Here is a 139,276-nt window from a genome sequence, read left to right on the forward strand (position 1 = left end):
TAACAAAAACAAAGAACTGAACAACAATAAGCCGGTTTCGTATAATACGCTTGAAGAAAAGCTTAATTAACAGCGCTGGGCAGGCTTTTTCAACGGGTAGGATGTTGGAACACCTGACGACTGTAGATGAGTCAGGGCCGTAACTGTCACTCACCTTCATTTCGCGTTTTATCAAAAAGTAAAAGGGGTAGATCCGTCTCCCGTCGACATTATCGACGAAACACTAGGAACAGTAACTTTTAACTCCGTTCCTGTCGCAAAATAAATTAACTTAGACGGAATACATGGAGCGGCGCGCGCGCCCCTAACGGCGTTAGTCGGCCGAGGGCGCGCGCTGCGGGCTGCTCGAGCGCCGAAGTCGGCACGGGACGCTCCCGCGCGTTTTGCCCCGCTTCCTCTTCCGCAAATGAACTCCCGCCAGTCTCCTGCGACAGTGTTTCGGTGGCAAAAGGATGGCTTTCTTCCATTCCTGCAGTCACACAGGATTCCAGACCCGATTCCCACCTCTTACCTTCTGCCGTTTCTCTCGGAAAGAGGCGGAGCCCAGAGAAATAAGGAACAAGTAAATTCCATGCAACAAGTTTATTCCATGCTTTAAAGAGAAGAAAAGAAACGCAACGTTTCAGCTGTGGAGCCTTCTTTGGGTGTCCAGAAGAAGGCTCCACAGCCGAAATGTGTTTCTTCACACCTCTCCCCACTTCACACCACCGGAGTGGCCTCTCTGCCTCTCCCCTGCTCCTGCCTCCTCCCCTCTCCCAGCTTTCGTTCTCCTGTGCTTTGCTGTCTGCCCTGTCTTTCTCACACCCGAAGAAGGCAGCTGAAACGTTGCGTTTCTTCTCTTTTCAGCACGGAATAAACCTATGACTTGTTCCTGTGGAATAAACCTTTACTTGTTCCTTTGAAGCCTACGCATGCCGACGCAGATACCTACTCGAACTAGTCCGGACAAATATACTTGTTCGATTCACGACCCTTGTGTAGCTAATGAACTGTTGATGGGCTTCGGTTTAGGTGTCTTCGGTAGGGTAAAAAAAAGGAAGAAAAACTACATTCTGTGCCACAGTTCTCTCTGCTGACTAACCATATGAAACATTGTTAAATGTCCCGTTTGTAAATACATCCGGTACAAGTCCGTCTTGTTTACTGAAGGTCCAGCACACTTCCTCTGGCTTCAGATTCTGCTGACTCTCAGAGCTCGCAAACACATAATAAGAAAATTATATTGTCTAACGGTGTGATTCTTGTATTGGCCCTGCACCAAAACGCTGGCTCTCAGAGCTGCCCTCATTCAGGTTTCGCTGCAGGGAACTTCACCCCCCTGGACCTCTGGAGAAGGGGGGGGGGGTGGGGGCTTGTTTTGGAGCGTCTGACCCAGGGTCGTCTCCCCCATCTCAGTCCATCAGACACCCTTTCGGGGACGATCAGTCAGAAGTCACCAGGTAACTCTTAATAAGCCGTGGAGAGGCGGATTCAAGTCCTCTGTGCTGACTTGGATGGACACAGCTCTGGAACTTAAGAGCATGAAACATTTCTAATTGTCACCGCTGTATATATATTCGGTACAAGTCCGTCTTGTTTATTACAGGTTCAGCGAACTTCCTTATTACTTCGGTACCGCTGATATTTCAGAGCTCATGTACTCCAGGACCGCGCTCACCTGAACTGGAGATCACAACAAACACTACCTACTGCACGTGCACGTGCACCTTGAACAGAAAATAATAATGAAACCTTTTCGCTTCCCCTGGGAAACTTAAAATTCACTTCTAAATGTCACGGTGGACAGGATCTCCGCGAACGGCTCACTGGACAAAGCCTGTGCTGTGAAGCACGTCACGTCCAGATGGGACTTCAAGCAGGTGTCTTCAGCGAGACGGTAAGGGCCGTACGAAAACCAGTGTAGGCAAATCGCCAAGCTGGCGCGGTTTATTTCATAAGGCACCATCCCGACACACAGAGGCCACAAGAGAAGCACAGAACAGCGCACCAAGCACGTTTCTAACACAGGAAGCACATTTAGCAATCTATCATTTTAAGCTTAGTCCACATGCAAAAAAAAAATTTAAACACGTAAAAAGTTCAGAGGTTTACACAAGTTGACGTATAGGACATCAGCAGTGATTTCTACTCTAGGAAGTGCGTCCATGATGGGACACAGAAAACACGTCTAAGCGGAAGACCTCAAACATGTACACATGACACACAAAATCCCAGAGCAGGCGACCGCGGTCGGCGTCTTTGGTCCACCCCAGGGGGAAAGGGGGTGCTGCAAAACAGCGACGTGTCAGACACAAGCCCGATAGAATCAGTCGCCCCCAGCGGAAGGGACACCTGTCCTCTCTTCTGTTACGGTGCCCAGAATAACGACAGCGTCCAGCCGCACAAGTCCTGCAGGAGAAGAGACCCATCGGGGACAAGGACAGGAGAGAAAAAGTGCAGTGGTGTGCACAGAATGATGACTTCCGGAGGCTCACTAAACACTGACAAAACACAAGTCACGCAACCCTGGGTGAAGTTAAACATGCCCACGGGTTTCCTCCAGGTCCAGGGAGTGGCACAGAGCAGACTGAGCGCAGGGGCCAAGTCCAGTTCATCCGTGTTTCCTGCCCAGTGTGTTTCCTGCAAATTGGCACTGGAACAGCTGACCATGACCCTAACCCATGACTCCAACCCACGAACACACAACTGTCCATGGACAGATGACTGTTATCTTGGACACTCCTGCAGCACGGGGGACAGGGAGGCCCACAGCCCAGCTAGTGAAAGAGAGAGAGTGCGTCTCTAGACTCTTGGCCAACAAAATCTCTGATTTTAAAGAACTTGCCTCTCTCTCTCTCGCTCTCTCCATCCCTGCTTCCATCTCTTCACCTGATCTTTCCTTCCCTCCCCTCTCCCTCTCCCTCCTCCTCCGCCCCACCCCTCTCAGTCGAGCTCGATGGAGGTGCAGCGGCACTCCCTGACCACCGTGAGGCGCTGCAGCCGGGTCGGGGGACGCAGTGTGGGGCAGGTCAGCGTGACCGCGAGGGTGCCCAGCTGGCGGGGCTGGCAGTACGAACAGGAGCGGAAGGCGCCGCCCCCGTCGCCCCCCACGCCGGGGATGTAGAAGGAGTTGCACTGGCCGTAGCAGAACCGCACGATGACCGCGCGGCTCAGGCAGCCCTGCACGCGCACCGTGTGCACCAGGGGCCGGCTCTCGCACCAGTCCCGGCGCACGAACCGCCGCTCCGTGACGAAGAGGGCGACCACCTTATCTGCGTCCAGAATCTCATCTTTGTCCCGGCCTTCCAGCACGAGCCCAGCGGGCGAGGCTGTCGGAATCTGCTGTTGCTGCTGTTGCATTTTGAGCAATCGCAGTGCCTTTGCATCCAAAAAATCATCTGTGTCTCCGCCTCCTACACTCTGTTCAGCCAATGACGTTCTCCCACGGTGCTGCGGTTGTCTGTTCTGCAATTTAATTGGCTGTGCGTCATCTTTGTCCCCACCTCCCGGACCAAGCTCGGCCAATGATGTTGCCACAATCTGCTTCTGCTGCTGCAGTTGGGGGAGCTGCTCCTTGTTCTGCGACCTCATTGGCTGCTGGGTTTTCTTCAGTGATAGGCTGGATCCTCCCCCCGAGACCCTGCCTGGACCAATCATTTCAGTCCTTGCCTCTGACTGGTGGGTGCAAAGGAATATGGTGCTCAGTATCAGCAGCAAAGGAGTCCGGAGGGCCATTCCTAGGGAGAGAGAGAGAGGTTAGAGGTAAACTAGCAAACTAGCACACACAAACACACACAAAGACACACTCAGACACTTAAATTCAACTCTCCTGTCTCCTCAGCTTTCCCCACTAATCAGACAAGATCTTAAGATAAGATAAGATCACTTTATTGGCCATATACACTTCTTGTATTAGGAAAAGATAGCTATTTGTCTTTTTGCATACCCCAGCTTGCTCTCCATGAGACACACGAGAAGCTTGGGGTCAGAGCACAGAGTCAGGAATTTATATGGTGCCCCTGGAGCAGTTAGGGTTAAGGGCCTTGCTCAGGGGCCCAACAGAGTAGCATTCCTCTGGCGGCCACAGGGTACGAACCGGCAACCTTCCAGCCACAGACGCAGATCCTGAGCCACAGAGCCACCGCTCCGCCCTAATCATGGGTGTGTGGTCTCCAGGTGGTAATCTAGGAAGCCTAACTGTCCCGCCAACCCCTGGCTGTAAACAGGCCCGCAGTGCAGCACAGTGGAGCACAAAGCATAGCGGTAGCATGCAGTACAGAACAGGGCACAGCTGTAGAGCACAGTGTACAGCTACAGAGCACAGCTGCAGTTTACAGTGTACAGCTACAGAGCACAGCTGCAGTTTACAGTGTACAGCTACAGAGCACAGTGTACAAATACAGAACACAGCACAGCTGCATTGTAGTGGCACATATGACATAGCACAGTATAAAGCATAAATCTCAGAGCCTGAAATGCACAGGGCAGAGTATATGACACAAAGAGCATTAATATATGACATTATAGATTAAAAACAGGAACATCAAGTTTAATTTTCACGGCAGTGTGGGAGCAGATAGACAAACTTCCTCATACAGTGAGTTATCAGAATTCAGGATTCCTTAAAGATGCAAACCTGCCTGGAAACAACACAGGCGTGTAAAGGAGAGATGAACTCGGTCCCGTCTCTCTGCCTCAGCCCAGTGTGGAAATTAATTCAGACACACTGAACCTATTGTGCATTTTTCACTCTCCCTGTTCCTCCTTTCCCTTCTTCTTCAATCCCTATTTCACCTCCATCTCTCACTATTGTTCAGCCTTTCTCTCCCTTTTGTCTCCTTGTCCATCTCTCCTTTCTTTCCCACACTCTGTCTCTCTACCTCCCTCTTATTTACTTCCGTCTGGCCGGAAGGTTTTCCAGAGAAAGTGTCTCTCCCTGTCATTAAGGAATGCCACAGCATTCGGCTGGCATCCTGCTTTTCACACCCATTGGAGCATCAAAACAACAGGAGCCAGTGGAAAAATCACCTTCAGTCTTAAACACAGAGCCCTCGTCCTACACTAGGGAACTTAGCGCAGTGTTAAACACAGAGCCCTCGTCCTTTCCTAGGGAACTTAGCACAGTGTTAAACACAGAGCCCTCGTCCTTTCCTAGAGAACTGAGTGCAGTGTTAAACACAGAGCCCTCCTCCTTCACTAGGGAACTGAACGCAGTGTTAAACACAGAGCCCTCGTCCTTTCCTAGGGAACTGAGCGCAGTGTTAAACACAGAGCCCTCGTCCTACACTAGGGAACTGAGCGCAGTGTTAAACAGAGCCCTCGTCCTTTCCTAGAGAACTGAGCGCAGTGTTAAACACAGAGCCCTCGTCCTACACTAGGGAACTGAGCGCAGTGTTAAACAGAGCCCTCGTCCTTTCCTAGAGAACTGAGCGCAGTGTTAAACACAGAGCCCTTGTCCTTTCCTAGGGAACCGAGCGGAGTGTTAAACACAGAGCCCTCGTCCTTCACTAGGGAACTGAGCGCATAGTTAAACACAGAGCCCTCATCCTTCACTAGGGAACTGAACGCAGTGTTAAACACAGAGCCCTCATCCTTCACTAGGGAACTTAGCGAGTGTTAAACACAGAGCCCTCGTCCTTTCCTAGGGAACTGAGCACAGTGTTAAACACAGAGCCCTCGTCCTTCATTAGGGAACTGTGCGCAGTGTTAAACACAGAGCCCTTGTCCTTCCCTACGGAACTGAACACAGTGTTAGACACAGAGCCCTTGTCCTTCACTAGGGAACTGAGCGCAGTGTTGAACACAGAGCCCTCGTCCTTCACTAGGGAACTGAGTGCATAAGATAGTGTTAAACTTAGAGCCCTCCTCCATCTTTGTCCAAATCTGTTCCCAGTTAAAACACAACCTCTGCTGCTGAACAAACAGGCCAGAGCTCCTGAACAAACAGGCCAGAGCTGCTTCTCACTGAACATCTCAGCCACAGGGTCTGTTGTCACATCACTCTCTCAATCACACTTCACAGGTGGAGCTGATCCAGGAGACTGACATGATATGTCTACATAGACGTATCCACAATATTCTTTTTTAACATGACATGGATGTACAATATCACAGCTACAATATTTAAAACAATTCTAGTTCACAAAGGATTACAAAAACATCTTTAACCCAGAGTAGCAGGATTAGTTTTTCTTAAGTGGATTTAATAACGGCTAGTGCACAATACTATAATTTAAATGTCAATATAAATAATTTAAAAAACTGCCATGAAACACACATTGAAAATTCTACACATTTATACACATGCACAACTGTAGGTTCTGCTGATAATCTCACCCATGGTGTGTGCTCTCCAGACAGGCTCTGAACCCCCCCTTTGCTCCAAACTGGGGTCCCCCTCTCTGGACAGCTGGCCCAAATATCTGTCTCTTCCAGAGCAGACAGAGCATCCACAGAGACCAAGACAACTCACTCACACTGTCCTTTCCTCCTCTACCCCTTCTCTCCCGCGATTCAGCAGTGACTCCGTCTACAAACAAAGAGCACAGATTAACACTCCCTCCCTCTCTATCCAGCCCTCTTCCTAAATTCCTCACTCTCCTTCTCTGTCCAGTCCTCTCTTCCTAAATCCCTCTCTCCCTCTGTGTCCAGCCCTCTTCCTAAATCACTCGCTCTCCCTGTCCAGCTCTCTCTTCCTAAATCCCTCACTCCGTGTCCAGCCCTCTTCCTAAATCACTCACTCCGTGTCCAGCCCTCTTCCTAAATCCCTCTCTCCGTGTCCAGCCCTCTTCCTAAATCCCTCACTCCGTGTCCAGCCCTCTTCCTAAATCACTCACTCTCCCTCTGTCCAGCTCTCTCTTCCTAAATCCCTCTCCCTGTCCAGCCCTCTTCCTAAATCACTCTCTCCCTCTGTCCAGCTCTCTCATCCTAAATCCCTCTCTCCCTCTGTGTCCAGTCCTCTTCCTAAATCCCTCACTCCGTGTCCAGTCCTCTTCCTAAATCCCTCACTCCGTGTCCAGTCCTCTTCCTAAATCCCTCACTCCGTGTCCAGTCCTCTTCCTAAATCCCTCACTCTCTCTCCGTCCAGATCTCTTTTCCTAAACCCTCACTTCCCCTCTGTCCAGTCCTCTCTTCCTGAATCCCTCACTCTCCCTCCATCCAGTCCTCTTCCTAAATCCGTGTCCAGTCCTCTCTTCTTAAATCCCTCACTCCCTGTGTCCAGTCCTCTCTTCTTAAATCCCTCACTCCCTCTGTGTCCAGTCCTCTCTTCTTAAATCCCTCACTCCCTCTGTGTCCAGTCCTCTCTTCTTAAATCCCTCACTCCCTCTCCTCTCCAAGTCATTCAAGTTAAAATAGATGTAACTCTCTTTCACTCCAGAAGAGGGAGACAAACACTCATTTTAGCCTTGCTATAGTAAAGACTGCTTGGGCCTCAGCAGCAGCTCCTGGACCATTAACAGCATGTGTGTGACACAGGCAGACCATCAGTGCCAGGCCCTCCCCCAAGGTCCCACAAACGCTGCTATGGTCCGGCCTGGCCCACCTGGGAGCCCCTCTGCAGGATCTGACCAAGATCCACAACCCCAGACTTCAGATTGGTGCCGACGCTGGGAAACCTACAGAATCTGAGTTCTGGATACCCCAAAGCTGAACAGGTCAGGACCTTCCAAAGCCATATTTATCCCAGACATAAGCCCTGCACTGATCGCAGCTCGCAATCCAACGAGACGAGAAAGAATCAAGAACATGAAAGCTGCAACAGGGTGCTTCCTTAATCAGCTCTGTTAAGAGGATCACACCCCTGATGCAGCACAGGCGAGGTGGAGACGACGCACACTTACCATTAACTGAAACAGACTGAACTTTAGGTATACACTATGACAGATGGGACCAGTGATCTCTGGACTGTAGGGTTACAATATGACACAGACTGGACCAGTGATCTCTGGACTGTAGGGTTACAATAGGACACAGACTGGACCAGTGATCTCTGGACTGTAGGGTTACAATATGACACAGACTGGACCAGTGATCTCTGGAGGGTAGGGTTACAATATGACACAGACTGGACCAGTGATCTCTGGACTGTAGGGTTACAATATGACACAGACTGGACCAGTGATCTCTGGACTGTAGGGTTACAATATGACACAGACTGGACCAGTGATCTCTGGACTGTAGGGTTACAATATGACAGACTGGACCAGTGATCTCTGGACTGTAGGGTTACAATAGGACACAGACTGGACCAGTGATCTCCGGACTGTAGGGTTACAATATGACACAGACTGGACCAGTGATCTCTGGACTGTAGGGTTACAATATGACACAGACTGGACCAGTGATCTCTGGACTGTAGGGTTACAACAGGACACAGACTGGACCAGTCATCTCTCGACTGTAGGGTTACAATAGGACACAGACTGGACCAGTGATCTCTGGACTGTAGGGTTACAATATGACACAGACTGGACCAGTGATCTCTGGACTGTAGGGTTACAATAGGACACAGACTGGACCAGTGATCTCTGGAGTGTAGGTCTACAATATGACACAGACTGGACCAGTGATCTCTGGATTGGAGAGTAAAGCATTGCCTTTTTGTCAATCTACACCAAAAACATTAAAATATATTTAAAATAATACCTTTTATTCTGAATAAAGACATATTTAAAATAAATCTTACAAACATAACACTTAACACAGAAATGAATAAACACTGACAAAGTATTTACAGCAGCCAAGGGCAAGTCCAGTGTTCATAGCGTTACTCAAGCCGTGGCTGAAAAGGACTCTGCAGTGCCTCCTGTTATCTGACACAAGTCACAACTTCCCTGCGGCACCTGTAGGAACCGGGGCATCGCCATGGAAAAACGCTGCCCGGGTGAGGGATAAAGGGGCTCTTTTCATGTGGTTGCAGCAGAGGGTTTAGAAGAATTTGAGGTTCATTCTGCCAGGCTGTCCCAAGGGTCCTGCTGACAGTGGCTGTCACTGGACTTTTGTAGTTCGGACCGAGCCCCTGTCGCAGGGCCCGCAGGGGTCGCAGGTCGCGCTGTGGCCAAGCGTCTCTTTGAGATGCTGCTGCTGTAGAGGTGATGTCACTTCCTCTTGCAGGCTAGCGGCTAGTAGGCAGGCTCCTGGCAGTGCTGCTGGACAGGTCCTGGCTGTGGGCTGCAGTGCTGCTGCGTGTGCGGATATAGGGATCGGGCTGCTGGCTGTGCTTGAGCGGTTTACTGGGGCTCTGGGCCCTCGTGTCCCTCCAGCAGCCCCAGCGAGCTCTCGTGACTCAGAGATCGCCCGAACCTCCTCGCACCCTGCCTGCGCAGGCGCCCCAGTGGCCCCGTGGCCCAGCCGCCTCCTCCTCCTCCTCCTCCTCCGGCACCCCCAAACCTCTGGGCGACACGCAGGACGGAGTTCCTCTGGAAGAACAGGGGGGAGGTGGAGAGCGGGGAGGGGCGGTGCACGGCGAGGAGGGGAGCCCACAGCCGGCTGGAGAGGGAGTTGAAGCTGCGCACGCGGTCCGCCACTGACACCTGCGGACTCCTGCCTTTAGAGACTGACCCTCTCTGCCCTTCGCGGGCCCCATCTTTCCCACCCTCTCCTCTCGGTTTCTCCTCTTTCTGCCTCGGTCGCAGCGCTCTGTAGCTCCAGCTTTCTCCCTCTCCGAGCTCCTGATCTTCCTCTGGCTCGGGATCACCCTGGAGAGCTGTGCTCCTCGACTCTTCTGACCTCTCCTCCTCCCCCTCACTCTCATCCATCTCTATGGAGATGCCTTCGGGCAGGCTGTAGGATCGCCTGGGGGGTCTGAGCTCCCGGCTGTCACTCCGGAAAACATCAAAAAATGGCCACTCCTCTGCCTGTGCTGTTTCGTCTTCTTTTCTCCCTTTTCCTTCCTGCAGCCACGCCCCTTGCTCAAACCCTGCCTCTGCATCCCCCCATCGTCCTTGTTCAAACCTCACCTCTGCATCCCCCCATCGTCCTTGCTCAAACCCCGCCTCTGCATCCTCCCATCGTCCTTGCTCAAACCTCACCTCTACATCCCCCCATTGTCCTTGTTCCAGCCCTGCCCCTTGCTCTAGCTCCGCCTCTGCTTCCTTACCTCTTCCTTGCTCCAATACCGCCACTTTCTCCAGCCCCGCCTCTCCCTCCAGCTCCTCCTCCCCATTCCTCCCTTGTGTTCCACCCCCTTCCTCTTTCTCACACAGAACCTCTCCCTGCACCTCCTCCTCACTTTCAGCCTCAGTCCCTCTCTCCTGTCCCTCCTCTCCTCTCTCCCCCTCTCTGTCTGGCTCAGGCCCTGTCCTACTCTCCCACTCCTCCTCTCCACTCTCTGTCTCCAGATCCTCTTCAGCTCCCTCCTCTTCCAGGGCCTCTGCCTCCGTCTCCTTTTCGCATGGCCAGATCTGAGGGCTGCCCATCTCGGCCTGCGCTGTGAGCGTTGGGGTGTCAGGGAAGACATGGATAAAGGTTTCGGGGTACAGGCTGTCCCCAGGGCTGTCGACGAAACTGCAGGTCAGGAGGTCAGGGTCATCATCCACCTCGCACACCACCACTACTGCAGAAGACAGAGAGGGACAAGTCAAATGGGAGTTTTGGTGTCGGAGAGTGCACAGCTTGTAGGAATTACAAAAATAAAACAGACTCCGCCCACCTCTCTCTGGTCCACCAACGGGAGTGACAGGAGCTTCAGAGAGCCCACCCCCTTTGGAGCAGCTATGGCCATCCTGGCTGTCAGTCACCTTCTTCCTGCCTAACTCGGAGCCCTGCAGATCCAGTAACGAGAAACTGATTTCAACAAAGTCTACAGAGAGATAAGCCATTACTCAGCCAACGATATTGCATTCTGTGCAGAGATCTGTGAAACACAAAGGTAGTAAAAGATGGCATTATGGAGAGCAGTACAGGCACAGGGTACAGGTGCAGTAGGGGTGTACACACTGGAGACTCAGGTGTAGAGAAAGGGGTACAGGTGCAGTAGGGGTGTACACACTGGAGACTCAGGTGTAGAGAAAGGGGTACAGGTGCAGTGGGGGTGTACAGACTGGAGAGACAGGTGCAATTTGTAAAGGAATGACGCACAATGCTGACTGAGTCTCGCCCTCCCCAGCCACTTAGAGAGAAGAGTCGCAGCGACCTCCTGAACCGATCCCCCCTCTCCTCTCTCATTGCACACTGGGCAGCCGGGGGCCTAGGGCAAATACACAGCACATACACTGTCACACTGGGGCAAACACAGCCAGCGGGTTAAATACAGTCACCCCACAACAGTGTGACAACCCGTCACACTGGGGCATAATACACAGTGGGGTTAATAAGCACTGGGGAAAACTGTTGCACTGTCACACTGCAGCTCAGACAATGGAGCAAACATAACACTTAGGGAGGGTTTAACAACCATGAATAATAAGGATTAGGAGAGCTGCCCTTGTTCCTACAAGAACTGTTAATCCTGCAGACGTGACTGACCTCTGTGCTCGCTTGTCAGCTGTTCTCTTGCCCCTCTTGCTCCTGACGGAGCGGTTAGGGGTGCTGCCCTCCCCGCGCTGCCTCCCCCTCAGCTGGGGCAGGACAGAGGCAGGGGTGCGACAGGGTTGAGAGCTCGAGCTCTGGGAGCACACAGGGTCTGAGACCGAGGGAGAGGAAGAGCAAACCACCAAATGAAAAAATATATATAACTCAAGCCGCACACGCAGTGTGTGAAATGCTGCAGCAAAGCAGTTACAAAAATCAGCGATAATGTGCCATCGGAATGAAATTGGGGACTGCTGAAGCGGACACTCACCACTGGGGGGCGACAGTGAGACAGCTGGGCTCTCTTCCCTTAGGTCCTGTATTGATCTCCTGCACACAAGGCAACGAAAAAGACACTGCAAAGACAGTTACACCAAGCGTGGGCCAAGCCTCCCAGCCGAGGTGACTGCAAGGACACTTAATCGGGAGGCAGAGAGAGACAAACGCAGCCAGACCCCGCAAAGAGACAGAGAGAGGCAGGCACCCGAGAGAAACCGAGACCACCACAGCAGGACAGCGAGTGACACACCAAGAGTGACAGCCAGACAAAGTGCGAAACGGAGAGCGAGTCCGCAAAACTCTGGGACTGAAGCAGTGAGACAGGGAAAGTGAGGCAGTGTGGCAGAGACACTAAGTAGTACCTCTTCCTGGCAGAACCTTCTGGTTCTGGCACGGTGTCCTCAAACGCTTTCCGTTTAGTGACAAGGAGAGACTGAAGCATGGGACTGGCCTCCCCCTGCTGGCCTGAAAGGGAACAGCATGGTCGCACACCACTTCTTACATACCAGATGACATATTGTCAGACTCTTTGCCCATACAGCCTACTAATGAATGCAACAATTTTAGAAAAATAAAGAGACAGAGAACAGGTATAGTTTCCTGAGCCAGATGGTTGGTGGGAACAGTAACTCAACCAGTTAATGCACAGCTTGAGGCATACAGTCCAGAGATCACTAGTCCAGTCTGTGTCATATTGTAGCCCTACAGTCCAGAGAACACTGGTCCAGTCTGTGTCCTATTGTAACCCTACAGTCCAGAGATCACTGGTCCAGTCTGTGTCCTATTGTAACCCTACAGTCCAGAGATCACTGGTCCAGTCTGTGTCATATTGTAACCCTACAGTCCAGAGATCACTGGTCCAGTCTGTGTCATATTGTAACCCTACAGTCCAGAGATCACTGGTCCAGTATTAACAATCTGTAAAACAGCCTTGCAGCAGACACTGGCAATGGCACAGACAACTTTCTTCGATTACTTTTGCAGAAAATGACCTAAAAAGTTAAGATATTTAAAAGCACAAATTCACAAACTATTAAACTATTAGTTTATAACATTATTAACTATTTAACTATTATAACTACTATTACTAAACCATCATATTATACACCACTCCACACAGCTGCTGGTTCAGTTACTGTGAGGGTATGACTAAGGGCTCCTCAAGCAGCGACAATGAACACTTACAGACACTACGATGAAAACTGCAACCATACCTGGGGTCCCCTCTGCTGCCCTCCCGTCTAAAGGTACAGGGGTGCCAGTTGGAGTGCGAGACGTCATCAGCTTGTTGAATGCCCCCACAAACCGTTCTGAAGGAGGGAGACAAGAAATGACTGATGCATGATGGACTGCTGAAAGGTGATGGAATTGTTTCTCCTAATAAAGCAACTTTAAATTTCAATCTGAGAGGAGTGAGAAAAAGAGAAGATGGTAAGAGTTGGAGAGGCAGAAAGAATACAAAAGGTATAGAGCTAGAGAATCCTGCCCTACTGCTAAGCCAAACTACACCATCTTCCCTTTCACAGTGCCCCCTTGGCTACGTTCCTATTCTCTAATGCATTCATGTCCACCCGCATCTCATCTACCAGAAAATACCTACAGATTCCCCATATCTTTCTTTCCATCTGCCACAGTTCTCTCCCTGGAGGTGGGCCCTAACCACCTCCACCCCCTGTGACAACCCCCCCCCACCACCTCACCGCCCACACTGCGTCTGTGGTGCTTCACCGAGCCGGGCACTCTCGGCCCCGCCCCCGTCTCCAGGGCGTCGCCAGGGGGTGTAACACAGCCAGGCCCCGCCCCCAGCAACAAGCTCTGCTTCTTCTCCAGCATGAATGTGGGGATGACACCTGAAGACGGACCAATCAAAATGGTCAGTCACCCCCTCACTCTCCCGAGACACCTCTCCTTCCCGCATTTAAAGAGCTGTTTTCCGAAACTGTGGCTTCCTTTGGGAAGGGACCCAGTCGTGGTCCTGGAAGCCCCACTTACCTGTGGACGCTCTCAGTTACACGGTGTAATGCTTCATTGACTTAACAATAAATATGGACTGTTTAACCATTATCATCTCTTAAACATACTGATGATATGTCCAAACTTTGCCTCCTGGAATCGGTACTGGAGGCATGAACACATCTACACCCTGTGCTCACGAGGGGGAGAATTACAAACAGCCCCTCTGAGCCGCCCGCATCAAGAAACGCTCTCATGACGGACTGACTAACCACAGGACAACCAGTGCAATCTCTCTCTCCTCCTCCCTCACACCCCCTCCTTCCCTATCTCACTCACCGATGTGCTCGGCGTGTGTGATAAGTGCCCGCACCACCGCAGCCTGGCGCTCCAGCACGGCCTCGGTGCCCACGGCCAGCCTGGACCCCGATATCGGGCACTGCATCAGGTTGGGGCTGATCACCAGGGCCAGGGAGCCCAGATCCATCCGGCTCTCACTGCTCCTGGATGGACAGAGCAGGAAGAGGTTCCTAAACTTCCTGAATTGGCCCACAGGCCAGACACACGCTCGTCAGACTGCCCCCCCCACAGGCCAGACACACGCCCGTCAGACTGCCCCCCACAGGCCAGACACACGCCCGTCAGACTGCCCCCCCCACAGGCCAGACACACGCCCGTCAGACTGCCCCCCCCACAGGCCAGACACACGCCCGTCAGACTGCCCCCCCCACAGGCCAGACACACGCCCGTCAGACTGCCCCCCACAGGCCAGACACACGCCCGTCAGACTGCCCCCCACAGGCCAGACACACGCCCGTCAGACTGCCCCCCACAGGCCAGACACACGCCCGTCAGACTGCCCCCCACAGGCCAGACACACGCCCGTCAGACTGCCCCCAACAGGCCAGACACACGCCCGTCAGACTGCCCCCCACAGAGACACACGCCCGTCAGACTGCCCCCCACAGGCCAGACACATTAGAAATTCTTCATTAGGGCTGAAAATACCAGCCAGCTACAAAGAGACACAGAGAAAGAATGACAGAAGGAGAGAGAAATATTAGACAATCACAGCAGGTAAGCACCCTGCTCAACGCAGACTTCTGGACTAAAGACTGGGGTGCCTCTTCACACAATCCTGCCGATATGGGAATCCTGCTGAAGCCTGAGGATACAAGCGAGGGGAGCTTCCTCTCTGACCTCATACAGTCTCCCTCTGGCTGCAGCACCTGATTCTCACCTCTGGGCGGCGCTTCTCAGGAAGCTGCAGAGGTACCGCAGCACCCGCGCGTGTGCAGGGGGCAGCAGGGCGGTCAGCAGCAGCGTGGCTCCCTCCCTCCGGTCCTCACCGCCCAGTCCCTGAGCCCGGCACAGCGCCCCCTGCAGGGCGGGAGGGATGAGGGGGGAGGGAAGCTCACGCAGGAACTGCTTCAGGAGGGTGGCCACGTCACAGGGCTGCAGGGCCGCCGAGAGAGGCGGGAGGAACAGGGGCTCCCCCTGCTCCAGGCGGGCCTGAAAAACAGGGGGAGAGGGAGACGAGCTGAGTGTCTTTACAGCATCTACCAGCTGATGGAGCGTTACTGTGAAGATACAGATAATCAGACTGAGTGTCCTTACAGCATCTACAGGTCTCACGATGGGAGTGTTAGTGTGAAGCTACAGGTGATCAGACTGAGTGTCGTCAGAGTATCTGCAGGCCCGATGACCCAGGCATTGCATCAGCTGACCTTTATCACAGAGGAACAGAGCTTCCCTAACAACCAAACAGGAAGTGGAAGAACGAGCGAGGGAGCGGGCAAGTGAAGCAACAGGGCGCACAGGAAGAGCGAGGCTCACACACACAGGAGGAAATACTGACCACCTCTGCCCCTCACTCCACCCTCTCACTCTCAGTCAGTTACCCTGAGGACACGAATGCGGGTCAGGGAGCCGGTCTTTCTGAAGAGTCCCTCCGTGCCCAGATGGAGGGAGAGGAACTGGCAGACATCAACCAGGAACCTTCCGAGGGAGGGAGAGAAGGATTTGGAAGAGGAAAAGCGAGGTTGGAGGGAGAGAAAGGAAAAGAGATACTTCAAACAATGAAATTGCCAGAGTCCGGGCCTGCCGGACACGCGGAGCCAGACCGGCCAGAGTCCGGGCCTGCCGGACACGCGGAGCCAGACCGGCCAGAGTCCGGGCCTGCCGGACACGCGGAGCCAGACCGGCCAGAGTCCGGGCCTGCTGGACACGCGGAGCCAGACCGGCCAGAGTCCGGGCACCCCAGACTGGCCGGAGTCAAGCAGGTCAGGGACCGGGCAGCCGGACACACGGAGCCAGACTGTGCCAGATTACCTACAGATACGCAGAAGGCGAGTGAAACCACTGCTATCATCAACCTTACGACATCCCATGCGGCTCAGCTGGAAACTGACGCTTTCAGTAAGGGGAAGACAAACAACAGGTACTCACTGCGGCACGGTGCCCCCCACATCCAGCACCTCGCACTGCGGCAGGGAGAGGAGGTCTCGGCCGAAAGCGAAGACACGGTTTCCGCCCGTCTCCTGAGAGAGACAGCAGAGGTGAGAGACACGAGGCACCTGCTCAGCGCTGCTGGTAAACCGTCAGGTTACAGAGCCTGTTCTGGAAATCTTGGCAGACCAACAGAGTCGTTAGGGCCTGGAGCGCTTCAGAAGGAACGATGCCAACAGAGAAACTCCGTCGGCTTCACTTCAACAGAGCACACTCAACACAGGTACACTGGCAGACCCGCAGGGACAGACACCCAGAGAGAGGCCGCCTGACCTGCAGGGAGAGACCCAGTCAGAGACAGATCGTCTGACCCGCTGTACGTTATCATAACCTAAAGGTCAAAGGTTGTTCGACCTCAGAACAGGATCTGTTGGTTGTCCACATTTTCTTGTTAGAGAAGTGAGTGCAAGCCAGTAGACTGCACTGCCATTTGAGTTTGAGTCCTAACTGCTTTTTGAATTACAGTCAAGAGTGTTGAAGTTCATCAAAGCCTGGTTACTGAAAGTTACCACGAGGACCCAGTCAGAGAGGGGCTGTCTGACCAGCGGAGAGAAACACAGACTCAGCCAGAGCCACAGGGACAGAAACACAGGGACCTAAAATTAATTAGCCACCGCAATAAAGCTCTTTGAATTCAGTCAGACGGGCAGAGGGGACAGATATAAATACGGATGAAGAGGTACTAAAGAGGCTTGTTTACCGGAGTCGGGCAGCCCGTTGCCTCAGCGTCTCCGTTGACGAAGTTCCTCCAGTTTTTGACTCGGACCCCTGCCGCCTTCAAGGCGCTGACCACGGCAGCCGCCTGGACTCGGTCCAGGGCCCGGTTCATCGCCCGAGTCTTCGGATTACTGAGCCCAGTCAATCGCTAAGACTTCCGGCACGCGCTCCCGCGGGGACGTAAGTTCCGGGAGAGAAGCGACTGCCGCCTGATGGGGGGGGGGGGCGTCGAGAAAAATCAGATCGTTTCACTGAACAGGCCCGCAACGGAACACGGAGAACGACACCCGAATAACGACAAAAAAAAAATGCCACTCACACAAACCACACTGGTTTACATCCTCACCGAAAACATCACCGGACAACGAGTGTTTTTAAAATTTCCGGTATGACGCCCCCGACTCCGCTCCGCTCCGCTCCGGGCTGGCTCAACTTCCGGTGCCGGTGCCGGTGGGCGCCCCCTCTCGCACCTGTAGCGGCGCGCCAGTGACGTCAGCAGCCGCGGGAGGGAGATCCCCGGCCTGCTCATTGAGCCTCCTCATAGGTTCGGTTAAATGAGGCGGCTGAAGGGGCACGGCTCAGGGGCGTGAAGAAAGCCCGCAAAGCATCGCTTTTATGGCGGGTCTCGGGCAGCACAGTGCTCGCCTTGGAAGGCACGAAGAACATCGGGGTTAGACGATGTTTGGGCCACCGAGTGGTTCCGAGAGCACCGAGCGCTGGTTCGGGAGAAGGCGATCGGTACCGTACCTGCTGCCGCCTGCGCGTCCCGTCGCAGGACAGACTGGCGATTTTATCGTCGGATTAGTTCTGTCGCCGGTGACAGACAGACTGTGCCTCGCGGGACGGCTGAACCCACGGGGTTCGCTAGGAAAGCGCGAGCCCCCTCCACCAGCCCGGGGGTCATTAACGCGTGTCAAAGCTGCAGCCCAGTACAGCACAACCAGTTTAAAAAACACACTGGGAAAACGCCCCCCCTGTGTACTTCACACAGTCCAGAGGCTCGTTCTGCTCCCTGGGTGAGAGAGCGGCTCCCAGGAGTCGGTGTATACTGGTGGTACTGAGGTCCAGTCAGAAGTTCCTGTTCTCTTGGAATTCTGACTATCTGGACGTGGCACCTGCAGCAAAGTAGCACGATCGAGTTTGAATTTGTCTTTACTACTTGCTTAACTTACACCCTCGTCAAAGACATTCGGGGATTCGATTGTGGCTAGTGGCTGCGCGATTTGTGTTTTTAAATCACCTGGAGCGGACACCTCCGTCCCTGCCGTGTCTATCTTTCCGGGTTTGCTTGTCTGTCGGTTTCGTCACCGTGTGAGGTCAGCCCGTACACCCTCGCAGAGATCGACAGTCGACGTGTCCTGCGCGGCTTGCTTAAGTCGCTGTGTTGCGTTTCAAACCCCCTGACGACTCTGCGGGACGGTTCCAGTGTTCACGCGCAAAAAGCTGACTTCGTAAACGAGTGAATGTGCGTGTTTCAGACACTGGGGGCCGGAGCCTCGCGTTTGACAATGCTTATGTTGACCTTCGCTTTCGGCCCAGTCTCACCTGCGCCCGCACTCTTGTTGCTGTGTTTGTGGGGTCTTAACAGTTTCAGTCTCTTCTAATTTACTGAAAACACACACACACACTCATAACAATAATGCACACCTGTCTGCTCGAAGACGCCAACACAAATCCCTCACACTTGGACACACGCACACCCATAAAAATACTACACACTCTTCTGCTCACAGTCACTCACAAGCACACCTGAACACACACACGCATAAATATTATACACACTCCTCAGCACACACGAGCACACCTGTCCACACACTGAACACACCCATAAAAATAATACACACTCGTTTGCTCATAGTCACTCACAAGCACAACTGCACACACACTGAACACACCTCCAGTACCTGTTTACTCACAAACACAGGCAGTTCCAGATGGGGGTGATTAGGAATTCTGCGTCTTGGCTGTCTGAGTCCACATGGAATGGAAGAGGCTTTATTTTGACAAAAGCACAGAACAGCCTCTCTGTCGCCTCTTCCTCCAGCCTCTTCCCCTGTCTCCCCCCTTTCTCCCTTCCTCTGTCCTCCCTCTGTTTCAACAAGGGGCTCTTTCACTCGGGGAGCTCAGCTGCTCACTTTGGGCACAGACCCCACAAACACTGCTTCACTGTGTGAGGAGGGGGAGGCTGTGTGGTCACTGTGACACAGGAGGGATTAGGACAGAGAGATGCACTCTCTCTCGGATGGGAATGAATACACCCGTGAACTGAACAACTTTCTTCACTTCTTTGCTCATTCTCCCACACATGGTCCACCCTTCAAAACTCAGTTTTCCTGGGAGATGGACACTGTCTCACTGACTGCCCAGTACACTGCAGCTTGTCACAGCTGTGTATGCAGGTACCCCTGGGGTACACCCTGTCACAGTCTGAGGGCTTCATAGTGAGGCACTGGTCGCAGGTACCCCTGGGGTACACCCTGTCACAGTCTGAGGGCTTCACAGTGAGGCACTGCTCACAGGTACCCTTGGGGTTCACTCTGTCACAGCCTGAAGCCCTCACAATGAGGGCTTTACACACAGGTACCCCTGGGGTTCACTCTGTCACAGCCTGAAGGCCACACAGTGAAGCTCTGCACACAGGTACCCCTGGGGTTCACTGTCACAGCCTGAGGGCTTCACAGTGAGGCACTGCACACAGGTACCCCTAGGGTTCACTTTATCACAGCCTGAGGACTTCACAGTGAGGCTCTGCACACAGGTACCCCTGGGGTTCACTCTGTCAAAGCCTGAGGGCTTCACAGTGAGGCACTGCAGACAGGTACCCCTGGGGTTCACTCTGTCACAGCCTGAAGGCCACACAGTGAAGCACTGTACACAGGTACCCCTGGGGTTCACTCTGTACTGGCCTGAGGGCTTCACAGTGAGTGCTCTGCAGGTTCCCTATCTCTCTATACAGATCGCACTCTCCTCTCTCTCTCTCTGTCACCCTCTGTCCCTCTCTCTCTCCCTCTCTCTCTCTCTCTGAGTGTGCAGTACAGCCGGTCCCTGTCTCTGTCAGAGACAGTTCCTCTATTTCAGAGAACAGGCTTTCTGAACTGGAACGGCTGGCTGGCTGGGGATTTTGTGCCTGGTTGCTGCCGTGTTGTGGGTTGCTCCAGGTTTTGTTTACGGGCGATCCCGGTCGCTCCGGTCCCTGTCCTTCTGGATCTGTGTTTATTTGGCGTTTGGCTCCGGCCCCGTCTGGAGCACGGCGGGGAGTAACGGTTGCTGCCCTGGAGCCACCAGGCTGCGGAACTCGAACGCCCTGCAGTCTCACGCCTGTGAGCGCTGCGCCCCAGCCAGGACGCCGTTCGCCCGCCGCGAAGCGAGCGCAGGAGGGCGCCGGCATGGAGCCCTAGGGTGCCCACGCACCCCCGATGTCCACAGGAGCCACGCGCAGAGGAGGAGGGCAGAGTGGAGAGCCGCACCATGAATCGCAAAGACAGTAAGAGGTACGAACTGCGCGTGCAGCCCGTCAGCGCGTGTGTGTGTGTGTGTGTGGCAGTGTATCAGTGTATGTCAATGTACCAGAGTGTGTGTCAGTGTATCAGAAAGTGTGTGTCAGTGTATCACTGTGTGTCAGTGTATCAGAAAGTCATGGTCAGTGTATTAGAAAGTCAGTATCGGTGTGTGTCAGTGTACTAGAAAGTGTGTGTGTATCAGAGAGTGAGCATGTGACAGTGTGTGTTAATTTATCAGAAAGTCTGTGTGTGTGATAGTGTGCGTGGCAGTGTATCAGAAAGCCAGTATCAGTATTGTTGTGTCCATGTATCAGAAAGTAACAGTGTGTGTCTCAATGTATCAGAAAGTCAGTTATCAGTGTGTGTCAACATATCAGAAACTCATTATCAATGTGTGTGTGTGTCTTTCAATCTATCAGAAAGTGTGTCTTAGTTTCATCATGTCAGTATATGTTAGTCTCAAATTGTCAGCAAGTGTTTCATTGTACTGTATCATTTAGCCTGCACAGTGTGTCCCAGTGAGACTGTACTGTGTCCCAGTGAGGCTGTACAATGTCAGTGAGAATGTGTGTCAGCTTGTTTCAGTTACGAGTATCTCCTCAGTCCAGTGCAGAAGAGAGCAGTGCTCTGTCTGTGTGGTTTTGTATGTCGCAAACTGTGGTTTGTAAAAAGTTTCAAGCTTAGAAAATGCAACCTTTTTTTTTCTTGGTTTTGCTTTCCGTTGTTGAGAGGGCCGAGGGGAGGAAGGGGGGAATTCAGAGCTGTTTGCCGTTGCGCACAATCATCCCCATTTACATAACAGTTTGCACTTGCGTTACACATACAGTACAAAAACTGGTCTTATACGTGCATACCCTTTTCTTCTGTAGCAAAACCTTCTGGACACAGTGCTAGCACGTCTGAGGCAGAACCTGCACGACAGCTTGCTCTCTGTTGTGCACAAGTGGGGGCGGGTGCCACTGAGGTGGTCTGAACACAGCAGCAGGTGGAAGTCTGAGTCAGGGCGCCGTTGAGGGTCTGCAGAATTACATGCGCTCAGTTTCTGACAGGAGCGCCCCTCCTGCCTCCAGGAGAGTTGCTGTCGGACTTAACGGGCATGTCGGAGGCTGTCGTAAGAACGCAAGAAAGGTTATAACCGAGAGCCCCCAGCCTGTTTGGTAGTTGGTATCTTATTGACCCCTGGATCTCATCCAGCTCATCATCTATTACTTGAAGAAGCCAGGGTATCGGATTCGACACTGGCTGTGTCAGTGTGCTGGACTCTACAGGGACTGTAAGAGTCTAGAGCCCTGTGACTGGGCTGTGTCAGTGTACTTGTCTCTACATGGACACTGAGAGTCTAGAGCCCTGTGACTGGGCTGTGTCAGTGTACTTGTCTCTACATGGACACTGAGAGTCTAGAGCCCTGTGACTGGGCTGTGTCAGTGTACTGGACTCTACATGGACACTGAGAGTCTAGAGGCCTGTGACTGGGCTGTGTCAGTGTACTGGACTCTACATGGACACTGAGAGTCTAGAGGCCTGTGACTGGGCTGTGTCAGTGTACTGGACTCCACAGGGACTGTAAGAGTCTAGAGCCCTGTGACTGGGCTTTGTCAGTGTGCTGGACTCCACAGGGACTGTAAGAGTCTAGAGCCCTGTGACTGGGCTGTGTCAGTGTACTTGTCTCTACATGGACACTGAGAGTCTAGAGCCCTGTGACTGGGCTGTGTCAGTGTACTTGTCTCTACATGGACACTGAGAGTCTAGAGCCCTGTGACTGGGCTGTGTCAGTGTACTGGACTCTACAGGGACTGTACGATTCTAGACCCTGTGACTGGGCTGTGTCAGTGTGCTGGACTCCACAGGGACTGTAAGAGTCTAGAGCCCTGTGACTGGGCTTTGTCAGTGTGCTGGACTCTACATGGACTGTAAGAGTCTAGAGCCTGTGACTGGGCTGTGTCAGTGTACTGGACTCCACAGGGACTGTAAGAGTCTAGAGCCTGTGACTGGGCTGTGTCAGTGTCCTGGACTCCACAGGGACTGTAAGAGTCTAGAGCCCTGTGACTGGGCTGTGTCAGTGTGCTGGACTCCACAGGGACTGTAAGAGTCTAGAGCCCTGTGACTGGGCTGTGTCAGTGTGCTGGACTCCACAGGGACTGTAAGAGTCTAGAGCCTGTGACTGGGCTGTGTCAGTGTACTGGACTCCACAGGGACTGTAAGAGTCTAGAGCCCTGTGACTGGGCTGTGTCAGTGTGCTGGACTCCACAGGGACTGTAAGAGTCTAGAGCCCTGTGACTGGGCTGTGTCAGTGTACTTGTCTCTACATGGACTGTAAGAGTCTAGAGCCCTGTGGCTGGGCTGTGTCAGTGTACTGGACTCTACAGGGACTGTAAGAGTCTAGAGCCCTGTGACTGGGCTGTGTCAGTGTGCTGGACTCCACAGGGACTGTAAGAGTCTAGAGCCCTGTGACTGGGCTGTGTCAGTGTACTGGACTCTACATGGACACTGAGAGTCTAGAGCCCTGTGACTGGGCTGTGTCAGTGTACTGGACTCTACAGGGACTGTACGATTCTAGAGCCTGTGACTGGGCTGTGTCAGTGTACTGGACTCTACAGGGACTGTAAGAGTCTAGAGCCCTGTGACTGGGCTGTGTCAGTGTACTGGACTCCACAGGGACTGTAAGAGTCTAGAGCCTGTGACTGGGCTGTGTCAGTGTACTGGACTCCACAGGGACTGTAAGAGTCTAGAGCCTGTGACTGGGCTGTGTCAGTGTGCTGGACTCCACAGGGACTGTAAGAGTCTAGAGCCCTGTGACTGGGCTGTGTCAGTGTGCTGGACTCCACAGGGACTGTAAGAGTCTAGAGCCCTGTGACTGGGCTGTGTCAGTGTACTTGTCTCTACGTGGTCACTGAGAGTCTAGAGGCCTGTGACTGGGCTGTGTCAGTGTACTGGACTCTACAGGGACTGTAAGAGTCTAGAGCCCTGTGACTGGGCTGTGTCAGTGTACTGGACTCTACAGGGACTGTAAGAGTCTAGAGCCTGTGACTGGGCTGTGTCAGTGAATTGGACTCCTCAGGTACTTCAGGAATCTAGAGCCCTGTGACAGGGCTGTGTCAGTGTACCATACCTCATACCTCACTTAGACTGTAAGAAACTAAACTGCACAATGTTAGTGTACTCCACAGGCTTGTCTGTTTCACTGTAATTGTAAGAGGACATAGTCACTATTAAAGGCTAGGCCTATCCATCTGCTGTGATAGCAGGGCCTGTCTGTCTTTAGATCTATAGTATTTCTGCTGTCTGCCTGTTGCTTGAGTCGCAGGTCTGCCCCGTCTGCTGTGGAGAAACAGATTATTGTGTACATTTCCTTCTCTTTTTCTCTTGTTCTATGTAACCTTCTGGTCTTTCTGTCTTCCTCTATCTCTTTCTTTATAATTTCCTTGAAGTGGTAATGACAGCAGTGTGACGTTATCTGATGAAAGAAATCTGCCCTGGGTCAGGGAGACTCAGCTTGTTCAGCATCCTGTGCTGTTCTGCACCACGCACTTGCACAGGAGCACAATGACAGGGTGACTGTATGTACAGTTAGGGCATTGGTGTAATGTGATTTTAATACTAATAAAATTAAAATAACATTATATAAGGTACTATGAGAGAAGATCAGTCCTTTTACAAAAAAGGGCTACAGTCCCAGTACAGTAGAACAGTCCTGTTACAGTAGGAGCTACAGTCCCAGTATAGTAGAACAGTCCTGTTACAGTAGGAGCTACAGTCCCAGTACAGTAGAACAGTCCTGTTACAATAGGAGCTACAGTCCCAGTACAGTAGAACAGTCCTGTTACAATAGGAGCTACAGTCCCAGTACAGTAGAACAGTCTAAACTTCCATTTAACTGTATGTCTGGGTCAACTCCTAGTCATCTCCATAGGGCTCTTAATAACTCAGGATAGTTATAACCATTAATACCTCTGCATCCATTAACTAACTACCGAGAGGGGGGGGCAGAACAGGCAGGTGTGTGTCTGGGCCCAGCTAAGGGTGGGCTGTCTTCAGCCACAGTGAGAGAAAGGCATTAAGACCGTCAAGTAGAGAAGGTGGGGGGTGGGCGGGAAGATTTCCACTGTGAAAATCAGAAAGGAGAAGTTCTTTTCTGAATGAAATTCAAAAGAAAACAAGAAGGAAGAGTGGGGGCAGGGGAGGGGGGCAGGCGGGCGGGCACAGGCCCACCTCCCCAGTCCAACATGGCGGCCGAGCCTGAACCTGCTGCTACACTTCACCAGACTGTGATCAACACCCTGCCCAGCCCCGCAGGTGCTTTCCGCAGGGGAAAGGACAGAACTAATTTGGACAGACTGGTGGACACAGCGCTAGGCACACAGAGGAGCAGGCACAAACACAGCAGCACTGTGCTTCGTATAGTACTGCGCATCCTACAGGGCCTGGCTCAGATACTACCACAGTAATACAGTGGGGCACAGGAACATTGTGGGGAAAAACTGGGATATAGGGTGAAGAGGTTTGTTTTAAATCCTGTGTTCTGTACTACTATTACCACTGCTGCTAGTGTTAGTACTACTATTACCACTGCTGCTAGTGTTACAAATACTACTATTACCACTGCTGCTAGTGTTAGTACTACTATTACCACTGCTGCTAGTGCTGCTACTACTGTTACCATTGCTGCAAATATTACTACTATTAGTATTACTACTGTTGTTACTACTTTAGTTTCACAGCTACACCCAACTAAGACAGCAATGAGAAGGAAGGGCGAGTACGAGATCAGCAGAAGACAGGATTTTCGAAGCAGTCTGTTTCTCATGTCGTGAGCTCTGTGGCGGGGGGTGCTGGCACTGAGCGGCGTGTGGCCAGGGGTTGCAAAGCTTGCTGCAAGGCACTCTCCACAATGGGCACACACACACAGATACACAGATACACAGACACACACACACACACACGAGCAGCGCAGGGGCCTGCAGGGACTATCTGTCGGCAGCATGTTATCACACGGAGAGGAGAGCCACAGATAACATCTCTGGTGCAGCGCAGGAGACAGCAGTTTCAGTCACACAGGCCTCACGAAGTCGGAGGCGAGGTGAGGGAAATTCAAAAAGCTGCCGAGCCAAGCAGAGCAGCGCAACAGCTAGACAGCACCGCCGCTGTGTGCCTGTTTTATCTCACAGTGTTTCTCTACAAACCCTGGGTGTCGCGTGGCTCCTTATTTAGGCTTTGTATTTTTATTGAAACCTGGCAAATATGCTAGAAGCGTCTGCAGTCTGTTTATAGCTGACTGTGGTCTGTCCTCTCCCAAATCTGAGTGCTGTCAGGACTGCCATGGTTTTGTTTGTTGGTGGAAAGGGGTAAGGATGGCGCTGTAGCGACCACAGCCAGCTCCGCGCACACCCGCACAGCACTCGCTGGCCTCGGCAGTTTCAGCTCGTGCTGCACGGGTGACATCACAGCGCAGCGACAGAAAGGGCAGGAAACAGAGCGACACCGCTGCCGATCATTCCCACGAGCCCCGGGGCGGCAGTGTGAGGTCTGTCCGTTCCGGCCGCAGCGCCGGTGCGTTTCAGGCAGCGGGGGTCCGGGGGGTCCGGAGGGGCTTGGTCTCGGTTCAGGTCGAGGCCTGTGGCCCGGGAGTCGCTGGCCCGAACTCCAGGCGCATCACTGTCCTTCTCCGACAGGGATCCCTGGTACGGCCACACTGCAGCTCCGCGCAGTCCTCAGATAGGTCCGCCGCCGGAAGCGAGCGGGCAGGGAGACAGCGGGTTCTCTCAGAGACCGGAGGCAGTTCTACTTTGACATACAGGCCACAGGCACTGTCAGAGGACACACCTGTCCCGAATGCATATCCTTCTCCATTACAACTGCAGAAGTTCAGCTGAGGTACAGATACTTGCATCAGATCCCCTTGTAGCTTTCTGTGTTCAGGACTAAAGCGATTCAGTTCTTTTGCGGTCCTGGAGTGGGAAACTCCTCTGAGTCTTTCTTTGATGCCTCCTAGACAATGAAAGGGAAATGGCTGGTGTACTCCAGGAGCATTTCATCCACGTTCCAGACAGCGCTGTGCATTTAATAGTGTCAGTGTAGAAGAGGCAGATCCCAGGGGCACTCAGGGTGATACATCCCCAGGACTCTGACTTGTTTTACTCATTGTACACAAGGAAACTGGCTGTTATTCCTCCAGCAGTCACTACAGACAGGGGTTGTTCCCAGGGTCTGGAGTACAGGATCCAGTGCCCATCCATGAGAAGGGTTACACAGCTGACCCAAGCAATTACAGACCAATAAGTGCAAGACGTTTATGGAAACAACAATTAGAACTACAGCTGAGGATCACCTGTATGGAAGAGGGTCTCAGAGGACAGTCAGTGTGGACTCAGAAAAGGTTGTGTTAAACTTGCTGGAGAGCTCAGACCAAACAACGTCAGTGAAGGATACACAGACCAGATGATATATAGATATATTTAGAAGGCTTTTCAGAAGATTCCTCATGAAGGATTCTCCCATTACAGGCTGCAGGCATTGAGGAAAATGTCTGTTCTCGGATTGAGACTTGGCTAATAAATAGAAATGCGAGGGTACAGTTAAGTAGTGAACCCTCAGGTGGAGGTGATGTAATTACTGGAGAACCTCGTGGATCTGAACTAAGGCCAGTGATGCTTTAATGTTATATTAATTATCTAGATCCCAGTATAGTGTTAGACTAGTCACATTTGCAGATGATAAGAAAATTAGGGGGTTTAGGAAAACTCTAAAGAAGCAGAACATGAAATTGAAGTAGGTTTAGAAAACAATTCAAGACTGGGCCAACAGCAGGTAGATGGCAGTTAAAATGGACAGGTGCAGAGTGTTACATGCAGGTAGCACAGGCACAGACTACAGGTAGAAAATGGAAAACACTGAGATAGAAGGGGCCACGTATGAAAAAGACTTCGTGTTTCTGTTGGCACTTGATATACATCTTTTCGAGTCCCTGGACAAACAACATAAAGGGCAAACAGGCTGTCCAGACACATAAACGAAGCAGAGTTTAAATGAAGGGATATTATGTTACAGCTGTAAAAGTCATGTTTCTATAACATGGTGACTAAAACTGCCCAGTATTCTCAATGAGGTCTTCTCAGTGCACTGTACGACTTTAACAACATCCCCTGATTTCTATTCTGTGCCTTGAGCTACAGATCCTAACCTTCTGTTTGCCCTTTGTCTGGAGGCTGGGAATCGAGCGTCAACAGAAACACAGGGCTTCCTGCACTGGGGCTCATGGTTTCCCCTTTGGTGTTCATGGTTTATGTTTGTGCTGCCTGCATGTGACGCTGCACCTGCCTCTTCTGCTTCACCTGCCCGCACAGAGTGTCGCCTGCCAGCAGCACCTAGCTCGGCTCTTGAACGCCGTCGTTCTGAATCTTCCAGAAAAATCCACATGCACACAGTCTCGGGACAGTCGCCCCCCCCCCCCCAGCCTGGCATTTGAACATTTTGCTGGGGGGGAGAAGAGGGGTCGACACTGTGGTGTCTTTTTCCTTTCAGTCAGCACTTTGGGCTTAAAGCTGAAACTTGAAATTTCTCCTGTTCCTCCTTGCAAGTCAAAAAGTTGCAGTGAATCACAGGAATACTGCGATGTGGCGGTGATGTGGGTCATCACTTGTCTGGAGGTCACAGGGAGAGAGTCGGGGGTCCTGCAGGGTGAGAGGTCACAGGCAGAGAGTGAGGGGTCCTGCAGGGTGAGAGGTCACAGGGAGAGAGCGAGGGGTCCTGCAGGGTGAGAGGTCAGGGAGAGAGCGAGGGGTCCTGCAGGGTGAGAGGTCACAGGGAGAGAGTCGGGGGTCCTGCAGGGTGAGAGGTCAAAGGGAGAGAGTCAGGGGTCCTGCAGGGTGAGAGGTCACAGGGAGAGAGTCAGGGGTCCTGCAGGGTGAGAGGTCACAGGGAGAGAGCGAGGGGTCCTGCAGGGTGAGAGGTCACAGGCAGAGAGCGAGGGGTCCTGCAGGGTGAGAGGTCACAGGGAGAGAGTCAGGGGTCCTGCAGGGTGAGAGGTCACAGGGAGAGAGTCAGGGGTCCTGCAGGGTGAGAGGTCACAGGGAGAGAGTCAGGGGTCCTGCAGGGTGAGAGGTCACAGGGAGAGAGTCAGGGGTCCTGCAGGGTGAGAGGTCACAGGGAGAGAGTCAGGGGTCCTGCAGGGTGAGAGGTCACAGGGAGAGAGCGAGGGGTCCTGCAGGGTGAGAGGTCACAGGCAGAGAGCGAGGGGTCCTGCAGGGTGAGAGGTCACAGGGAGAGAGTCAGGGGTCCTGCAGGGTGAGAGGTCACAGGGAGAGAGTCAGGGGTCCTGCAGGGTGAGAGGTCACAGGGAGAGAGTCAGGGGTCCTGCAGGGTGAGAGGTCACAGGGAGAGAGTCAGGGGTCCTGCAGGGTGAGAGGTCACAGGGAGAGAGTCAGGGGTCCTGCAGGGTGAGAGGTCACAGGGAGAGAGTCAGGGGTCCTGCAGGGTGAGAGGTCACAGGGAGAGAGTCAGGGGTCCTGCAGGGTGAGAGGTCACAGGCAGAGAGCGAGGGGTCCTGCAGGGTGAGAGGTCAGGGAGAGAGCGAGGGGTCCTGCAGGGTGAGAGGTCACAGGGAGAAAGTCAGGGGTCCTGCAGGTTGAGAGGTCACAGGGAGAGAGTCAGGGGTCCTGCAGGGTGAGAGGTCACAGGGAGAGAGTCAGGGGTCCTGCAGGGTGAGAGGTCACAGGGAGAGAGTCAGGGGTCCTGCAGGGTGAGAGGTCACAGGGAGAGAGTCAGGGGTCCTGCAGGGTGAGAGGTCACAGGGAGAGAGTCAGGGGTCCTTCAGGGTGAGAGGTCACAGGGAGAGAGTCAGGGGTCCTGCAGGGTGAGAGGTCACAGGGAGAGAGTCAGGGGTCCTGCAGGGTGAGAGGTCACAGGGAGAGAGCGAGGGGTCCTGCAGGGTGAGAGGTCACAGGGAGAGAGTCAGGGGTCCTGCAGGGTGAGAGGTCACAGGGAGAGAGCGAGGGGTCCTGAAGTGAAAGAGGATGTAGGGAGGGAGTAAGAGGAGGCTGGCAGTGTGCTGGCAATTCCTAGATGTTGGCACTAAGTCAGAGTTTGGGATGCAAATCAGTCATGATAGGATCAGCTGGCTGTGTGTGTTTTTGTACTGAGATTTGCATATGAGTGCACTTGACACAGCTGAACAGAGGCCTGTACTGAACACAGAGCGTACACATACAGAGAAAAACACATAGTGCTGCTTTATAGCAAAATCATGACTTGTTTAGCATAGGCAAGATGCCCTCAGTCTTACAGCACAGACATAATGCTGTCTTATTGACACATTTCCCCCAGTGCTGTCCTATATATACTGTATGGCACTTTTCCCTCACTGCTGTCCCATATCCCTGACACGATACCCTCAATGTTGTCCTATAGCAGTGCCCCTATGTCCTCAGTGCTGTCCTATATCACTGACACAATCCCTCAATGTTGTCCTATAGCAGTGCCCCTATGTCCTCAGTGCTGCCCTATATCACTGACACAATCCCTCAATGTTGTCCTATAGCAGTGCCCCTATGTCCTCAGTGCTGTCCTATATCACTGACACAATCCCTCAATGTTGTCCTATAGCAGTGCCCCTATGTCCTCAGTGCTGTCCTATATCACTGACACAATCCCTCAATGTTGTCCTATAGCAGTGCCCCTATGTCCTCAGTGCTGTCCTATATCACTGACACAATCCCTCAATGTTGTCCTATAGCAGTGCCCCTATGTCCTCAGTGCTGTCCTATATCACTGACACAATCCCTCAATGTTGTCCTATAGCAGTGCCCCTATGTCCTCAGTGCTGTCCTATATCACTGACACAATCCCTCAATGTTGTCCTATAGCAGTGCCCCTATGTCCTCAGTGCTGTCCTATATCACTGACACAATCCCTCAATGTTGTCCTATAGCAGTGCCCCTATGTCCTCAGTGCTGTCCTATATCACTGACACAATCCCTCAATGTTGTCCTATAGCAGTGCCCCTATGTCCTCAGTGCTGTCCTATATCACTGACACAATCCCTCAATGTTGTCCTATAGCAGTGCCCCTATGTCCTCAGTGCTGTCCTATATCACTGACACAATCCCTCAATGTTGTCCTATAGCAGTGCCCCTATGTCCTCAGTGCTGTCCCATATCACTGACACAATGCCCTAATTTCTGCCCATATCATTGCCATGGTAACTATAGCAGTCTCTTTACTCTTTAAGCTTTGAACATGCCATGCAAGCCCTCATCCCCAAGAAGGCTGTGCTGGGGGTGTTACTGTCAAGTCACTCTAAGCCTGTTCTGTCTAACTAGCCTGTGTTCTGTGTTTTGGGGTCAACAGAGGGTCTGTAACGAAGTGAAGAGAAGCGAGTCCGACAAGTCCAACTGCAGCTGTCCGGTCTTGTCTGGTGACCCTGAAACATAAGCATGCTGCTGCTATAGAAAGTGCTGTACTGCCTTTTACTGAATACTGAAACTGCAACATGACTTGATATTGCTGGTACTTACACAGCTACTACTTGCATGGTCCAGTCAGTGTGCAATGTGGTCCAGTCAGTGTGCAATGTGGTCCAGTCAGTGTGCAGTGTGGTCCAGTCAGTGTACAATGTGGTCCAGTCAGTGTACAATGTGGTCTGGTCACTGTGCACTGTGGTCCAGTCAGTGTACAATGTGGTCTGGTCAGTGTGCAGTGTGGTCTGGTCAGTGTACAATGTGGTCTGGTCAGTGTGCACTGTGGTCCAGTCAGTGTACAATGTGGTCTGGTCAGTGTGCAGTGTGGTCTGGTCAGTGTACAATGTGGTCCGGTCAGTGTGCAGTGTGGTCCAGTCAGTGTACAATGTGGTCCAGTCAGTGTGCAGTGTGATCCTGTCAGTGTACAATGGGGTCTGGTCAGTGTGCACTGTGTTCCAGTCAGTGTACAATGGGGTCTGGTCAGTGTGCAGTGTGGTCTAGTCAGTATATAGTGTGAACTGGTCAGTGTGCAGTGTGGTCTGGTCAGTGTACAATGGGGTCTGGTCAGTGTACAGTGGGGTCTGGTCAGTGTGCAGTGTGGTCCAGTCAGTGTACAATGGGGTCTGATCAGTGTGCAGTGTGGTCCAGTCAGTATACAATGTGCTCAGTCAGTCTTTAGTGTGCTTGGGTCAGTATAAGTGTAAGCTGGTCAGTCTATATTGTGGTCCAGTCAGTATACAATGTGCTCTGTCAGTCTTAAGTGTGCTTGGGTCAGTATGAGTGTGGACTGGTCAGTCTATATTGTGGTCTGGTCAGTATAGTCTGTACGCAATGTGGGGAGGGGCAGTGCACATCTCACAGTGAAAGAAAGCACAAGCGATCCTTCAGCAGAGCCTGGCGAGGGTGGGTCAAGGTCGCAGGTGTGCTCGATGTGGGAGACGGCCTACCCAAAGACACAGGGCGACATCCGTGCCAAGAAGCTAACTGTCATCACACAGGTCCTGCAGGCCGGGGAGCACAAGTGTCTGAAGGTCCAAGGTGTCACAGAAACAGAGAAACCATCATTTACGGCAGTTAGGCCAACAGGAAGGGGAGTACCTGAGTGTTCTTCCCAACAGCACTTTCACTGGTGAAGAAGAAAGACATGTGAAACACATCCACTTCTACAAGGACACTGACAGCAAAGGCAGTGAAGGGTCAGACATTAATAGCTGCACACAGAAGAATCGCTGGCTGTGTTTCAGGTACTGCTGGGGCCTCCACTATGCTGCTGAAGAGCCAGGGAGAGCAGGAGTGACAGGAGGGGAGGGGGGCTGGTGATTCACGGCTCATTAGTTTCATTTATGTGAACAAAGGACGTCTCTGATTGACCACAAAGAGACGTTTATAGAAAACACACTCACAAGAGCTGACATGCAAAGTCACACACACACACAAACACACAGATGCACAAACGCACCCACTGAGATGCACACAAACATGCACCCACATGCAATGTACAAGCACACAATAACGTATACACATCTACACAAGTATATACAATTATCAATCACACACACATCATCATAAAGAAATCCACCCACACCTACACCAACACAGAGATATGCATAAGAACATGTATACACCAACACTATGTCACAAACTGACACTAATACTTAATTTGTAACAATATAAAAGCATTCTTCCTGGTGTAGTTGGTTAACTAAGCAAGCTTGCAAATGATACGAAATTAGGAGGATTAGCAAACACTGTAGAAGAAGCACATGAAATTCAAAAAGGTTGAAATAAAACTCAAGTCCGAGCAAACACCTGGCAGCTGATGTTTAATGTAGACAAGTGCAGGGTATTGCATGCAGGGAGCAAAAACACAAACTGATAAGACAAGAAACGCAGAGATAGAAGAGGCTGCTTATGAAAAATACATTGTGTTCTGTTGACACATGATTTACATCTTATAGACAATGTGGGAAAGCAATAAGAAAGGCAAACAGTCTTAAGATATATAATTAAAATAAGAGAATATGAATCAAGGAATGCAAGGTTAAACTTGGATAACACACTGGTATGTTTTTTTAGAATATAGTGTACGGTTTTAGTCAGCGCATTATAGGAAACGTATTTACCGCAGTCCCTTACAAAGGTATTCAGACCCTTTAAAGGTTTTCAAACGTTGCTGGATTAAAAAGGATATTTGCACATCTTTTTTCAATCTGTTTTTTTTTTTGCAAGGTCACATGTGTCAAGAAAAAAAAATTCAAGACAAGGTTTGTGTTTTGCCAGCAGGTACCTTAAAGAAAGTCTGAAACTGAAATGCGCTGCTTGCATGAGTATTCAGACCACATGCACCGATATTTGGTAGCACCACATTTTGCCAAAATAACAGCTTGAAGTCTTTAGGGGTTTGCACAAGGGTTAGGAGTGGTCCGCCCTTCCCCTTGGCAGACTTTCTCCAGCTCATTCAGGTTTCTAGCCTGCAATCTTCACATCCTGCCGCTGAATGGGCTTGAGGTCAGGACTTTGGCTGGACCACTCAAGGACACTCACCTCTTCATTCTTGAGCCACTTCAGTGTTGCTTTGGCGCTGTGCTTGGTGAATATTCTCCCAAGCTTCAGTTTTTTAGAAGACTGAAACGAGTGCTCTTGCATTATCCCCCTGTAGGGGCAGTGTTTCCTGGGGCACCTGCAGTGTAAGGTTTGTGTTACACATAGCTCTGTGAATTTTGGCCAGAAAGCTCTCTCTTGGTCTCATCTGACTACAAAACGCTTTCCCAAATCCTACCTGGATCACCCCCGCGCTGTCTGACAAACTCCAGACGGGCTTTGAGATGGTGCTTTCCGAGTGATGGCTTCTTTCTTGCACTCACACATACAGGCCAGGGTTAGGCAGAGCTCTTGATGTAGTGGACTGGTGCACCGTTCCTCCACTCTCAGTCTCCTTCTGGTTTGGATGCTGAGTTTTGAGGAAAGGCCTTTTCTTGGCAGTGACTCAGGGATGTGATGCAACAACCGCTTCTTGATTATTGAGCCAACAGTGCTCACTGGGATATCCAAACACTATGATATTTCTTATACTCTTTTCCAAATCTGTTCATTTTTATCACCTTTCCCTAACTTCCTTAGAATGCTTTTAACCTTCATTTTTGTACCTTTCCTTCAGAGTCACTGCTGATCCCTGGGAATAGTACTGGCAAACACTGCTGAGGCCAATGGTAATGCAATTATATCCTCATTAGGCAATTACTTTCACCTGTGTAAACCTAGAGGTACCAGATCACAGCGGTCTGAATCTTTATGCAAGCAGCATATTTCAGTTTTTGATTTGATATCTGCTGACTTTTAAGATTGTCTTTTACGATATCTGCTGAAAAATGACTAATTTTGTCTTTAAAAAATTCTGCTTGAGCATGCGAGTTTGCAACACAAACGCTGATTGGAATCCAGCATCTTTTTGTAATCCAGCAACATTTGTAAATTTTTAAAGGGTCTGAATACGTTTGCAAGGCACTGTATACTGTAACAACACTCAGTCCAGCTCATCTGTATCTTCACATTAATACTCATCCTCATCAGACCTGTAGATACTGTAAAGACACTCAATGTGATCATCTGTAGCCTCACATGAACTATTATCACAAGATCTGCAGATACTGTGATGACACTCAGTCCAGCTCGTCTGTAACTTAACATGAACACATCATCGTCAGATCAGCAGATATGAGCAGTGGCTGCCTGGTGTCCAACAATGTGTGTCTGTGTGTGTGTGCGTGCGAGCGTGCGTGAGAGCATGTGCACAACGACATGTCAGTGTCGGTAAGAGTTAAGATGAACTGGAAGCTGAAAGCAGATAAAAGTTCTCGTCTTCTGCTTTCTCAGTTGATCTCCAAGATACAGTGCAGCTCCAATACTGAGGTCTCATCTTCTCTTTAATAAATATTACAGGCTGTTTGTAATATATACCAGGTCTGTTCACACACAGGAGCTCCAGTTAGAGTGTGGACAGCAGGCGTGTGTGAACACAGGGGCTCCAATAAGAGTCTGGACACCAGGCGTGTCCACACACAGGGGCTCCAATAAGAGTCTGGACACCCGGCGTGTCCACACACAGGGGCTCCAGTAAGAGTCTGGACACCAGGCGTGTCCACACACAGGGCTCCAATAAGAGTCTGGACACCCGGCGTGTCCACACACAGGGGCTCCAATAAGAGTCTGGACACCAGGTGTGTCCACACACAGGGCTCCAATAAGAGTCTGGACACCCGGCGTGTCCACACACAGGGCTCCAATAAGAGTCTGGACACCAGGCGTGTCCACACACAGGGGCTCCAGTAAGAGTCTGGACACCAGGCATGTCCACACACAGGGCTCCAATAAGAGTCTGGACACCCGGCGTGTCCACACACAGGGCTCCAATAAGAGTCTGGACACCAGGCGTGTCCACACACAGGGGCTCCAGTAAGAGTCTGGACACCAGGCGTGTCCACACACAGGGCTCCAATAAGAGTCTGGACACCAGGCGTGTCCACACACAGGGGCTCCAATAAGAGTCTGGACAGCCGGCGTGTCCACACACAGGGCTCCAATAAGAGTCTGGACACCAGGCGTGTCCACACACAGGGGCTCCAATAAGAGTCTGGACACCAGGCGTGTCCACACACAGGGGCTCCAATAAGAGTCTGGACACCAGGCGTGTCCACACACAGGGGCTCCAACAAGAGTCTGGACACCGTCTCTAGAGGCTGTTCACACTGGAGTTTTTATGGACTCAGTTGCTGGTCCATTTCATTTGGAGAACGGTGTTAGCATTAAGGTTTGATCCAAAGTCAACTGATTTTCAACAGCCATGGAAGGAAGGGAGCCTTCCAGGTATTCCAGGAAATGCGACAGCACCCAGGGAAGCGGAATGGACAGGAGAGGAGCCATTTTAGAAACGTGGTCAGACAGCAGCTCCCACTGGAAGCCGGAAGAGAAAGGGCTTATGGGACACTGTGATCTGGTCAGGGCCAGAGTAAAAGAGATGCCACAGAAGCATTTCAAAACAAAGACAATCTGAGCAAAACAAACTGAAAAATATTTCCAAACGAACAAGCAATCCAGGCATCGGCTCCAAAGGGGAGTGAGTGCACTTGGTTATGGCAGTGTGTGAACACAAGTGAATTGATTTCTGTTGACACAGGGACCAAGAAACACTAGTCCACCTCCAGATGAATTCAGCACAGTGGAGCTCAGTTAATCATGAACCAGTATTGATACATCGTTTCAGGCCCAACGAACTGACGCCAGACCACATGAAACGAATGCAGAGAGAACGAGCCCAGCTGGTCTGCAGCAGGTTCTCCACCAAGACCCTGCGCCCAGCCAGATAGCTATCAGACGTACTGTATTTCCACACAGCTGAAGGGAAAAGCCTGTCTCTGCAGGAGAACACCTTTCATGTGGACAAAGTCAGGACAGTCAGACTCCGGTGCGTTTCACTGACGAGGCTCTTAACGAGATGAGGTCAGTGACAGGAAGCTCCTGGGAGGCAGTTCAGGGAAGTGGGTGTCTGTGAGTTCTTAGAATTGCCTAGCCACAATGTCACACTGTGTACACACGAACACACATTAGCACACTCTGAAACACAGTGACACACGCTGACACCTGCGCTGGGCACACCGACACACGTGCACTCACTTGATGGATTTTAACACGCAATGACATACTAATGTTCCCTGACTCTTTCTGCCCTGTCTGTTGTATATCCCTGTTTCCCCCGTCGGTTCTAACTCCAATTCAAAGAGCTTTCTTGGCATGACCGAAGAATTACAGTGTTGCCCAAGCAAAAACAATTCACAGAACATTTACAGTAAAAACACATTATTGGACATTTACATACATCATATAAAGTATCACTGTAATGCAGGCTCACTGTCTGTTCCTCAGGCTGTGCCAGGGGATAACACACTGGGCTGCAGTTCTGTTGAATTTCCTCTCTAAGAAGGACTGGAAGGTGTTCTGACTTTGGCAGGTGTGGAAATTCTGGGATTTGGAAGTTATTTTAGGGAAGAAGGCTTATCTATATCCCCGTCTCACTCTGCCCCTGTTGTCTAAATATCCCTCTGTCTCTCACCGAGCTCAAAGCTCATCTTTCACTTCCTCTTGGTTTCTGCTCAGTCTGGACTTTCACATCCCCAAACGCACAGTGATAGACATACCGGCCCATGACAAACACAGACCCTCACACTGACAAAAACACAGACACACACACACACATAGACACATAAAGTACAGACAGACATAACGTTATTCCATCCAGTTACTCTGGGAGAAGAACTCTAGTTTCTATACTCTATATACCTAGTAGTGAAGGAATATTAATATGAAGTTACAGCTGATTAGACTAGGTGTCTTTACAGTATCTACAGGTCTGATGATGATGAGTGTTAATGTGAGGTTACAGATGACCAGACTGAGAGTCTCTACAGTATCTTCAGGTCTGATGACAATGGAGTGCCTATATAGACTTAAACTAATTTAAGGACTGCCTGAAATGAAAGCCTGAAATGATCCAGTAAAATGTTTGTCTTCGTACCATTGTGAGCGGCAGTCTTTCTCATGAATTAGAAACCTCACCTCAGTGTGCGCGTCTTGTCGCTGTAGTGTCCTCGGATCTCTTCCTGAAACAGGATCGCAGTTAAGCACACAGCAGCACAGCGGGCGCATGTCCGTCCCATAACCTGTTTCTCTTCACGCCAGCTGTTGGTTTTGCACATTTCGAAACACCGGATGTGACTCGCATCCCGCTCACTCCCCAGTCTGGCATCCCCAGCTGGGCGGGGATCAGGAATCTCAGGCCGGGATCTGCAGGGGAGGATGAGGAGGATGAGGGGAGGATGAGGAGGGGCACACGGGCTCTGGCTCGAGGTGCAGGAGGGTGAGGCGGGAGTCGAGAGACCCCCTCCCCCTCCTGCCCCGGGAAATGGCAGTCACAGTCACGTGACCGACTCGAACCCGCGACAGCTGGGCCGGCCCGAGCTGGGGGCGCGGGAATTCAGAACCGTTTCATGAGTGAAACTGAGCGGCGAGGGTACATCTCCACCATCTATCACTCCTCCTCCTTCCCTCTGTCATTGTCTCATGCCTTCGCTTCCTCCTCCTCCTTCGCCATCACCCCTCCTCGTCCCCCTCCTCTCTCCCCCTCTCCTGTGTCTCCTCTTCACTGGCATGGCACTGACAGAGACACCTCTCCTGTCTCCCCTCTCCCAGGAAGTCCCGAGCGGAGTGCGGGGGCATGCTGACGGGGGGCGGCGGGGGTGTGCGGGCAGGGGGCCGGGCGGTGAGGAGGAGGATGACCTGCCCGTCCCCCCAGGAGATCAGCCGGGCCCAGGCCATGATGACGCCGCTGGGCTCGCTGACCCGCGGGGCCAGCCTGGACGAGCTCATCGACCGCTGCCTCAACTCCTTCGGTGAGAGAGAGGGGACGGGGGTCTGACGGAGGGAGGGATCTGACAGAGGAAGAGAAGGATGGAGAGAGGGAAGAGATGGAGAGATGGATCTGACAGTGGAAGAGAGGGATGGAGAGGGAGGAATCTGACAGAGGAAGAGAGGGATGGAGAGGGAGGAATCTGACAGGAAGAGAGGGATGGAGGGAGGGATCTGACAGAGGAGGAGAGGGATGGAGAGAGGGATCTGACAGAGGAGGAGAGGGATGGAGAGAGGGATCTGACAGGAAGAGAGGGATGGAGGGAGGGATCTGACAGAGGAAGAGAGGGATGGAGAGGGAGGGATCTGACAGAGGAAGAGAGGGATGGAGGGAGGGATCTGACAGAGGAGGAGAGGGATGGAGAGAGGGATCTGTCAGAGGAAGAGAGGGATGGAGGGAGGGATCTGACAGAGGAGGAGAGGGATGGAGGGAGGGATCTGACAGAGGAGGAGAGGGATGGAGAGAGGGATCTGTCAGAGGAAGAGAGGGATGGAGGGAGGGATCTGACAGAGGAGGAGAGGGATGGAGAGAGGGATCTGACAGAGGAAGAGAGGGATGGAGGGAGGGATCTGACAGAGGAGGAGAGGGATGGAGGGAGGGAGGAGAGTGACAGAGGGATCTGATAAGAAGAGAGATGGCTGCTTCACGCTGTCAAACGCGCACACAGTGTCCACAGCAGCAGCCACAGCTCAAGTGTCTGGGGGGAGAGAGGGGGTCCGTTGTGTTCTGCACTCAGCAGAACCGCTGTGGTGGGTGTCTTCATTCCCTGGCTCCTCTGCCCTCCCGTGCAGCTGTCTGCTCTCCTCCATGCTGTCATCAGGTGTGGCAGGACGCTGGCGTGGCGCGGTCCGAGCGTGGCTCTGCCCTCTGCAAGAGGAAGCCACGTGACGCGATTTCAGCAAGAGTGCCAGCGCCACCCCAGACCTCAGCGAGGTCACACACTCATGTGTTTTTCCTGTATGAATGTCTCTCTCTGCCCTTCTCTTTCTCCTTGTCTCCCTCTGCCCCTCTCTCAGTTCAATTCACAAAGCTTTATTGGCATGACCAATGAGCGTCAGGGTTGCCAAAGCACAAACAATGAACACAACATTTACAATATAGACACATCATAATACATTGACATACAAACATATGGAGCATTATTGAGAGACAGGCTCAGTGTTCCTCAGGCTGGGACAGGAGATCACATACTGCTCATACTAGAAAGACTAGCCCTCTTTCCCTAACTGCCCCCTCTCTCTCCTTGTCTGTCTCTATCTCTCTCCCTGTCTGTCTCTATCTCTCTCCCTGTCTGTCTCTCTCCCTCTCTCTCCTTGTCTGTCTCTCTATCCCTCTCTCTCCCTGTCTGTCTCTATTCCTCTCTCTCCCTGTCTGTCTCTCTATCCCTCTCTCTCTCCTTGTCTGTCTCTATCCCTCTCTCCCTGCTCTGCCCCTCTCTCTCTGGTTGTGCCGGAGCGTGGGAGCGAGGGTAGGGAGGGTAGGGAGATGCTGCTGGAGGAATGCGGACAGAGAGAGTGTGGACGTGCGAGATGGAGGGGAGAGGGACAATCAGACTTTGTTCTAGGAGCAGGAGAGCTCCTGTCTGAGAGTCACAGGAGAGGGACAGCAGGCCTGATCCACACAGCAGACACACACGCTCGGATACACACACACACTGATACACACACAGCAAACAAATACACACAAACTCTGATTCACAGCAAACACACACACAGCAGACACACACGCTCTGATACACACTCAACAGAAACACACTGATACATGCATAACAGACAAAAATGCTCTGATACACACTCAACAGACACACACTGATTCACACACAGCATAAACTCACACACTGATACACATACTGTACAGCAGACACACACACACTGATACACACAGCAGACACACGCTCTCTGATACACACTCAACAGACACACACACACTGAAACACACTCAATAGACACACACACACTGATACACACACAGCAGACATACATGCTCTGATGCACACTCAACAGACGCACACAATTCAATTCAATTCAAGGTGCTTTATTGGCATGACCAATGAGAAAATCAGTGTTTCCAAAGCAAAACAAATACAATTAACATAAAACAAAAATCTACAGACATTTACAATAAAGACACAATCATATGATATTTACATATAAACATATGGAGCATTATTGGGAGACAGGCTCACTGTTCCAGGAGGTCACATACTGGGAGTTCCCTCCTCCCTCTCCCAGTAGGATTGGGACTTGTTGTGATTCTGGCAGGTGTGGGAACTCTGGGATTAGATTTGTAAATTTAGGGTAGAATGTTTCTCTAATCCCAGAGTATCTGTCACAGTGCAGTAGGAAGTGCACCTCTGTCTTTATTTCTCCCCGCTGGCAGTGGGAGCACAGCCTCTCCTCTCTGGGCAGCCAGGTCTGCCTGTGTCGCCCAGTTTCTGTGGCCAGGCTGTGGTCACTGAGCCTGTACTTCGTCAGGGTCTGTTTCTTTTTGCTGTCTCTTTTCTTGGTCAAATATTCGGCTAGTGTGTATTGTCTGTTTAGGGTTCTGAAGCATTCTGTAGCATTCCTCGGGTCAGTGAGCCTCAGGACCAGCCGGCGCAGGGGGGCTCTGTTTTGGGCTCAGCTCCTGGCTCAGAAGAGCCTTGTGGTGGTAGGAATTTTGGTCGCTGTTTTTTAGGTGTAGCCAATACTTTTTAACTCTCTTTTTAATTATTGATGTTTATCAATAATGGTATTGGCCTAATTCGGCCCTGCACCCGTTGTTAGGTGTTTTTTTCTGCACACGGAGGATGTTTCTACAGATCTCCATGTGCAGAGTTTCTGTGGGGTGTTTGTCCCATTGGGTGTAATCCTGGACTGTGAGGGGACCCCACACTTCACTGCCGTATAGGGCACTGGGTTGGATTACACTTTCAAATATTTGGAGCCAGATTCTTGTCGGTGGCTCAATGTTGAAAAGCCTCCTTCTTTTTGAGTGCCTTCTCCCTCAGTGCCTTGACTGCCAGATCAAAACTCCTAGAAGAGCTGATGGTGAGACCGAGATATGTGTAGCTGGATGTGTGCTCCAATGTGTTGTTGTTGAGTGTGAATTTGTACCTGTTTCCCTGAGGTCTGGCTTTCTATTGGAAAACCATGACTCTGGTCTTGTCCAGATTGACTGTCAGCGCCCAGGTCTGACAGTACTGCTCCAGCAGTGCCAGGTTCTGCTGCAGCCCCTGTTCTGTGGGCGACAGCAGGACCAGGTCATCTGCATAGACACACTGATACACACTCAACAGACACACACTGATTCACAGACAGCACAAACACACACACTGATTCAAACACTGCACAAACACACGCACTGATACACACACAGCAGGCATGCCCACATGCTGATACAAACTCTGATACACACAGTAGACACAGACAGTAATGCACACACAACAGGCACAAACACCCTTATACACACTCAACAGACACGCACACCGATACACAAGAACACCAACACTGACACACACACGGTGACTTACACACTGTCATGGACTGTGAGACTGCCCTACACCGCTCCTACACCGTGCTGCTGTGCCCAGCGTGACCAGGCCTTTGACAACTCCAACACGACTGACCGGCTGACCGGCTGACCGGCTGACTGACCGCTCGGCGCTCTGTCTCTCAGACCAGGACGGGAAGCTGCTGCGGGGGTCGCAGGTCGTCGACATGACCCTGATGATGCACTGCTGGGTCGTGCCCTCGCACTCCTTCGGGCGCCGGCTGCTCACCCTATATCCTCCCTGGAAACCTGTCGGAATTCCCCGCGCCTCTCCCAGCCTGCTTCCGGACAGGAGACGGAGCTGGCGTTCCGGGGCTAGACTAGAAAGACATGGATGGTTATGACAAGCGAACATATAGTCCGGGCTGTTACTTGGTAAGAGAAGTAAACAACTGGAGTGCCTAACTGGTAACTGGTCACTGCACTGAAGACATCTTAGACATTTCCAGGGTGATTAGCCAGCAGCCATATCACCCTGCAACTCACAACTGGCAACCCACTGGAGCTCAGCAGGTGTGAGCCTGGTCAGTACCTGGATGGGAGACCTCCTGGGAAACACTAAGGTTGCTGCTGGAAGAGGTGTTAGTGGGACCAGTAGGGGGCGCTCACTCTGCGGTCCATGTGGGTCCTAATGCCCCAGTATAGTGACGGGGACACTGTACTGTAAGCAGGCGCCGTCCTTTGGATGAGACGTAAAACCGAGGTCCTGACTCTTTGTGGTCATTAAAAATCCCAGGGCATTTCTCTAAAAGAGTAGGGGTGTAACCCCAGCGTCCTGGCCAAATTTCCCATTGGCCCTTACCAATCATGGCCTCCTAATAATCCCCATCTATGAATTGGCTTCATTACTCCCACTGAGAGCTGGTGTGTGGGGAGCGTTCTGGTGCACTATGGCTGACGTCACATCATCCAGGTGGGGCTGCACACTGGTGGTGGTGGAGGGGATCCCCATTACCTGGAAAGCACTTTGAGTGGAGTGTCCAGAAAAGCGCTATATAAGTGTAAGCAATTATTATTATTATTTGCACATTCAAGATGCACTTTAACATGCCGCAATTAAAGAATGACAGTTTGCTCTTGCCTGTTATTAGCAGTGCTCCTGATTTAGGGGTGACCTCAGTCACAAGGCCTGATTCAGGGTAGAAACAGGGTGCATAATTCTGACAGATTAAACAGAAAATACAAGAATTTTGCCTTGAAAAGGAATGGGTGCTCCACCTGATTCACTCTATGGTGTATGTACTGTATGTACCGCCCTACAGTGGTTTAAACTGAGTTCTAGGCTGACCTGTGTCAATTCTATTGTATGTGACCTGAACTGATCTGTGCTTAACTGGACCTGTCCTGGATTCATGCTGAACTGAGCTTATGTGTGCTGCACAGTGCTCAGCTAAGCAGCACCGAGCTGGTCTGTGCTGAAGACAGATGTAATGTGCTGGTCTGAGCAGAACTCAGCTGCATTGAGTTGAACTGAGCAGCTCTGAGATGATCTGTGTTGATCTGTGCTGAACTGAACTGCACAGGGCTGGTCTGTATTGAACTGAGTTGATATGGAACAAGTAAAAGTTTATTTCAAGCTGAAAAGAAAAGAGACACAACGTTTCGACTCTGGAACCTTCTTCAGGTCAAGAAAAAGACTGTCTCTTTTTTTTTCAACCTGGAATAAACCTTTACTTGTTCCTCTGCAGCCTACACATGCTGACACAGCTCCTTACCTGAGCTGATATGTGCTGGTCTGTGTTGAACTGATTTGATCTGTGGTGCAGTAGTAGAATTTGCATTAGTGTTGTTTTGGTCAGATGTGTAGTTCTTGTATGATGGTGTGCCCATGTGCTGTGGACACGGATGTCCTGAGGTATAGCTTTGTCACTGTGTTGTGTACATAACGTGTAGAAGAGCTGTTGTATTGTCATGTGTGGTAGAGGCGCCATTGCGCAGTAGTAGTGCTGTTGTCTTTCCTTGACTGGCTCACATATCGGGACTGTCCTGTGGAGAAGAGAGGACACCTGAGACCTCGAATTTGCCACTTCATCAGGTCAGTCCTGCTGTCTGTTTCTGACTGCATGTACAGTATCTGCCTCTCAAAAACAAAGTGTTTCTGGATGTGAGATACGATTCTCTCCGTCCGTGTGCCTGTCTGTCAGCATGAGTTTCACTCACTGCCTGTCTCTCACTGTCTGGTTGTTGGCATGTCTGTCTCTTACAGATGTAACTTAATGTACTGGAGTGTCCAGTCAGTCAGTGTGTCTGTATTAACCCCTCTCTCTCTCAGTGCAGTGTTAATGTACTGGAGTGTCCAGTCAGTGTGTCTGTATGAACCCTTCTCTCTCTGTGCAGTGTTAATGTACTGGAGTGTCCAGTCAGTGTGTCTGTATTAACCCCTCTCTCTCATCGCAGTGTTAATGTACTGGAGTGTCCAGTCAGTGTGTCTGTATTAACCCCTCTCTCTCATCGCAGTGTTAATGTACTGGAGTGTCCAGTCAGTGTGTCTGTATTAACCCCTCTCTCTCAGTGCAGTGTTAATGTACTGGAGTGTCCAGTCAGTGTGTCTGTATTAACCCCTCTCTCTCAGTGCAGTGTTAATGTACTGGAGTGTCCAGTCAGTGTGTCTGTATTAACCCCTCTCTCTCTCAGTGCAGTGTTAATGTACTGGAGTGTCCAGTCAGTGTGTCTGTATTAACCCCTCTCTCTCAGTGCAGTGTTAATGTACTGGAGTGTCCAGTCAGTGTGTCTGTATTAACCCCTCTCTCTCTCAGTGCAGTGTTCATGTACTGGAGTGTCCAGTCGGTGTGTCTGTATTAACCCCTCTCTCTCTCAGTGCAGTGTTAATGTACTGGAGTGTCCAGTCAGTGTGTCTGTATTAACCCCTCTCTCTCTCAGTGCAGTGTTAATGTACTGGAGTGTCCAGTCAGTGTGTCTGTATTAACCCCTCTCTCTCTCAGGCACTGGATCAACCGGTTCCCAGTGGTGTTCAAGGGCGATGACCTGCTGGGGGGAGTGATGGAGGAGCTGTGGGAACTGGTGAAACGAGAAGGAGAGGAGCAGCACTCTCAGCTCGTAGACACCTCCGACCTGTGAGAGGCAGTACTGCACTGTGTATAGACACACCTGTGTGCCCTGCAGTCTCCTCCTCGGGAGCAAGAGAGAGGAGAGGGGAGGAAGAGAGAGGAGAGGGGAGGAAGAAAGAAGAGAGGAGGAGAGGGGAGGAAGAGAGAGGAGAGAGGGAGGGAGAGGAAGAGAGGGGAGGAAGAGAGAGGAGAAAGGGAGGGAGAGGAGGAGAGAGGGAGGGAGAGGAGAGAGGGAGGGAGAGCAGGAGAGGGCAGGAAGAGAGAGGAAACAGGGAGGGAGAGGAGAGAGATAGACGGAGAGGAGGAGAGGGGATGACAAGGAGAGATGAAAGGCGAGGAGGAGAGGGGAGGAAGAGAGAGGTGTTGATCTACAGAAGTATACACTTTTATTTATAGTGGCTATTTCTAACCAACATGAGTGCTCAAACAGAACACATTTATGGCTGAGAGACATTAAATGTCAGTATAAAGTGTGTGACCCCTTCTGTCTTGCTGTCCCATCCCTCAGCCAGCCCTCCAGCGGCTGTAGACGTCTGACCCTGCAGGGCGGGGGCCCGGAGGTGAAGAAGAGGAAGGTGTCCCTGCTGTTTGACCACATGGAGCCGGGAGAACTGGCTGAGCACCTCAGCTACCTGGAGTTCAAGAACTTCTGCAGGGTCTCGGTGAGCACCCTCAGTCAAACATCTAGTCAGTTCCTGGCACAAGTTTTACCTCTGATCTATTAACATTTCCTTCTCTCTCCCTCCCTACTCCCTTCATCTCTCTCCTCCCTCCCTCCCTCTTCCCTCCCTCCCTCCCCACCCTCGCTCCCTCTCCCTCCTCCTCTCTCAGTACCTGGATTACCGGAGCTACGTGCTGCGGGGGTCTGTGCGGGAGAACCCTGCGCTGGAGCGCTCAGTGACGTTGTGCAACGGGATCTCTCAGTGGGTCCAGCTCATGATCCTGAACCAACACACGGCCCAGCAGCGGGCGGAGGTCTTCACCAAGTTCATCTACGTGGCACAGGTGACTGGAACTGGCACGTGCACACTCACTCACTCACACTCATACTCTCACCATTCACACACTCACACTCACACTCACACTCACACTCTCCCCACTCCCCACTCACACTCACACACACTCACACTCTCACCACTCACACACTCACACTCTCCCCACTCACACTCACACTCACTCTCACACTCTCACTCACACTCTCACACTCACACTCTCACACTCACACTCTCACACTCACACTCTCACTCTCACACTCTCACACTCTCACACTCACACTCTCACTCTCACTCTCACTCTCACACTCTCACTCTCACTCTCACACTCACACTCTCACTCTCACACTCACACTCTCACACTCACACTCTCACTCTCATTCTCACACTCACACTCACACTCTCACTCTCACAGTCACACTCACACTCACACTCTCACTCTCACACTCACACTCACACTCTCACACTCACACTCTCCCCACTCACACTCTCACTCTCACACTCACTCTCACACTCACTCTCACACTCTCCCCACTCACACTCTCACTCTCACTCTCACACTCTCACACTCTCACTCTCACTCTCACACTCTCACTCTCACTCTCACTCTCACTCTCACTCACACTCTCACACTCACACTCTCACTCTCACTCTCACACTCACACTCACACTCTCCCCACTCACACTCTCACTCTCACACTCTCCCCACTCACTCTCACACTCACACTCTCACACTCTCCCCACTCACACTCTCACTCTCACACTCACACTCACACTCTCACACTCTCACTCTCACACTCACACTCTCCCCACTCACACTCACACTCTCACACTCACTCTCACACTCTCACACTCACACTCACACTCTCACACTCACACTCACACTCTCCCCACTCACTCTCTCACACTCTCACTCTCACTCTCACACTCACACTCACACTCACACTCACACTCTCCCCACTCACTCTCTCACACTCACACTCTCACACTCACACTCACACTCACACTCTCACACTCACACTCACACTCTCACACTCACACTCACACTCACACTCTCCCCACTCTCCCCACTCACACTCTCCTCACTCACACTCACACTCTCACACTCACTCTCTCACACTCTCACTCACACTCTCACACTCACACTCACACTCTCACACTCACACTCACACTCACACTCTCCCCACTCTCACTCTCACACTCACACTCTCCCCACTCACACTCTCACTCACACTCACACTCTCACACTCACACTCTCCCCACTTTCACTCTCACACTCTCCCCACTCACACTCTCACTCTCACACTCTCACACTCACAGTCACACTCACATACTCACACTCTCCCCACTCACACTCACACTCTAACACTCACACTCTCACACTCAGTCACACACACTCTCCCCACTCACACTCTCACTCTCTCACTCTCTCACACTCACACACTCACACTCTCACACACTCTCTCACACTCTCCCCACTCACACACTCACACTCACATACTCACACTCACACACTCACACTCATACTCACGCTCAAACTCACACTCACACTCTCCCCACTCACACTCACACCACTCACACTCTCACTCTAACACTCTCACTCTCACACTCTCACTCTCACACTCACACTCACACTCTCCCCATTCACACTCTCACACTCACAGTCACACTCACATACTCACACTCTCCCCACTCACACTCTCACTCTCACACTCACACACTCTCTCACACTCTCTCACACTCACACTCTCACTCTCACACTCTCACACACTCACACACACTCTCACTCTCACACTCTCACACTCTCTCTCACACTCTCCCCACTCACACACTCACACTCACATACTCACACTCACACACTCACTCACACTCTCCCCACTCACACTCACACTCTCACACACTTACACACACTCTCTCACACTCACACTCATACTCACGCTCAAACTCACACACCACACAGCCTCCTTGTTCTGGCACGATCGGGGCCTCTCCCTCCTCCAGCTGCGTCTCTCTGTGTTGTGCAGAAGCTGCGGGCTCTCCAGAACTTCAGCACGCTGATGGCAGTGACGGGGGGGCTGTGTCACAGCTCCATCTCGCGCCTCAAGGACACGGCCAGCCTGCTGCCCCAGGATGTCACCAAGGTCAGACACTGGGACACCCTGGTCTCGGACAGGAACTGCGGCACAGGCAGCTGCTCCACAGACACGAAGCACTCTTGAACACAAGCCCTCCTTGCCCACACGCAGCTCTGCGCTGCTCACGCGCAGTATTCTAGAACGGGAATCTTCTCACCCACATATAGGATTGTAGAACATGGCGTTCTGGAACAGGAGCCTCCAGAAACAGATCTGAGCTTCGACAAACGGGTACAACCTCAGATAGCAAAACAACAACAGGTGGCTCTAGAAGAAGGATCAGGGTAGAGCAAGGCACCCTAATGATCCAGACTCTGGGTGGGTTGCTGATGTCTCTGTTGTTCTAGAGCTGTTCTACACCCATATTCATCACCTGTTTCTAACCCAAATTGGACTTTTTTCCTTACTTCTTGACTCTTTTCTCTCCCTGCCTCTGTCTGCCCTCTGTCCGCCCCAGACCCTGAACGAGCTGACGGAGCTGCTGTCGTCCAGCAGTAACTACGGCACTTACCGGCGGGTGTACAGTGACTGTGTGGGCTTCAAGATGCCCATCCTGGGGGTCCACCTGAAGGACCTGGTGTCCCTGCACGAGGCCCTGCCCGACTACCTGGAGGACAACAAGATCAACCTCAGCAAGATGCAGCACCTGTACAGCAACATCAGTGAGCTGCTGGCCATCCAGAATCACCACCCACCCTTCCAGGCCAACAAGGACCTGCTGCACCTGCTCACGGTGAGAGGGAGGGACAGGAACAGACTGGGAGAGAGGGACAGGAACAGACTGGGACAGAGGGACAGGAACAGACTGGGACAGAGGGACGGGAACAGACTGGAACAGAGGGACGGGAAGAGACTGGGACAGAGGGACGGGAACAGACTGGGACAGACGGACGGGAACAGACTGGGACAGAGGGAGAGGAACAGACTAGGACAGAGAGACAGGAACAGACTGGGACAGAGGGAGAGGAATGGACTGGGACAGAGGGAGAGGAATGGACTGGGACAGAGTCACAGGAACAGACTGGGACAGAGGGACGGGAACAGACTGGGACAGAGAGACAGGAACAGACTGGGACAGAGGGAGAGGAATGGACTGGGACAGAGTCACAGGAACAGACTGGGACAGAGTCACAGGAACAGACTGGGACAGAGGGACAGGAACAGACTGGGACAGACGGAAAGGAACAGACTGGAACAGAGGGACAGGAACAGACTGGAACAGAGGGACGGGAAGAGACTGGGACAGAGGGAGAGGAACAGACTGGGACAGAGAGACAGGAACAGACTGGGACAGAGGGAGAGGAATGGACTGGGACAGAGGGAGAGGAATGGACTGGGACAGAGTCACAGGAACAGACTGGGACAGTGGGAGAGGAACGGACTGGAACAGAGAGACAGGAACAGACTGGGACAGTGGGAGAGGAACGGACTGGGACAGAGGGACAGGAACGAGAGAGACAGAGGAGTGTGTGGAGGGAAGGGGGAGAGAGAGGAGTATGTGGAGGGAAGAGGGAGAGGCAGAGGAGTGTGTGGAGGAAGAAGAGAGCGAGGGAAGGGAGAGAGAGGAGTGTATGGAGGGAAGGAGAGAGAGAGGGAAGGGAGAGAGAGAAATCTAAGTCTGCAGATTTCAGTTTACTTTTATTTTTGTTTTGTTTCGTGGTAATTTTATTATTTTTATTTGCTTTGGCAACACTGATTGTACCCATCGGTCAGGCTAATAAAGCACCTTGAATTGAATTGAATTAGAAGGAGTGTGCGGAGGGAAGGGAGACAGAGGGAGGGAGGAGTCAGTACAGCACAGGCTGACTCAGGGAGAATGGAGAAAGAGAGAAAGGGAGGAGTGTGAGTGTGCTCTGTGACCCAGCCTGACACTGTGTGACCTTGTGTGTCCCCAGCTGTCTCTAGACCTGTACTACACAGAGGATGAGATCTACGAGCTCTCCTATGCCAAGGAACCTAAGAACCCTAAATTACAGGTGCGAAAGAGACCACAACACAGGACATTACAGCATGGTATTGTACAGTACAACCCCATATACTGCGCTATGATACAGTGCAGGACAGAACAGCACAGTGCAACCCAATGCAGCATAGAACAGTACAGTATAGAACAGTATAACCCAGTACAGAAGAGGGAAGCTCAGACACCTTTAAAAACAGCGTAGCATAGGACAGACAGTATAGTACTGCACAATGAAACAAGGTACCATACAGTACAGTACAGCACAATGGAAAAGCACTGTATAATGCAGCTCAACATACTACAACACAGAGTAGCTCCACACAGTACAGTGTAACACAGCACTGTGTAGTACAGCAGAGTATGACCTGGTACAGCACAGCACCCCACAACACACCATTGCACAGAGGAGAGTGATACACACTATGGTTCAACACTGTAGAGCAGGAAACATTGACAGCCGAGCTCCGTACACAGCAGTGTACAGGATGCAAGAGAAACAGAGTACAGGGTGTTCGTATCCAAACAACTTAATGAGGCCGACATACAAAACAGCTGCTTTAAAAATCCTGCTGGCTTCCTAGGCTCCTTAGAAAACCCAGTACATTGTAACGCAGCTGGGATACACAGCCATAAAAAACAGTGTGATGTGATCACGTCATGTGCTCTCTGTCTCTCTCTCTCCCCCACCCTCTCTTCCTCCCTCGGCCTGCTCTCCAGTCTGTCACCCCAGTGAAGCCCCCAATGATAGCAGACTGGGCGTCCGGGGTGGCCCCCCGCCTCGACCCCGCCACCATCTCCAAGCACGTCAAACAGATGGTTGACGTAAGGACGCTCTCATTCTGATTTGACATTTTTTAGGTTAAATATATTTTTCCCTGTTAAAATGCTTAACAACAATGGCTTACACTTGTATAGCGCTTTTCTGGACACTCCACTCAGAGCGCTTTACAGTAATGGGGATCCCCTCCAGCCCCACCACTGTGTACCCCCACCTGGGTGATGTGACGGCAGCCATAGTGCACCAGTACTCTCCCCCCACACACCAGCTCTCAGTGGGAGGAGAGCAGAGTGATGAAGCCAGTTCAGCGATGGGGATTATTAGGAGGCCATGACTGGTAAAGGCCAGGGGGAAATTTGGCCAGGACACCAGGGTGATTTACCACCCTAATGCCCTGGGATTTTTAATTACCTCAGAGAGTCAAGACCTCAGTTTTACGTGTCATCTGAAGGACGGCACTTTATTTTACAGTATAGTGTCTCCGTCACTATACTGGGGCATTAGGACCCACACAGACCGCAGGGTGAGCGCCCCCTGCTGGTTCCTGTAACACCTCTTCCAGCAGCAGTTTTTCCCAGGAGTCTCCCATCCAGGTACTTGACAGGCTCACACCTGCTGAGCTCCAGTGGGCTGCCAGCTGGGAGCTGTGGAGTGATGAATGGAATTACAGGCATAAATTCGTCTAGAGCTCTGAACAGCCACACGGCAAAGCCTGACTGGTTTCTTCCTGATTTAACTGACATTTGTTTATTTACTTATTTTACTGGAAGTATGCCTTCACCTGTGAACCTGCAGGCATCTCTCATTGCCTGTGTGTCTGTCGCCCCCTACAGTCCATCATGAAGAACTACGACCACAACCTGGATGGCTACATTGCACTGGAGGACTTTGAGAAGATTGCTGCCAGCTTTCCATTCTCCTTCTGCACACAGGAGAGCGACAGGTCAGACACACAGGCAGACAGACTGAAAACCACCAGGAGAGACAGGCAGTCCCACACACACACCCCGCCAGGAGAGACAGACAGTCACACACACCCCACCAGGAGAGACAGACACCCACACACACACACACACATCGCCAGGAGAGACAGACAGCCACAGACAACCCGCCAGGAGAGACAGACAGACACACACACCCCACCAAGAGAAACAGACAGTCACACACACCACCAAGAGAGACAGACAGCCACACACACCCAACTAGGAGAGACAGACAGCCCTCCCCTTTCCTTCCTCCTATATCCCCCATTCCCCCTCTCTCTCAGCGCTGCTCTCTCCTGTTTTAATGATGTGATTTCTGCTCCAGCAGAGTGCTGGACTAACTCAGCGCGGGCTCTGCTCTGTCCAGGCAGGGGGAGATTAGCCGTGAGGAGATCACCTCCTACTTCATGCGGGGGATGTCTGTCTGTGCCAAGCTGGGCTTCAACATCCTGCACAACTTCCAGGAGACAACGTACAAGAGGCCCACCTTCTGCGACGCCTGCGGGGGCTTTGTGAGGCACCTCGTCTGTCTCTGTATCTCTCTCCTTCGCACTGTCTCTCCCTCTACCACTGTCATCCCCACTGTCTTTCTCACTCTGCAAGTCCCTATCTCTCTCGCTGTGTCAGTGTACTTACTCTTACTCTGGAGGTGTAACTCAACCTCACTCTGTGTAACCACTGTGTGACTCAACCCCACTCTGTGTAACTGCTGTGACTCAACCCCACTCTGTGTAACTGCTGTGTGACTCAACCCCACTCTGTGTAACTGCTGTGTGACTCAACCCCACTCTGTGTAACCGCTGTGTGACTACACCCCACTCTGTGTAACTGCTGTGTGACTACACCCCACTCTGTGTAACTGCTGTGTGACTCAACCCCACTCTGTGTAACCGCTGTGTGACTCAACCCCACTCTGTGTAACTGCTGTGTGACTCAACCCCACTCTGTGTAACCGCTGTGTGACTACACCCCACTCTGTGTAACTGCTGTGTGACTCAACCCCACTCTGTGTAACCGCTGTGTGACTACACCCCACTCTGTGTAACTGCTGTGTGACTCAACCCCACTCTGTGTAACTACTGTGTGACTACACCCCACTCTGTGTAACTGCTGTGTGACTACACCCCACTCTGTGTAACTGCTGTGTGACTCAACCCCACTCTGTGTAACCGCTGTGTGACTACACCCCACTCTGTGTAACTGCTGTGTGACTCAACCCCACTCTGTGTAACTACTGTGTGACTACACCCCACTCTGTGTAACTGCTGTGTGACTCAACCCCACTCTGTGTAACTGCTGTGTGACTACACCCCACTCTGTGTAACTGCTGTGTGACTTAACCCCACTCTGTGTAACTGCTGTGTGACTCAACCCCACTCTGTGTAACTGCTGTGTGACTCAACCCCACTCTGTGTAACTGCTGTGTGACTCAACTCCACTCTGTGTAACTGCTGTGTGACTCAACCCCACTCTGTGTAACTGCTGTGTGACTCAACCCCACTCTGTGTAACTGCTGTGTGACTCAACCCCACTCTGTGTAACTGCTGTGTGACTCAACTCCACTCTGTGTAACTGCTGTGTGACTCAACCCCACTCTGTGTAACTGCTGTGTGACTCAACCCCACTCTGTGTAACTGCTGTGTGACTCAACCCCACGCTGTGTAGCTACTGTCTGACTCAACCCCACGCTGTGTAACTGCTGTGTGACTCAACCCCACTCTGTGTAACTGCTGTGTGACTCAACTCCACTCTGTGTAACTGCTGTGTAATTAATGTCCAATCTGAGAAACTTCAGTGTAATATATGTTCCCTCTGAGTAACCACTGTGTAACTGACCCCCACTCTGTAAGTGCAGTGTAGTTCAGGTCCACTCTGAGTAACTGCTGTATATGTCTCCTGTCTTTCAGCTCTGGGGAGTCATCAAACAGGGCTATCGCTGCAGAGGTAAGACAAGCCTTTCATACGCCAACAACCTCTTCCACATCACCATAACAACCAGCTCACTACTATAAGAACACAGCGAGCAGCACGTCCGATGCTTTTCTGTACTAACCAGAATATCGCCGTGCCCGGTGCTGACCAGTCCCTCTGTTACTGGCCACAGTGCCGGGCGCTGACCAGTTCCTCTGTTACTGTGAGACTGACCAGTCCCTCTGTTACTGGCCGCCGTGCCTGGCGCTGACCAGTCCCTCTGTTACTGTCTGACGTGCCCGGCGCTGACCAGTCCCTCTGTTACTGTGAGACTGACCAGTCCCTCTGTTACCGGCCACAGTGCCCAGTGCTGACCAGTCCCTCTGTTACTGTGAGACTGACCAGTCCCTCTGTTACTGGCCACAGTGCCCTGCGCTGACCAGTCCCTCTGTTACTGGCTGCCGTGCCCGGTGCTGACCAGTCCCTCTGTTACTGTGAGACTGACCAGTCCCTCTGTTACTGGCCACAGTGCCCTGCGCTGACCAGTCCCTCTGTTACTGGCCGCCGTGCCCGGTGCTGACCAGTCCCTCTGTTACTGTGAGACTGACCAGTCCCTCTGTTACCGGCCACAGTGCCCGGTGCTGACCAGTCCCTCTGTTACTGTGAGACTGACCAGTCCCTCTGTTACTGGCCACAGTGCCCTGCGCTGACCAGTCCCTCTGTTACTGGCTGCCGTGCCCGGTGCTGACCAGTCCCTCTGTTACTGTGAGACTGACCAGTCCCTCTGTTACCGGCCGCCGTGCCCGGTGCTGACCAGTCCCTCTCTCTGTCCAGACTGCGGGGTGAACTGTCACCGGCACTGTAAGGACCAGGTGGTGCTGGAGTGCCACAAGCGCTTCCCCGTGCTGCCCGGCGATGCCCCGCCTTCCTGCCCCTCCACGCCAGCCCCCGAGACCTGCAGCAAGACCCACAGCTGGAGTGAGTGACCCTTCTGCCTCCCGGAACTGCCCCGCCTGTCCGCGCTAGCGCAGCAAAAACAAATCCACGCCCTCTCGTTAGCCCGGACGACCCGGAAAACCTGGTGCCGCGAGGAAATCGAGCACAGCGCCATCGCCGTATCCACACGGAAACGAGTCACGATCAGATCACTTAATTGGCCAGATACAATGTCTTGCATTAGGAATTTGTCTCCTCACAGACCCCAGCTTGCTCTCCATGAGACACACAGACAGGGAGAGAAGCTGGGGGTCAGAGCGCAGGGTCAGCCATTGATACGGCGCCCCTGGAGCAGCTGGGGTGAAGGGCCTCGCTCAGGGGCCCAACAGAGTAGGATTCCTCTGCCGGCCGTGGGATACGAACTGGCAACCCTCCAGCCACAGGCGGCTGAGGCGCAGGTCCTCGGCCACAGAGCCACAGCTCCGCCCCTGCGTGCCAACAAGAATCAGAAAACAGCAGATTACAGAAAACAGCTAGATCAGGAGAGAACAGCTGAGTACATGAGACAGCAGAGGTTATGTCCCGGGGTGAATGCGAAGCCAGAGGTCTCACACACTTACAGCTAGGACCAATTTCCCCGAAGCCAGAATGTCTCTGGACTGCGGGAGGAAACGCACGCGAATACGAGGAGAGCACGCAAACTCCACACAGACAGCACCCCAGGTCCGGCTCTGTTAGGCAGCAACGCGCCGATTCGAAGGTTTTCATGAGCACAGATGCACTGCGCCCGTCTCCCCCGGTCACGGTGCTGCCCCTCTCTGCCCCCCAGGCTCGGAAGAGGACGCCTTCGTGTTCCCCCAGGGCGGGGGCGGGGGCGCGGAGCGCGGCGAGGGCCTCCAGGGCCGCTCCCGGTCGCTGGGGCCCGGGATGGACTCGGCCCGCTGGGTCTCGCAGCTCTCGGACCGCTCCACCCAGACGGACCCGGGGGTCTGGACCCCGGGCCCCGTGGACAGAGGGGGCAGGACGGACCCCAGCTCGCCCGCCCCGGGACCCCTGCCGCCCCTGCAGAGGGCGCACCCCGCGGAGAAGGTCAGCAGACGAGAAACCCGCGGAGGGTGGCGGAGGGTGGGGGGGGAATGTGATCCCGGGGAATCAAATCTCACTGCTGCACGGGGCTCCTGGACGGGACGATCAACTGCCACGTGAAAACAAAATGGCTACAATCCCAGCGGGAGACAGAACTGCGTTTCTCCGTGCAGAAAACATGGGAGCGCACTGCGGTGTACCTCCAGAACAGGTCCTCTGTTTGCATCAGATCTCAATCTGTCTCTCTCTCTCTCTCACACAGGCGTCTGAGCGCCCCCTGCGGGAGAAACCGAGCCCCTGCGCCAGCCAGCTGCGCCGACAGAACCAGGACCGTGGGTCGCTGGTGTCCCAGAGGTCGCTGAGGTCACAGGGGTCCCAGGCCTCGCTGGGGGCTGGGGAGTCTCCGCCCGTCTCCTTCCTCATCATGAAGATGGAGGAGCTGCAGCTACCGCGGAACGCCAAGACCTGAGCGGACACTCGGACGCCACCCCGCCGGTCCCTGCCTGTCCAGACTCCCCTGACCCCCAACTACCCCCACGCCCGCCACCATGACGAACAGCATGAACTCGTCCCAGCACACTCCCGTCGTCCAGCCCGTCCGCCGGCAGCCCAGCGCCGGCGCTGTCGGGGTTCCCTCTTGTGAAAAGCAGCGCCGCGCTCGGACGGAGGACAGAGGAATCATCGCTTCGGGGGCGGCCCGGCGCAGACGCGTCAAGGCCGACAGGATATCGCCCCGCGAGGCTCGCTGGGGAACGTTTGCCCAGCAATCTGCTGACGCTGCGGCTGGTCGGCCTCGCCCGCTCGCCTGTGGAAACGCCGCGCGATCCCCAGTAACCAGGGGCTGAGACGGCGGCTGGCCCAGCGGGGTCTCCAGGACCTCTCACTAACACAGACCGGATCGGGTCTTTTTACTGCCACTTCTACTGCTTCACCTCCGAATGTTTCTGGTCCGGAATGTCTCCAAGGTCGCAGGTGCGAGGAGCACGGCCGTCCAGGACCACCCACAGCGAGTCACACAGCCGCCTTAACAGTCGTGGGACCCTGGGGCAGGATCGGGGTCCACACGGTTCCCAAAAGCCCAGAACCCTTAGAACAGTTTCCTGTGGCGCCGCATGGGGAACGGCCTTGGTGTATGTGTCTCCAGTGTACGCTGTCCAGGTCTCCCAGCTCTAGACAGGGAACGCACTGGTAAGACATGAGCTGTAATGGATTTGCCTCTGCCTGGTTTTTGAGCCCAAGTCAAGTTTTGTGAAAGATCCCTCAGGGGCTGGAAATGCACACGGTTCAGTCCGAAGAGCGCCGCACAAACGCTGAAAGACTGAAAGACCAGCAACCAGCTAGATTCATCCAGGGTAACATCAGGGCGGTAACAACAATTCAGCAACTCCAGTGCACTTCAGAACCATCTTGCTTGCTTGAAGATCAGGTTTTTGAACAGTGAAACTGAAATTAACAATAATTTGCAACATGAAAGAAACGGCAGGTGAGGGGCGTGTGTGTGGGCGTGTGACTCTGAGCACGCGTGCGTGCGTGCGTGTGAGAGCCTAGGTTTCCAGGTGCATGGGTGTGTGTGTATATGTGTGTGTGTACTTGAGTCTGTGGGAGCACTGGTCAGGAAACATCAAGCCATTCCTTCGCAGTGCACAGCAAGAAACAGATCCCAACAGGCAATACGATAAAGTTGCAATGGCAGCGCCACCGACACTGGCACCTTCTCGACCTGCCCCCTGCTGGCCATTGCAGTGATGGCAGGTCTCTGACAGCAGGAGGGACGGCCAGCCCAGGGCTCCTGGGTTTCCACACACCTCTCACCTGTGGTGTGTACGTGCCCGGTGGGGAATCTGCAGTTTGTTTGGGAGTTGCTTAATTATTTGTCACCAGTTCATGATGTTCATACATTGCAGAGCTCCGTATAAACTGTGAGGGCGCCCTCAGATCTCCATGTAAACACTGAGGGGCCATACAGGGCTCCATATAACCCTAAGGAAGCGATGAGGAGAGAGGAGCCACTGAGCTCTGTCTGTGCTCCTCCAGCTCCTGCCTTCCAGAGCAACAGCAATAATAAGAAAGGCAATAAGCTCAGACTGCCAATTCACCTCTTCCACAAAAAGCCTTTCTGACCTTCTACTGTATCTCCCTCTCCCCTCTTCCTCCCAGTATGACTCTCTGCCTCTCTCCTCTTCCTCCCTGTACCTAGATCACCTTTGCATCACTCTTTCCTCCTTGTATTGCAATCACCCCTTCTCTGTACCCCTCCCTCCCCATCACCCCTTTCTCTCTACCCCTGCCTGTCCCTCTCCATTATCCCTCCTCTCTGTACCCCTCCCTCCCCATCACCCTCTCTCTACCCCTCCCTCCCCTCTCTGTCCCTCTCCATTATCCCTCCTCTCTGTACCCTTCCCTCCCCATCACTCCCCCCTCCCCCCCAGTCACCCCTCTCTCTCCATTATCCCTCCTCTCTGTACCCCTCCCTCCCCATCACCCTCTCTCTACCCCTCCCTCCCCTCTCTGTCCCTCTCCATTATCCCTCCTCTCTGTACCCTTCCCTCCCCATCACTCCCCCCTCCCCCCCAGTCACCCCTCTCTCTCCATTATCCCCCCTCTCCCTCAGTTTCTGACTCCTTCTCTGCCCCCCCTCTTCACACTTACTGCACTGCCAGAAACAGACTTGATGCTCTTTTATTTAAAACAACAAAAGTAGATCTTATTTATTGAATCTGTGCATTAATGTTTTTTTAAACACTTAAAATGTTTTGTAGCAGACATGCAATGTGATTGTTTTATTTCTGTATGGAAAAAGAATTTTTCATCTTGAGGGCATTAGACCCTAAATGAGAATGTTTTAATAAAAAAAAAAATGGAATTACATCTGATTTTGTCACTCACGGTAATTTTTAAATTTTCTTTAGTAACAGCTGTAGCAATATCTGGAGGAGTAACAGCATGTAGCAGGAGTAACAGTAGTCGTTAAAGCAGTACCAATAGTAGCAACAAAGGTGTTAGTCTAACAGTGTAACTGCAGAGTCAGTAAGATCAGTAGTGTTTAGTAGCAGCAGCAGGTATATTGACTATACTAGTAGCAGCATATGTAGTAACTATAGCAGGAGCAGGTATCCTAATATCCCTCTGCATCAACCATCCACACACCAACGCTTGGAGAGGAGTAAATATCCTGGTAAGGACACTTACTTTCAGTCCTTGCTATTCCAGCCACACCTGGAATAGCGTACACGCGCACCCACGCACGCACACACGCTCGCACGCACGCTCGCACGCACGCTCGCACGCACGCTCGCACGCACACTCGCACGCACACTCGCACTTCTGTACGGGGAAGACCTCCCGCCAGCTCCCTCTGCCTGTCTGCTCTCTTCTGCTAGTCCAGACCTCATGAGAGGTCAGCACTGGGATTGTACAGCAGCACAGTGGAGACACTTTCCCAGATACCGTGTGAACACCAGCAATACACACAACACGTCAACATACACGCACACACACTCTCTGGTACGCACACTGTCTGATAAACACAAACAACGCTGAATATAAAAAAAAGACCCCAAAGAAAGTCAATGTTTTTATTCAAACAAAATATGCCTCTTAGATTGAGATTGATTTACAATAATAACGCAATTATTTAAAGTTTAAAGTTCAATTAAAGCTCTGAAATTTTACATTGACCCCAACATAACTATACCCATTTTATTTGAGAATTAGTAATAACTCTAATACCTTGCAGTCTCTCTGCTTCCCATCATACTACCAAATCCATAACCATTTGCGGTTTTTGTTAAGACAGTGCAATCAGTTAGCTCACCGATTAGTGAATGTACAGTCTAGTCTAGTGTCAGAAATAACAGAATACTGTGGGCTGTGATGAGATAAACCCTTGTTATTTTCCAGAAACCAGGAATCAACGTTTTTTGCAAGGAGCAGAGGTGCCTCCTACTAGCAAGACTGGCAATTGAAAAAAAATAGTTACTAACAGATCTCCAGGAGAAAGATCTCTACATACCTTATTAAATATGTTGGCAGAGATCACTGAACCAGTTTGTCGTGATCAAACCTAACAAGCACGGCACCAGCAGTAACGCTAACACACCAAAACCAAGAACAGCCCACACTGGAAGAAACTTTTAGATACATACTGGGATAAAAAAATATATAGATATACATACGTGTGCATATACATTTAATCACATACAGTGCATTCCTCTGGTGATTCAATGATTTTGCTGCACAATGTCTCCAACAGTCCACTGTACACAGAAACACAACACACAGAAGAGTTAACCCAGAAGAGAAAGAAACACACAAAACAAATTAAAACACAACCACACAACCTGCTTTGTTGTGCATAAATCAAATTAAGGTTTCAGACAAAACCATATATTGATGTCTCTGTCTTTGTCTCCTCCTTAACTGTCTCTCCCCCCATCCCCTCCTCCTCCTCCTCCCCCCTCTGTCTCTCCCCCCCTCCTCCACTCCTCCTACCCTCCTCTGTCTCTCCCCCCCTGTCTCCGCTCCCTCTCGTTCCTCACCTGTGTCTGGAGGTCAGCAGTACGTGATGCCCGGGAGTGGACAGGCTCCTCCTCTTCCTCACTCTTTCTTCTTGTTCTTCTTCTTGCCGGAGTACCTCCGGCCCCCGCGGCCTCCCCCTCCCTGTCTCCGGTCTCCCCAGGAGGGCATGGGCGGTTCAATCTCCCCAGGGCGGCCCCCTCGGTCCGGCACACTGCCCATCAGCACCTGGGCGCACAGCGAGAGGGGGACGAGTGAGCTCGCGCGGGGAGTCACCTGCGGCGGACGGACCCCCCCAGCCCCCTGCCCCAGGCGCTCGCCTTGTTGACGGCGCAGCAGGTGACGCGCCGGGCCTCTCCGCAGCTCGTGGCCACGATGCGCGACTGGTCCTCCCTGGTGGCCAGCAGGTGGCAGAGGGAGGTGGCCGGCAGCGGGGAGAGAGCGCTCTCTAGAGGCAGCAGCACGGTGGACATCAGCCGACTCCGGTCCTGCAGGGGGGAGCAAGAGACAGAGCCAGTAGAGGACATCACCTGCACCCGGCCACGAGCCGGCTGCCTTTTCACACCTCCCTCACGTCAAGAGAGCACTTCTGAACAGAGTCAGGGCGGCAGGGAATGAGGCCGAGAGCAAGGTGGGCAGAGGAAGAGAGTGCGAGGTGGACAGAGGAAAGACAGTGAGAGAAAGAGGGAGTGAGATGGACAGAGTGAGCAAGAGAGAGTGTGAGATGGAGAGAGAAAGCGAGGGAGAGTGTGAGATGGAGAGAGAGAGCAAGGGAGAGTGTGAGATGGACAGAGAAAAGACAGTAGAGACAGTGAGAGTGAGATGGAGAGAGAGAGAGCGAGGGAGAGTGTGAGATGGACAGAGAGAGAGAGAGGGAGAGTGTGAGATGGACAGAGAGAGGGACAGTGTGAGACGGACAGAGAGAGGGAGGGAGAGTGTGAGATGGACAGAGAGAGGGAGAGTGTGAGATGGACAGAGAGAGGGAGGGCCAGTGTGCGATGGACAGAGAGAGAGAGGGCCAGTGTGCGATGGACAGAGAGAGAGAGGGCCAGTGTGCGATGGACAGAGAGAGGGAGGGAGAGTGTGAGATGGACAGAGAGCGAGGGACAGTGTGAGATGGACAGAGAGTGAGGGAGAGTGTGAGATTGACGGAGAGAGTGAGGGAGAGTGTGAGATGGACAGAGAGAGAGAGGGACAGTGTGAGATGGACAGAGAGAGAGAGGGAGAGTGTGAGATGGACAGAGAGAGGGACAGTGTGAGGTGGACAGAGAGAGAGGGAGGAAGAGTGAGAGATGGACAGAGAAAGGGACAGTGTGAGATGGACAGAGAGAGAGAGGGAGAGTGTGAGATGGACAGAGAGAGAGAGGGACAGTGTGAGATGGACAGAGAGAGAGAGGGACAGTGTGAGGTGGACAGGGTGAGAGAACAGAGACAGTGGCAGTGAGAGAGACTGGAAGAGGAGACAGTGAGAGGGCCATACCTGTCCTCTCTCGCCCCAGTGGAAAGAGCCGACTGTGACCTGGAAGCGCTTGATCATCATGTGACGCCGACACTCATATTCCTGACGGAGAGCCTGATGGATCTCCTCCATGCGGGCCTGAGAGGGACCGTAAGACACAGAGGGAGGGGCAGCTGTTTGACTGGGCTTGTTTCTGCTGTTGTAGGCTAATACACAAGGCAAACTACCTTTACTACCATTATAACAAGAGAGGTCATAAAACGTACTGTGAGTAATTCAGTACTAAAGTCCCTTCAACATCCCCATCAGTAGCTCTCATGCCTGAACCCTTCCTCCCCCAGCACTACCCCGGTGGCATCGTACCCATTGCTCTGAGGTTAAGGGCAACTTCAGCAGTGGCCTTGGGGGAGCGCCCCCTGGCAGTCGGGCAAGGCGTGACACCACCTGTATACAACAAGACTTTGTATTACCAATGACGATTAACTTGGACGAAAAACCGAAAGGCACCCAACAAGAAAATGCACTGCAATTCATAAACAATTTAATATCAAGTGCAGTCTGAACAGGAGAGCGATGAGGTGATTGTGTAACTCTCTCTCACCTGTGCATGTGTACATGTGTGTCTCTGACCAGACTGGCCTGTGTGTATGAACCTGTCCAGATTTATGAGTGTCTGTGTACCTGTCCAGACTGACCTGTGTGTATGAACCTGTCCAGATTTCTAAGATTGTTTGTGTATCAGATGGATACACTGGTCCAGACTGACCTGTGTGTATGAACCTGTCCAGATTTCTAAGATTGTTTGTGTATCAGATGGATACACTGGTCCAGACTGACCTGTGTGTATGAACCTGTCCAGATTTCTAAGATTGTTTGTGTATCAGATGGATACACTGGTCCAGACTGACCTGTGTGTATGAACCTGTTCAGATTTCTAAGATTGTTTGTGTATCAGATGGATACACTGGTCCAGACTGACCTGTGTGTACTAACCTGTTCAGATTGATATGAGTGTTTGTGTACCTGTCCAGACTGACCAGTGTGTACTAACCTGTTCAGATTTATACGATTGTTCGTGTTTCGGGCGCATCTACCTGTCCAGCCTCCACTGTGTGTGGACCAGTGGCAGACTCACCTCACCTTGTACCACAGTCAACAAGGAGCTGGGCTGGAGATCCAGGGCCCGGCACAGCAAGAGCAGCTCTCTCTCCATTTCTCCACTGTCTCCTGTGTCTTTATCCACAGCTCTTGCCTCCCCCCGTCCCTCCTCTGTGCCTGCTTTCCCTTCTCCCCTCGTTTCCTCCTCTCCGCCTCTCGCGGCCCGCGCTCCCTCTGCCCCCCCCTGGTGCCGCTCTCTTGCTCGTAGAATCTGTGTCGCCTGGAGCTCGGAGACCAGGAACTCTGCACACAGAGAGGCCGACAGGCAGCAGCTTCACACACACTGTACTGACAGGAACAGACCTTCACTGACACTGCCCCCCATATACATCACAGCGCCTACAGGCTCACAGTCGACATGCATCCTCCGGTTTCTCCTGCGGCCCTCCCCCTGTCCCACTCCTACCCCCCCCTCTCTCCGGCTCTCTGCTTCGTTCTCTCCGTTTCATCCCCGCCCCCCCCCCCCCCTCTGACCGATGGCCGTGCGGCGGGCGTGCGCGCTGTCCAGGCCGTGCCCCAGGGCGGGGTGAGGGCAGTGCAGCTCCTCCAGCGCGGCGCTCAGCTGCTCCAGGGCCGCAGGGCAGGCGCCGCCGTCACAGCCTGGAGAAACACAGCAGGGCCACGCGTCAGCCCTCTCCCTCCTCTTCCTCGCCCGGCGTGAGTGGCGAGGAGGAGAGAGGCCACGCGTCTGTGCTGACAAAACCGGTAGCGATGCGCTTCTTATCTCCTACACCTGCCAGACAGATCTGGCCGTCAGCACACAGAAATAGGTGAAGCTGGGTGGGCCCTGTCGTCAGCGTGGGGTGTGCAGGGAGTGTTTCAGCAGCAGGTGCAGAAGGAGTTTAGAGCCGTGGGTCTCTGACTGGTCTGTTGGGTGGTCACGGAGCGCAGCCACCTGCAAATATTTTCAGATTTACCAAGATAAACGTGTGCTTAAAGTTAGGGACTCCTGTGTCGTAACCGTCCCATCCCAGAAACAGGAATTATCTCTGCTTTTCTCTGTGGAGAGTTCCATTATCAACATCATTTTCATACACACTGAGGGTGTTGACAATATGCATGTTGTGAATAGAGTAAAAGCTGTACAGTGACCTTGTCCAGGGCTGCTGCTGTCCTGTTCCAGACCACCAGAGTCCCTCAGCTGTGACAGGAGCCAGAGAATGAGAGGAGGGAACACAGAGCACTGTGCATCCTCACACTGACACTGACACCCACTGCCACACACACTGTCTCTGTACCTAAGAGAGAGAACAGGAGGCTACAGTAACAGTACAGTAACAGTCCTGTTACAATATGAGCTACAGACCCAGTACAGTAGAACAGTCCTGTTACAATAGGAGCTACAGTCCCAGTACAGTAGAACAGTCCTGTTACAGTAGGAGCTACAGTTCCAGTACAGTAGAACAGTCCTGTTACAGTAGGAGCTACAGTCCCAGTACAGTAGAACAGTCCTGTTACAGTAGGAGCTACAGTTCCAGTACAGTAGAACAGTCCTGTTACAATAGAAGCTACAGTCCCAGTACAGTAGAACAGTCCTGTTACAGTAGGAGCTACAGTCCCAGTACAGTAGAACAGTCCTGTTACAATAGGGCCTACAGTCCCAGTACAGTAGAACAGTCCTGTTACAATAGGAGCTACAGTCCCAGTACAGTAGAACAGTCCTGTTACAATAGGGGCTACAGTCCCAGTACAGTAGAACAGTCCTGTTACAGTAGGAGCTACAGTCCCAGTACAGTAGAACAGTCCTGTTACAATAGGGGCTACAGTCCCAGTACAGTGGAACAGTCCTGTTACAGTAGGAGCTACAGTCCCAGTACAGTAGAACAGCCCTGTTACAATAGGAGCTACAGTTCCAGTACAGGAGAACAGTCCTGTTATAAAAGAAGACACAGTCACAGAACAAAAAGTTATATTATCACAGGGCTCTACAATCCCCTGTAATAACATAACAGGTCCTGCACAAGCTTTGCAGTACGAAAATGAAAAGCAAGTCGGATTTTAAGTATTGGCTGACGCATGTCTCACACAAGTAGCTGCTGCAATGTAACTGAACACTGCTCTGCCGTACAAGCAGTGAGCTCGATAGTTGTCATCGTCACGGAATACTGCTCAACTTTGAAACAACTACTTACCGCATTCATTGATTTAATGATTGAGGACACTCACCCTAAAGCTCGGAGAGCACCTAACATCCCTTTGTCTTCGTCCATGGGGCTCTCGAAACAGCTCTAATTTGCTATAAAATAAAAGATACACTTGACAACAATAACGCCGCAAAACACTTCCTGGTTTTGCGACTACCAATGCCATCGAACGAACTAGGCATTACTAGACCCTCACAGATTACATTGCTGATGATTGGCCATGTCCTGACTAATTCATCTTAATCATTTAAAATTTAACAAGCAATGTAAATGTTATATGACTGGAATATGAATGTGGGACCGGGTTTATTTCCAACCTTTGAATACAAAAAAAGACTTAGTTCAGTCTTTGGGAAAGAAACCTACACTAACCATAATTTATTCCCAGGTCCGCCTGCTCTTTTGTGGTTAAGTTTACTCATTGCTGCTTTCGAATGAAGAAACCATGTATTGGCTACACCATAAATTTTAATAAAAATAACTTGTAAAAAGCTTATAACTTGTAAAAATAACTTATATGTAAAAAGCAAGCAGCCGTATCACTCTGCAACTCACAACTAGCAACCCACTGGAGCTCAGCAGGTGTGAGCCTGGTCAGCACCTATACGGGAGACCTCCTGGGAAACACTAAGGTTGCTGCTGGAAGAGGTGTTAGTGGGGCCAGCAGGGGGCGCTCACCCTGCAGCCAATGTGGGTCCTAATGCCCCAGTATAGTGATGGGGACACTGTACTGTAAAAAGGTGCCGTCCTTCGGATGAGACGTGAAAACGAGGCCCTGACTCTCTGTGGTCATTAAAAATCCCACGGTGTTTCCCATTGACCCTTACCAATCATGGCCTCCTAATAATCCCCATCACTGAACTGGCTTCATCACTCTGTTCTCCTCCCCACTGAGAGCTGGTGTGTGTGGGGAGAGTACTGGCGCACTCTGGCTGCCGTCACATCATCCAGGTGGGGCTGCACACTGGTGGTGGTAGCAGGATTCCCCATTACCTGTAAAGCGCTTTGAGTGGAGTGTCCAGAAAACCGCCATATAAGTGTAAGCAATTATTTTTTATTATTATTATGCTGGTTACCATGGCATTAAGTGACCGGGGAGCACGCGACTCATAGTTAAGCAGTTCTCACGAGGGAAAAGGAGGCCTTGATAAGTTCTGCTCCATCGTTTAAATACGTTTCATTTCTTAAAGACTTCAATTTGCATTCAAATTTCCTATAGGTCTGACCTGGACTCCCTGGAGAAGAATGGTGTCCAAACTAGAGGCCATCATGGACAACGTCTCCCATCCCCCCTATGACATGCTTGTGAGAATGAAGAGCACGCTCAGCAATAGGCTGATCCACGGTGCGACAGGGAGCGCTACAGGAGGTCATTCTTGCCTTCTGCCATAAGACTGTACAACTCGTCCGCTGTGTCTCTGGGCAGGGGCAACACTGACATTGACCTGTTCCTGGACTAAACAGTAAACTCTCTGCTAGATCAGACTTTCCCATTTATAACTGTTTTTGTGCAATACAACTTTTTGTGTTCTGTTCTGGTTTGTTCTTTGTGTATTCTGGACTGAGAGTAACTCTTCTTAGTGCACGTCTCAGTGTACTGATTGTATTGTATTATTATTGTATAATTTCATACACTGTGCTGTGTTGACTGTATCAAGCTGCTGTTTTACTAAATTTCTTGCACAGGATCAATAGTGTCTATTTCTATTTTCCCTATAAAATTTAGGAGAGCAAAAATACCGAACCCAGCAGGCCATAGAAAATTCAAGACAACACTTAGCAGCCATATCACCCTGCAACTCACAACTGGCAGCCCACTGACGCTAAGCAGGTGTGAGCCTGGTCAGTACCTGGATCGGAGACCTCCTGGGAAAAACTAAGGTTGCTGCTGGAAGAGGTGTTAGTGGGGCCAGCAGGGGGCGCTCACCCTGCGGTCCATGTGGGTCCTAATGCCCCAGTACAGTGACGGGGACACTATACTGTAAACAGGTGCCGTCCTTCGGATGAGATGTAAAACTGAGGTCCTGACTCTCTGTGGTCATTTAAAATCCCATGGCGCTTCTCGAAAAGCGCCATGGGATTTTTAATGACCCGGTGTCCTGGCCAAATTTCCAATTGGCCCTTACCAATCATGGCCTCCTAATAATCCCCATCTCTGAACTGGCTTCATCACTCTGCTCTCCTCCCACTGAGAGCTGCTGTGTGGGGAGTGTACTGGTGCACTATGGCTGCTGTCACATCATCCAGGTGGGGCTGCACACTGGTGGGGGTGGAGGGGATCCCCATTACCTGTAAAGCGCTTTGAGTGGAGTGTCCAGAAAAGCGCTATATAAGTGTAAGCAATGAATTTGCCTGAATTTGCCTTGAAAACAAACAAAAAAAAGTTTTTTTTCACATCTTCATGGTTTTCCTAAGCTGATTTTCTCCCCACACGGCGGTGTTGCTGGTCCTCGAACTTCGTGCTGCAGGTCTCAATCAGATTAGTGCAGTTTGGGGCTAGGGTCATCAATAACAGGTCAGGTGATTGGAGAGTAGACCTTTCAAAGCTACCACTGAGAAAAGAACTTGATCAACTTTATTTTCTGAACTGGATCATGCCCCTTTCACCTTGGGGAACAATTTAGATTCTCTCACCACGGTTAATGGATCCCAAAAACTGGTGCCCCTGGGTAAAGGAAGTGCGAAGTGGCCTGATTACTGCTTACACGATTGACCCCTTACCCAACCCTTCCCACATTCCAACAAAGGAATTCCAGCTCTTCACTGGCTCAGGCTGTCACACGCTTCCGGTTTAGCCTAATGCCAATATTACATTGGTCCTCAAGCAATGGCACAGTATGTGAAAAAAGGAATCTATATAGATGGTCCCAGGGAGCCCCAGTTCAGTTACTGATATAGGTCATACTGAATCACCTAACCAATAGATTAGGGGCATGTGTGTAATCAATTGATCAATCAAGTAACATTCCTGTGAAGAGAACATTGGTTCGTGGCGGCTAAAGGATATTCTGATTTTTGCTCAGATCAGAGAAAGTGTTCTAGGTTTTGGAAATCGAATGTTTATAGATTGTGAGAAAGGTGCTCTGCAGGCCGGGGGTTTTAAACTCCGGATTTAAAAAATGTCCTGGGACTGGGACCAAATAACACATGCAGACTCAAAATTAAAATAGAGCAATTAAAAGTAAGCCTTGCAGGAACTGAGCTGGACTCACCCCAAGCTCAAAGACATGAAAAAGTACCCCCGGACAGAAAGCAAATCTCAAAAGCAACGTCACATTTGGTTGGCTTTTTTCCACTGTATGGATCACATGTTTTATATCGAAAGCCATCAGAAACGAAACTGGAGCCACAAGCACTAGTCCTGGGAAGACAGCGTCTCCAAATGAAACTAATCGATCACACTTAATCCAGATAAATGAGGTCCTGAGTCAAAGACATCCAGAAGGCTTGGATGACTGCAAGCTCATGACCAAGTTCGCAAAAAATGAAGAGGCAGAGGCAGGACACAGCTGGAGTTATCTGATTATATTCTCATACAAAAAATGTGTCTGAAACGTTGACTGGACAGAACAACGTGCAGGTACACAATTTTACAGACCTGGTATAAAAAAGATTTACACACACACAAACCTGGCAAAAACAAAAAAAAAACCTAAAATTAACCGGCTGGAAGGGGTGCAGGGGCCACAAAGGTGCTTCTGAAAATTTAAAAAGGTACATTACAAATCCTGCAAAAAAGCAACTCAAGATAAAACTCCCCTCAGAACAGATGTTCCTATTTTGTTTTACAATCACTAATGCAGAAAGGAAATTCATAGACACATAGATTAACGTAAATGAAAATTTCAGGGGTTTTATACAGATTAAATTAACAGCTATGTCATTTTCTTTTGCACAAAACCAAAAACAAGGAAGGACACATGAGGGTTTTACAAAGCGTTTCACTGCTTCTGAAGCAGTGGCGACATCCTTTTGTGTTACACTTTGTGATCTTGGATCGTTAAAAAATAAAAAATAAAGGTAAAGAAAGCTACTTAAAAATAAAGGACCCATGTTTCCACAGACATCTCCTGTAGGTCAGGGCAGTCAGCTCAAGCCTAACGGCTCCCACCCTCTGGTTACCCGTCCACAACTTACACAGAAAAAAGAAAATTAACAGTCCATTAGAGAAGACTTCCAGGCTCGGACCATCTGCCCTAAAGCTCTGGACAGGATCTGTATTTTGCTCTGAGAAAATGGTATTGTTTTCCATTGGCCTGGTAAACTGAAGTAGCTTTGTATATGAGGCCATCATGCTACACAGGGCAATGAACCTGTAGATTATATGGAGCTGTGCATTAAGCTTAACACATGCACAGCTGAACTCCAGACACAAGGGAACAGCTCAAACTTTTTTTCCAGCTCTCCTCTAGCACAGGCTGTAATGCACAATAAGGTGGAGTTTCCAAGCGTGCAGCTTTCTGTAATGGACTAAAAAAAAACAACTGATCAGAGACAATGAAACCCAACCTACACCTGCACTCTACTTCCCCCTACTGCTCCCGGGATAGGATAAGATAAGATAGACCTGTTACACACCGCCCTGCCTCCATTATAAAAAAACCTGTCTTGTGAGCATCATCAGGCACCGCCTGTCTCCCCCACTCACAGCAGGTCTGCTGATGAGAGGTCACACAATGTAAGGTCTACCCCACCAGTAGCAGGGGTCCTCTGTAGACGAGCTGCGCTGCGTGGTGAATCAATCCCACCAGTGGCGGGGGTCCTCTGTACACAGGCTGCACTGCATGCTGGGCCTACCCCACTAAACAGTAGGGAGGCACTGTAGCTAGGCCGCACTCCTTGTAGGGTCTACCCCACCTGAAAGCACTAACATAAGGCGGCCTAACCAGGGAAGGTGCGCCAGGAGCTCAGGTGTGTATTTACACCCCACACCTTGCCGGTTCCAGCTCAAGTCACACCAAGACTTGATCCTGACCAGAATCCCTCCCCCCAGTATCGGCGCCACCAGGGGGAGGGTCAGGATTAACAGGGCTTTCTGGCACGACTGCAGCAACTTGCCAGGTACTGAAGTGATGGCAGCATCAAGTCTGCTGCCAGGTGGCGTGGAGCCCGCGGTACGTTAAAATGGAATGGTGGGCGTGTCAGAGGCGCATGTCTGCACATCTCCAGCTCTCCCAAGCAGGTGCGGCAGTGCCACGTCTTGAAAAGTGCTTCCATTTCCAAGCTGGATGGCAACATAATAAAAATACACCCTCAAAGAAAAAGAAGAAACTGATGCTGTGGACATCCGAGCTGGGGAGAGGAACTCTCTCCCCTGGCTCAGAGACCGCGGTGTGACTCCTAACGGGACACACAACTTGCACCAGCACGAGGGAGCTAGCCTGAGGAACCCCTGCTGTGGAAACTGCGGGGACCACGAGGGAGCGAGAGAGCGTGAGAGGGATAACAGATAAAAAAGGAAGAAGGGGAGCTGGCAGGTAGCTGGGGAGTTCATATGATGGTACGCAGAGGGTAAACAGAGAGATGTCTGCTTCAAACGGGCTTCTGTTTGCTGTGTGTCAGCGCAGATAAGCGGTATGAGGGGGTTGGAGCACAGGACAGTGGGGTCACTGCTGGAGCTGCTGCCATGGTTACTGCGTGCCCGAGCCCTGGGTGCTGCCAGAGTAGTTGCCGTAGTTGCCATAGTTGCCATAGTACTGATTCCACTGGCTCTGGTTCTGATAATACTGACTCCACTGCTGGGCGTACTGGAGGACAAAAGAGAGAAGAGACGGGTTGTTACACAGCCTGCACTGAGCCAATGAGACAGGTTAATCCACTGCTCACACAGCCTGGGAGACCCCAAAACAGGCAATGCAGAATGCAAACAGGAGAACGGCTTCTAGCAAAAGGCCATTCAGGCTGAATGGCAGTTAGCGGCAATCTTTCCTGCTCGGAAGTTAGTAGCTAAGTGATCCAAAGATCTCACGCAGCTTCCTTTCACAAATCGAAAGAAGAAACAAGGGAGAGAAAGACAAACAAATACCACAGGGTACAGGAAGAAGAAATAGAGAAGAATCCAGCCACTGCTCAGCCCACCTGCTGGTACTGCTGCTGGTTGTAGCCCTGCTGCTGGGTGTAGCCCTGGGTGGTGGTGGCAGGGGGCTGGGTGTAGGCCTGGTTGTACCCTGGGTACTGACTGTACCCGGGATAGTTGTAGCTCTGGTTGTAGCTGCTCTGGTTGTAGGCTCCTTGGTTATAGGCGCCTTGGTTGTAAGTCTGGGGCTGCGAAAGTTACGAGGAAGAAGTTAACTTCAAGACAACAAACTTACAAACATCACAACTGTTCAGGCGAGTTGGAAAAAAAACACTTTTATGGGTCGACAGGTCAAAAACAAAGCATAAACAAGGAAGGCGACAAGGGGCCTTTTAAAGCTCTGTCATGGAAACAGTTGGAGTGCGAGCGAGAAGCTTGTACCTGCTGCTCTGCTGTGTCCGCGCTCCATACCTGAGCCTGGCTGTAGCCCCCGCTGCCCCCTTTGCTGTATGGAGCGACGCGGTTGTGGTTGTAGCCGCCACCAGACTGCTGGTTTCGGTTGTAGCCCCCGCGGCCCCCTGAGGCACTGTCGCGGTGATTTCCACCGCTGCCCCAGCGGTTCTGGTTGTATCCCCCACGGTTGTAGCCTGCCAAAGCAAGGAATGCATTACCTCCGAGAGCTGATGACACACACACACACGGATAGAGAGATAGTGAACAGGACAGAACCTACTGCCCTGAGCACGGCCACTTAATGCATGCACAAAGGAGTCATACACAAACACTTCACGCACTCAGAAAGAGGCTAAGACGCTCTACACTGGACAAGACACACCAGACTGAAAACGAGAGATGCAGATGTGAGCACGTGTGTGCAGTGCAGAGCCTTGAAGAGTACAGATGAGTTCATTACAAACGGCACTGGCTAATAATTTAAACCCAACACAAAAAACACTGAAGAAAGGGGTCAGTATACAGAGCACTCAGCCTGAAAACTGAGGAGGGTTAAAGCTAACATGGCGACAGAGGTAGGTCAGTAGAGAGACAGGAAGACCGAAATGCACACAGGAAGCAACGTTCCCCAAGGATGGCCACCGTGAACCCGAGAGACCAGCAGGCTCAGATCAGAAATGTCCTCCTCTCACCTCCTCGGTAGCCCCCAGAACCGCCTCCTGCCCCTCCGCGGCCCTGGTACCCGCCCCTGCCGCCCTGCGGGCCGCCGCGGCTGTCGTAGCGCTGGTAGCCGCCGCCCCGGCCCCTGAAGCCGCCGGGACGGTTGTCGTAGCGCTTGTCTGGGGGCGGGCCTGCCTTGCGCCCTTCCTCGTTGTACTGCTTCACCAGCTTCTCTGCCTCCTCGCCCTGGAGCTCGATGTAGGTCACGCCGTCCAGGAACTCGCCCGCTTCCGGGAGGGTGAAGTTAGCTGGGAGACCAGACGGAGCAGGGCCAGAGGAACCGGTCCGCCGCAGGAGAGAGAGGGGGAGGGGGGGATCGCCAATCCCAGCGCCATCCAGTCAAAGGGACAGGAGAAAGTGGAGCGGAGAACCAGCCGAACCACCATGGAGACAAAGAGAGACACGTCAGTTAACATCTGAGCGGAACGGCGTCATCCACAGAGAGAAGAGGAGGAAGAAAAGCGAGAGGAGGTGGGGTGAGGGAGTGAGTGTGTGTGCGCATCTGGAGTGCCGAATGTTTTAAAACACTTTCCGAGGACAAAAGTTACCTCGCAAAACAAATGGGAGGGAAAATTTGCCCCGATTTGAAGGAATTAAGGAGGGATGAAAAGAGAAAGGAAGGTGTGAGGAAAACACCAGATGAAGAAAAGGGTTTTGAAGAATAGGTAGGAGGAAATGATGCTGCTGCAAACCCAAACATTTGCAATCTGAGCCAAATTAAAATGACTGAATGATGTACTAGTCCTGCAAAGCAGGTTTAAGTGTCAGCTTTTTTAACCATTTCTTTTAAGTGATCATGCACAACCTGGACGTTCATTCACCGCTCATTTTTCTCCACTTCCACCAGTTTATTGCAGCTGTGGTCGCCAGACTAAAGCACAGGGTTCGAGTTTGAAATTAAACTCTATTCCCTGCCATATGTAAAAATAGAACAGACCACCGGCACTGGGGAAGAGGGTAGCAAAATATTACGAGAAAAAAAACTAGCCAGCCAACTCATCCTCCCTGAAGTTTCTCTCTTCAGGGTCATATATGTGAAAAAGAAATTAAAATATTTCACAAAGAAAATCTCATCTTGTTTTCACTGTTTGTGCTATAGTCCGGCACGTTGAACGCTGTGGATTGGCTGCAAAGGGGGTCACAATATTTTCGAGCTGCTGCATAGTGCTGCTCTTTTGGACATCATCTGCCTGCTGAAAACAGCAACTCAGCTGTTTCTGGATGTAGCCAGAGCTCAACCTGCACTGCACATAATTCAACAGCCTGTCTCATCGTGAACAGATGGAGACCAGGCACGCAGTAAGTGTGAGTCTGGTGTGAGTGACAGACAAGGGAACCTGCTGGTGGGCGGCAATGGCCTCGTTCACTGGGGGGAGAGAGCAGCAAGAGCCAATCGCTCCACACAGGAACAGAGCAGAGGAGGCCGCTCAGCGTGTCAGGGCTAACTGATCCGAGGAAAGGGACAGCGGGATCACGGCGCCGACAAGTGCAGCTTCTCCAGACCGAGTCAAAACATGGGAATAATTCACTACGGGTTAAAAAAGCCCCACATTTAATGAGGCCAGCGAGTACAACATGTCAAGTGCTTTGAACAAACACAGAAAACATACAGCTTTGCCACTGACTGTGGTTGAAACAACCTCATCACAGGCTTGCCAAAATCTCACCATTACTACTAGCAGTGTGAAGTTTGGGGTTTGCAGCATTAAAAAAAAAAAGAAGAACAGGAGATTAAGAAAGGGGAACTGGGAGAATTCCAACAAATCAGAAGAGGAAACGGGAAGAAATCTGAAGGAATAGGTGGGAAAAGAGGATAACTGTAAAGGGAAAAAAGGAACAAGGAAAAGTTTTAGGTGGGAGGGGACAAGGGAATATCATCTTCCAAGTTGGGTTGAAACAGACGGCAACATAAAAAACAAAGTAAAAAAATAGAAAATAAAAGCAGATCTTGTTTTTTTAAATTGTTTTTGTTGGTTTTTTTTTCCAAAGAACTCCTACCTTTCATTTCTAAAACCGCATGATCTGGCACATCCTTCCCTTCCTCATCAGTTCGCTTTAATGTTCGCTCTTTTAAGTCCTCGTCCGTGGGACAAATTACAATAGCCTTGCGTTGAAAACCTTCAAAAGGACGCATTTTTCGTCTCTGGGCTGATCCATATACATTTGTCTAGCAATGGTGACAAGAAAGAAGTAAAAGCTGTTCATTATTGTTGAGTTTGTGCTTTACGTTACGGCTTTGCCTTCCATAGGAGGGAAATAGGAACCCTGCAAGGATGAAAGTTAAGAGGTTTTTCCCTTTTTCTCGTTAGTCTACTTCGCTCAGGTGTCTATTTCAGGAGCTTATAGCTGGGCTCTATCTCACAAGCCCAGAAAACCTACCTCAGGTTCAGGACACTGGTGCGCCTACGTCAACGGAAAGAAAAAAGTGAAATTAAGGGGACCCCCCTCAACCCCTAAGTGACTCGGATGGATCTGATTATCTAGACGTTACAAGTACACTTCTTTCGCATCCACCATAGCAATAGTAGCAATAAACGCGTTTGCCTGCAAAAACGTGTCCCACTGTCCACCGAGTCCCACTCATAAAAGCCACAAAGTCAGGGAATGAAAAACATCATTCAGATGTGAGGTAAAGACGCCCAATCATTTTGTCACATTCCTTAAAGCTTCAGGATACGGAACACTGCACACAGACCTGAGGCTCTGATATGAGGGATGGGGATGTTCTGCACTGTGAAAATCCTGCCTTCACTTTTTTCCCATCAACATAACGATTAGACTTGTTCTAGTTTCCACCCAACCCCACTAAACCTGGGTGTTACTAAATCAGGATTCCAGGAACTGAAAACGATGGTGGCAGAGAGAGAGGGTGAGGCAGTGCAGCTTTCAAGAGAGTCCTGGGTAAATCGGTCAGTCACAGCAGGTGGCATCAGCGTCACACACCTCACAGGTAACAGACAAACTAAGAGTGACCAGACACGGTGTGGAACATGGGACTACTTCTACAAGTCACTTCATACCTTTCTGAACTGGAAAGTCTTCCCACCTCACGAAGAATGACAGCTCATTCCAGACTTGTTTACAGAAAGATTGCTGCACTGTGAAGCTAATGTTTCAACCTTGCCTTGGTCATATAACAGTAAGGCCTGCCAACTACCAAATAAGAGCAGGTCAACCAAATTAAAGCAGAAGAGCTCTAGGGCTCAAAGAAGTCAAACTTGAATAGTCTTCCTCATAAAAAAATGACCTTGCTAGCACAAACAAGCGCATGTCGAAAACAGGAGGTTTATCGAGACATCTCTGCAAAGACAAACTCATTTTCTTGTCTCAACTCCGACATGTTCAGAAAGTCAGAACTCCCTTTTCGGGATCCTGAGACCTGAGGGGCTGAAGAGGCCCACGAAACACTTAGATCCCGCAAAAAGGAGGAAAAAGGTTTGGATCTGGAAATAAAAGTCAAGTCTAGCACTGCATTGGATAGTATTGGCAATGAGCACAATATCTTCCTTGTCACACTCTCCTATCACTGTGAGGTAGGAAAGGGCAAGGCTTGACAACAATTAAAACCCCCATTTCAGAATGGGGGTTCTAAAAAGAAACTGGTACACGTTATGAATTTAAATGAGCGTATACACACAAATACCTTCCGAACCTAAACGGGTCAGAGAAGTGCAAAACTTCTCACAGTGGATTTAAAGGAGGCTGATGAATACTGCTTAACCAATCGAAAAAAATGGAACCTAACATCTTCCAGTACCTGTGATGTAACTTAAGTCTATTTCCCATCTTTACATTAGATACTTAAGTAACACAAAACAGTAATTTGTTAGAATTACTGACTATTCTAACAAAAGCATCTCGAGTCTGTCAATACCATTGCAACTGTCTGTGCTTGTCATCATCCCACTCCAAATCAGAGCAAGGACAACATGGCTTAAAACCTCCTCTCTACGCTAATGGGGTCCCCAGGCCTTACCTGTACTTACCTGTTCTTCATTCGACACACTGTGCCTCTGACTCAGACAAACACACAGTACCTACCTGCGGATACTCACGGTCTCCTCAGGGACACCTGGGAAACGTCCACTAGACCCTACCTACCTCAGAGTACCTGGACATCAGCGCACTGAAAAGCCAAAGTCTGTTAAGTTTGTTTTCCACTTACCTTTTTCATTTTTTTACAATACAATATTCAACAGTTCCATATGCTACGTGTATAAAAAAAATCTCTATGATATAATCAAAGGCTATGTGAATTTTAACTGATACATATTTACGATTAACTTAGCAACAGAAGGTGTATTTCTTACTCACCAGGCAGATTACTTGTTTTTCAACATCATAATATTCACATGGACTATTAGTACGGTGTAGAAAACAGTTTCTTTCAACAAGACACATACAATATATAAAAAAAATAAAAGAATGAGTTTATATTCGGTGCTGTCATTCTAATGAAATAACAGTTCTAATGTATCTATCTAGAAACCATCACAGCAACAACAAGTTTAAGGAGAAAAGAAAAGTGAGGCCGAGTCACATGAAGTGTTACAGAAACAAATCCATATTCCTTGTACGCTAGACAGACAGCAGCAGGTGTGCGCGCGCGTGTCAGTGAGCAGGAGCACAGGTGGCAGGTGTGCGAGCAGGGGGCTGCAGACAGGACTGGGGGAGGGGGGGCAGTACCTGGTCCAGGATGTAGTTGCGCCTCTTGCGCGCGGCGATCTGGATCAGCCTGTTCAGACACTGCGTCGCCTGCTGGATCAGCACGTCCCAGCGGCCCGCGTAGTTACGCTGACGGCGCAGGCCCATCACCTGGACAGAGGCAGGAGGCAGACCCAACGCCGTTAAGAAGAGCGCTTGCAGATGCGGACCGTCTGCAACTCACACGCCCGTCTGCGTCTGAGCCCTTTACAGGACCTTACAAAGTCAGGTGGCCTGCAGAAACAGCTGTGTGGTGCAAACCGCAACTCGGGAGTGATGGATGAGGTCTTCATAAAAATGGGACCACACTCCATCGCGCTGTTCTCCAGAACCAAACGGCTTCACACTGCCATCACGAACTCAGACGACCGGCCTCCTTGCCCCATACCTTCATCTTCTCCATGATGGCATTGGTGCCCAGGATGTTGTACTTCTTCTCGGGGTTCTCCTCCGCGTGCTTCATGGCCCACGTGGTCTTGCCCGCCGCAGGCAGACCCACCAACATCAGGATCTAACAGGAAGGGGGAAGGGGGGGGAACGTCAGAAGAGGAAACAAGACGAGCGCTGCTCCCCACAGCCACGCTACGGCTTGAAAATGTCATCACGATCTGAACATTTCACCAACTTCTACAACAAAAAGGAAAGGAAAATGAATCCTGTAATCAGACGAGCACTCCCCTCACCCACCTGCCCTATTGGATGTGGCCTCAAAAACAAAGACTTCCCTACTGCAACTTGAACCTCTACACCCACTGGCACCCTTACGTTTCCAGGATGGGCCCTTCAACTTCAGGAAGTAACCCCAAGTACAGACAGTCTAGTCTGGGTTCAGGGCTTGAACGCAAGTTAACATCATGTCTAAAACATCAGATGCCTTTAGAGATCTTACTCAGCACACACACACTAGAAAGAAATATCCAAAAGAGAAAACACTTTTTTCTTTGCAGTCCAATATTTCTCCCAAAAGGTGGTCTTTTGGAAAGGTTTCAGGTGCCCTAAATGTATCCACAATAAACATGAATGACAAACACCCTTTGTCATTATTTTCATATTGCACAGCTGTCACTCTTTCCTCGATCGTTCTGCATACTGAGAAGCTTTTAAATTTATTTCCATTATTACAAGTAGGAATTTCATTAAAAAAAAAATGTTTCTAAGCCTTTCAAGCTAATATTTTTCTTAATCCTCAAGAGGGAAGCTTTTTAAATCTCACTTTACATACCAGTCAAAGTGGAGACAGAAAAATGCCCCCGTTTTTCCTACTGTGAAACACATCAGTCAGACAAAGAGGTAACCAAATACCTTCAACTAATTCACTCAATAAACCGTTTGAATCTCCTAATAGATGATTGTAGTTCTATCCCGGACTAGCTCGAAAGTGCGCAAATGTAAAAAAAGAAAAGGTAATGTTTTTCAGTGTTTACTAGAAAACATTTATTAATAAAAAAAATATGTAAATGTACAAAATGATCCCCAAATTTACATCCATCCAGGGACGAACAGTGAACCAACTCAGACACACAGCAGATGCACCACGCCAGCAGGTGGCGCAGTGCGGTCAGCAGGCCCCTGGCCCGTCCTTGTTCTGCAGCCGTTCGTGCCACTTCCTGAAGCAGTTCCTGTCCACAATGAGGCACAGCGCCACGTCGCAGCTCTCACACTTCCAAGGTGTTTTGTTCCTCGTCTTCTCCTCAGTGCATAAAACACAGTACTTCCGCCCAACACTGCTCTTAGAAGAGGGGTTTACTATCTTCCCATCCATGAGGGCTATAGGGACACACAGCCCCTGTTTCTTAGTGCTGGCCATGGCCTCCTCAGCCCCGATGCTCACAAGTTGTCTACAGAGCTCCTCCCTGAACACTTTGTGAGAATAAGCCTGAAAGCTCTGAATCTTAGCCAGGTCCTTGTGAAGGAGGTAGCTGTTCACAACCACCATGTCAATGAAGTGAAAGAAAACCTTCTTGTACCACTTTCGGGTTTTCTGCAACCTGCTGCAAAAGTTTACCCGGGAATCTGACAAACTCACACCTCCTGTGTGCTGGCTGTACGCCCTGACAGGCGTAGGGACGGGCAACATCTTCATCTTCAAGGATCCAGCTTGGTTCCTCACTCGCCGGTGGGCTATTTCTCCTTTATACGCTTTATGGATGCTGCTGCACATCGTGACTTCACGCTTATCCATCCACTTGGTGAAGAGCAGATTGCCATTTCTGAGCCAGCGCAGGGTTCCTCTCTTGGCCTTTTTAGGCATTCTGTTTTCTGTTGTCCGTGGGAAGCCCTCACGATTGTCCCTCATCATTCCACAAGCTCCTATCTTCAGTACGTGAAGGTCTCGAAATAGTGCTGTGCTGGTGTAAAAACTGTCCACATAAAGGTGGTACCCAGTGCCTAGTCGTGACCCCTTTATGAGCTCCATAACAGAGTCATAACTCAGCCCTTTCCCTGAAGCACTGTGAGACTTCCCTGTGTAGATACTGAAGTTACAGGTATATCCACTGGCGGCATCAGCCAGCACAAACAGCTTGAGGCTCCACCTTGATGGCTTCTGGTTCACGTACTGTTTGAATGCAATCCCGGCCTTTGAGGGCCTGATCCGTTCATCGATTGTAATGCTCTGATGGGGGTGATAGTATGTCTGACAGGCCTGGATCAGGGAATCCAAAAGGGGTCTGAGACAGAAAAGGCGATCGTGTTGCGGCGTTCCTCTTTTTCGATAATTCTTCTTATCTTCCTCCGGGTCACTGATGTGCAGAGTCCAGGAGATATCTTGGAATTTTGTCCTGGACATAACACTGCGGCAGACTGGAAGATTGTACGGCACACGAGGACTCCAGTAATCCCTAATATTATGAGCCATTAGGAGACCCATGTAAATCACAATGCCCATGTACCGATACATGTCCTCCACTGACACTGGAACCCACTGTAATTTCCTCCCCTGAGCCTGCAGCCTTTCAGCATTTTTATTTGTGTTTGTACACAGACTCCGTACAACACCGAGACTGAAAAAGAGCTGGAAAAGATCTAGCGGGGAATACGTCTTGGTGGTGTCCAGCTGTGGTCCAGGTGTCCGCTCTGGACAGAACGGGAACTGCTCAGGTTCCACGTCTTCTTCCTTCGCACTCTTCCACCTGTCCTCGGGGTCCGAGGCGGAGGATGTGTGGGCGCGTGCCCCCCTGCGTCCCACGGGACTTGACAAGCTGCTATGCGGAGAAGCTAGAATATACCGCCGCCTTCTTTTACGCGGACGAACAGCAGCACACTGACTTGTGGAGGCAGTGGGGGTTTCTTCAATGTCCTCACTGAAAACACACAAGAGAATAAGAATAAAATTTCTCCATCAGCACTGAGCTACAGACAATGAACCCGGCTTCTCTAAGTCTGGCTGCCAGACAAAAAAAAAAAAGTTTCCTTCATCCACACTCGGCAGATTACAAACAAAGGACCACCTTGGCCTTAAGTTAAGAAAATAGTCTCTCAAATTTAACACTGAATTATAATTATTTGTACATCAGAGAAAACAATGACAAATATATATTTCTATGTAGACTATGACACCCGTATAAAATCATCTACAGTTAAATGTGCGTATTGAAAAATACATATAATAACTACTGATAGTGTAGTTTTATAATATTACACTTACAAATCCAGCAGTGGATCTAGTCCATCTTCATATGCTGCTTCGGAGACAGAATCAGCGCTGTCCAATCCAGAGAGCCCATCATCATCATCACTTTCTGTATTGGTGTCGTTCTCGCCAATCTCCACAACAATTTCAGGAATATCTCCACTTTCCTGCTCCTTCTCATCCTTGCAGGCCATTTTCTTTGGTTTTCCAAGCAATGGAAGTGAGAAAGTGCCACAAAATATTTTTGTTTTACTTTCGCTGCTGAGCGAAATGATGTGCTCACGCTCTCTATTGAAGTTTGTCTAAAGGGGTATCATCCAGCTCGTTGCTGCATGAGGTGACGGACATCAAATTATCGTCGGGCGGCTCGAGACCTTTGCAAGTTAGTTCGTCTGTCAGCAGCAAAATGCAAAGCTAATCTATGCCAGCTTTTGTTGAACCTCGAAGGACTGCAGGCACTGCAGAGCTGCAATCTCAGCAAAGGGACAGTACATTTGGAAAATTCTGTTGCCGTTTCACTGAAATTTTAAAGATGCAGGGTTTTGTATATTTGTGCAAGTCATCACATTTGTAATATTTCATTGTAAAGAAAGCAAACGCGCAACTGCTCTTCATTTTGCTTACAACATCATGTATATTACACCATCATGTAAATGAGTTTATATGTACACATCCTGCTGCAGGACTGGCATTTGAAATACACAATCTGGAAGCCGAGATATTTTATGATGTGTCGTTTGTTGTGCTGTGCTTTGATTTAGTTGCTAACATTTCATGAAAGTGACTGGCAGGGCTGCATACGTTCCAGGGTAGTGCTGCCTCATTAACGCATTGGTTTTCTAAACACTCATTTCACTACTGAGAAAAGTTCAGCAGCTGGAATTGAGAGGATGCAGAAGATCACTCACACATGTAATACTTCGCAAAAAATTTAAAATTAAAACTCTGAAAGAAATGACATGATGTGAAGTGTAACCCCCTGGCACTGTCCCGCAAGCGCCCACGAGGAGGAATTAAGAGATTAAAAACATCAACCTCCATTTCAAACTCACCACTGACTGGGATGAGGACCCAGTTCGTCCTCATGCTCGTCCCACCCCACCCCTCTCCTGCTCCACCGCCCATCTCACCTCGCACTCCGACTTGGAAGAGGGCCCCACCGTGCCGCGGACCCTGTCCTCCAGCGGGACGCTCTGGATCAAGGAGTAGCCCTCTGGGATGGGGAAGTAGGGCTCGTCCTTCTGCCCGAAGTTGAACTCGATGGCGCAGTTCTTGACCAGGACGTGGGGGAAGAGCGCCCGGCCCGCCAGCTCCTCCTTCCGCACCCGGAAGCCCTCGCCCAGCCACTGCCCGTTCTTGGAGAAGGCCATCTCCACGTCCTCCCCGGACTCAAAGTCCTGGAAGGGAGAGGGGCGGGGAAGGGGGTCCAGTGGGAAGGACAGGGAGGGAATAGGGAAGGGGGGAGAGAGAAACGATAATGAGGAGGGGGGCGGGGGTCCAAAAACCACCTGAAGCACCTCTCCCTCTTCGGAGCATCTAGTCTTCTCTCTCTACATCTCTTTTCTCGAGCCCAGGAAGAGCAGCCCCCTCCCTCACCTCCTCCTCCACCCACCCCTACCGCTCTGTGACCGATGGGGAAACACCGCCCAGCCCCGGCCCACAGCTCAAGCGCAGCTCAGCACTCACAATGTAGCAGCCCAGGACGTCGTTCTCGCCAAATCTCTCGCCGTAGTCCTCGAACTTGCAGTTTGTGGACTTCTTTCCCGTTCCTCCGTACCCGTACGAGAAGGGCTCCTCACCTGGAACCGGGAAAATCACAATAAACATCCCCTGTAATAACCAGCAAGAGGTGCTGGTGTCCAAAGTCGCCCTGTTTGTACTTATTAATCGAAGATCACACTACCACAGCCATTTCTCACAGACACAGCTCCATAAGGGACCTGCAAAGCTCAGTACACATGAAGACAGGCAGGTTGAATCCCCGTGTACCGACAGAGTGAGGAGCTCATGACTTCTCAAGAGGCGGCCACTGTGAGCGCGCTGGAGTCACAGAACGAATGATGTCAGTGTTCACAGAGTGAGTCAGTGAGTTCTCCTCACCCAGCTGAGTGCTGCAGGAGTCCAGGGACCAGCCCACCCGCACCACGTGGGGGTCAGGCTCGCTGGTGGGAAGGTGCTTCACCGAGATCTCTTCATTGATCTGGGGAAGCAGACAGAAGCCGCAGTTACAGCTCAATCTGCTCGATGGCAAGAGCTCGTGCCGGATCGAGCAGCTGATCAAGGCGGGAGAGCGGGACGCTGACCTTCAGCTCGTAACAGACGCGTCCCTTGGTGACCCCGTAAGAGACGCGCGCCCCAGACCACAGGTAGGCGAAACCCTCGATGGTCAAGGGGTAGCCGCTGTAGCGGTCTCGGGACACCTTGAAGTGCAGGTCACAGTTATCTGGGGGCAGGAGAGAGAAACAGTGCGGGTTCTAAAACGCTGGCCTAAAAATGAAACGGTGCTCGGCCGATTAGAAACTGGAAGCCCGGACTCACAGGTGTCAATGGCCACCAAGGTGTCGTCGAAGTCCTCCTCTTCCTCCTCCGCAGGGGGCTGCGGGGAACGGGACCTGCAAGCGACAGGAGACAACGGACATGAGAGAGAGAAAGAGGCACAGAGAGGAGACGGGAAAGCTGGAGACGGAAGGCAGCAGGGACCTCTTGTCTTCTCGGTGCTCGTAGTAGCTGTGGCCACGGCTTTCGTCGTACGGCCTCTTGCGGCCGTGGGGTGCCGTGTGGCGCTGCTCCTCCTCCACTTTGGGCTTCACGGGCTGAGAGGGCTCTGTCACCGGGGCAGACTCCGAGACCAGCTCCTCCTTCACCTCCTGCTTCACCTCTGAGAAACACAAGCATTGTCACACAGGCCCACATTGATGGCACAGCAGCACGGGCAGGGGACAGCACAAGGATACACAACTACCAGCTCTAACACTAACTAGCACAGCTGACCTACAAAAGAATAACCCCCCACCCACATCAATTTCTCTGATGAACTCGGCAACTGTCACAGTATATCTAGTGGATGTCCAATAAGCAAGCAGCTTTACACTTAGGGGGTTGACTTAACACACAAAGGACTTAAACAATTTTCACAGATTGGGCATGGCAGAGTTTTGTTCAGGACAGTACAACAGACATATTATGGAAAGGCTAGGGAAAGTCAGTTGAGAAAGGGGTCTGTTTTGCTGGCAGCGTGTACCATGTTCCAGCTCATCTGTCTTTGTGGTGTGGATACTTTGTCCAAATGCAGTCTTTGAGGAAACACCGTAATCTCATTTGTCTTTGTGAATAATTGTTCAGAAGAAATAACCATGCTTTTCACACCTACGGCATTATTTGGAGTTTATGGTGGCATCTGGCAGAATTCCATGACTGGGCAATCTATTCAAAAAAAGCCCCAAAACTTTTCTTCCCCAATGTTTAAAAATACAAAACTAGAATCGCCAGCTAATGTTGGAGTGACATGATTTTCAACTGATAATTCTCAGTGATAATGGCTTTTGCTTCAGAGGTGTACTGCACAAGTTGGTTGGATTTAAGGAAACCTAGATGATGGATTAAGGGTTTAAGGAAACCCAGATGAAGAACCCGCAATGAGGCAAAGCCCACAAGCTACCTGGCTGACTCGGACTCACCTGGACTGCCCTGGTGCTCTTCTCTTTCAGACTCACACTCCTCCTTTATCTCTGGCTCGTTCATGCCATCTGCAGACAGCTCACAGTAGCCCTGGTGTAGGGGCTCCTCACCCTCCATTCCTCCATCTTCTCCATTCTCCTCCTCCTCTTCTTCCTCATCTGCTCAGATATAAAAAACAACAGATTTTATTACTTTAAACGGCACCTTTTTGGAAACTGTTTACATGTAGACCAGATTTTTCTTCTTCAAACCAATTAATAGTGAGAGCCAAGTTTAAGGCCAATGCACAAAAAGAGTCCTGTTACAACAGGGGCTACAGTCCCCGTGCAGGAGAACAGCCCTGTTACAACAGGGGCTACAGTCCCCGTGCAGGAGAACAGCCCTGTTACAACAGGGGCTACAGTCCCCGTGCAGGAGAACAGCCCTGTTACAATAGGGGCTACAGTCCCCGTGCAGGAGAACAGCCCTGTTACAATAGGAGCTACAGTCCCAGTACAGTGGAACAGTCCTGTTACAATAGGGGCTACAGTCCCAGTACAGTGGAACAGTCCTGTTACAGTAGGAGCTACAGTGCCAGTGCAGGAGAACAGTCCTGTTACAATAGGAGCTACAGTCCCGGTGCAGGAGAACAGTCCTGTTACAATAGGGGCTACAGTCCCAGTACAGTAGAACAGTCCTGTTACAGTAGGAGCTACAGTGCCAGTGCAGGAGAACAGTCCTGTTACAATGGGAGCTACAGTCCCAGTGCAGTAGAACAGTCCTGTTACAATAGGGGCTACAGTCCCGGTGCAGGAGAACAGTCCTGTTACAATAGGGGCTACAGTCCCAGTGCAGGAGAACAGTCCTGTTACAGTAGGAGCTACAGTCCTCGTGCAGGAGAACAGTCCTGTTACAATAGGAGCTACAGTCCCAGTACAGTGGAACAGTCCTGTTACAATAGGGGCTACAGTCCCAGTACAGTGGAACAGTCCTGTTACAGTAGGAGCTACAGTGCCAGTGCAGGAGAACAGTCCTGTTACAATAGGAGCTACAGTCCCGGTGCAGGAGAACAGTCCTGTTACAATAGGGGCTACAGTCCCAGTACAGTAGAACAGTCCTGTTACAGTAGGAGCTACAGTGCCAGTGCAGGAGAACAGTCCTGTTACAATGGGAGCTACAGTCCCAGTGCAGTAGAACAGTCCTGTTACAATAGGGGCTACAGTCCCGGTGCAGGAGAACAGTCCTGTTACAATAGGGGCTACAGTCCCAGTGCAGGAGAACAGTCCTGTTACAATAGGGGCTACAGCGCCAGTAAAGAAAATAAGTCTTACTAGACTCCACCTAAAACATAGTAATACATGCTTACAACAAATCCGCACACTCGTGTTACGGCTCACTAAAGCCGTACTATTTTCAAACAAGGGAACTTCGGACTTCCTCCGCGCCAAAACCTAGTCCAACACAAAACCTGAAGAGTCCAAACCATGCTTCCTAAAAACACACATCCGGGCCCTGTATACCAAACCCTTACAGAAATCGCTTCGCAGGAAGCTCAGCTCTGAAACGGAATGCAGATACCGCCCAACTGGGAACTTCAATGATGCCGTGCAGCTAACCGATTTAAAGAATCAACTCACCTTCGTCTTGATAGTCCTCGCCGTCTCCCGCGTCCCCGCCGCCGGAGTACGCTTCCCCGAGAGCGGCCGGCGGTCCGCCTCCCTCCCCGGAGGCCTCGGCCTCGAGTGCCGCCTGCAGCCGCTCGGCGAGCTCCGCCTTCAGGCCGCGGGTGTCCAACCCCCGCCGCTGCAGCTCCTCCTTCAGCTCGTTCACTTTCAGTTTCTTCACGTCCACCGAACTCATCGCTCTTCTCGGGCGGATAAAATGGTGAAGCAGCAGCCCTTTGCTTTTGAATTGGTACAAGCAATCCCACTTATAAGCTCTGAAGAGAAAACGACACAAGAAATCCTCACTGGCTGCCGGCCGGCCTGCTCCGCAGCGCAACTTCCATTGTAAACAAGCGCCGCGACCCGGGAAAACTTCGTGGCATTAAAACACGAGGTTACTGCCCCGTTTAAAAACACTTCAGGTGCACCGAGAGCTGCTTTTTAAATACTGAAGTCGACATTCAAACACAAACAAATTGAACTGGCTTTTAAATGGCTCGAAGGAAGACGAGGCAAATTCAAAACAGCACTCGCTCGAAAACAGCGCCGCCGCTAACCGACGATCGCCTTTAAATCCCCACCAAAATCCCACTTTTTATCACGGATTATTCCGAATGCAATCTACAAGAGCGCTTTCTGATCTTTACGGTACAATAAAGACAGTTTAAAGGCGCAAATTTACCTCTCTCTCCTCGACTCCCTGCACAGCCGTTACCACGGATTCACTTGCAGTTCCACAAAATGGCCGACATTCCCCTCCTTCACCCCCGGTTACAGACTAACCCCGCCCACCCATACCGGCTTTTCCGATTGGTCTAAAGGGGCGTTCGTCCAGTGCAAAGATAGAGGCTACCACCAATCAGTTACGCCGTTCTGCATTAAGCAGAACGTCAGCGTCGACGACGGCAGGGGCGAAGGCGATTGGCGGATGCGAAGTGATTGACGTGCAAATGGCTACGTCCGCGACACTTTTCCCGGCGAAATTGCAAACTTGAGTCTGCGCAGACGTACGGCGTACTGTTTATGGGGAATCGTCGTTCGGTGTTGAGATAAACATGGAGGTGGCGTGGAGGGATGTTATGATCCGCAGTAGAAGCTGATGCAATTGAAACCCCTTTGGGTAAATGGCAACAAACCGAAAGCAACGTACTATGTGCACTTGGGCCCCTGGTTAGCGCTCAGCCCCGTGATAAGATGATGCGCTACCTTAATGGAAACCGCAACGCTATTTTCATATTTCGGGGTTAAAAAGATTCAGCATTGATGTGTGCATTTCAAACCGCAATAAAAGTAAAGTCTCCACAGTAACTTGTCAAACCTCCCATGTACATCACAAAATAGAGGAAATTTCCAGGTAAGCACAGCCCCATATCCTGCGGTACAGAGTGAGGCAACAAAACGGGTTACGGGGAAAAGCAGGCTTGTGAATACTTGTCTTTTAATCCAGTAGAAATGTTGCTTTCCATTTCGACACGGTTTTGCCACCAGATACTACCTACTTGTTCACTGTGCGTGTAGATCACGTTGGAACATTTCTGCGGTGAAATGCCTGCTGCCCAACTCGTTATTCGCTCGTCCATCACGGTATATTAGTCAATATGAACAAGTAAGAGGTTTATTCCTTGCTGAAAAAAGAAGAAAGAAAACACAACGTTTCGGCTGTGGAGCCATCTTCAGGTGTGAGGAAGGCTTCAGGTGCTTACACCTCAAGAAAGCTCCACTGCCGAAACGTTTTTTTTCTTCTTTCCAGCATGGAATAAACTTCTTACTTGTTCCTTTGCAGCCTACGCGTGCAGACGCAGCTTCTCAACCTATAATAATAATAATAATAATAATAATAATAATAATAATAATAATTGCTTACACTTATATAGCGCTTTTCTGGACACTCCACTGAAAGCGCTTTACAGGTAATGGGGTCTCCCCCCCACCACCAATATATACATATACCTATATTAGTCAATATGGAGACTAGTGAGCAGGAAGGGTCGTATCACGTCGCGATTCGGGGGACCTCGAACGTGAGTCTGCAGTAACATGGCGACTTGCGGTACTTTCACGAAGTTCACGGTTTCGTGCTGAATTTGAAATGTTGTAATTTTCTTCTGGAAAGTGGACGGATTTTGTTTTGTTGCCGAGATTTAATAACGGGTCTGAGGAAGGAGGACTGCAGCTCCCCTTTAAGATACGCTGCAGTGAACTGGGCCGCTGAAGTAAGTTCACAGCACCGGGACTAAACCTCTTCTCAACTGCAACAAACCCAAAGTGAAGTAAAGCCAACTTATTCTCTGTACCCCCAAACCCCCAATACGCCTGCTTCCCCACGAGAACTACAAGTGTAGAGTCCCATCCCAATAAAACCACACATCTATTCCACTGACACCTAGATGTGACAGAACACATTGAGGAGTTACACCCCATTAAAATATGTCTCTAATTTCAGTACCCTTCTCTCCCCAGGACACCTGGAAGTTCAGATCCCATACAGATCATACTAAGAAAGATAGACGTTGAAGTTCATTATTAATAAATTGCACTTTGATTAATAAACAGGTGTACGGATAAACTTCATTATTAATAAACGTGGTGTGACTGGAAAGCGATTTTGGGATCTTACTTAAATATTACTATAATCGTCCAAGCAGGTGCATACATTCATGGTATAATAATAATAATAATAATAATTGCTTACACTTATATAGTGCTTTTCTGGACACTCCACTCAAAGCGCTTTACAGGTAATGGGGATCCCCTCCACCCCCACCAGTGTGCAGCCCCACCTGGATGATGGATGGCAGCCATAGTGCACCAGAACGCTCACCACACACCAGCTCTCAGTGGGAGGCGAACAGAGTGATGAAGCCAGTTCAGAGATGTATTCATGGTGTAGCGATGATATTATTTCCACTGTATTCGGGAACGTCCTCACGTGTTCCAGTGCTCCTCTGCTATTGGAAGTGACGATGTGCAGGTCCACCCGGAAGGCGTTGGCAGGTGAGGCAGCCCCGCGCAGGGAGAAGAGCCGAGATGGGCCCTGGAGGTGCTGTCCGCTCCGATCCCTGCGCCTGTCGAGGGCCACAGTCGGCACGCGGGAGGTGTGGAGTTGTCTAATGCCCAGAGAAAACAAGACAACACAGTGCAGAAGACACACAAATGGCACACAAACCTCTCTCACCATTGTGATTGCGAACTGTTTCATCCTTCACAAGGAGCTGGAAGAGGGTGGTGGAAGGACAGGGAAAAATTGTGTTCCTGTGGCCATTGCAGAGAGAGTGAAAGCTTTGAAATCCTCTGAGGGATGTAAATACTACTAATGATAATAATTCCTTACCCTTATATAGCGCTTTCCTGGACACTCCAGTCAAAGCACTTGACAGGTAATGGGGATCCCCTCCACCACCAGTGTGCAGCCCCACCTGGGTGATAGTGCACCAGTACACCAGCTCTCAGTAACTACGCGGGCCGCTGGGACGTGCTGATCCAGCAGGGGACGCAGTGTCTGAACAGGCTGATCCAGATCGCCGCGCGCAAGAGGCGCAACTACATCCTGGACCAGGTACTGCCCCCCCTCCCCCAGTCCTGTCTGCAGCCCCCTGCTCGCACACCTGCCACCTGTGCTCCTGCTCACTGACACGCGCGCGCACACCTGCTGCTGTCTGTCTAGCGTACAAGGAATATGGATTTGTTTCTGTAACACTTCATGTGACTCGGCCTCACTCGACCATGTTATGATAAATAAAGCTCAGGTATTAAAAGATTTTAGATTTCCTCTTTTTCAGTTTGAAAACCGGTAGTCATCAGCCTCCTTAGCTTTCATTTAGCCATCCACTCTATGATGTTTTGCAGTTTTCTGACGCTTTTTGGAGCTCAGAAGGTGTTTGTGTGTATACGCTCATTTAAATTCATAACGTACCAGTTCCTTTTTAGAACCTCTTTTTTAAAGGGGAGATTGTATCTATCGAAGGTCAAGGGGGGACCTGGGTCAGCTGGCGTAGGCTGAAATGGAACAGGTAATGATTTCTTTCATGCTAAAAGGAAAAGAAAAACAATGTTTCGGCTGTGCAGCCTTCTTTAGCTCTTAATTGTCAAGCCTTGCCCTTTCCTGCCTCACAGTGGTAGGAGAGTGTGACCAGGAAGATGTTGTGCTCATTGCCAATACTATCCAATGCAGTGCTACACTTGACTTTTATTTCCAGATCCAAACCTTTTTCCTCCTCTTTTTGCGGGATCTGAGTGTTTCGTGGGCCTCTTCAGCCCCTCAGGTCTCAGGATCCCGAAAAGGGAGTTCTGACTTTCTGAACATGTCGGAGTTGAGACAAGAAAATGAGTTTGTCTTTGCAGAGATGTCTCGAAAAACCTCCTGTTTTCGACATGCGCTTGTTTGTGCTAGCAAGGTCATTTTTTTATAAGGAAGACTATTCAAGTTTGACTTCTTTGAGCCATAGAGCTCTTCTGCTTTAATTTGGTTGACCTGCTCTTATTTGGTAGTTGGCAGGCCTCACTGTTATATGACCAAGGCAAGGTTGAAACATTAGCTTCACAGTGCAGCACTCTTTCTGTAAACAAGTCTGGAATGAGCTGTCATTCTTCATGAGGTGGGAAGACTTTCCAGTTCAGAAAGGTATGAAGTGACTTGTAGAAGTAGTCCCATGTTCCACACCGTGTCTGGTCACTCTTAGTTTGTCTGTTACCTGTGAGGTGTGTGACGCTCATGCCACCTGCTGTGACTGACCGATTTACCCAGGACTCTCTTGAAAGCTGCGCTGCCTCACCCTCTCTCTCTGCCACCATCGTTTTCACTTCCTGGAGTCCTGATTTAGTAACTCCCAGGTTTAGTGGGGCTGGGTGGAAACTAGAACATCGTTATGTTGATGGAAAAAAGTGAAGGCAGGATTTTCACAGTGCAGAACATCCCCATCCCTCATATCAGAGCCTCAGGTCTGTGTGCAGTGTTCCGTATCCTGAAGCTTTAAGGAATGTGACAAAATGATTGGGCGTCTTTACCTCACATCTGAATGATGTTTTTCATTCCCTGACTTTGTGGCTTTTTTGAGTGGGACTCAGTGGACAGTGGGACACGTTTTTGCAGGCAAACGCGTTTATTGCTACTATTGCTATGGTGGATGCGAAAGAAGTGTACTTGTAACGTCTAGATAATCAGATCCATCCGAGTCACTTAGGGGTTGAGGGGGGTCCCCTTAATTTCACTTTTTTCTTTCCGTTGACGTAGGCGCACCAGTGTCCTGAACCTGAGGTAGGTTTTCTGGGCTTGTGAGATAGAGCCCAGCTATAAGCTCCTGAAATAGACACCTGAGCGAAGTAGACTAACGAGAAAAAGGGAAAAACCTCTTAACTTTCATCCTTGCAGGGTTCCTATTTCCCTCCTATGGAAGGCAAAGCCGTAACGTAAAGCACAAACTCAACAATAATGAACAGCTTTTACTTCTTTCTTGTCACCATTGCTAGACAAATGTATATGGATCAGCCCAGAGACGAAAAATGCGTCCTTTTGAAGGTTTTCAACGCAAGGCTATTGTAATTTGTCCCACGGACGAGGACTTAAAAGAGCGAACATTAAAACAAACTGATGAGGAAGAGAAGGATGTGCCAGATCATGCGGTTTTAGAAATGAAAGGTAGGAGTTCCTTGGAAAAAAAAACACACTTGACTCGCTAGCGCCCCCTAGGCAGGAGGTATGAAACGCCCAGGAGGTACGTTATTCAGGTGTATGTGAATTCTGAGCAGGGCAAAAAAAGCAATAATTGGGCAAATAATCTGCCATTGTGCTTGTGAAATTGCCCCCGTGGGGTCCCCATCCAGGGTATATCCCGCCCGGCACCCTTTGCTCCCTGGTGACCCTTCAGGGGATGAAGCAGTAAGAAATCGGAATGATGGAAGTTCCGTATCCACGTTGTAATATAACATACGTGCCTAGCTACACAACACACCAGTAACAACATTCCCACCTGTGCAACAGATAAAGACAGAGAACAAGCAAAGTCATGTGCTTCAAAGTTGGTGAGGTCTCTGTCCCTCATCAAAAACATCACCTTCACACAGTCACAGCCGCCGCTATTAGAAAATTACATTTATTTTACAATACAATATTTAATTTACATTTGTTCAAACATCCAGCACGGGCATCATTCCTAGTTATTAAAGGGAATCACCATTTATAAACTTTCTCATCAGCATGGAGGGCTAAACTCACCTACTGTCGAACCCCTGGCACTGCCCTGACGACTGCCCCTCTCCGTGTGCGCTGTGCTTGAGTGGGCAGGGCCGTCAGGCCTTGTGTGTGTGGATTCCCGTCCACAGCGGGAAGAAGAACTAGGAAGGTGACCCCAGCAGGATGGTAACTCTGACAGGCTGGGTGACGACGTCCCCACTGTGAAACTCGGTTTATGTCAGGTCTACGTCAGACCCCACAAAGACAGGGGCACAAGCGTGTGTGTAAGAGAGAGAAAATATGTCCGAACACTTGGCATCACTCCTCTGATGTCATTTTACCTTTGCTGGACCTCTCTGAATGGCTTTAGTTTGCAGCCAGAATACAGCAGCTTGTGCAGCACAGACTAGACCAGCCTGTTTGGAGAACCCCGGTATAGACTGGCCAAGCCAGGGTACTAGAGAAACCCATTATGGACTAGTCCAGCCCACTGTAGACTAAATCAGCTTGGAATGGGCTAGAGTGGCCCTTTACTGACACACATGGGTCTCCGAGAGCTCAGTACCTCAGTATGATCCAGACGAGTACAGAGCGCACCGGTTCTGTACAGAATGGACCAGCCCACTATAGATGAAACTGGCCAGTACAGGATACACTATTCTAGACGTATAGATTATAGCACCCACTATAGGCTACACCCACCCCAGAGGGATGAAAGCACTATACTATAGTGGTAGCATCGATTACTCCAATACAGAAACTTTCTTCATAAACCACCCCAGTTTGGTCTGGGCCCTTTCTTTAAAAGCTGCATGAGCCCACTGAAGACCAATTTAGCTCATTACAGACAAAATGGGCCTCTTAAAATCCGGCCCTGTACGGGGTAGAACATCCTCATGCAGACTAAACCTCTTCTGTTCAGCCAGGAGCAGTCGAGTGTAGACTATTCCAGTCCAGCCTGGTAAGGACTAAACCAATCGAATACTGAAAATGCCAAATCCAGTAGAGACCACAGAAACAAAGCAGAGAATACACATCTTCTCAGCGGTGAAGAAAACAGGAACAGTTCAGACTCGCATTAGCACTGCCTGAACTGGCCCTGTCGCGGGGTGAGAGAAGAGTCAGAGGGGTCATTCGAGAGAAGTGTGGAGGAGGCTTCTGGGACAAGCGAGCTGGCAAGACACTCTCCTCTCGCGTCCGGCCTCTCCGTGACCTCCAGTCCTGTCCCATCATGCTCCAGCACACCAGAGGGGGAGAGCGCAGGGAGTGGCGGTACTGTCCGGCCGCGGGTGCCCTCCCGCTGGCTACTTGCCGGGGGTGCTGGGCAGGGAGAGCAGCAGCCTGTTGACCTCCCGCAGCTGGGCGTCCAGCGTCTCGGAGGCCAGGCTCAGCTCGGCCACCTGAGTCTGCAGATCGGCGAGCGTGTGGTTCAGCTCCTCCTCCTTGCGCCGCGTGTTGGCGCTCTGCCGGACGTACTCCAGCACCATGCAGCCCCCGCCCACCAGGAAGATGATCGCCTCCCCCAGGAGCTCCGCCCCCAGCTCGGCTGCCGCCTCCTCGTTCAGCGGCTTGATGGTGGCACCTCGGAATCCCATGATCCTCATCTTCGTCCGCATCTCAATCCAGTGGTACACTGGGCACACGGAGGGGGGAGTTAGAGAGGAGAGAAAGCCACACTGGAGCAGCCAAGCGAGACAGAATTCATTCATTCATCTGGTGATGAGGGAGTGTTAATGTGAAACTGCAGATGACCAGACTGAGAGTCTTTACAGTATCTACAGGTCTGAGGATGATGAGTGTCAATGTGAGGTTACAGATGACCAGACTGAGAGTCTTTACAGTATCTACAGGTCTGATGATGATGAGTGTTAATGTGAAACTGCAGATGATCAGACTGAGTATCTATAGATTTGGTGGTTTGGTCTGAGGATGATGAGTGTTAATGAGAGGTTACAGATGACCAGACTGAGAGTCTTTACAGTATCTTCAGGTCTGAGGATGATGAGTGTCAATGTGAGGTTACAGATGATCAGACTGAGAGTCTTTAAACAGTCTACAGACATGATGATAATGGAGCATGAGTTTAAACTTTTGGATGAGCAACAACAGATTGTTTAATCTCTGATTAAATAAGATTAATAAGAATAAGAATAAGAATACGAATAATTTAAACCCACTGGAATTTTAAAGGGTTGGTTCCCTGATTCGTCCACCAGGTGGCAGGGCTGCCCATCACCTCTAGCTTTAATACAAAACCTCAACTAGTCAACTACTGCTGAACTAGGAACAAGTTAAGGTTTATTCCAGGCTGAAAAGAAAAGAAACACAACGTTTCAGCTGTGGAGCCTTCTTCAGTTGTGAAGGCCAAAACGTTGTGTTTCTTTTCTTCTCTTTTCAACATGAAGTAAACCTTTATTTGATCCTTTGCAGCCTACGCATACTTGACGCAGCTCCCTACTTGAACTACTGTTGAACTAGACAGACACCCAGCAAAGCACTGCTCACCTCACATCAAGCTCTTCCATATTAATATTCCATTAGCTGGAAGTGTCTTAAATATGGCTCTAGAGTGGTGGCAGTGAATCCGTCTCGTCCTTATTTGTTTTGGATGTGTACCTTGTAAAATTCAGGACACTTCCAAAAATTATTTAAATTGTAATGTAAATGACTAATAAACAACAATAACAAACCCTTACATGCATATTATTATTCGTGTCCTTCAAATATAGAAAGGGACCCACATTTAAAATCGCATCAGAAAGATAACACCTCCTACAGCACAGTGGTCCAACTATACACCATGTGTGACATTAAAAATGTTAGCATACACAGTTAAAAACTCAGAATTTAGATTTGGGGGGTTACGTTAAAACTGTGTGATGCAAGCCTCTTCTAGAATATTATGTACGATTTTAATAACCACAATCAGTCTGGAGAAGAGAAAACAGATACATTCTGGGGCTGAAGGGAATATATCCTACATCGACAGGCTGGAGGAACTGAGTCTCTTCAGACTAAAGGAAGTGTCCCACACTGACAGGCCGGAGGAACCGAGTCTCTTTAATCTGAAGGGAGTATCCCACACTGTAGGCCGGAGGAACTGAGTCTCTTTAGTCTGAAGGGAGTGTCCCACACTGGCAGGCCAAAGGAACTAAGTCTCTTCAGTCTGAAGGGAGTGTCCCACACTGACAGGCTGAAGGAACTAAGTCTCTTCAGTCTGAAGGGAGTGTCCCACACTGACAGGCCGAAGGAACTAAGTCTCTTCAGTCTGAAGGGAGTGTCCCACACTGACAAGCCAAAGGAACTAAGTCTCTTCAGTCTGAAGGGAGTGTCCCACACTGACAGGCTGAAGGAATTAAGTCTCTTCAGTCTGAAGGGAGTGTCCCACACTGACAGGCTGAAGGAACTAAGTCTCTTCAGTCTGAAGGGAGTGACCCACACTGACAGGCTGAAGGAACTAAGTCTCTTCAGTCTGAAGGGAGTGACCCACACTGACAGGCTGAAGGAACTAAGTCTCTTCAGTCTGAAGGGAGTGACCCACACTGACAGAAGGAATGCAGGTATGACGTCTGTTGAGTAAAGGAACTGGATCTCTCCTGTCTTGAACAGAGACGACTGCGAGGGAAGCTCGTGCTCATGTGCTCTGATCCACCAGCACTGTCTGGAGCACACTTACACAACACTACAATTCACTCATCAGCTTTCACCTCTGACACATTTCAATTGCTTGTTATAAAAATGACTTTTATATGAAATTTTATATTACTTTTTATAAAGAACTAACTTTATTTTTAAAGTACCCCGCAAATTTCTCATATGAACACTTAGGACTTCTATTGTAAACTAGGCCATAGTCAAAAATAAAATATCGTACAGTTCAAAACATGATACTCCAATTAATTTCCCCCTGGACTTTACCAGTCATGGCCTCCTAATAATCCCCATCTATGAACTGGCTTCATCACTGTGTTCTCCTCCCACAGAGAGCTGCTGTGTGGGGATAATCTTTGGCTGCCGTCTAATGGTGGAGGTGGAAGGGAGTCCTCATGACCTGTAAAGCGCTTTGAGCAGAGTGTCCAGAAAAACGCCATAGAAGTGTAAGGAATTATTATTAGGATCGAGGAACAAAAATGTGCCTGTTTGGATTACAAGACCTCGCGTTTGACTAAAGTAACATATACTTAAAAGTACACGTGTTTGACACCGGATAAACTCCACACCTGACTCTTTGTGTATCACTAGAGTACATTCAAGAACAAAAATAAGTTCAGAAAACATTCAATGACAAAGGGGTAGCGCCTACACCGGTCCTTCAGACGAGTCCATTGGGCGATCTCGGGAAACAGACACTCTCTTCCTGAGCCCACCTCGTCACCGGATTCGATTACCCTTATGCCTATCAAATCACCCCGTCCAATAAGAATGTGGCATGACCTCAGTGCGGTCTACTATTGGTCCATAGTTCGAGAAAGCTGCACGCTATTGGTCCTCTTCGCAAGCCTGTCAGCCTAGTCACGCCCCCTTCCTTTCCACAAAACGCCCGTTGGGTCGAAAAGCCCTGGTTTTGAATGCGGACGCCACGGTACTCACGGTTGGCAGGCGGGAGGCAGATGTAGTTTTTGAAGAACTCGCTTCTCCTCGCTCCCGCCTTAATTCGGTTAGCCACCGGCTTGCTCATCTGCCGGATTCCCAGATACAGCAATTTAGCGATAGGAAAAGCACCCACCACCATCTTGGCGGAAGTACGTCACTATCGTAGACGGGCCGAAAGACGCAGAGGGGAGGAAAAAGGCGCGTTACATCCTCGTCGTGGACGTCATTAATATTCATGAGCTCGAAGAACGCACTTGTGGGGCTGTGTGATACATTAGTCAGGCTCAACTTTTGAACATTTATAATGTCTTTTTGTAATAATAGGTAGATAACATACGTATAAAACTGAACTGTCTAATACTACTTCATCCTTTAATACTTATAAGGTGGAAATGCGACGTTTTACGTTTTACCCCATTAAAAACGTGAAAATTAACAAGGCAAAAAAACACTTGATGTACGTATTTTTTAACTCATTTGGGTCCTGATTGTTATTGCCTGTGGCAGCGTACTGTTTCTTGTTTTATCTTTTTGTTCACCTCACGTTTTTGGAGTAGTTCGAGTAGGGAGCTGCGTCAGCAGGCGTAGGCTACAGAGGAACAGGTAAAGGTTTATTCCTGTGCCGAAAAGAGAAGGAAAGAAACACAACGTTTTGGCTGTGGAGCCTTCTTCGTGTTGCTTTTTTATGATTTATTTTTTAAATATATTTTCTCTTTTGTTTGTATTTTTTGATGGTCAATAAAAGTTTGAAAAAAGTCATTTTCAGTATATACACGCGAAGAACGCTCCACGGCCGAAACATTGTTTCTTTCTTCTCTTTTCAGCCTGGAATAAACCTATGACTTGTTCCAATTTGTTCCATATCCAGCTTTTCCTGAGGAGCTCGATATTAAATACGTTCGAAAATTTTGAATCTTCAAATTATGTAGAGTAAGATAATTAGCGGCATGGACTGCCACTCATTGGCAGCGAGTAGCACGACTAGTTCAGCAATGATACTCTGCTGCCCTTTAGTTATTACCCCAGTTTTACTGGCTGACTTGTTCCAGACTCCTGCAACCTTTTGTGTAAAACCCCAGTTTTAAATGCACCTCCCCATAGTTTTCTTCTTCATGATGGACTGCATCAATACATCCCCAACCTGGGCAAGCCAGACACAAAGGCACGCACCCCAGATCTCGCACTTGCTGTTGTAAACGTCAGACCTCGGCCCGGGGGAGACAGAAAAACTCCATTTCCCGGCATGCAGCGGAGGCTGGGAGGGCTCACCTGTCCAGCTGTGCCCGGAGCCACCTCACACCTGGCTCGGGTTACAGCGGCCGCGGTTCCCAGCGGGCTGTGGGCTGGGCTTGCATTCCAGCGGCACTGCATCAACACAGTCGAGGCAAAGCGAGTCGAGAAGAGCTGAGAAGAGGGACGGGCTGGGAACTCCGGCGAGAGAAAAGTTCTGCAGGGAAGAGTCCGCAAATCTGTGCATTCGCTCCGTCGGTGGAAAAGTGCTGTGGAGATCGGATCGGGGGTGAGTGAGTAAAGCTTCACATTTTTCGACTTTCTTTTATTTTTAACCGAACCGCATTTCATTTCATTTGACATTCGTTTTTTCACGGTAGTTGGGGCACCGACAGAAAAGCGAGCTCGGGGGCTGTTTGTGACGGGGGCTGGGTCTGTCCCGTCGCAGGCGGACAGAGACGCGATCCCGTGTCGCGGAGGCCGGGCCGGGCCGGGCCGGACCGGGCTGGGGGTCGGGCTCCGGCCGGGGAGGGGGGGCGCAGTAATGTAAGTCAGATGTTCTGGAGAGACAGGACGGACTGGGAGTGGAAGAGGGGGATTATTACTGTTGTGCTGAGAGCGTGTTGGAGTGTTGCTCCTCGGTACAGTGTCTTCAAATGGAAGGCAAGTGAGGGGGGTTATGTTTGGACGTTAAGGCAGGGTGGTGGAGAGCTCGATGTTGTTTTGCGGTGTGCAGGATTGGCTATGTTTATTTTCAAAAGTGTTATCAACTGCACGGTTAACGAACAAAGCAGGTGACATCTTAAACTGTAAACCACAGAATCCAGCATGGAAAATCCCTGTAAAACGAAACGCTTCACATGATTATTATTATTATTATTATTATTATTATTATGGATGTAAACAGTAGTAATGTATCCGTCTACATCTGTCAGCCTTGACACCTGGCTTCATTAAAACTCTCCTCCATCTAACCTTTAATTCTCAACCAATTAAGGAGTAATGCTCGGGGCCCTGTAATTGTGTGGCATGAATATTCTCATAAATACGTATTTTATATTAGATACCTGTACATAGTAGACTGTGACTGTCTGTCTACTTATAGATCTGTTTGTGACTACCTGTCTCTCAGCTTACACACCTGCCTTTGGCTATTTGTCTATATATACCTTCCATGGACTGTCTGTCTAGATAGATCTCCTACAGACCTGTTTGTGGCGTCTTTCTGTCTAGACAGATCTCCTACAGACCTGTGTGTGACCGTCTTTCTGTCTAAACAGATCTCCTACAGACCTGTGTGTGACCATCTGTCTAGATAGATCTCCGACCTGTGTGTGACCGTCTTTCTGTCTAGATAGATCTCCTACAGACCTGTTTGTGACGTCTTTCTGTCTAGAGAGATCTCCTACAGACCTGTTTGTGACCGTATTATTATATGTTTTTATTTCATACACGTGGGTGCAAAACAGAGACGCTCGGTGTATGTTTCTCAAATTAACTTAGAACAGCACTGAAATATTTTTCTGTTATCTATCACGCTTTCCTGTGCTCACAAGATTACCAGCATTCACAGCACGCATTTCTATGCATTCCTGTGCTTACAACATTGGCATTGTTCCAAAATCACGCACATTCTCCTACCTCCCTATTTGCTGAAGATAGCCTTTTTTTAAAATACAATTGGTCACTTACGTTCCTAGCACGCATTCCTGTAGAGTGGTATAGAATTACAGAGTATCTCTTGTGTCCACTCAAGTATTAGCGCGCACTGTATCGTAGTACGTAGGCTGCGTATTCGACACGTATTAAAATAGAAAACGTGAAAACCCCTCCCGATTTCTCAGAGCACACAACAAAGTTCCAGGGTCATATGGCACTCCCACAGTTTGAGAACCACTGGTCTAGATAGATCTCCTACAGACCTGTGTGTGACCGTCTTTCTGTCTAGACAGATCTCCTACAGACCTGTGTGTGACCGTCTTTCTGTCTAGATAGATCTCCTACAGACCTGTGTGTGACCGTCTTTCTGTCTAGACAGATCTCCTACAGACCTGTGTGTGACCGTCTTTCTGTCTAGACAGATCTCCTACAGACCTGTGTGTGACCGTCTTTCTGTCTAGATGGATCTCCTACAGACCTGTGTGTGACCGTCTTTCTGTCTAGACAGATCTCCTACAGACCTGTGTGTGACCGTCTTTCTGTCTAGACAGATCTCCTACAGACCTCTGTGTGACCGTCTTTCTGTCTAGATATATATCCTATGCGGACCTGTCTGGGACTGTCTGGGAAAGTGGGTGACCTCATCTGTCCACACATGTAATGTCTAGTGTGCACCTGTGTGCGAGAGCGTGCTCAGAATGGTGTCACAGTGAAGCAGCACTAACAGTAACAGCTGGTCTACCTGCACTGCACAGGTTTCTGACTGTGGCTTTGATACGCAGACCCCAGCACACTCACACACTCACACACTCACACACACCTTGCAGAATGCCCTCGGGGAAGATCCTTCACCCGGAGGGGGGGTTTGGGAAGAGGAGTCTTCAGTTCCCCGCCCTGTCCCGGGGCCTGTGTTTGCCGGGGGCGAGCTGGCATGCTGCCACGCATGATGTCAGGTGACAGGGGCTGAGAACAGTGCTACAGCGAACTGCATAGTACTGTGAGAAACAATACTCAGCATATCGTGCTGGGAACATTACTGCAGTAGCAGTAATGTATGAAAAGTATGAACCCCCCTCCTGTAGTTCCACTTGCTGTGTCTTCGCCAAACTCAAAACTCTATGGTTACTGTGACCTACAGTATATGTGTGATGAACACTATCTGCAGCTGTTACAAGTAGGAGAACTATTAGTCTATCAGCAACTATTAGAACTATCAGCAGCCATATCACCCTGCAACTCACAACTGGTAACCCACTGAAGCTAAGCAGGTGTGAGCCTGGTCAGTACCTGGATGGGAGACCTCCTGGGAAAAACTAAGGTTGCTGCTGGAAGAGGTGTTAGTGGGGCCAGCAGGGGGCGCTCACACTGCGGTCCATGTGGGTCCTAATGCCCCAGTATAGTGATGGGGACACTATACTGTAAACAGGCGCCGTCCTTCAGATGAGACGTAAAACCGAGGTCCTGACTCTCTGTGGTCATTAAAAATCCCAGGGTGCTTCTCGAAAAGAGTAGGGGTGTAACCCCGGTGTCCTGGCCAAATTTCCAAATTGGCCCTTACCAATCATGGCCTCCTAATAATCCCTCTCTACGAATTGGCTACATTGCTCTGCTCTCCTCCCCACTGACAGCTGATGTGTGGTGAGCGTTCTGGCGCACTATGGCTGCCGTCGCATCATCCAGGTGGGGCTGCACATTGTTGGTGGTGGAGAGGAGACCCCCCATTACCTGTAAAGCGCTTTGAGTGGTGTGTCCAGAAAAGCGCTATATAAGTGTAAGCAATTATTATTATTATTAGTCTTACTGCATTAGATACTGCGACAATTACTGTACTGTAGCAGATACTACTACAATTAGTCTTACTGCATTAGATACTGCGACAATTACTATACTGTAGCAGATACTACTACAATTAGTCTTACTACTGTCAATGATGCAACATTTACCATTACTGCTACAGATAATACTACAGTTACTGCTGTAGATACTTCTGTAGTCACTGTTACTGCTGTAGATACTGCTGCAGATAATACTACAATTACTGTTACTGCTATTGATGCTGTTGATAATACTACAATTACTGTTACTGTTGCAGATAATACTACAATTACTGTTACTGCTGTAGATAATACTGCATTTACTCTTAATGCTTTAATTATTGTGACAATTACTGTACTGCTGCAGATAATACTTTTCTCACCATTACTACTGATATGTCTATTGCCACTGTCTACTACTGCTACAAACAATAATTATTAATACAGTTGTTACTGTTGCTACTCCTATAATTACTACTGCTACAATTAGTACTACAATTGTTATTCTTGCTGCTTCTATAATTACTCCTGTTACAATTATTGCTACAATCCTTATTCCTGCTGCTGCTATAATTACTCCTGCTACAATTGTTGCTCTTGCAGCTGGTATATTTGCTGTGCAACAATTATTACTCAAATGGTTACTCTTGCTGCTACTATAATGAATCCTACTATAATTACTCCTGCTACAATTGTTGCTCTTGCAACTGGTATATTTGCTATGCAGCAATTATTACTCAAATGGTTACTCTTGCTGCTACTATAATGAATATTTTGACTCTTGCTGTGGCTATAGTTACTACGGCCCCAGCTGTTACTGTGGCTGCTGCTGTATTTACTGCTGCAGCTACAGTATAGCAGGCGGTGCTACAGCTGGAGCAGCCAGCCTGCTTTGCCAGTTTCCTGCGGTACCTGGAACAGCAGGGGTGTGTGGTGACCACAGTCTGGCATCACTGTTCACACTTCACGTCGCACTCAAGAGGATAATGGCTTCAGCTGAACAGAAAGCAATTAATCATTCCCGGTAGTTGACGTCTTTGACCATACTCCTGTGATACTATTCTCCGCTGCATTATCAGTCATGAATGAGTCACTGATAAATATGGAAATCCAGGTATTTGAGTTTGGAATGTGTGTGCGCACTGCTGCAAAGACACAGGACGTCATCCTTGCTGGTGCGAGGTTGGGGTGAAACAGAGTGCACCCCACCTCCCAGAGAGACGTCCCCTCGCCCCAGTGCTTGGTGGTGGGCTCCTGCTGGGTAGAGAGAGGCCCGCCATCACCTGCCGGGTCCGCAGGTTCAGACAGGAGCATTTGCTGAAGTATTCGTTTATACCAGCACCGGCCAAAATATTAGGAACCCCCGTGGAGTGCCGTCGTTGGTACCCCTGCGAGCAGCGGGAGCAGTCTGACCAGGAGAGGGGCAGGGCTTTTGAGTATTGCCCCCCGTCTCCTAGCAGGGATGGCTGCTGGAGAGGGCAATAGTGTGCGGCTTCGGTCCAGCGGATTGGGCTTCCAGCCGGATGGAGTTCTGGGGAAGGGGATGGACCTGTGGCTCCTGCTGGCCAAGCTCCTTCGACAGCGTGTTGGGGGTTCCTAATAATTGGGCCGGTGGGTGCATGAAGGGCCAGGACTGGCAGACTCTTACTTTCCAATCATTGTCAGCTTCTTATCAGTCAGCAGGAGTTTGTGTTGGCTCGCTGCCTTTCCTCATCGGGAGAAAGAGTAGAAAGGACAACAGGAAGTAGAATTATAGATACATTATTTATAAGCCTTATAGATTCAGTTCAATTCAAAATACTTTATTCATCCCCGGGGGGCAATTTAGGAGGACAAAATGTAGTCCAATTTAAAGTCAGGAAGTGTTAGATGAAACTTGTCGAGTACTGTGGTCAGTTCTGGCCACTGGGCTTCAAGAAGGATCCAGCTGCTTTAGAGTCCAGACTGTTACAGACACCCGCCATCTGCTGTGTAAACACCTGCCCCCCCGTTCTCAGGCTGTAATTTTCCTCTGGTCAGTCCTTCACGAATGCTGGTCTCCTGCGGAGGGAGAGGCCAAAGGGTCTTTTCCCAGATGCAGCACCAGGCACAAAACGGAGCAGGCACAAACACGTGTACCGTTCCTGCAGCCTCGAGGACTGGGCTGGTGAGCTCTACGGCGTGACTCGGCTGTCCAGGTGGGAGGGTGGTAGTTATAGTCGGAGGGGGGGTCAGGAGGGTGTCGACAGTAGTGTCTGTTGTCGGAAATCATGGGTCGGCCATTGCTGACGTCCTTTTCAACAGAGCAGAATGTTTTGATAGTTTAAAACGTAAAATGGCAGGTCGTGTTGTTAAGCCCTGATGGAAAATTCAGTACCGGCATTACTCTCATCTTTACCCCTTGTTCTCCGAGACGATGGATTTGGGCTTCGTGCAAACGGTTTCAGCAGGAAATCTGGCCCAAACTGAAGCACACCGTGCTGTAAATGACAGCAGCAGACCCAGAGAGAGCAGGCGCTGGGCTGCTGTGTGTGGCCAGGGCGCCCTGTGAGAGTGCGTCAGCGCGGGAGGGCAGAGACGCTGCTCCCCATCACAGCCTCCTCGCCCACGGGGCGGTACGCTGATCCAGCTGGCATAGAGGACCAGCCGGGTGGCAGTGCGGAGCGCATTTCTTCAGAAGCGCCGAGGACATGTGCAGGCAGGTCAGCTGCGCTTTCATATTCGGGAGATCACTGGATTAGTAGATAATTACCAGCTGCTTTCAGGGGAAATTGTGTTTACTCATTGTTTACTATCTACCAGTGGAGTTTAATGACCAGTGGGGTACTGTAATGACCAGGCAGTCAGCGACTCAGTTTCCTGTCTCATCTGAAGGAGCTCAGGTGCCACAGGGTCCTGGTTCCCACGCGATCCCGCGCAGATCCCAGGGGCCATGGTTCCCGCGCGATCCCGCACAGATCCCAGGGGCCGAGGTTCAAGATGAACTGAGAGGAATCTGCAGGCCCAGCCCTTGTGTTTACACAAGCCTACAGCTGGGAAATGATTAACCACTCCAAGCCTCAGTGTCTGTGAGTGGCTGTGTAAATACACACCTTGTACTTACTGCAGTACCAACTGTTCTTTACCGCTCTGCAGCGCTGAACAATGCCCTGCACAGCCCTGCATGGTGCTGAACATCAATGGCCTGCACAGCACTGAACATCAATGCCCTGCACAGCACTGTACTGCACTGCTGTAGTGTTTGGTGATATTCTCTGCAGCAGGGAGTCGCACTATTCAATTCAATTCAATTCAAGGTGCTTTATTAGCATGACTGATGGGTACAATCAGTGTTGCCAAAGCAAATAAAAATAATAAAATTAACATGGAACAAAACAAAAAATAGAAGTAAAATAAAATCTACAGACATATTACAGACATTTACAACAAAGACATATTATAAAATATTGACATATACTGTAGGCGGCTGGAGCATTATTGGGAGACAGACTCGCTGTTCCTCAGGCTGTGACAGGAGATCACATACTGGGCTGCCAGATCAACTGAGTTCCCTCCTCCCTCTCCCAGTAGGATTGGGACCCGTTGTGACTCTGGCAGGTGTGGGAACTCTGGGATTAGATTTCTGAATTCCGGGAAGAATGTTTCTCTAATCCCAGAGTATCTGTCACAGTGCAGTAGGAAGTGCACCTCTGTCTCTATTTCTCCCCGCTGGCAGTGGGAGCACAGCCTGTCCTCTCTGGGCAGCCAGGTCTGCCTGTGTCACCTAGTTTCTATGGTCAGGGTGTGGTCACTGAGCCTGTACTTCATCAGGGTCTGTTTTTTGTTGTTGTCTCTTTACTTGGTCAAATATTCGGCTAGTGTGTATTGTCTGTTTAGGGTTCTGTAGCATTCCAGTTTATGTTGTGTTTGTTTGTGTGTGTCCCAGTGTGTGAGATATTGCTGTTTGATCTGTGCTGTGATGTGGTTGCGTCTGGGTTGTGGTGCTCTAGCAGTGCTGTCCTGAGGCTGGTTAGTATCGGTGTGGCTCAGGTCAGTGAGCCTCAGGACCAGCTGGCTCAGGGGGCTCTGTTTTGGGCTCAGCTCTTGGCTCAGCAGGGCTTTGTGGTGGTAGGAATTTTGGTCGCTGTTTTTTAGGTGTAGCCAATACTTTAATATTTTTTTCTGTATGTTTATCAATAGTGGGTGCTGGCCTAATTCGGCCCTGCACCCGTTGTTAGGAGTTTTTCTCTGCACACGGAGGATGTTTCTACAGATCTCCATGTGCAGAATTTCTGTGGGGTGTTTGTCCCATTGGGTGTAATCCTGGTCTGTGAGGGGACCCCACACTTCACTGCCGTATAGGGCAATGGGTTGGATTACACTTTCAAATATTTGGAGCCAGATTCTTGTTGGTGGGTTGATGTTGAACAGCCTCCTTCTTATTGCGTAGAAAGCCCTGAGTGCCTTCTCCCTCAGTGCCTTCACTGCCAGGTCAAAACTCCCAGAAGAGCTGATGGTGAGACCAAGATATGTGTAGCTGGATGTGTGCTCCAATGTGTTGTTGTTCAGTGTGAATTTGTACCTGTTTCCCTGAGGTCTGGCTTTCTTCTGGAAAACCATAACTCTGGTCTTGTCCAGATCATCTGCGTAGAGCAGGAACTTGATTTCTGTGTCAAGTAGTGTGAGACCAGGAGCTGCAGACTGCTCCAACATTCCGGCTAATTCATTGATATAGATATTGAACAGTGTTGGGCTCAGGCTGCAGCCCTGTCTCACCCCGCGGCCTTGGGTGAAGAATTTAGTCCTTTTGTTTCCAATTTTCACTGCACATTTGCTCTCTGAATACATTGATTTAATGATGTCGTACACTTTGCCCCCTATGCCACTTTGGAGTAGTTTGTAAAACAATCTCTCATGCCAAATCGAGTCAAATGCTTTTCTGAAATCGACAAAGCAGGCAAAAATTTTTCCTTTGTGTTTTTGGTGGACGTGTTTGTCTATCAGTGTGTGTAGGGTGTAAATGTGATCAGATGTGCGGTGATCTGGCAAGAAGCCAATCTGACTTTTACTCAGGAGATTGTGTTCGGTAAGGAAGGCCAGTATTCGTGTATTTAGGATAATGCAGAATACCTTCCCCAGGTTACTGTTCACACAGATGCCCCGGTAGTTGTTGGGATCGAGTTTATCTCCACTTTTATAGATGGGCGTGATCAGTCCTTGGTTCCAGGTTTCGGGGAAACAACCAGCTGTCATGATGAGATTGAGGAGTTTGAGCAGGGCTTGTTGCAACTTTGGGCTGCTGTGTCTCAGCATCTCATTTATGACTCCATCATGGCCACAGGCTTTGTGTGGTCTGAGGGCCTGGAGTTTGTCCAGTAGCTCCTGCTCAGTGATTGGGGAGTCTAAGGGGTTTTGATTGTCTTTGATAGCCAATTCCAAAATTTTGAGTTTTTCATAAATGGTGTTTTGGTCTGATTGATTTGTATTTGGGAGCTTTTCCAAAGCTCCGCACTACCTGTCCACAAAAACACACACCGGTGCCTGGGAAGCATGGCTTTCATCCAGGACCAGCACCACTCCTCAGCTATTTCCTGCCTGGCATGGTCCTGCCTTTCCATTGTTCAGCTCTGTTTGAGGATGAGCCAGATTTTACAGCTGATAGCTGTTCCCATTGAGCCATTAAATCTCCTGTCCCTGAATCACTGCATTTAATTTTATGGCCTATCCTTGGCACTGTCCTCCTACGCTGAGTCACAAATTTGAATTTAATGATAGTTTCTTGCTATTCCTGTCTTTCACCCACCTCCTTGATGTGCACTCACCCAACACACACTTGACACCATCCTCTGATTTTGTTAATGTGTGTTGCCCAATCTGAAGCTGAGCTATCATCCTGTGATCCTGATGCCTTCATTATCTGTCAGTGTGCAGCATCCCTCTTTCAACTATTACTGTACCTCTACACTCTAAAGATCACTAGTCCAGTCTGTGTCCTATTGTAACTCTACAGTCCAGAGATCACTGGTCCAGTCTGTGTCCTATTGTAACTCTACAGTCCAGAGATCACTGGTCCAGTCTGTGTCAAATTGTAACCCTACAGTCCAGAGATCACTGGTCCAGTCTGTGTCATATTGTAACCCTACAATCCAGAGATCACTGGTCCAGTCTGTGTCCTATTGTAATTCTACAGTCCAGAGATCACTGGCCCAGAGATCTGTCTGTGATACTGTAGTACTGGATACAGAGTACGGTCAGTGGAACAGCCCTGTAATGTATGGAGGAGTGTTACTATGTACACATTTATAACAATCTGAATCACTTCAAAATTTTAAAACCGTGTCATCTGACCAGTGCGCGGTGTTCTTGGCTACATCTGGTTTGCGTGAAAGCTGTCCACAAGTGAGCGCTGCCTCTGCGGGGACAGATTTTGGAAGCGTCTGCATTTCCGTCTGCTGCCTCTGTCACCCTGCGTGCTGTGGAGTTGAGTCGGCGCCGGCGCCCGCAGGCCCGGAGAGCCGGTGTCGCTCGGGCGGTACAGCAGAGCCGTGTGCCCGTGGGCTCCAGCATGACTGCTCTCCTGGGCTCTCCTGGCAAACTGCCGTGCGCTGAGAACGGGCTGTTACGAGACTTGTTTCAGTGGAGGCTGATCACGCAGCTGTGATGCCCGTGTGAACTAACGGGGCACTTGATGGCGCTGCCCCATGAGGAAGTGGGGTGCCGGGGGAAGATGGGGCGCTGGTGGGGCTGTGCAGATGCCTTCTGACTCCTTACCCAGTCCCAGGGGAAGCCAGTAAAACGTGGACTTGTAAATCATTTTGGTTTTGCTCTCTCTCCGAAAGAGCTGTGGATCTGACATGCCCTCACCTCTAACCCAGTTCCCCTGTCCGAAACCTGGGAGCGCTGCAGTAATTCAAACCCGTAATTCAAACTCTGAGACAATCAACCGAGAACAACCCAACTGGCCCTCACACCCTGCGTGGTGAATGCCTGGCAGGAGGTGTGGAGGGTCGCTCCCATAGGCAGAGTTCTTATGGTGGATGCTGCGCTATACAAGTGTAAGCAATTATTATTATATTATTATTAGGAAGAGCTGCTTGATAAGCACAGATTAGGAGTGTGGGGTGGGGGCGTGGCTGCACACCCAGGGGGCGGGACAGCACGTTGTGTGGGCGATGGGTGGGGCCTCGCCCGGGGAAACACCTGCATTGGCAGCCATGGCAGAGCCCCTAGAGAGAAAGAAAAGGAATAAAATAGAAAAGGAAACCGTCCAAAAAACAAAAACAAAGGCTTCAGAGACTGACACAGAGTGAGAACTGTGAGGGATGAAAAAGTGATCAGGCCCAGAAAGACAGAGGGAGGCCATGTGGGAGAAGGAGTGTCAGGGCTCGGACTCCCAGACACAGGAATGCTGGTGTCTGATAACATTCCACCTCTGCCGGCTCAACATGTTTACAGCTCTCACAGTGGCTGCGCTTCCTGCCTTATCTCTGCAGGGCAATGGTGCATTCCATCCAGCACGTTCCCAAGCCCTGTGCTGCGCTCTGCTTTCAGCCTGCAGCTCGCCCAGAGCGCAGGTCCCTCCGCACGGCTTCAGATCCGTCTGTTATCAGACTCCTCTTCCCCCCGGAGCTCAGGAGGGGTACAGTTACAGATACACCAGACTGACCTTGACTGTTGCACGCATACGCTCACACTCACTCCTGCACATGTGCACACTCATTCAGACTCACAAACACGTGTGCACACTCACACCTGTGCTCACGTGCACACTCACTCACACACACACCCACTGCAGGGACTGGGGAGAGTGGTTACAGGCTCACAGTTTGACACAGCAATCGGGCTGCTGAAGAGAAGAGCCCGAGAGCAGTGGAGAACCCCGATTCCTGCAGCCTCCCCGTGTCTCTCGGGGGGCAGCCAATCGGGAAAGCAAGTCCTGGGGCTCTTTTTGCAAGATCTCGAAATATCCTGTGAATTTGTTTGACCCATTTTCTGTGCTGGCTTGCACATTCTCGTGCTCACACCTGCAGACAAAGGAGAAGCATTCAGAGAAGCAGCGGTTTATATTAGCAGCACTGTCAGGCCTGTTCTTCTTGGGCGAGCTGTTAATCCGTGTCTCATCCTATTGTGTTTTCCCTTAGTCATCCCACTGTTGGGAATAAGAGCAGAGAGAAAGGGGCTGAGTCAGGCTGCAGGTGAGAGATACTCAGCCTGCAAACATGATGACCTTGCCCTCCAGGCAAACACGGTTCAGCTGTGTGCTGTGATCCCTTGTGAAGACGACACCCCCCTCCCCGCCCTTCCCTTGCCTTTGCAGAACTGAACGCTGCTGAGTAAGGCTGATCTGAAAGCAGGGCTGTGGAACGGGAGGGGGAGGGGGTGCAGGTGACAGGGCAGGAGGAGAGGAAGAGTGAGGAAGAGGAGGCGAGCAGGCCACCAGCGAGAGAGGTCACAGAGGGGCAGAGGGCAGGAGTCCGGGGTGAGAAAGTCGAGGGGGGGGTACGGAGAGAGGGAGTGCAGGCTGCTGGGAGCGCGAGACAGAGGGAAGGAGCGAGGGAGGGAGAGTGACTGAGCTGGGAGGAAGGGAGAAACTGGGAGCGAGATGGAGGGAGGAGGAGGCTGAGGGGCGCAGTTACCGAAACAGGAATACACCCTGCCTCCTTCTCCCAGTGAAACTGCACAGACCACAGCCCTTCTCTCTCTCTCCTGGGAAGCCTGTCTGCGCAGCAGCTGTCTAGAAGAGAAATACACTTTCTTCTCCCGCTGCAGTACCTGCTGCTCTGTGGGTTATAGGCTATAGTGTACATCACCTGCTGTTTCCCTTACTTCACTCTCACTAATGTTAAGCCTGTAATTATACCACTGTTTTGTACTGTATTTATATTTGTATTTCATATTCTAACCCTACAGTCCAGAGATCACTGGTCCAGTCTGTGTCCTATTGTACCCCTACAGTCCAGAGATCACTGGTCCAGTCTGTGTCCTATTGTAACCCTACAGTCCAGAGATCACTGGTCCAGACTGTGTCATATCCCTACAGTCCAGAGATCACTGGTCCAGTCTGTGTCATATTGTAACCCTACAGTCCAGAGATCACTGGTCCAGTCTGTGTCCTATTGTACCCCTACAGTCCAGAGATCACTGGTCCAGTCTGTGTCCTATTGTAACCCTACAGTCCAGAGATCACTGGTCCAGACTGTGTCATATCCCTACAGTCCAGAGATCACTGGTCCAGTCTGTGTCCTATTGTAACCCTACAGTCCAGAGATCACTGGTTCAGTCTGTGTCATATTGTAGCCCTACAGTCCAGAGATCACTGGTCCAGTCTGTGTCCTATTGTAACCCTACAGTCCAGAGATCACTGGTCCAGTCTGTGTCCTATTGTAACCCTACAGTCCAGAGATCACTGGTCCAGTCTGTGTCCTATTGTAACCCTACAGTCCAGAGATCACTGGTCCAGTCTGTGTCCTATTGTAACCCTACAGTCCAGAGATCACTGGTCCAGTCTGTGTCCTATTGTAACCCTACAGTCCAGAGATCACTGGTCCAGTCTGTGTCCTATTGTAACCCTACAGTCCAGAGATCACTGGTCCAGTCTGTGTCCTATTGTAACCCTACAGTCCAGAGATCACTGGTCCAGTCTGTGTCCTATTGTAACCCTACAGTCCAGAGATCACTGGTCCAGTCTGTGTCCTATTGTAACCCTACAGTCCAGAGATCACTGGCCCAGTCTGTGTCCTATTGTAACCCTACAGTCCAGAGATCACTGGCCCAGTCTGTGTCATATTGTAACCCTACAGTCCAGTGATCACTGGTCCTGTCTGTGTCCTATTGTAACTCTATAGTCTAGAGATTGCTAGTCCAGTCTGGGCTGTGTGGTATTGTAAGACTATAGCTGTGACTTCTTTTCACAGTTGAACAATCATTGGTTAAGGCTCATGTGTGCTGGCTTTTGAGGCTAGAATTTCCTATTCTCTTTTTTCGAAATTCAAGTAAGGGGCTGTGCTCCTAACTTCAGACGTAATGAGCGCTCCCGTGCTCCGGAGTGTGGGAACACAAGCTGCCGTCTCTGCGTGAGCACACGCACACGCACACGCACACGCACATGCAGGTGTGTTGTGCTCCGTGCCAGCCCTGCCAGGGCAGGAAGAGCACTGCCTGTTCAGACTCGAGAAGAAGGCAGTTCTCTGGAACCACGAAAATCCTGTTTTCCCACAAAGAGAGTCGGCGCTGGGCTGGCCGATTTGATCTCCCCCACCCCTGCGCTCTACCTTCAAACCCTGCCTCAGGAGTCACATGAGGGCAAAGCGGGACCACCTGCTGAAACCTGTTCAGCTGCTCCTAGCAGAAGCAGCTAAACAACACGGAGAAGCTGCAAGACCTGTGTTACTGTCTCTGCCCTGGCCGTTCCAATGCAAGTCGGCATTCTGTAGTTTCGGGGTTGGAAATTTCAACTTTAAAAATGGAGCGCAGCTATGAATACAATTACGATCTGTTCACAGATGGAGAGAGTTACCTCCTGCAAAAATAGTACTGGGGTTACAGCTAGTAATAATAATATTAAATATATTATATTATTAATATACATATAATATTAATACAATTTCCTGCATTAGGAATAATCTTTTTGCATACCCCAGCTTGCTCTCCATGAGACACACAGACACACAGACAGGGAGAGAGCCTGGGGTCAGAGCGCAGGGTCAGCCATTGTACAGCGCCCCTGGAGCAGTTGGGGTTAAGGGTCTCGCTCAGGAGCCCAACGGAGTAGGATTCCTCTGCCGGCTGCGGGTTTTGAACCAGCAACCTTCCAGCCACAGATCCTTAGCCACAGAGCCACCGCTCCGCCCCAAGGGGTTTGATCATATGGGGCTCAGTGGCAACCCTGCATTTCGGGTTATAAATAGCACTTAGTGAGACTGCCCCCTGCTGGCTGGTAGCGTGCTGGTGCACAGAGGATGGAGTGAATGGGGACATGAGCCAGAAACGTCACCCTCTCTTATAGTAGTCATCGGGGCAGACTTATCGATTAGACTGGAAAAAAAATAAGGGCCAATTAATTGAGCATTTTTTCTTTTTTTCTGGTCCAGGTCTCTAATCCCTGAGCAAGAGTGCCTAGTTAAAGGATCTCTTGACAAAGCCGCAACCATGAATCCAGTCAACTTCAGCAGCAGTAACTTCCGTGAGTACAGAACCTCTGGCAGTTTTGGGACTGTCCCGAACTCTCACAAAGCTTTGGATAATTGTGTGCTCTTCTACAGGGTATTGGGACATGGAGACTGCTGCTAAGCCACTGTAGCTACTGCTGCTGTATACAGCCTGAGTCTGTGCAGCTGTGTGTGTCTGCAGCTGTTTCCTGTTTCCCACGAGCTACCTGTCTGTGGGTCTGTACACCAGTGGGTGACTGACGGTCTTTGTGTCTATCCATAGTGGACAAAATGACCAGCGATCTCAACGCCTCTCTGGCAACAGCAGACGAGCTGTCGAAGGAGTTTGACAGCCTGTTTCAGGAGGTTGCCAAGCCCAGTAAAGAGGTACACACACTAAACACACTGTATATTATACACAACACACTGTGCTCTCTTTACATATGTTGTATTATATACACAGTACTTCACATAATGCACACACTATACTATCGAATACACATACTGTACTATGTACACATTACACAACTGTGTATAATATAGTACACATGCTGTGCTTTCTAACACAGTATTATATACATGGTGCTGCACACACTGTGCTTTCAAGTTTCACGTAGGTAGCTACATCAGTATTCACAGGCTGCAAAGGAACAGGTAAATGTTTAATCTATGCTGAAGGGAAAAGAAAAGAGAATATTTTGGCTGTGGAGCCTTCTTCAGTTGTGAAGAAGCCTGAAGAACATCTGAAGAAGGCTCCACAGCCAAAATCTTCTGTCTCTTTTCTTTTCCTTTCAGTATTGTATATAGCACACACAATAATCTTATTCTCTGCACTTGCCATATTACATGCAGAGTACACACATGGTATAATATACATCTGTCCAGCACATTCTTGGCTGTCCAGTTCACATGGTACTGAAGTGCCCCTGCTTAGGAGTTTCACATACAACAGACAGTATTGCACTATATATATTATACATAGTATAGTATAAGGGCACTACTATACATAGTATAGTACATATTCTACTATATACTATATAACAGTATATGTACTATTACACAGCCCACCTCGGTCAACAGTCCTTGTCCACTATTGCAAGTTACATGCGGAACGGACCTGCTGTTGCTCATGTGGTCACTTCCTTGCCTTACTTTGCCCATTGTTGTGCCTCAGAGCTCTAATTCCAGTCAGCAGTCCAGGTCGGAGACCCCCAAGAAGGAACAGAACACCAGTGCTCCCAGTTCCTCAGCGGGAATGGGGCGTAACACCTGGGATAACAAGGAGGCTTCCCAGTCGCTGCCATACAGCTCCAGCGCCGTGGAATCTGGGAGTAGTGCCTCCTACAGGTCGCTGGACTTGGCGTCAGGAAGCAACAAGTTTGACCCCCCCAGCATGTCCTCCTCCCTCTACTCCCGGCAGTTCACACCCCCAATGAGTAAAAAAACCTTCTCCTCCCTCCCCCCGACTTTTGACTCCACATACTCTGGTGGCCAGCTGACCCCCCCGAACCAATCCCCACGCACCCGGCGGTGCCACTCCCCTTCCAGGGTGATGCAATACAGCAGCGGCCAATCCGCTGTAGGCAGCCTGAGCCAGCAGGAGCGCAGCCCCTCCCCCCAGACGTCAGTGAGCTCCGAGCCCGGCCTCTCGCCCTTCGACCAGTCCAAGCACTTGCGGAGGGGGCCCTCCCCTTCCCGCTCCCCCACAGCGATGCCGCAGTATGAGTCCGGCCCCAGGGGGTGGGGCATGGGCGGGACAATGGACAGGAACTCCGCCTCCCGACCAATCGGTGGGAACCACATCTCCCACACCCTGCCTCGCAACATGAGGATATCAGGTAAGGACCCAGACTGCCGCGAGTGTAGAGCACACCAGCGGTTTCGCGCTGTGGAGAGCGGAAGGGTGCAGGGCAGCGTCAGTGTGTACTGGAATGCGGCGCAGTTCACCCATGAGGATCAGGTACACGTTTCTCTTTCTCTCAGACGACGGCGTGCAGAGACAGAGGCCGCCAGCTCAGTGGAACGAGTCCAACCTGGACGTGCCGGTCGAGCGGAAACCACAGCAGCCTTACGACAGTGAGTAGGAAGTAGTGCTGCTGCTGTCTGCCTCTGCCCTCAGTCTCTGCCCTCTGCCCTCTGCCCTCTGCCCTCTGCCTCTGCCTCTGCCTCTGTCTCTGTCTCTGCCCTCATTCCTCTGCTGCTGTGTTTCAGGGGCGGACTGGGTGAGGCCCTCAGTGGCCCCGGGCAACTGGAGAGAGTCCAACCTTGATGCACCCCCACCCTTGGCCATGAAGGTGAGTCCTTCTGTGACTCCTGCCTCCGTCTGTGGAGGGGCTCGCTGCTCTCACCCCGAATGGAGCGGTCCGTTGGTCCGTTGCTTTTTAATCCCTCCCCTCCTCTCTCTCTTCCTGCAGGACGGACAGACTCCCTCTCTGCCGCAATTCTCCTCCCTTCCCAGGAACATCCACCTCTCCCTTCCCTCGGAGCGTCCTGGCGAGGGGAAGCCCCTGCAGTCCCCCAAGCCCCGCACCCCCTCTCCCTACGCCCCCCAGCCCATCATCAACCGCATCCCCATGCCCCCCTCCACGCCCCAGAGACCCCTGCGGCGCCCCATCCCCCTGTCCGTCATCATGCAACTGCAGTACCCACACCCACGGGGGGGCGGCCTCACGATGTACCCCAGGACGCAGCCGGGCCAGGGCCAGTTCCTGCCACCCCCCAGGCCCGAGCAGAGACCCCCCGCTTTCTACGAAGGAGGTAGGCAGCAAAAGGAAACTGTGTATGTTTCCCTCCACTGTTCTGTGTATGGGGGGGGGGGCCCAGTTCATTTCATGAGCAGAAAAAAACAGCGCCCCCTGCTGGTGGGGTGTTTATCTGGGGGCATGGGTTTTTCTGCTCATGGACTGGACTGTGTAGGGTAGTGGGGGGAGGTCACACATGATCCCGATGGACGTCTGCCCCCGCGCCTTTAAAAGAAGGCGGTTCAAATAGAAAAATCACTGATCGTCGCTTTTCTAATATAGCGCCCTTCAAGGATGAGAACTAACAGCAGTGAAGGGGGGCATTCTCCATCCAAACTGACCCCCTCCGCCCACAAATCAAGTTCAAGTTTATTGTCATTACACTCATATACATGGTATATGGTATAACGAAATGCTATTTAGCTAGCTCTCGGACATAAGTAGTACAAAGAGAAAAAACAACAACAACAATACAATTGTGTAGCAAAAGAAAGACAGAGACAACAGGCAGTGTGCAAAAAAACAACAACAGGCAATGTGCAAAACAACAAAAAGGTAACAGGTTATGTACAAAAATATGCATCAACAGAATAAAATAAAGGGATAGAAATTATGGGGAGTGAGCTTTTGACATGTATGGTAGAGGTAGATTTTCAATGTGTGTTTGGGTTTTTGGTAAGAAAGAAAGGAAGAAGGCACTGTGAGGTTCAGATCATAGGTGAGAGGTGAGGTGAGAGTGAGAGAGGCTGGGAGTTTAACAGTTTGATAGTGCGGGGGTAAAAACTGTCTCTGAGTCTGGTAGTCCGGGCCCGAATGCTCCGGTACCCTTTTCCAGATGGTAGCAGATCGTAAAGTCTGTAGCTGGGGTGTGTGGGGTCTTTGATGATGCTTAGAGCTTTCCTCAAGCACCGTCTGTCATAAATGTCCTGGATAGATGGGAGGGTAACCCCAGTGATGGACTGGGCAGTTTTCACCACCCGCTGTGGGGCTTTGCGGTCAGCAGCACTGCCGTTGCCATACCACACTGTGATGCAGCCTGTCAGTGTGCTTTCTGTAGTGCATCTGTAAAAGTTAGTGAGGATCTGGGGACATATCTTAGCCTTCTTCAGCCGTCTCAGGAAGTACAGGTGCTGTTGCGCTTTCTTGATCAGACAGGTGGTGTTGAGAGACCATGTGAGGTCCTCGGTGATATGGACACCAAGGAATTTAAAGTTACTGACCCTTTCCACTTCAGTCCCGTTGATGTGGATAGGGGCATGTCCGGTTTGCAGTTTCGTGAAATCAACGATCAGCTCCTTGGTTTTGCTGACGTTGAGGGTGAGGTTGTTGTCATCACACCATGTTGTTAGGAGATTGACCTCCTCCCTGTAGGCCCTCTCATCGTTGTCTGTGATCAGACCTACAACTGTGGTGTCATCGGCAAACTTGAGGATGGAGTTGGTGTTGTGTTTGGCCTTACAGTCGTGGGTGTAGAGGGAGTAGAGCAATGGACTAAGCACACACCCCTGGGGGACCCCAGTGTTCAGAGTCAGTGTGCCGGAGGTGTGGTTTCCAAGCCTGACAGTCTGAAGTCTGCTTGTCAGAAAGTCCCGAATCCAGTTGCAGAGGGTGGTGATGCCCCCTGTGCCGAATCCACAAGCGTGGAACGGATCGATGTGGCAGGAATACGATGACAGGTGATCTCGGTCGTGCAGACAGTCACGCCTGTTAAATACCTTCGCCCTTGGCCTGTGACTGCAGGCCAGTCCCCCCGCCGGAGCTGGGTCCAGTCGCGGACCGTCCTCTCCCTTCAGGATCGGCTCCGGTGTGCAGGACAGGGCCTCTTCTGCTTCTCGGTCCAGCGCTGGAGTTTCCTTCCTGTCCAGCTTCAAGTTCTCTCCCTCTCTCTGTGTTTCTGGGACAGCGCCGCACCCCGATGACGACCTGGAACCCGAGCTGGTCAGCACTCCCTGGGAGAGAAGTGAGACGGGGCCTGGGACCGGAACCGGGCCTGGGACAGGGGCGGGGACTGGAACCGGGCCTGGGACAGGGGCGGGGACCGGGACCGGGCCTGGGACAGGGGCGGGGGCCGGAACCGGGCCTGAAACAGGGGCTGCTACCGGGACCGGGCCTGGGACTGGGACCAGGGGTGGGTCGGAGCCGGAGGTGCAGAAGGAGAGAGACCCGGAAGAGGTCCCCCGGCCCCTCAGCCCGACCCGGCTCCAGCCGGTCGTGGTCCCGGAGAGCGAGGACATCCCGGACCGCAGGGAGATGCTGCGGATCCTGGGGGAGATCCCGCGGGCCCTGAAGAAGCGGGGCTCCCTGGACCCGTCGCAGCCCCTGCCCAAGCCGCCCCCCGTCCCCACCAACCAGTACAAGCAGATCATCAGCAAGCTGTTCCGGCGCGGGGCCGCGCGCCGCCCGGCCGAGAGGGGCGAGCCCGCCAGCGACGGCAGCAGCTCCTCGGAGGGCGAGGAGCCCCCCCTGCAGCCGGCCGCCGCGGAGACGCCCACGCCGGCCCCCCAGCCGGCGCCCCAGGCCAAGGTGAGAGGGGGTGCACATGGCTGACTGTCACCCCTCCCTCCTTCTCTGTTCTTCATATTCGCTACTTCCCCTGCCTGCTCCCAGCACTCTCTCTCTCAGTGTAGTGTTAATGTACTGGAGTGTCCAGTCAGTGTGTCTGTATTAACCCCTCTCTCTCTCTCAGTGCAGTGTTAATGTACTGGAGTGTCCAGTCAGTGTGTCTGTATTAACCCCTCTCTCTCTCAGTGCAGTGTTCATGTACTGGAGTGTCCAGTCGGTGTGTCTGTATTAACCCCCCTCTCTCTCTCAGTGCAGTGTTAATGTACTGGAGTGTCCAGTCAGTGTGTCTGTATTAACCCCTCTCTCTCTCAGTGCAGTGTTAATGTACTGGAGTGTCCAGTCAGTGTGTCTGTATTAACCCCTCTCTCTCTCTCAGTGCAGTGTTAATGTACTGGAGTGTCCAGTCAGTGTGTCTGTATTAACCCCTCTCTCTCTCAGTGCAGTGTTAATGTACTGGAGTGTCCAGTCAGTGTGTCTGTATGAACCCCTCTCTCTCAGTGCAGTGTTAATGTACTGGAGTGTCCAGTCAGTCAGTGTGTCTGTATTAACCCCTCTCTCTCAGTGCAGTGTTAATGTACTGGAGTGTCCAGTCAGTGTGTCTGTATTAACCCCTCTCTCTCAGTGCAGTGTTAATGTACTGGAGTGTCCAGTCAGTGTGTCTGTATTAACCCCTCTCTCTCTCAGTGCAGTGTTAATGTACTGGAGTGTCCAGTCAGTGTGTCTGTATTAACCCCTCTCTCTCTCAGTGCAGTGTTAATGTACTGGAGTGTCCAGTCAGTGTGTCTGTATTAACCCCTCTCTCTCTCAGTGCAGTGTTAATGTACTGGAGTGTCCAGTCAGTGTGTCTGTATTAACCCCTCTCTCTCTCAGTGCAGTGTTAATGTACTGGAGTGTCCAGTCGGTGTGTCTGTATTAACCCCTCTCTCTCTCTCAGTGCAGTGTTAATGTACTGGAGTGTCCAGTCAGTGTGTCTGTATTAACCCCTCTCTCTCTCAGTGCAGTGTTAATGTACTGGAGTGTCCAGTCAGTGTGTCTGTATTAACCCCTCTCTCTCTCAGTGCAGTGTTAATGTACTGGAGTGTCCAGTCAGTGTGTCTGTATTAACCCCTCTCTCTCTCAGTGCAGTGTTAATGTACTGGAGTGTCCAGTCAGTGTGTCTGTATTAACCCCTCTCTCTCTCAGTGCAGTGTTAATGTACTGGAGTGTCCAGTCAGTGTGTCTGTATTAACCCCTCTCTCTCAGTGCAGTGTTAATGTACTGGAGTGTCCAGTCAGTGTGTCTGTATTAACCACTCTCTCTCTCAGTGCAGTGTTAATGTACTGGAGTGTCCAGTCAGTGTGTCTGTATTAACCCCTCTCTCTCTCAGTGCAGTGTTAATGTACTGGAGTGTCCAGTCAGTGTGTCTGTATTAACCCCTCTCTCTCTCAGTGCAGTGTTAATGTACTGGAGTGTCCAGTGAGTCAGTGTGTCTGTATTAACCCCTCTCTCTCAGTGCAGTGTTAATGTACTGGAGTGTCCAGTCAGTGTGTCTGTATTAACCCCTCTCTCTCTCAGTGCAGTGTTAATGTACTGGAGTGTCCAGTCAGTGTGTCTGTATTAACCCCTCTCTCTCAGTGCAGTGTTAATGTACTGGAGTGTCCAGTCACTGTGTCTGTATTAACCCCTCTCTCTCTCAGTGCAGTGTTAATGTACTGGAGTGTCCAGTGAGTCAGTGTGTCTGTATTAACCCCTCTCTCTCTCAGTGCAGTGTTAATGTACTGGAGTGTCCAGTCAGTGTGTCTGTATTAACCCCTCTCTCTCTCAGTGCAGTGTTAATGTACTGGAGTGTCCAGTCAGTGTGTCTGTATGAACCCCTCTCTCTCTCAGTGCAGTGTTAATGTACTGGAGTGTCCAGTCAGTGTGTCTGTATTAACCCCTCTCTCTCTCAGTGCAGTGTTAATGTACTGGAGTGTCCAGTCAGTGTGTCTGTATTAACCCCTCTCTCTCTCAGTGCAGTGTTAATGTACTGGAGTGTCCAGTCAGTGTGTCTGTATGAACCCCTCTCTCTCTCAGTGCAGTGTTAATGTACTGGAGTGTCCAGTCAGTGTGTCTGTATTAACCCCTCTCTCTCTCAGTGCAGTGTTAATGTACTGGAGTGTCCAGTCAGTGTGTCTGTATTAACCCCTCTCTCTCTCAGTGCAGTGTTAATGTACTGGAGTGTCCAGTCAGTGTGTCTGTATTAACCCCTCTCTCTCTCAGTGCAGTGTTAATGTACTGGAGTGTCCAGTCAGTGTGTCTGTATTAACCCCTCTCTCTCTCAGTGCAGTGTTCATGTACTGGAGTGTCCAGTCAGTGTGTCTGTATTAACCCCTCTCTCTCTCTCAGTGCAGTGTTCATGTACTGGAGTGTCCAGTCGGTGTGTCTGTATGAACCCCTCTCTCTCAGTGCAGTGTTAATGTACTGGAGTGTCCAGTCGGTGTGTCTGTATGAACCCCTCTCTCTCAGTGCAGTGTTCATGTACTGGAGTGTCCAGTCAGTGTGTCTGTATTAACCCCTCTCTCTCTCAGTGCAGTGTTTATGTACTGGAGTGTCCAGTCAGTGTGTCTGTATGAACCCCTCTCTCTCAGTGCAGTGTTAATGTACTGGAGTGTCCAGTGAGTCAGTGTGTCTGTATTAACCCCTCTCTCTCTCAGTGCAGTGTTAATGTACTGGAGTGTCCAGTCAGTGTGTCTGTATGAACCCCTCTCTCTCTCAGTGCAGTGTTAATGTACTGGAGTGTCCAGTCGGTGTGTCTGTATTAACCCCTCTCTCTCTCAGTGCAGTGTTAATGTACTAGAGTGTCCAGTCAGTGTGTCTGTATTAACCCCTCTCTCTCTCAGTGCAGTGTTAATGTACTGGAGTGTCCAGTCAGTGTGTCTGTATTAACCCCTCTCTCTCTCAGTGCAGTGTTAATGTACTGGAGTGTCCAGTGTGTCTGTATTAATCTCCTGCTCTCTCTGTCTCAGAGGCTGAAGTCTGTCCTGAAACGCGGTCCAGATCGGAAGGGTTCGGGGCGCCGGGCTCGGCTCAGTCCCCTGGTGCTGCTGCTGGATGGTTCTCTGGTGGGAGAGCTGGAGACGGTGCAGAGAGCAGTGCAGGAGGTACAGTCAATCAGTGACGTGTCATTGAAGTGGTGTTCGCTGATTGTGATACAGCACTGAGCCATTATATTACCATGAACCATTGTGTATGCTGTGTTCTCATGTTCCTGTGTTAGTGTCTCAGCTCTGTGTCCCTGTGTCAGTGTCAACTGTGTAACCGAATTGCAGTGCTGTAGTGTTAGTTGTGCTGCAGTGTTTGTGATGTTAGTGCATTGTGCAACAGTTGTGCTGTGCTGTTGTAGATGAGTGACCCCAGCCAGCCCAATGATGAGGGCATCACCGCGCTGCACAATGCTATCTGTGGGGGGCACTACACTGTGGTTGACTTCCTGGTGCGAATTGGAGCCAACGTTAGCGCACCTGACAGCCACGGCTGGTGAGATCACCCACGCTACCCTCCGAACCCTCTCTCTCTCTCCTCTCCACCACGCTCCCCCTGACCCCTGACTTCCTCCACACCCCCCAACCCCTGACCCCCAGCCTAACCTCCTCCACACTCCTCTCTGACCCCTGGCCCCTGACACCCAGCCTGACTCCTCCACACTCCCCCAACCCCTGACCGCCAGCCTGACCTCCTCCACGATACCCCCGTCCCCTGAACCTTGACCCCTGACCCCCAGCCTAACCTCCTCCACACTCCCCTCTGCCCCCTGAACCCTTGACCCCTGACCCCCAGCCTGACTCCTCCACACTCCCCCAACCCCTGACACCCAGCCTGACTCCTCCACGATACCCCCGTCCCCTGAACCCTTGACCCCTGACCCCCAGCCTAACCTCCTCCACACTCCCCTCTGCCCCCTGAACCCTTGACCCCTGACCCCCAGCCTGACTCCTCCACACTCCCCCAACCCCTGACCGCCAGCCTGACCTCCTCCACGCTACCCCCTGTCCGTTTGACCCCTGACCTCCTGTCTGTCGCTGCCCCAGGACGCCCCTGCACTGCGCCGCCTCCTGTAACGACCGCTCGCTGTGCGAGTACCTGGTGCGGAACGGCGCGGCCGTGCTGGCGGTGACGGAGAGCGACGGCGCCACGGCGGTGGACAAGTGCGACCCCTTCGCCCCCGGGTTCGAGGAGTGCGAGGCTTTCCTGCGAGGTAGCCGCCGCGCCGAGCGCCACACCGCCGCGGGCCCGCCCGCCGCTCCCCGGACTCTGACCTCTGTCTCCCCTGTCCGCGCCCAGGAGCCGAGCAGGCCATGGGGGTGGAGAACAGCGGGGTGCTGTACGCGCTGTGGGGGTACCAGGCCCAGGCCCCCGACGAGCTGAGCTTCCGCGAGGGGGACATGGTGACCATCCTGCGGCGCGAGGGGCCCGAGAGGTGGTGGTGGGCCTCGCTCTGCGGCAGGGAGGGATACGTCCCCAACAACTACTTCGGGGTGAGGAGGGAGGAGACCAGGACAGGAGGAGGGGAGAGAGGGGAGAGAGGGGAGAGAGGGGAGAGAGGGGAGGAGGGGAGAGAGGGAGGGAGGAGGGGAGAGAGGAGAGGAGGGGAGGAGACCAGGACGGGAGGAGGGGAGAGAGGAGAGGAGGGGAGAGAGGGGAGGAGACCAGGACAGGAGGGGGGAGAGAGGGAGGAGGGGTGAGAGGAGGGGAGGAGGAGGAGGGAGAGGAGACCAGAACAGGAGAGGGGAGGAGGAGGAGGGAGAGGAGACTAGAATTGGAGAGGGGAGGAGGAGGAGGAGGAGGGAGGGAGGAGAGGAGGGGGGGCCAGGAGAGACCAGGAGAGGGGAGACTGACAGAAGGAAGACGCAGGAAGAGGACAGCGAGGGCGCAGTGTGCTTTCTTGATGCCCCGCTTGTTGGCACAGCTCATACGAGCCCAGCTTCTGATCTCGCCTGCTTCTTGTCTCTGCAGCTCTTCCCCAAGGTTCGGCCCAAATCCCTGTGCTGAGGAACCCGGCACCCCTGTGCCCTCCCCTCCAGGCCCTGGACAGCTGGGTCAGAACTGGACTACACTGGGGTAGCACTGGCACCATACTGGAGCTGGCACAGTACAGGCGCAGACTCCAGATTGCTTTACTAACACACGCACATGCATAGCTCAGATCTCCTTTCCAGTACAGACCGGTATAAGCACACATATTCAGACTGTGCCTCTGTGCAGCCAGTGCCCCTGGAAACGGAGATAACATTGTGCTCGACTCAACACCCGGCACAAAAAGGAGCAGACACTAACACAGCAGCAACTGGTGTAGCCCAGCGTTTTGGGTGTCATACAGGGTCTGATGCAGATGCTCATGCAAATGGTTCACAAGGGTTACAGGCTCTCTAGGTGCTCTTTTTTTTTTTAAGCTGAGCAATTGCTTTGTCGTCTTCTGTGTGTGGACTGCTCCAGGGCAGTTCAGGGATCATGCGTGCAGAGAGGTTCGCTGGGAGACAACGACACAGCCCTGCCAGAAGCAGGCCGTGCGGGTCTGCAGAGCTCTCTCTCCAGGGGTGCTCACCTCGGAAAAGGCGCTATATAGAATGCTAACCGAGAATCAAACGCATTAGTGTGGGACGGGGACATGGCTCCTACACCTGCTCGCCCTGGGCTGCCGCAGTCTGACTTGCCTGCACTCTCTCCCTCTTATCAGGACACAGCGAGCTGTAACCACAGCAAAAGACCAGCATTCAAAGTCACAGCGTTCACAATCATATCACCCTCGGCTGAGACTAAATATGGACAAGCGCTAAGGATTGAAGTATCAGCCCCTTTCTGACAGACTGCTGATAATGTCTGCTGTAGTGTGCTGTGAGAGAGAGTGTGTGCTGTATATTGACTTTCCTGTAGTGGTGGGGGAGTGAGGGGGTGTATAACGGTCTGAATGTGAAGGAGAGTGTGTGTGTGCACCTGTGTATGCGTGTGGGGGAGTGAGTGCGTGTGTTTGTATACACACACACACACACCGGGCTGTGTGTGATCACTGTGTCTGACTGTGGACCGCACATTGCTGGGGTCCTGGGTGTAATTCTGGGGGTACTGTCTGTGAGGAGTTTGCATGTTCTCCCCATGTCCTTGTGGGTTTCCTCCCCCAGTCCAAGGACACACAGGTAACTGGGAGCTCAGTTGGCATCTGGAAAAACTGGCGCGCCGGTGTGCGTCTGCGTGTGGCCCTGCGGTGGCCTGGCGTGCCATCCGGGGTGGATCCTGCCTTGAGCCCGGGATCTGGCTCCCCCGCGACGCTGAGCTGGGAGAAGCGGTGAAGAAAGGGATCAGGAGAGGCGTGTGTACACCTCTGTCCCGAGCCGGAAGGAGAGTGTGTTTGTTCGGGGGGGGTGTGCACACGTTATGTGTACTCGTACTAATGTAAAGGAGCCTGTCGGCGTACCTTTCCTTGGAATGTACAGAATTGTTCGCTGTTTTATTTCCACAGTGCGGAGTTCCGGTTGACGAGCGCGGCGACAGTGTTAAGGCAATGCAATGTCATTATTATGTCAGCAGATTAACGGCTGCTTTTAAGCAAAGCTCATGGAATTCAATTAAATAAAAATGATTAAAAAATATCGTCTCCTCGCTGCATGTGTTGACCTCCCAGACATATTTAAAACCTTCACAATAAGAACTGTTCACGTTCTTACGTTTGTTGCCTCCGGTCCGTCAGCTAAGTCCTGTTTTTCACCCTCGACCTTGCCCTTATTAAATGCTTTCTGCTGAGATTTTTAGAGACGGCATTATCGCTGCTGCCCAAAGTTGTTTCCAGCACACTACATCCTAACCGCGGGTAAAGGAACAAACACTTCCTTCAGATGAGACGCTGGAGTCCCGCTACCATCTGATCCGTGGTTAATAGCGGCATCTAGCGGCGAAGCACTACAGCGACCAGCCCGGGGTCTATTTCACAATAGCGCCATCTAGCGGCCAGCGATGGCCGAACAGTGTTTGTCGCTCTAACGCAAGACACCTTAATAGCGTGAGAGGCAGATATTTCCCTTTAACATTGCACTCCCTAGAGGGTAAAGACAGGTACTATTTTCATACAGATGGCTGAAAGTGAAGCATTAGAATCAATGGATCAGCATATTTTATACAATGGAACAAGTAATAGGTTTATTCCATGCTGAAAAAAAGAAGAAAGAAAATGCAACGTTTCGGCCGTGGAACCTTCTTCAGGTGTGAGGAAGAAGAAGACCTGAAGAAGACCCTCACACCTGAAGAAGGCTCCATGGCCGAATCGTTGTGTTTTCGTTCTTTTCAGCCTGGAATAAACCTTTACTTGTTCCTTTGCAGCCTACGCATGCTGACGCAGCTCCCCACCTGAGCTATTTTATACAATTTGGGTCACCGCGACACCAAAAAACAGATATTGCTGCACTGGAATGAGGATGTTGAGATGGATTCTGCAGATTTCAATGAAGGATAAGATCAGAAATGAAGAAATCCGTAGACGATGTAGGGTGGTGGATGTAGTTGAGAAGATGCGAGAGGCGAGGTGACAGTGGTATGGACAGATCATGAGGAGGGACGTTGAGGAAGTAACAAAGAGGGTAATGGGATTTGAGGTGGAAGGTAACAGGGGGAGAGGCAGGCCTAGAAAGAGATGGAGGGATTGTGTGAGAAAAGATATGGAGGAGTGTGAAGTGAGTGAGGAAGATGTGCTCGACAGAGACAAGTGGAGAAGAGCAACCAAAGCAGCTGAGCCCAGGACAGTCTGGGACTAATTAAGGCTGTGAAAAAGAAGAAGAAGAAGAAGAAGAAGGAATGAGGCCAGAGAAAACTGGAACAATTATGACTCATTCCGGAGTTTAAAGAAATATCCGACACCAGCAGGCTGAAGGAACCCGATCTCTCTAGTCTTCAAGAGAGAGGACCATGACAGGACCGAATAATAGTATTTAAATTCCTCGAGGGCAGAGTCAGCCCTAGCGGACTTCATCAGAATGCGCGGCGAAACGCGAACCGGGGCTCACGAGTGAAAACTACGGGGAAGCGCATTTGAAACCGAGAACAGGAGGCGGGTCTTTACCCACAATGTGGTGGGAGAGTGGAACAAGCTAAGCGGCCATGTTGAAGCCGATACCCTCGTCATATTCAAGACACGAGATCCCTGGATCATTTAGCGACTACCAAGGGAAATAAACCGGTGAATGGCCCCATCTTGAACTTGAACTTGAACTTGAACTTTATTGCCATATGTAACCGGTACTGGTACAATGGAATTCTTACTTACAGAAAGTCTCTCGATTATAAAACAAGTGTAAAAAACAAAACAAAGTGCAAACAGTGCATCAAGACAATGTACAAACAAACAATAGACAATGTGCAAGTAAACATGCAGACAGTTTGAATGTAAACAATACAGACGTGTAAACAATGACTGGAGACGTACAATTAATAAATTACAATGAGGTAGATGGTGATGGTGTAGGTGTGGTCCGAGGGGGATGGCTAAATGTGTTCGCCAGTCTCACTGCTTGTGGATAGAAGCTATTGAAGAATCTAGTGGTAAGTGTCCGTATGCTCTTATATCTCTTGCCTGAGGGCAGTGGGGTGAAGAGCTCATGCCCTGGGTGGTGACTGTCCTCTGTGATGGCCAGAATTCTACCACGGCAGCAGTCCTCATAGAGCTGTTTAATCTCGGTGAGACCGCAGCCGATGATCTTCTGGGCCATATTGACCATTCTCTGCAGTGCCTTTCTTTCTCGCGAAGAGGTGTTGCCATACCACACGGTGATCCCGTTGGTGAGGACGCTCTCGATAGTGCAGCGGTAGAAGTTCACCAACACATGTGTTGGCATCCCCCATCGCTTGAGGCACCTCAAGAAATAAAGGCGCTGCTGAGCCTTCTTCATGATAGAGTCTTAATTCATTTCTAATCGGCCTCACTCATGTAAAAAAATATTTCTTAAACATCAGGCTCTGAAATGATTTCTTACAAGCTTCTGAACTAACGAAAAAATAAAATAAGTCACACGCCTTTCTTTCCCGCTAAATGTCTGATAAAACTTAATCGTGTTGCAAGCAAAGGCGGTTTTAACAGCACCGGAAATTGTTTCCTGATGACACCCCCCTTCCTCTACAATAAACTACACTTCCCAGGAGACATTGCGGGAGATACGACCTTATTTCCTTTGATGCTTTTCAAGATGGCGGCCTCCTAGATGTGTTTGTGGTCTGATAGAAACATTCTTCGGCAGAGAAACAGCTCGTTGACTTACTTTTTTAAAAAAGGGATCAGTTCCCCGAGGTGAGATCTGTGGCCTGTACCGCATGTGTTAACGAGGTCTGACGAAAGTGTTGTGTCGAATATTTAACATCAGGTGTTAAGCGTTCCTTAGTTTAATTGGCATGGAAGTTGTGGCGGGATACAGCGCGGTGCTGGAAACACTGTAACCAGGCTGGGTTCAAGTCAGGCTTCTGATTTATGGTGTCGTTTACAACTTGTCTTTTTCATTCTGGATGTCGAAGGAAATTCCTCTTGCGCGTAAAGCAGGGTGCAGCAGAGCCTCCGGTCACCGGAAGATGCCCTGTTGTTCGTGGTGGTTCAGGGACAAGGATTGCTGTCATTACCTGTAACACCTGATGCACCGCTTACACCGGCATTTACCCTGGACAGGCCATCGTCGTCGTTATTATTAACACCAGTGGCAGGCGGCTGTGGTTAATAACTGGAATTAACCCCAGGCATGTCTCGCCCGTGGTTTAAATAAGTTATTATCAGCGACATTATTAGTGTTAGAGGTACTACAACAGAGAACATTTCTTCTGGAATGTTCACATTGAACGTGAAATACTCTTAACAATCATTAAAATGTGGCCCAGACCGGTCCGGGTGCAGCTTCTCATTTGTGTTCTTGCACAGACACCTGTGGGTCGAGCCTGCGTGACCAGGGATCTGGAGGAATCCCACAGTGTGAGGTTGGGGCTGTGACCAGGGATCTGAACGAATCCCGCAGTGTGAGGCTGGGCTGCGACCAGGGATCTGGAGGAATTCCACAGTGTGAGGCTGGGCTGTGACCAGGGATCTGGAGGAATCCCACAGTGTGAGGGTGGGGCTATGACCAGGGATCCGGAGGAATCCCACAGTGTGAGGTTGGGCTATGAGCAGGGATCTGGAGGAATCCCGCAGTGTGAGGCTGGGCTGTGAACAGGGATCTGGAGGAATCTCACAGTGTGAGGTTGGGCTGTGACCAGGGATCTGGAGGAATCTCACAGTGTGAGGTTGGGGCTGCGACCAGGGATCTGGAGGAATCCCACAGTGTGAGGCTGGGCTGTGACCAGGGATCTGGAGGAATCTCACAGTGTGAGGTTGGGGCTATGACCAGGGATCTGGAGGAATCCTACAGTGTGAGGTTGGGGCTGTGACCAGGGACGGGCTCAGACCTGACCAGGCAAGAGTGTGGAGGCTTGCAGTGCCACTTTGCAGATTTCGGGCACAAGGAGCGGGTCATGATGGGCCTGTGTAGAAGTACCCAGGCTCTGCGCGGTTCTGAAAAGCGACAGGAGGTCACAGGTGGCGGCAAACAGCGAACAGTGGCGCCCCCTGTGGATCGAAGGTGAGCAGTGCGCTTGTCTCTGTGTGCGCAGGGTAGGATGGCAGCGGGCGGCGGGGAGCCCGGAGGGGGCGCTGTGAGGACCAGCGTGGCGTCGCAGTTCTTCGCCGGGGAGGAGGACACGGCCATCGACATGACCACCAGCGAGAGGGTACTCACACTGCACACTCGCACACTGATGCACAGCTGCCTGCTCCACTGGACAGCGTACAATGCACACACCCGTTGCCGCCCAGTTCACAACAGTTACTGTTGCCCACAGTAAATTCCCTCCACTTCCATAGAGCTTTTCTGGACTCTCCACTCAGAGAGCTGTAGAGGTAATGGGGAATCCCACGACCCCCACCAGTGTGCAGCCCCATGAAGCGAAGGCAGCCGTAGTGCACCAGTACACTCTCCACACACCAGCTCTCGGTGGGGAGGAGAGCAGAGTGATGAAGCCAGTTCAGAGAGGGGGATTATTAGGAGGCCATGACTGGTAAAGGCCAGGGGAAAATTTCAGGACACTTCTACTCTTTTCAAGAAACTCTGGAATTTTTAATGACCACAGAGAGTCAGGATCTTGGTCTTTAATTTTCCATCTGCACTTCAGTCTACAGGTGTGAGCTGCAGAATTATATAGCTGGTAAAATGTACTGCTCCAGGCGAGGCTTGAACTCTGTATCGTTCTGCCATATAAACACAGCATGCTAACTGATTGCTAATCGGTTGCACTACAGTCACATGATAGCTTAAAACTGTAGTGGCATATAACTGCAGTAAAGGAACAAGTAATAGGTTTATTCCATGCTGAAAAAAAGAAGAAAGAGAACACAACGTTTCGGCCGTGGAGCCTTCTTCAGGTGTGCCCTGAAGAAGTGTTCTTCAGCACACCTGAAGAAGGTTCCACGGCCGAAACGTTGTGTTCTCTTTCTTCTTTTTTTCAGCATGGAATAAACCTATTACTTGTTCCTTTGCAGCCTACGCATGCTGACACAGCTACCCACCTGAACTATAACTGCAGTATATGCTTAATAGAACCAAACTCACCACACGATAACTATGCACCACAGACTGCACACACTGTCCTACTGCAGCCACAAAGACAGAGGCTGTCCAGTGAAAACGGGAACTTCAATATCCTGATGTTTCTCTTCTGTTCTCTGTCACTTTATCCCCTCTCTTCTCTTGCCACTGCTCTCTCTCTCTGCTTCTCTCCTCCCCTCTTCTTTCTTCTCCTGCAGGTGGTGGAGCTGCTGAACCAGGCTGCCCTGATTGCCACAGAGAACAAGCTCACAGTCCTGAAGCAGGTCAGTCCTGATCAGCCCGATGAGACGGGCACTAACCAACCAGTCAGTCGCGGCTCGTTTGGGTTCATCCAGGTGCATTGGATGAGCCCTCACCCCCTCGCACGCGGTCTCGTCTCTGGCGGTTACAATGCGCCTCCCGCGAGCGGAAGGTTTTTGCGCAATGGCGTGCAATGTAGCGGGGAGAGGGGGTGTGAGCTGGAGACCTGCGCCTGCGCTCTCGAGAGGAGCGAAGTGAAGCAGGTAGGGGCCAGGTAGAGAGACCAGGTGGACCAGGTAGGGGCACCCCACTCGACACTGCAACCCGGTCGAGCTGGACATCGTAGTCACCCCCGCAGTGTGAGTTCCCCCCGCAGTCAGGGCGCCCCCACAGGCTGGATCGCACCCCCGCAGTCAGGGCGCCCCCGCAGGGTGAGTTCCCCCCGCAGTCAGGGCTCCCCCGCAGGCTGGATCGCACCCCCGCAGTCAGGGCGCCCCCGCAGGGTGAGTTCCCCCCGCAGTCAGGGCTCCCCCGCAGGCTGGATCGCACCCCCGCAGTCAGGGCGCCCCCGCAGGGTGAGTTCCCCCCGCAGTCAGGGCTCCCCCGCAGGCTGGATCGCACCCCCGCAGTCAGGGCGCCCCCGCAGGGTGAGTTCCCCCCGCAGTCAGGGCGCCCCCGCAGGGTGAGTTCCCCCCGCAGTCAGGGCGCCCCCGCAGGGTGAGTTCCCCCCCGCAGGCTGGGTAGCACCCCCGCAGTCAGGGCGCCCCCGCAGGGTGAGTTCCCCCCGCAGTCAGGGCGCCCCCACAGGGTGAGTTCCCACCGCAGTCAGGGCGCCCCCACAGGGTGAGTTCCCCCCGCAGTCAGGGCTCCCCCGCAGGCTGGATCGCACCCCCGCAGTCAGGGTACCTCCACAGGGTGAGTTCCCCCCGCAGTCAGGGCACCCCCGCAGGCTGGATCGCACCCCCGCAGTCAGGGCGCCCTCGCAGGGTGAGTTCCCCCCGCAGTCAGGGCTCCCCCGCAGGCTGGATCGCACCCCCGCAGTCAGGGCGCCCCCGCAGGGTGAGTTCCCCCCGCAGTCAGGGCGCCCCCGCAGGGTGAGTTCCCCCCGCAGTCAGGGCGCCCCCGCAGGGTGAGTTCCCCCCGCAGTCAGGGCGCCCCCGCAGGGTGAGTTCCCCCCGCAGTCAGGGCGCCCCCACAGGGTGAGTTCCCACCGCAGTCAGGGCGCCCCCACAGGGTGAGTTCCCCCCGCAGTCAGGGCTCCCCCGCAGGCTGGATCGCACCCCCGCAGTCAGGGTACCTCCACAGGGTGAGTTCCCCCCGCAGTCAGGGCACCCCCGCAGGCTGGATCGCACCCCCGCAGTCAGGGCGCCCCCGCAGGGTGAGTTCCCCCCGCAGTCAGGGCGCCCCCCGCACGGGGAGACGCTTTCAGACGCTGTCGCTTGGTCTCACCCAGTCTGGTGTCTCTGGTGTTTCCTCTCCACAGGTGCAGGAGCTGATCATCAACAAGGACCCCTCGCTCCTCGACAACTTCTTAGACGTAAGTGCAGAGTCCTGAAGGTGCTGACTGGGGAGGGGAGTACTGCAGTAGTGTTTGAAATCACTGCCAAGTCATGATACCCACGTAAGAAACGGGGGCTTTCCTGGCGATTGTGATGCAGTTCTTCCCAGGCAAGTCTCGGGGATTTCGGATCCAGTCCCCCCTCTCTCATTCCCGGCTCTCTCCTCTGTCCCATCCCTCCCGCTTCACGCAGGAGATGATAGCGTTCCAGACGGACAAGTCCATGGAAGTTCGCAAGTTTGTGATCGGCTTCATCGAGGAGGCGTGGTGAGTGACCCTTGCCGTGAAATCGCTTGATCTCCCGTGGATCACTTACGATCATCAAGAGCACGTAGTCCGATTACGAGCCAGAAATGTTCTCCATCCGCTTTAAAGTTTCCTTGCTTTCTAAACTCAGGGATATCTTTTTCTGTCCCCCCCTTTATCTTTCGCTTGTTGACTTAGTGTGTCTTACTTCCACGTCCCAGCAGCTCAAAATGACACAGCACCTAGCACGATGCACAGCAGGCACCAACACACGCAGACTGCGGTGTCGTGTACAGCCCAGCCCTTCTGCATTGTGCACTGTGTATTGCGCAGGGCAGGACGGGGACCTCCGTTCCGGTGGCTGGTGCTTAAACTGGCATGACCGCGTCTGGGCACGTGCTCATTTTAATGTGGCAGGGCTTGGTGCCGATCCGGTTGCTCTGCTGCCCATGCTGTTGGTCTGGGGGTTGGGGGGGGGGGGGAGGTTAACAGCCCTGAGATTGTCGTGCCTCTGCCGGACGGGGTCAGCGGGCACTAGCTGAGGTCGGGGCTCATCCTGCGCTTTCCGCCTGCGACAGCAAACGGGACAATGAGCTGCTGCTGAAGCTCATCGCCAACCTCAACATGCTGCTGAAGGACGAGAGCGTCAATGTGGTGAAGAAGGCCATCCTCACCCTCACGCAGCTCTACAAGGTGGCCCTGCAGGTGATTATACCTTCCGTACTGCTCACACTGCACACTGTATCACACACTGCAGCATGCACACTGGTCAGTCCTGGATACAGTACTGTTCACACTGCACACTGTATCACACACTGCAGCATGCACACTGGTCAGTCCTGGACACTGTACTGTTCACACTGCACACTGTATCACACACTGCAGCATGCACCCTGGTCAGTCCTGGACACTGTACTGCTCACACTGCACACTGTATCACACACTGCAGCATGCACACTGGTCAGTCCTGGATACTGTACTGCTCACACTGCACACTGTATCACACACTGCAGCATGCACACTGGTCAGTCCTGGACACTGTACTGTTCACACTGCACACTGTATCACACACTGCAGCATGCACACTGGTCAGTCCTGGACACTGCACTGTTCACACTGCACACTGTATAACACACTGCAGCATGCACACTGGTCAGTCCTGGATACTGTACTGTTCACACTGCACACTGGTCAGTCCTGGATACTGTACTGCTCACACTGCACACTGTATCACAGACTGCAGCATGCACACTGGTCAGTCCTGGACACTGTACTGCTCACACTGCACACTGTATCACAAACTGCAGCATGCACACTGGTCAGTCCTGGACACTGTACTGTTCACACTGCACACTGTATAACACGCTGCAGCATGCACACTGGTCAGTCCTGGATACTGTACTGTTCACACTGCACACTGTATCACACACTGCAGCATGCACACTGGTCAGTCCTGGACACTGTACTGTTCACACTGCACACTGGTCAGTCCTGGATACTGTACTGCTCACACTGCACACTGGTCAGTCCTGGATACTGTACTGTTCACACTGCACACTGTATCACACACTGCAGCATGCACACTGGTCAGTCCTGGACACTGTACTGTTCACACTGCACACTGGTCAGTCCTGGATAATGTACTGTTCACACTGCACACTGGTCAGTCCTGTATACTGTACTGCTCACACTGCACACTGTATCACACACTGCAGCATGCACACTGGTCAGTCCTGGATACAGTACTGTTCACACTGCACACTGTATCACACACTGCAGCATGCACACTGGTCAGTCCTGGATACAGTACTGTTCACACTGCACACTGTATAACACACTGCAGCATGCACACTGGTCAGTCCTGGATACTGTACTGTTCACACTGCACACTGTATCACACACTGCAGCATGCACACTGGTCAGTCCTGGATACTGTACTGTTCACACTGCACACTGTATCACACACTGCAGCATGCACACTGGTCAGTCCTGGATACAGTACTGTTCCCACTGCACACTGTATAACACACTGCAGCATGCACACTGGTCAGTCCTGGATACTGTACTGTTCACACTGCACACTGTATCACACACTGCAGCATGCACACTGGTCAGTCCTGGATACTGTACTGTTCACACTGCACACTGTATCACACACTGCAGCATGCACACTGGTCAGTCCTGGATACTGTACTGCTCACACTGCACACTGTATCACACACTGCAGCATGCACACTGGTCAGTCCTGGACACTGTACTGTTCACACTGCACACTGTATCACACACTGCAGCATGCACACTGGTCAGTCCTGGACACTGTACTGTTCACACTGCACACTGTATCACACACTGCAGCATGCACACTGGTCAGTCCTGGACACTGTACTGTTCACACTGCACACTGTATCACACACTGCAGCATGCACACTGGTCAGTCCTGGACACTGCACTGTTCACACTGCACACTGTATCACACACTGCAGCATGCACACTGGTCAGTCCTGGACACTGTACTGTTCACACTGCACACTGTATCACACACTGCAGCATGCACACTGGTCAGTCCTGGATACTGTACTGTTCACACTGCACACTGTATCACACACTGCAGCATGCACACTGGTCAGTCCTGGACACTGCACTGTTCACACTGCACACTGTATAACACACTGCAGCATGCACACTGGTCAGTCCTGGACACTGTACTGTTCACACTGCACACTGGTCAGTCCTGGATACTGTACTGCTCACACTGCACACTGTATCACACACTGCAGCATGCACACTGGTCAGTCCTGGACACTGCACTGTTCACACTGCACACTGTATAACACACTGCAGCATGCACACTGGTCAGTCCTGGACACTGTACTGTTCACACTGCACACTGGTCAGTCCTGGATACTGTACTGTTCACACTGCATGGGACAGTGTGTAAAGCGGGCTGTACCTGGCTGTTGTACTGGACAGTGTGTAACACAGACTGGACACGGTGCCCCTGCCTGCCGCCCTGGACAGTGTGTAACGCGTGCTGTTCCCGCCCTGTCCTGTATTCCGACTCTCCCTCTCCCCCGGCCAGTGGCTGGTGCGCTCGAAGGCGGTGTCGGAGCTGCAGGAGGCCTGCTGGGACATGGTGACCCAGATGAAGGAGGACGTGCTGGCGCTGCTGGACTCCGACAACGACGGGGTGCGGACCCACGCCATCAAGTTCACCGAGTCGCTCATCATCACGCTGTCGCCCCGCGTGCCGGACTCCGACATCCCCCGCAAGCAGGAGGGGGACATCAGCCTGGACAAGGTCCCCCGGGACCACCCCTACATCCGATACGGTGAGGGAGCGGGAGGGGGAGGGGGCTGGAGGGGGGGAGGAGGTGCTGGGCTCACACGCCGTCTGCCCCCTGTGTCCAGACACGCTGTGCGAGGAGGGCAAGGCCGCGCTGGAGCAGCTGCTGAAGTTCATGGTCCACCCGGCCATCTCCAGCATCAACCTCACCGCCGCCCTGGGCTCCCTGGCGACCATCGCCCGGCAACGGCCCATGTTCATGTCCGAGGTCATCCAGGCCTACGAGACCCTGCACGGTGAGTGCGAGAGAGTATGTGCATGCCGGGAAAGCAGGGGCGTGTGTGTGGCGTGTGTGTGGCGTGTGTGTGGCGTGTGTGTGGCGTGTGTGTGGCGTGTGTGTGGCGTGTGTGTGCTGGGAAAGCAAGGGTGTGCGTGGCGTGTGCGTGGCGTGTGCGTGCTGGGAAAGCAAGGGTGTGTGCGTGGGCTGTGCGTGGGCTGTGCGTGGGCTGTGCGTGGGCTGTGCGTGGGCTGTGCGTGGGCTGTGCGTGCTGGGAAAGCAAGGGTGTGTGCGTGGCGTGTGCAAGCCACACGTGTTGTTGGGGTGCCTGTGAGCAAAGTGGGCGCACAGCACGGCGGTGTGCAGTATGACAGCGTGTGCTGTTCGGTGCCCGCTGGGTGGTCACAGCCTCCCTCTCGCCGCAGCGAACCTGCCCCCCACGCTGGCGCGCTCGCAGGTGAGCAGCGTGCGGAAGAACCTGAAGCTGCACCTGCTCAGCGTGCTGCGGCACCCCTGCAGCACCGAGTTCCAGGCCCAGATCACCACGCTGCTGCTGGACCTGGGCACCCCCCAGCAGGACATCGCCCGCTGCCTGCCCGCGCCCCGCGACCTGCGCAAGAGGCCGCGCCACGAGGCCGAGCCCAGCGGCAAGAAGATCAAGATCGGTGGGCTTTTTTCCCAACTCCCCCTCCGTCCTCTCCCTCTCTGTTTCTCTCCATCCCTCTCTTCCTCTCCATCCCTCTGTCTCCCTCTTCCTCCCCCTCCGTCCCCCTCCCTCTTCCTCTCTGTTCCTCTCCATCCCTCTCTTCCCCTCCATCCCTCTGTCTCCCTCTTGCTCTCCGTCCCTCTCCCTCTTCCTCTCTCTCCACCCCCCTCCCTCTTGCTCTCTGTTCCTCTCCCTCTCTCACGGTGCTGTGCTGTGTGCTCAGAGCCGTCCCTGGTGGAGGACGACGAGGACAAGGACCTGGAGCCGGCGCCCGCCTCGGCGCCCAAGCCCTCCTCCGCCCCCGGCGCGCACACCGCCATCGACGTCACCGCCGACTTCCTGCTGCCGCTGCTCACGCCGGAGAACGTGGCCAACCTGGTGAGGGCGGGACGGGGAGGGGTGCGCCGGCGCGGCGCGGGCCTGACCCCTGACCCCTGACCCCCTGTCTGTCTGTCGCCCAGGTGCTGATCAGCATGGTCTACCTGCCCGACTCCATGCCCGCCTCCTTCCAGGCCACCTACACGCCCGTGGAGTCGGCCGGCACCGACGCCCAGATCAAGCACTTGGGCAGGCTCATGGCCACGCAGATGACCGCCGCTGGGATAGGGCCTGGTGAGGGGGGGTATAGGGGAGAGGGCCTGGTGAGGGGGGTATAGGGGAGAGGGCCTGGTGAGGGGGGGGGGGTATAGGGGAGAGGGCCTGGTGAGGGGGGGTGATGATAGGGGAGAGGGCCTGGTGAGGGGGGGTGATGATAGGGGAGAGGGCCTGGTGAGGGGGGGTGATGATAGGGGAGAGGGCCTGGTGAGGGGGGGGGGTATAGGGGAGAGGGCCTGGTGAGGGGGGAGGGTGATAGGGGAGAGGGCCTGGTGAGGGGGGAGGGTGATAGGGGAGAGGGCCTGGTGAGGGGGGGTATAGGGGAGAGGGCCTGGTGAGGGGGGGGTGATGATAGGGGAGAGGGCCTGGTGAGGGGGGGTATAGAGGAGAGGGCCTGGTGAGGGGGGGGGGGTATAGGGGAGAGGGCCTGGTGAGGGGGGGTGATTATAGGGGAGAGGGCCTGGTGAGGGGGGTGATGATAGGGGAGAGGGCCTGGTGAGGGGGGGTATAGAGGAGAGGGCCTGGTGAGGGGGGGGTGATGATAGGGGAGAGGGCCTGGTGAGGGGGGGTGATGATAGGGGAGAGGGCCTGGTGAGGGGGGGTGATGATAGGGGAGAGGGCCTGGTGAGGGGGGGTATAGGGGAGAGGGCCTGGTGAGGGGGGGTATAGGGGAGAGGGCCTGGTGAGGGGGGGTATAGGGGAGAGGGCCTGGTGAGGGGGGGTGGGGTGATGATAGGGGAGAGGGCCTGGTGAGGGGGGGTGGGGTGATGATAGGGGAGAGGGCCTGGTGAGGGGGGGTATAGGGGAGAGGGCCTGGTGAGGGGGGGTATAGGGGAGAGGGCCTGGTGAGGGGGGGTATAGGGGAGAGGGCCTGGTGAGGGGGGGGTGATGATAGGGGAGAGGGCCTGGTGAGGGGGGGTATAGGGGAGAGGGCCTGGTGAGGGGGGGGTGATGATAGGGGAGAGGGCCTGGTGAGGGGGGGTGATGATAGGGGAGAGGGCCTGGTGAGGGGGGGGTGATGATAGGGGAGAGGGCCTGGTGAGGGGGGGTGATGATAGGGGAGAGGGCCTGGTGAGGGGGGGTGATGATAGGGGAGAGGGCCTGGTGAGGGGGGGTGATGATAGGGGAGAGGGCCTGGTGAGGGGGGGTATAGGGGAGAGGGCCTGGTGAGGGGGGGTATAGGGGAGAGGGCCTGGTGAGGGGGGGTATAGGGGAGAGGGCCTGGTGAGGGGGGGTGATGATAGGGGAGAGGGCCTGGGGAGGGGGGGTGATGATAGGGGAGAGGGCCTGGTGAGGGGGGGGTGATGATGGGAGAGGGCCTGGTGAGGGGGGGTATAGGGGAGAGGGCCTGGTGAGGGGGGGTGATGATGGGAGAGGGCCTGGTGAGGGGGGGTGATGATAGGGGAGAGGGCCTGGTGAGGGGGGGTGATGATAGGGGAGAGGGCCTGGTGAGGGGGGGTATAGGGGAGAGGGCCTGGTGAGGGGGGGTGATGATAGGGGAGAGGGCCTGGTGAGGGGGGGTGATGATAGGGGAGAGGGCCTGGTGAGGGGGGGTGATGATAGGGGAGAGGGCCTGGTGAGGGGGGGTGATGATAGGGGAGAGGGCCTGGTGAGGGGGGGTGATGATAGGGGAGAGGGCCTGGTGAGGGGGGGTGATGATAGGGGAGAGGGCCTGGTGAGGGGGGGTATAGAGGAGAGGGCCTGGTGAGGGGGGGTATAGGGGAGAGGGCCTGGTGAGGGGGGGGTATAGGGGAGAGGGCCTGGTGAGGGGGGGTGGGGTGATGATAGGGGAGAGGGCCTGGTGAGGGGGGGTGATGATAGGGGAGAGGGCCTGGTGAGGGGGGGTGATGATAGGGGAGAGGGCCTGGTGAGGGGGGGTGATGATAGGGGAGAGGGCCTGGTGAGGGGGGGTGATGATAGGGGAGAGGGCCTGGTGAGGGGGGTGATGATAGGGGAGAGGGCCTGGTGAGGGGGGGTATAGGGGAGAGGGCCTGGTGAGGGGGGGTATAGGGGAGAGGGCCTGGTGAGGGGGGGTGGGGTGATGATAGGGGAGAGGGCCTGGTGAGGGGGGGGTATAGGGGAGAGTCAGAGGGTTACAGACAAACCCCTCTGTCGATCTGACTGGTATTTCTTTCTGTCTGCCTTTACACTCTTTCTCCTCTAATTCCTCTGTCTCTCTCTCTCCCCCTTTCTGCATCTTTTACTCCTTTTGTCTCTTACTCTCTCGCTATCTCTGTCTCTCTTCATCCCTCTATCCCCCCACTCAATCTATCTTTCCGTCTGTCTGTCTCTGCCCCCCCCTCCTCAGGCGTGGAGCAGATGAAGACTCGGGAGGAAGACTCGGGGAAGGAGTGCGCGGCGGAGGGCGAGATGGGGCCCGAGCCGCGGGCGGACAGCGTGCTCATCAAGCGCAGGGTGTCGGCCGTGTCCCTGGGCCAGGCCATCTCCGTGCTGGGGGGGTACCAGGCCGGGAAGAGCCAGGCGCCGGACGAGGAGGGGGCGGGAGCGCCCCAGGCCAAGAGGCTGCCCGAGCCCATCCTGCCCTCGGCCCAGACCAAGTGAGACGCCCCGCCCCACCCCCCGGCGCCATGCCTGGTGTCCAGACTCTTATAGGAGCCCCTGTGTGTGGACACACCTGGTGTCCACACTCTTATTGGAGCCCCTGCATGTGGACACGCCTGGTGTCCACACTCTTATTGGAGCCCCTGGGTGTGGACACGCCTGGTGTCCAGACTCTTATTGGAGCCCCTGTGTGTGGACACGCCTGGTGTCCGGACTCTTATTGGAGCCCCTGTGTGTGGACACTCCTGGTGTCCGGACTCTTATTGGAGCCCTGTGTGTGGACACGCCTGGTGTCCGGACTCTTATTGGAGCCCTGTGTGTGGACACGCCTGGTGTCCAGACTCTTATTGGAGCCCCTGTGTGTGGACACTCCTGGTGTCCACACTCTTACTGGAGTCCCTGTGTGTGGACACACCTGGTGTCCAGACTCTTATTGGAGCCCTGTGTGTGGACACGCCTGG

At 51.6% G+C, this 139,276-nt stretch overlaps 8 protein-coding genes across 16 annotated transcripts in view; 3 read left to right on the forward strand and 5 right to left on the reverse strand.

Moving 5' to 3' along the window:
• Positions 1-1,898: 1,898 nt before the first annotated feature.
• On the reverse strand, positions 1,899-7,534 carry LOC148672243 (uncharacterized). Its single transcript, XM_088627839.1, has 2 exons — positions 6,316-7,534; positions 1,899-3,716 (listed from the first exon to the last, which is right to left on the reverse strand). The coding sequence occupies exons 1-2, from the start codon at positions 6,317-6,319 to the stop codon at positions 2,923-2,925; spliced, it is 798 nt and encodes a 265-aa protein (XP_088483965.1). The 5' UTR covers positions 6,320-7,534; the 3' UTR covers positions 1,899-2,922.
• Positions 7,535-8,608: 1,074 nt separating this feature from the next.
• LOC148672244 (uncharacterized) lies at positions 8,609-18,326 on the reverse strand. Of its 5 annotated transcripts, none has more exons than XM_088627831.1 (15): positions 17,267-17,497; positions 16,931-17,156; positions 16,171-16,262; positions 15,624-15,720; positions 14,963-15,234; positions 14,062-14,225; positions 13,470-13,619; positions 12,984-13,079; positions 12,132-12,234; positions 11,762-11,820; positions 11,446-11,602; positions 11,059-11,167; positions 10,631-10,742; positions 9,939-10,534; positions 8,609-9,902 (listed from the first exon to the last, which is right to left on the reverse strand). In XM_088627831.1, exons 2-15 carry the CDS (start codon positions 17,057-17,059, stop codon positions 9,210-9,212), a joined length of 2,829 nt encoding a protein of 942 aa, XP_088483957.1. In that variant the 5' UTR covers positions 17,060-17,156; positions 17,267-17,497; the 3' UTR covers positions 8,609-9,209. The 5 variants fall into 5 exon arrangements, with proteins under 5 accessions (XP_088483957.1, XP_088483956.1, XP_088483953.1 ...); XM_088627830.1 differs by having other exon boundaries at positions 8,609-9,933; positions 9,970-10,534; positions 17,267-17,496; XM_088627827.1 differs by lacking the exon at positions 17,267-17,497 and adding an exon at positions 18,188-18,326 and having other exon boundaries at positions 8,609-10,534.
• Positions 18,327-19,746: 1,420 nt separating this feature from the next.
• On the forward strand, positions 19,747-58,608 carry rasgrp4 (RAS guanyl releasing protein 4). 2 transcript variants are annotated; one of them, XR_015935711.1, is made up of 18 exons: positions 19,747-20,438; positions 38,141-38,340; positions 42,015-42,120; positions 43,861-43,923; positions 44,831-44,962; positions 45,465-45,618; positions 45,788-45,961; positions 47,973-48,089; positions 48,541-48,816; positions 49,979-50,059; positions 50,764-50,868; positions 51,658-51,767; positions 52,175-52,319; positions 53,715-53,751; positions 54,553-54,696; positions 55,484-55,743; positions 56,003-57,223; positions 57,297-58,608. XR_015935711.1 is itself a non-coding variant. In XM_088627834.1 (17 exons), the coding sequence occupies exons 1-17, from the start codon at positions 20,416-20,418 to the stop codon at positions 56,207-56,209; spliced, it is 2,334 nt and encodes a 777-aa protein (XP_088483960.1). In that variant the 5' UTR covers positions 19,747-20,415; the 3' UTR covers positions 56,210-58,608. The 2 variants fall into 2 exon arrangements, 1 of the variants encoding a protein (XP_088483960.1); XM_088627834.1 differs by having other exon boundaries at positions 56,003-58,608.
• Positions 58,609-59,301: 693 nt separating this feature from the next.
• On the reverse strand, positions 59,302-65,187 carry LOC148672246 (protein FAM98C). Its single transcript, XM_088627838.1, has 9 exons — positions 65,039-65,187; positions 63,965-64,110; positions 63,347-63,472; positions 62,850-63,115; positions 62,078-62,158; positions 61,736-61,852; positions 60,576-60,743; positions 60,279-60,483; positions 59,302-59,996 (listed from the first exon to the last, which is right to left on the reverse strand). The coding sequence occupies exons 1-8, from the start codon at positions 65,080-65,082 to the stop codon at positions 60,337-60,339; spliced, it is 1,095 nt and encodes a 364-aa protein (XP_088483964.1). The 5' UTR covers positions 65,083-65,187; the 3' UTR covers positions 59,302-59,996; positions 60,279-60,336.
• Positions 65,188-68,526: 3,339 nt separating this feature from the next.
• On the reverse strand, positions 68,527-86,645 carry hnrnpul1l (heterogeneous nuclear ribonucleoprotein U-like 1 like). 3 transcript variants are annotated; one of them, XM_088627825.1, is made up of 16 exons: positions 86,544-86,645; positions 85,835-86,136; positions 84,218-84,376; positions 83,241-83,418; positions 83,079-83,152; positions 82,844-82,983; positions 82,641-82,740; positions 82,227-82,339; positions 81,671-81,937; positions 77,298-77,420; positions 76,892-77,020; positions 74,204-74,372; positions 72,178-72,453; positions 71,504-71,679; positions 71,095-71,280; positions 68,527-70,763 (listed from the first exon to the last, which is right to left on the reverse strand). In XM_088627825.1, the coding sequence occupies exons 2-16, from the start codon at positions 86,055-86,057 to the stop codon at positions 70,647-70,649; spliced, it is 2,430 nt and encodes an 809-aa protein (XP_088483951.1). In that variant the 5' UTR covers positions 86,058-86,136; positions 86,544-86,645; the 3' UTR covers positions 68,527-70,646. The 3 variants fall into 3 exon arrangements, with proteins under 3 accessions (XP_088483951.1, XP_088483950.1, XP_088483949.1); XM_088627824.1 differs by having other exon boundaries at positions 71,474-71,679; XM_088627823.1 differs by lacking the exons at positions 68,527-70,763; positions 71,095-71,280; positions 71,504-71,679; ... (2 more) ...; positions 76,892-77,020; positions 77,298-77,420 and adding exons at positions 78,319-80,211; positions 80,556-80,737.
• Positions 86,646-91,934: 5,289 nt separating this feature from the next.
• opa3 (outer mitochondrial membrane lipid metabolism regulator OPA3) lies at positions 91,935-96,793 on the reverse strand. Its single transcript, XM_088627840.1, has 2 exons — positions 96,621-96,793; positions 91,935-93,663 (listed from the first exon to the last, which is right to left on the reverse strand). The coding sequence occupies exons 1-2, from the start codon at positions 96,760-96,762 to the stop codon at positions 93,335-93,337; spliced, it is 471 nt and encodes a 156-aa protein (XP_088483966.1). The 5' UTR covers positions 96,763-96,793; the 3' UTR covers positions 91,935-93,334.
• Positions 96,794-97,901: 1,108 nt separating this feature from the next.
• Positions 97,902-123,510, forward strand: ppp1r13l (protein phosphatase 1, regulatory subunit 13 like). Of its 2 annotated transcripts, none has more exons than XM_088627832.1 (13): positions 97,902-98,146; positions 112,375-112,466; positions 112,715-112,818; positions 113,606-114,269; positions 114,415-114,507; positions 114,643-114,725; positions 114,846-115,188; positions 117,076-117,695; positions 120,719-120,853; positions 121,096-121,229; positions 121,781-121,947; positions 122,034-122,227; positions 122,706-123,510. In XM_088627832.1, the coding sequence occupies exons 2-13, from the start codon at positions 112,433-112,435 to the stop codon at positions 122,739-122,741; spliced, it is 2,607 nt and encodes an 868-aa protein (XP_088483958.1). In that variant the 5' UTR covers positions 97,902-98,146; positions 112,375-112,432; the 3' UTR covers positions 122,742-123,510. The 2 variants fall into 2 exon arrangements, with proteins under 2 accessions (XP_088483958.1, XP_088483959.1); XM_088627833.1 differs by having other exon boundaries at positions 97,904-98,142.
• A 3,372-nt stretch (positions 123,511-126,882) lies between these two features.
• Positions 126,883-139,276, forward strand: part of sympk (symplekin) — a 25,713-nt gene continuing 13,319 nt past the window's right edge. The window contains exons 1-12 of the mRNA XM_088627822.1: positions 126,883-127,017; positions 128,358-128,474; positions 129,547-129,612; positions 131,073-131,126; positions 131,341-131,414; positions 131,972-132,098; positions 134,473-134,722; positions 134,802-134,972; positions 135,379-135,618; positions 135,883-136,037; positions 136,121-136,271; positions 138,562-138,811. Coding sequence (XP_088483948.1) covers positions 128,364-128,474; positions 129,547-129,612; positions 131,073-131,126; positions 131,341-131,414; positions 131,972-132,098; positions 134,473-134,722; positions 134,802-134,972; positions 135,379-135,618; positions 135,883-136,037; positions 136,121-136,271; positions 138,562-138,811 — 1,649 coding nt within the window. The 5' untranslated portion in view covers positions 126,883-127,017; positions 128,358-128,363. The remainder of the gene's footprint in view (positions 127,018-128,357; positions 128,475-129,546; positions 129,613-131,072; positions 131,127-131,340; positions 131,415-131,971; positions 132,099-134,472; positions 134,723-134,801; positions 134,973-135,378; positions 135,619-135,882; positions 136,038-136,120; positions 136,272-138,561; positions 138,812-139,276) is intronic.

Source organism: Lepisosteus platostomus, chromosome 4 (genome assembly GCF_059453375.1).
Source record: "Lepisosteus platostomus isolate fLepPlt1 chromosome 4, fLepPlt1.hap1, whole genome shotgun sequence".
Classification (NCBI taxonomy): Eukaryota; Metazoa; Chordata; class Actinopteri; order Semionotiformes; family Lepisosteidae; genus Lepisosteus; species Lepisosteus platostomus.

Bases quoted from the DNA above. Each gene is read 5' to 3' on its own strand.
- LOC148672244 (XM_088627827.1), bottom strand. From the start codon at position 17,059: ATGAACCGGGCCCTGGACCGAGTCCAGGCGGCTGCCGTGGTCAGCGCC. The intron at 15,235-15,623 runs GTAACTGACTGA...CCTGTTTTTCAG, and splicing joins CCCGCATTCGTGTCCTCAGG to GCCCGCCTGGAGCAGGGGGA. The intron at 11,168-11,445 runs GTCAGTCACGTC...TATTTGCCCTAG, and splicing joins GCTGACAAGCGAGCACAGAG to GCCCCCGGCTGCCCAGTGTG.
- rasgrp4 (XM_088627834.1), top strand. From the start codon at position 20,416: ATGAATCGCAAAGACAGTAAGAG. The intron at 45,962-47,972 runs GTGACTGGAACT...TGTGTTGTGCAG, and splicing joins AGTTCATCTACGTGGCACAG to AAGCTGCGGGCTCTCCAGAA. The intron at 51,768-52,174 runs GTCAGACACACA...TGCTCTGTCCAG, and splicing joins TGCACACAGGAGAGCGACAG to GCAGGGGGAGATTAGCCGTG.
- LOC148672246 (XM_088627838.1), bottom strand. From the start codon at position 65,082: ATGGACGAAGACAAAGGGATGTTAGGTGCTCTCCGAGCTTTAGG. The intron at 64,111-65,038 runs GTGAGTGTCCTC...TCTCTCTCTTAG, and splicing joins GGTGCTCTCCGAGCTTTAGG to GTACAGAGACAGTGTGTGTG. The intron at 63,116-63,346 runs GTCAGAGGGGGG...CTCTGTGTGCAG, and splicing joins CGCCCGCCGCACGGCCATCG to AGTTCCTGGTCTCCGAGCTC.
- hnrnpul1l (XM_088627823.1), bottom strand. From the start codon at position 86,057: ATGAGTTCGGTGGACGTGAAGAAACTGAAAGTGAACGAGCTGAAGGAG. The intron at 84,377-85,834 runs GTGAGTTGATTC...ATATCTGAGCAG, and splicing joins CGAGGACTATCAAGACGAAG to ATGAGGAAGAAGAGGAGGAG. The intron at 83,419-84,217 runs GTGAGTCCGAGT...TGTGTTTCTCAG, and splicing joins AGAGCACCAGGGCAGTCCAG to AGGTGAAGCAGGAGGTGAAG.
- opa3 (XM_088627840.1), bottom strand. From the start codon at position 96,762: ATGGTGGTGGGTGCTTTTCCTATCGCTAAATTGCTGTATCTGGGAATC. The intron at 93,664-96,620 runs GTGAGTACCGTG...CCGTGTGCCCAG, and splicing joins CTGCCTCCCGCCTGCCAACC to TGTACCACTGGATTGAGATG.
- ppp1r13l (XM_088627832.1), top strand. From the start codon at position 112,433: ATGAATCCAGTCAACTTCAGCAGCAGTAACTTCC. The intron at 112,819-113,605 runs GTACACACACTA...GTTGTGCCTCAG, and splicing joins TTGCCAAGCCCAGTAAAGAG to AGCTCTAATTCCAGTCAGCA. The intron at 122,228-122,705 runs GTGAGGAGGGAG...TTGTCTCTGCAG, and splicing joins TCCCCAACAACTACTTCGGG to CTCTTCCCCAAGGTTCGGCC.